We start from the raw sequence: 144,179 nt of genomic DNA on the forward strand, positions 1-144,179 counted from the left end.
CCCTTGATCTTACAATTAGTCATTTTTTTCCCCATAGTGTTTTATTTTTAAATAAAAACATTGCTGTATATGCCAGACATGGTGATCCAGGGCTTGTAATCCTCATACATGGGAGGGCAGGCTGGGGGATCATAAGTTCAAGACCATCTTTTGATACACAGCAAAAGCAAGTTTGAGGCCAGCCTGAGCTTTGTGAGACCCGGTCTCAAAGTGCAAAACAAAACAATCGATGTTTTTCTTCCTTTAGAGAACAAAATGTATGTGTTTGGAGTATCGAGTACTGCTGTCCAGGTCTTAGTCTCTAGGCTTTCTTTTCCTGGGTCGCTCCCTCACATTTTCTTCTTCCTTCCTTTCGGTTTATTTACCTGTGGTGTCTTCATGTGCTTATCCACATAGGTGGGTGTGAAGGTCGGTGGTGCATGCTGGGTATCTTCCTCTACTGTCTCCTACTGTTCTCTGTTTGGGCCTTTTGAGATAGGACCCCTCGAAGAACCTGGAGCAGACTGTGTGAGCTAGCTTAGTTAGCCAGTGAGCTCCCTGGATCTTCCTGTCTCTGCTCTCTGGTGCTGGGGTCACAGACCTGGATGGTTATGCGTTGATTTTACTGTAGGTGCAGGGGATCTGAACTCAGGTCCTCATGATTTTGCAGGGTGTATGCCCACTGAACCTTCTCCCTAGTTCCCTTTTCTTTTTAACCTTTCTTTTGGTATATATCTTGTGCTTGCCTTGCTGGCCTTGAACTCATGCCAATCCTCCTGCATCAGCCTCTTGAGTGCTGGCATTACAATCGTATGCTACCACATCTGGTTTAGGATATAATTTTTTTTAAATAAAAAAAATCATACTATTTAGTGTGCATGTGAGCTCGTGTGTGTCTGTGTGCACCTGTGTGAGCATGTGTATGCATGCACACACCATGGTACATATGTGGAGGTTAGAGGACAACTCTTCTTCCATCATGTGGGTCCCAAGGATTGAACTCAGGTCATCAGTCTTGTTGGCAAGCACCATTATCTGCTGAACCAATTTGCTGGCCTAGAAGATAATTCTTAAGCTGTCTTAAAAATAATGTGTATTTTCATTTATGGGTGTGTCCGTGTGAATGTATGCTACATGTGTACATACATCCCAAGGATGGGATGGCCTTGGAGGCCAGAAGAGTGTCAGGTACCATGCAACTAGAGTTATAGGTGGTGTGAGCCATCTGACCTGGTTTTGCAAGAGCAACAAGTGCTGAGCTGTCTCTGTTTTGACAACAATCCTAACCCAGTGTTTTGAATGTCCTTATGCAGATCGTGTAGGACAAGCGTACACCTTGTCATTGGTGGTAGTGATTTATCTCCATTCAGCAATAGATTTAATAAGGCTGCAATAAACGAAGTTGTTTTGGATCACCTTAGACTGAAGAGAGCGTGGGAACGAACAACTTGGCAAAAGCAAGGAATCCAATTTGGATAGAAGTGTGGTTACAGGGAGGAACACAGTTGGCGCTAAAGTCTAGGGAAAAAAAATGTGTGAAGCCTGTGCGGAAGTGGCCGGTGCTGCCAAGGCGCTGAACACAGAGTGTCTCGTCTTAAATGAAAGAAAGAGTCACAGATCTGTTCATGCGTCACAGTGATGACGGGCAGTGGGCAAGCTGATGTGACAAGGGTAGAGTCGGGCAAGCCTGGGCTCAAATCCCCCGCCATTTATTGGATATCAGCTTAACGTCATGTGGGTTGCAGCACATGCCATCCTTGGTCACCTTCCACCTTTTAATTTTCTTTTCTTTCGAGATCTTAGTAGTAAACCTCATGATTAATACCATATGGACATGAGGTGAACACTGTCACGAGCTGCATCTCCAGCCCCTTCACTGGGATGTGTGTCGTGTGCAAGTGAGGGAGGCTTTGGACTCGCTGTGTAGCCAGTGTAGTGTGTGTGTTCGTGAATGTGTGTGTGTGTGTGTGTGTGTGTGTATGAGAGAGAGAGGGGTGGGAAGAGAGAGGGAAAGAGAGAGAGAGTCTTACATAATTCAACTTTGAACTCACTGTATAACCTCTGTGTGTGTGTGTGTGTGTGTGTGTGTGTGTGTTTGTGAGAGTGTATATGTGTGTGTATTCAGATCTGAAGTATGTAGCTAAATTACCATAGATTTCTTGTTTTCCTGTCTACTCCTCTCAAGTGCTATTATCACACCACCATGTTCAATTTTGGTCCTCTTTTTGCTTAAAATATTTTAATCAATCAATTGTGTATGTAAACTTATAGGCCAAAGGTCAACCTTGGGTCCTGTTCCTCAGAATCTTTATACATTGTTTTTTTGAGACAGGTTCTCCCACTGAGAGTAGGGGCTTGCTAAGTAAGCTAGCTAGCCAACCAGCCCCACGGATCAACCCGTATCTGCCTCTCTATGGAGAATTGCCACCGGGCATGACTTTTTATGTGGGTGCTGGGACCAAAGTCAGGTCCTTATGCTTGTGGACAAGTATGTGCAAGCACTTTAGGACTGAGGGAAGTTTACTTTGGAGCTGCTTTTTTTGTGGGGGAGAAAAGGCTGTATTTCCCTTCCTTTATGTACCTTTCCTGCTCTGTTCTATTTCCATCGCAATAATTGATTTAAAAGCATTTACTTATATTTTAATGTATGTATGTATGTATATATGTATGCAGGGGCACTGGGGTCAAACCCAGGGCCTCACACACACTAGGCAAGGAGTCTACTACTCCATCTTAGATTTGATCTAGACAGAATCCTGGGAAGGGTGGTTACTTCTTTTTTTCTGAGGTAAGATGCCACCATTTCCATGTTCATTAGGTTGGCATTCACTGACAAGGGGACCAGAGAGTCTCCAAATTTCATTTTATTTCTTTTTCCTTTTATTAAAAATAAACTCCCCTCCCCTCACTGTAGCAGAACCTGATTACAGTTTCCTCTCCCTCTACTTTTCTCAGGCCCTCCCCACCCCCTCTCCCTTTCCAACTGCTTTCTATCTCTCATTAGAAAACAAACAAGCTTCTAAGGGATAATAATAAAATAAAATACAGTAACATTAAACAACATAATAAAAAAAACCCCAACACATCGGAATAGGACAGAATAAACAAACAGAAGGGAAAGAGCCCAGGAAAAGGCACAGGAAACAGACATAGACACTGAGACCCACTTGTCTGGGATCCCATAAAAACACTAAACTGAAAGCCATACTATATATACAAAAGATCTGTAGGATAGATATCTATATTTATATATATCTACATCTAATCTATACCTATATCTAATCTATATTTATGTAATCTATGCCTATATCTGATCTATACCCATATCTAATCTGTATCTATACCTAATCAATATCTAATCTATAACTATCCCTTACATGACATTATGAGACAGGGAAACTCCAAAGACACCATGGAGTTCACTTTCTGTTGGGCAGTGTGGTTCCCTTGGAGAAAACGAAATTTTCGTTTGCTAGTGCTTATCAGTTAAAAACAGCTTCTGGATTAGGGGCGGGTGTGTGTGTCCACTTCTTTCAGCTCTAGGACTCCATCTGTGGACCTGTGCAGGTTCTGTGCTTGCTGCCTTAACAAGTTCAGCAGTTATATTGACTTAGAAGGCCTCCTGTCTTTTGGCATCCTCTATCCGCTCTGGCTCTTTACACCTCTTTCTGCCTCCTCTTCCACAGGGTTCCCTGGGCCCTGAGGGGAGAGGCTTGATGGAGACCTCCCATTTAAGGCTGAGCGTGCCAAGTTTCTCACTCTGCATAAATGTCTGGCTGCCGATCTCTGTATTTGTCTGCTGCAGGTGGAAGCGTCTTTGATGATGGCCGAGCAAGGCACTGACCTATGAGCACAGCAGAATGTCGTTAGGAGTCATTTCAGTCTTACTATTTTTTATAGAATAATTGTATGTGATTTTACTATAGGTCCCTGGGCTATGTAGTCTCAGGTTTTTGATCACTCAAGCAATGTGAGGTGTAGGTTCCATCTTGTGAAGTAGACCTGAAGTCAAATTAGATATTGATTTGTTCACTCCCACCAAGCTTTGTGCCACCATTGTCCTAGCATATCTTGCAGGCAGGACACCATTGTAGACACAGGGTTTGTGGCCGGTGTTTACATTTCTCCTTTAGTAGGATTCAGAGAACCTTTATGTACCCAGGACACCAGCCTGTAGCGGTGAAGACTCTATGTAGCCTTCAGACCGACTTCTCCATGTTCAATGAGTCGTTTAGGTGTCGTCTTCAGAAATGGGGTCTTGTAGTCTGTGGAGAGCAACTTATAGTCTTGGCAACAGCCTGGGTTGTTTGGGGGTACCCTTGGGACCCCTCTGGCCAATAATTCAATTATATGTAACCTATTTCCAGTACTGGAAGCTTCATTTGGTGAGAAGAGATGTCCAGTTGGAGCTCTGTCTCACCCATTATTTGGGTATTTCATTTAGGAATGTATTAGGAAGTTTCTACTGTATTAGGTTTCTTACTACCACCCAAATGGTCTTTGGTTTTAGTTGTCTGTTCTTGTGTTTCTTCCCTTACCCCTTTCCCCTTTCCCCCTTTCCCCTCCCCACTTAACCCTTTCATTCCAGCCTGCCCCTTCCAATCCATCCATGACTGTCTACTCCATTTCCTTCTTCTAGGGAGATCTTTATGTTCCTGTCCCCCTCAAAGTCACTTACATCTGTGGTTCTGTGGATTGTAGCTTGTTTATCATTGACCTAACAGCTCATATCCACATATAAGTGAATCCATACCATTTAAGTGAATACATAGCATATTTGCCTTTGTGGGTCTGGTTTACCTCAGTCAGGATGATTTTTTTTTTGTAGTTTCATAAATTGATTTCATTTTTTTTAGCTGATAAGTAATATTCTATTGTGTAAGTGTAGTCCTTTTTCTTCATCCATTCACCTGTTGTTTCTGATTCCAGGTTATCATGAACACAGAAACAATGAACATGGTTGAATTCATGGTAAGAGGAATCATCCTTTAGGTGAATGGCCAAGAGTGAGCCTCCAAATTTCAGAGCGAAAAGAAACCTAGAGTTGGTGCAGTAAGTACACAGTGTTAATCTAGCCACCCGGGAGGCAGAGACAGGTAGGCTTCTGTGAGTTCTAGGCTGGCCTGGTTCCCGTAGTGAGTGTTGGACCATCTAGACCTAGTAAGTGAGACCTGTCTTAAGAAGAAGGAAAAGGAAAAAAAAAATCTGGATTCTTCAGTCTGTCTTCCACTTCACAGCTGTAGCCTCTCATGCCTCCGGCACATTTATTGTCTCAGATCAGAGGCTTAAAGAACTTGAAATAATTAAACAGTGATGCACAAGGGCATGGTATTAGGTATTCTATCTTGTAGAATTCTGTACACTCCAGGAAGCCAGAGGGAGATCTTTTGCAGTAGAAGCAGATAGAGAGAAAGATCCTTGATGTTATGGAAGAGATAGACCGTATGTGAATACGGGTCTAATGGTCTGGGAAACTAAGGAATAGGAGAAAATCACTCCACCAAGTTCAGGAAGGCCAAGACAATCGACACATGGAAACTCATGGCATGCCCAAGAAATGGTAGGCAGGAACATAGGAAAGTACATTTATATAGAAAAGGAAAGCAATGTATGGGGCTGGGAAGTTAAGAGTAAAGATTTAGATCTCCAGGAGATCTTAGCTATGTCTTGGTGGACAACTTCAAAATCATATTTTAGAAGGGACAGCTCTGAAAGGAAGGAGCCATGCTGGAGTGTCGATTAAATAATCAGCCAGGCCCTAGAGAGACTACATTTTAGAGAACACACACACACACACACACACACACACACACACACACACACACACACGCACACACACACAGACCAACTTTACTTGTTAATCTACATGAAAAGGAATTCATAAATGTAAGTTGCATAAAAGGATATTTTTTTTAAATAGAAAACTTCACCAGTTTTATTCTAATTAGTGGGCAGAGATATGGCCATGCAAATTGAAATTTGTGTGTAGGATTCCTGTTCTGTTGGTTCAAAATGCTACTTGCACATGTTCATGTTGTTAGGTGCTTTGTAAAAACAGGTTACAAAGACCGTCCTGAGAATTATGAGAGATCCTATTAGACTGCCAACACCCTCATGCCGAGCATGCTGATTGACTGTGCTATTTGACTCAAAGAGGAAAAAAGGATTAGAAAAAGAACCAACAAAAAATAAAGCAATGTACACATTTTCATTTTATATATAGACGGATCTGTGTCGTCCTGTTATATAAGCTTTCTTTAGCCTCTAAGGGCCACCCTATGCTCTTGGCCAATGTGAGCTAGTTCATATTTTCCTCTGTTTTATGTCTTGGAACCCTGAGTGGCGCAATGCTCTTGGCTTATGAGTTCTTTACGACTTTATACAGGGGATGTGGTTTTGTAGCTAATGCTGTTAAGAGCTATTTGCTACCCAGTGACCTTTCTTTCTGCAATTTATTTTGTGTTCTGGTGAACATTTTTGACCCATAAAGGCTGGCAAAACTGTGTAAATGATAGAAGTAAACTTACCCTAAAGGAACAAAGGATGCTATCATGCAAGTTCGGTAGACTATAATGACCCAATGAAATGAGAGAGTAATGGAGATCCTTACAGAGGTCATAAACATCTCAGCAGCCTAGAGGGGCTGGGCTTCAGTTTGCACAGGCACCTGGAGGGATCTACGGCAAGAGGCATGGCACAATTCTGGTGAGTTTGGTGTGTCTTTGCTAATGGTCACCCCAGAATGCAGTTTTGGAGTATGTATGGCTAGGTTGAAGGCTGAACTTGAAATAAATATTGAAATTGTGAAAGACAAGCCAAAAAGTTTTTAGTGTGTGTGTGTGTAGAGGTCAAAGCACAACTTGGAGTCAGTTTTCCTTCCACTATATGGGTCCCTAGAATTGAACTTAGGTCCCCAGCCTTGGTGGCAAATACCTTTATCTAAGGAGCCACCTCCTGGTGTCCCCTCCCTAATCCATTTTAATCTCTCCTACTCAATCTTATAAAGATGGAAATGTGTCCCTCCAGGAGTCCTATAATGAGTGTGTTTATAGACCATAGTTGAGTGACAACAATCTACCCCCGCCTCCAATAAGGAGAGCCGGGAGAGACGATTTTACAGTGTTTTCTCTCATCAAAGTAACGCAGGCTTGTCTCTCGCTTCCTGACACAGAAAATTGCATTTTGTCACCCATTTGTCAGTTCTTACAGATTTTAAGATAATTAAAGAACATTATAGCAGGTGACAGCTGTTGCCGAATGCCGTGTTCCTGGTTCTTCTGCTTGTTGGACGCCCATGAATCTCGGATGATGATAGCTTACTGTTCCAGGTTTAATTAGCTGCTTGTTTTGAATCTGTCGAGGCTCTCAGGTGTGGGGTTATCACGCTCACAGCCTGTCGAATCTGAGCCATGTTCATCACTGCCTGGCAGACCTGGGTCTGACCAACTCAGAGATGAGGCAGATGGGGGGTCCTTTGACCCTTATCAGACAGGGGCACTGAAGGGATGAGGATGTTGGTTTTGGTGCTAGCTATTAGGAGCATCGGGCGCTGATTGGTTTTCCTGGTACTCTTGAACCAAATTGTGCTTTTGATTTTGAAATGTGTTCTCTGATTAAGTCTCCTTCGAGGCCACCTCTTCCATTACATCTCACCGCAATCCTAATCCACTGAGATTCATTTCCAAGTTAGACTGCGGAAGCTCCTCTGACACGCAGAAGGGAGGTCTGAGCGGCTACAGCACTGACTTTCAGCTCTGTAGAATATTTCCTCTCTTTCCTTAGAGGATTTGAATGCCATGATGCTACTTCAGAGACACTAAAGTCCACTGCAAACTCCCTCCTACTTTTCTCCTTATCCTTCCTAGGTGGGACTGAGTTTTTGTGTGCATGTATATATGTGTTTATATGTATATATTGTATATATTTGTATATATAGTGTATGTTTTAAAAAAAGCACACAGACTTATGGTTTCACCCCCAATTATACATTTTCTTGTATAGCTAATCTTAAAACACCAAAGTGCTTTCAGGAGCAGTTAAGAAACTAATAATTATAGCAATTATTTCTAAAAGTGTGTGTGTGTGTGTGTTTACCCACCAAGGCCAGAAAAGGGCATTGGATCCTCTGAAGTTGGAGTTACATGCAATTGTGAATTGCCTAACATGAATCTGGGAAACAATTTTGAGTTCTCCAGAAGAGCAGGAAGTGCTTTCAACCACCAAGCCTTCTCTCTAGCTCTTTATTTTTGAGACAAGGTTTCATGTAACCTGGGATGGCTTTGGACTTGCTATGTTACTGAGGCTGGCTTTGAATGCCTCCTCCTTTGGCCTCCCAAGATCTAGGATTACAGGTGTATACCACTATGTCTAGAAAATATTATTTTCTAGTTGGTATATGACGATTATACACATTATAGGATTGGTGTGATAGTTCAATACAGATATACACAGTGCTATGACTGAATTAGGGTCATTAGCATTTCTAGCTATTATACACTCACAAGTTCTCTTGTGTTTAGAACCTTCGAGTGTCTCTCGTTTAGTTTTCTGTAAAATATATAGTATGAGTAGATAAGAGTCAGCCTGCTGTGCAGTGGGATACTGAAACTTACTCTTCCTATCAAACTGTATTTTGGTACCCATAATCCAACCTTCCTGTACCTACCTCCTTCTTAACATGAAACCTTAAGTGAAAACTTAGGGTCCAACAATAATGTCCTCTGACTTGCTAAAAGTATTAAAGTAAATGTGTTGATTTTGTTTTAAGTCCTTCCTTCCTTTCTTTCTTCCTTCCTTCCTTCCTTCCTTCCTTCCTTCCTTCTCTTTCTTCTTTTCTTTCCTCTTTCTTTCTTTCTTTCTTTCTTTCTTTCTTTCTTTCTTTCTTTCTTTCTTTCTTTCTTTCTTTCTTTCTTTCTTTCTGACTCCCTGTCTCTCAGAATCTGTCTCTCTCTCTTGTAAACCAGGCAAACTTCTGCTTATTTCAAAGGTCTTTCCAGAAAGGCATCTCTGGTTCTCTGTAGCAGCCTAGGCCCTTTCTTCTTTGGTTTTGCATCTTTCGCTCTTTGCTTGCACATCTCTGTCAACATTAATAAGAGTTTGTTATTTCACCATCCTCAACAGAACTTGAGGGTTCCATGAGATTTATCCCAAGGTAGATATAAGGTCTCACTGACTTTGCTTTATATTTCAAGGACTGACAGAGTGTTAGGAACTTACAAACATCAGTAAGAAGTTTATAGAAGACTCTTTGATTCCTTCACCTCAAAATTTCTTCTTATGGTCTCCATCAATTTTAAACTATTGTGTCATGGTCTCTATTTACTTCTCCCCTTTTCCCAGGCTGGTCTCAAACTTGTGATTTTTCTGCCTTAGCCTCTTGAGTTGCTTGGGATTATAGGCCTGTGGATTTCTTCTCAACTCCAATCAAGTTTATACAATGGGTAACTTGCCTTAAACCTGATTTTAAAATCTCAGTGTATATTAAAACCCTGGCCTTCCCTTGTTGGGCACATCATCTAGACTCTAGTGACCTGGAATTTTCCCATAGAGTGAGAGATAAGCAATGAACTCAACTTTGTTTAATCAGCACATGTTTTGGTGGTATTTTTTGGAGGAACCAACATTTGACACTATCACGTGTTATACCATCTGTTACCTTCTTGTGCTTCTCCCTGGTTTACCATGGAATCTTGAGAATATAATTTTTTTTCCTATTTCTATTTCTTGTGTGTGTGTGTGTGTGTGTGTGTGTGTGTGTTGCATGTATGCATATAGAATCCTGGGATTTGATGTCCAGAATTGTCCTTGATAGATTCTACTTATTGAGGTGAGTCATTTTCCAAACCCAGAGCTTGCCAAAATAGCTAGGCCCACTAGGATACTTTTTACTCATCACAGAAAAAAATCTATCAAGATGAACTCTCAATCCTGAACATTTATGCTCCGAATACAAGGGCACCCATATTCATAAAAGAAACTTTACTAAAGCCCAAATCATATATTATACCACAACAATAACAGTGGGAGACTTCAACACCCCATTCTCATCAATGAACAGATCATGGAAGCAGTAACTGAACAGAGATGCAGTGAAACTAGCAGAGGTTTTGAACCAATTGGACTTAGCAAACATCTATAGAACATTTCATCCTAAAACAAAATATACTTTCTTCTCAGCACCTCATGGTACCTTCTCCAACATTGACCATATAGTCGATCATAAACACGCCTCGACAGATATAAGAAGATAAAAATACTCCCATGCATCCTATCAGAACACCATGGACTAAGGATGGTCTTTAATAACAACCAAAACAACAAAAGCCCACATACACATGGAAGCTGAACAATGCTCTACTCAAGGATAACATGGTCAAGGAAGAAATAAAGAAAGAAATTAAGGATTTTTTAGAATTTAATGAAAATGAAGGCAGAACATATCCAAAACCTATGGGATGCAATGAAAGCAGTACTAAGAAAAACTCATAGCTCTGAGTGCCTCCAAAAAGAAACTGGAGAGAGTATACACTAGCAGTTTGACGACACACCTGAAAGCTCTAGAACAAAAAGAAGCAGATACACCCAAGAGGCTTAGATGTCAGGAAATATCAAACTCAGGGCCAAAATCAACCAATTAGAAACAAAAAGAACTATACAAAGAATCAACAAAACCAGGAGCTGGTTCTTTGAGAAAATCAACAAGATTGATAAACCCTTAGCCAGACTAACTAGATAGCACAGAGAGTATCCAAATTAACAAAATCAAAAATGAAAGGGGAAATCATAACAACAAAAACTACGCTAATTCAACAAAGCATCAGATCCTACTAAAAAAGCCTATAATCAACAAAACTAAAAAATCTAGAGGAAATGGACAATTTTCTAGACAGATACCAGGTACCAAAGTTAAAATAGGATCAGACACATCATCTAAACAGTCCCATAACACCTAAAGAAATAGCAGTCATCAAAAGCTTCCCAAGCAAAAAAAGCCCAGGACCAGATGGGTTCAGTGCAGAATTCTATCAGACTTTCATAGAAGACCTACTACCAATACTCTCCAAACGATTCCACAAAATAGAAACAGAAGGCATGCTACCCAACTCATTCTTTGAAGCCACAATTATGCTTATACCTAAACCACATAAAGACCCTACAAAAAAGAGAACTTCAGACCAATTTCCTTCATGAACACTGATGCAAAAATACTCAATAAAACTCTTACAAACCGAATCAAAAAACACATCAAAATGATCATTCACCATGATGAAGTAAGCTTCATCTCAGGGATGCAGGGATGGTTCAATATATGGAAATTCATCAACATAATCCACTATATAAACAAACTCAAAGAAAAAAAATCCACATGATCCTCTCACTAGATGCTGAGAAAGCATTTGACAAAATTCAACATCCCTTTAAGGTAAAAGCTTTGAAAAGATCAGGAATTCAAGGCCCATACCTAAACATAATAAAGCAATATACAGCAAACCAGTAGCCAAATTAAACTAAATGGTGAGAAACTTGAATCAATCCCACTAAAACCAGGGACTCGACAAGGCTGCCCACTCTCCCCCTATCTATTTAATATAGTACTGGAAGTCCTGGCCAGAGCAATTAGACATTAAAAGGAAGTCAAAGGGATACAAATTGGAAAGGAAGAAGTCAAATATCACTATTTATAGACAATATGATAGTATACTTAAATGAACCCAAAAATTCTACCAGAGAACTCCTACAGCTGATAAACAACTTCATCAAAGTGGCTGGATATAAAATTAACTCAAACAAATCAGTAGCCTTCTTCTATTCACAGGATAAACATGCTGAGAAAGAAATTAGGGAAAAGACACCTTCAAATATGAAGTACCTTGGTGTGACCCTAACTAAGCAAGTGAAAGATCTTTATGACAAGAACTTCAAATCTCTGAAGAAGAAAATTGAAAAAAATCTCAGAAGATGGAAATATCTCTCATGCTCATGGATTGGAAGTATCAACATTGTAAAAATGATCATCTTGCCAAAAGCAGTCTACAGATTCAGTGCAATCCCCATCAAAATTCCAACTCAATTCTTCATAGAGTTGAAAAGAGCAAATTGAAAATTCATTTGTAATAACAAACAATCTAGGATATAGAAAATTATTCTCAACAACAAAAGAACTTCCAGGGGAATCACCATCCCTGACCTCAAGCTATATTACAAAGCAATTGTGATAAAAACCTCATGGTATTGGTACAGAGATAGGCAGGTAGATCAAAGGAACAGAATTGAAGACCCAGAAATGAACCCCCACCCCTATGGTTATTTGATCTTTGACAAAGCAGCTAAAAGCATTCAATGAAAAAAGGACAGCCTCTTCAACAAATGGTGCTGGTTCAACTGGCAGTCAGCATTCAGAAGAATGCATACTGATCCTTTCTTATCTTGTCCAAAGCTCAGTCCAAGTGGATCAAAGACCTCCATATAAAACAAGGTACATTGAAACTATTAGAAAAGAAAGTGGGGAAGAGCTTAGAACACATAGGCACAGGGAAAAATTCCCTGAACAGAACACCAATGGCTTGTGCTCTAAGATCAAGAATTGACAAATATGAACTCATGAAATTGCAATATTGGGGCTGGAGAGATGGCTCAGCAGTTAAGAACACTGACTGTTCTTCCAGAGGTTCTGAGTTCAATTCCCAGCAACCACATGGTGGCTCATAACCATCTGTAATGCCCTCTTCTGGTGTGTCTGAAAACAGCAACAGTGTTTATATATACATAAAGTAAATAAATAAAATCTAAAAATAATTGCAAAGTTTCTGTAAGACTAAGGACACTGTCAAGACGACAAAACAGCAGCCAACAGGGGGCAGCCAACAGGAAGGATCTTTATCAATCCTACATCTGATAGATGGCTAATATCTAATATTAGATTCCAGAGTATCAAACAATCTTATTAAAAAATGGAGTACAGAGCTAAACAAAGAATTCTCAACTGAGGAATACAAAATGGCTGAGGAGCACCTAAAGAAATGCTCAGAATCCCTAGTCATCAGGGAAATGTAAATCAAAACAACCCTGAGATTCCACCTCACGCCAGTCATAATGGCTAAGATCAAAAACTCAGATGACAGCAGATGCTGGTGAGGATGTGGAGAAAGAGGAACACTCCTCCATTGTTGGTGAGATTGCAAGTTGGCACAACCACTCTGGAAATCAGTCTGGCGGTTCCTCAGAAAATTGGACGTAGTACTACCTGAAGACCCAGCTATACCACTCCTGGGCATTTATCCATAAGTTGCTCCAACATCTAACAAAGGACACATTTTCCACTATGTTCATAGCAGCCTTATTTATAATAGCTAGAAGCTGGAAAGAGCCCAGATGTCCTTCAACAGAGGAATAGATACAGAAATTGTGGTACATATACACAGTGGAGTACTGCTCAGCTATTAAAAATAATGACTTTATGAAATTTGTAGTCAAATGGATGGAACTAGAGCCTATCATCCTGAGTGAGGTAACTCAGTCACAAAAGAACACACATGGTATGCACTCACTGATAAGCAGATACTAGACCTAGAAAGCTCTGAATACCCAATAAACAATTCACAGACCTTATGAAGCTCTGAAAGAAGGAAGGCCAAAATATGGATGCCTCAGTTTTTAGAAGGGAGAACAAAACACTCACAGGAGGAAATACAAGGTCAAATAGAGGAGCAAGGATTGAAGAAAAGATCACTCAGAGGTTGCCTTACCTTGGGATCCACCCCATATGCAGCCACTAAACCCAAGCACTATTGCTGATGCCAAGATGGCAAGAACCAGATATGGTTGCCTTCTCTCAGGGGCTCTGCCAGAGTCATATATAATTATATATATATATATATATATATATATATATATATATATATATATATATATATATATATATATATAATTAAGCATGCTTGCAGCTAACTATTCCTGAACATGGGGACCCCAATGAGGGTGCTAGAGAAAGGACTGAAGGAGCTGAAAGGGTTTGCAGCCTCATGGGAAGAACAACATTATTAACCAACCAAACCCTCCACAACTCCTATAGACTAAACACCAGCCATTGAGCAACTGTGGAGAGACCCATGGCTCCAGTTGCATATGTAGCAGAAAGTAGCACTGTCTGGCATCAATGTGAGTAGAGGCCTTTGGTCCAGTGAGGGCATGTTTTCCCAATGTAGGGGAATACCAAGGTATTGAGGTAGAGAGGGTGATTGGGAGAGGGTGCACCTTCTTGAAAACAAATGGAGGGGGATGGGGGGATAGGAGCATAGGGTGGGAAGGGGATAACATTTGAAATGTAAATATAGAGAGTATCTAATAAAAAATAAAATCAACCGTATTTAAAAAAAAAAAAGAGCAATTGGGCTGGCATCGTGGTACCTGGAGAGATTGTGATACTGAAGGATTGTGAGTTTGAGGCCAGCCTGGTCTGAGCTTCAGGAAAAGGGAGAAAAAAAGAGTTCTCAGCCTCTGAGCCAGCTCTCCAGCATCCCCATGAAGACATTTTAAAGGGAGAGATTAGGCGAACAGGAAGGGAATAGTCACCAAACAGATCTAAGACTCTTGGATTGGGGAAGTAAGACCCTTGGCACCATGCAGATGGTGTTATTGAGACATATTTTGTCAGACATGGCAGAGTTGGCTCTGAGCGGGTCAAAGGTCTCTCCCACCGTCAGGAGAGCGGAAGGTAGCATGTGGGGAAGCGGGAAGGTCAGGGTATCATTGCGATTCAGAGCACCAGCCTCATTGTCGGCTTTCCCTTCCACACTGCTAGAATGGCCTCGTTATTTTGTCTTCTTATTTAGAAGGTAGAGAAATTAATTAACTGTGAAATGACTCAAGGCAGAAATAAAGATCAAATATGAAGGAGAAGCAAGCCAATTCCTGAATATTCATAGCAAAAAAAAAAAAAAAAAAAAAATCCTGGGAGCTATTTTTGATGACAGGAGGGCATGCCGACAGAAGACAAGGTAGTTTGATGAGAATTTGGATCCGTCTTCACAGAGTGACCCCCCCCCCCAACCCCACCGATGTACAAAATAGAGCACTTAGGAAAAAGTAACATGTAGTGAAGATCAATATACAATCATTGAAGCAGAAGTTATTAGAGGAAAATAGTACAAATTGGAAAATTCAAACGAAAATCTGTATTACGGTTTCTCTATCATCATGCGCAAACCTATTAGCGCCCCATTTGCAGCTCTCATTTTGGCGGACGTTCCCTCCTCCTGTCACAAGCAGGTAGCCCAGGAACTCGGGCACATTAACTGTGTTCTGAGTAATGTTCATTTAGTCTTTCTCATTTGCCACAGTGAATTCCCTTTGATTTTAAAAAAAGAAAAAAAAACAGAGCTCATCTTAATTTTCACAAATAATTTAATTTAAAGCAGCTGCTTACCGGATGCTGTTATGTTACATGTTTTTACACTCAGAGAAAATGGCCACATAAAGTTAAATTATCAAACCTCGTCTGGCATTTAGCTTCTAGGATTCTTTCTTTCTCTTTCTTTCTTTCTTTCTTTCTTTCTTTCTTTCTTTCTTTCTTTCTTTCTTTCTTCCTTCCTTCCTTCCTTCCCTTCTTTCTTCCTTTCTTTCTTCCTTCCTTCCTTTCTTTCCTTCCTTCCTTCCTTTCCTCCCTCCCCCTCCCTTTCGTTTTCCCTTCCTTCTTTTTTCTTCTTTCTTGTATTGGAAGGAATCAATCTTCATCCCCCTCCCCCCTTCTTCTCTTATTTTAATTTTTTGGGACCAGGTCTCACTATGGTGTCTTCACTGTCCCAGAATTCTCTTTGTAGACCAGGCTGGACTGGAACCCACAGGGATCCACCTGCTTCTTCCTCCCAAGTGCTGGGATCAAAGGTGTGCACCACCACACCCAGCACTTTCTCAGATTTCTTACTGAAGGCATCTTATCTACAGCTGATTAGAATACAGTGGTTCCCCAAAGTAAATTTACTTAAAGGGTAGACTATCACTCAGTTATGGAGACACCAGATAGCTAAGAGTTTTTTCTTAATGCCCATGAGCTGTTTGAACTCGTGTTGGTTATGTCTGACATTTGTTTCTTTTTAGAATATTTTTTCAAGATTTATTTATTTATTTAATATATGAGTGCTCTGTCTGCTTGTACATCTGCAGGCCAGAAGAGGGCATCAGATCATAGATGGTTGTGAACCACCCCATGCTTGCTGGGAATTGAACTCAGGACCTCTGGAAGAGCAGTCAGTGCTTTTAACCACCGAGACATCTCTCTTGCCCTGTTTCTTTCTTTTCTTTTTTATTTAGATTTTATGCGTATGTGTTTGCCTGCATATATGCACGATCATCACATGCAGTGATCCTTGGAGGCTGGACAAGAGCACTGGTTTATGGCCGCAATGTCAGTTTGTGAACCTCCATGTGGATGCTGGGAAGAGAACCCAGGTCCTCTGCAAGTTTATCAAGTGCTGTTTACCATTGAGTCATCTCTCTGATCCTTGTCTGCTAACATGGGTGTATCAAAATTGCAGACAGGCAGAGTCTAGCTCCAAGTACGAGGTGCCTCCTGGCTACCAGAAGACAGTATGGGCTCTCTCATTTATTATTATTTTTTGGCATGTATGTATTTGGTATGAGTGCCCAAGCTCATGTGAGTATGGAAGCTAAATGTTAATGTCAACCATCCTTGATCATTCTCAAACCCTTTACTTATTTTATTTTTGAGACAGTGTCTCTCCCTGAACCTGGAGCTTACCGTCTTAGCAGTGCTGCCTAGCCACCAAGCCCCAGTGATTCTGTATGTTGCTTTCCCAGCACAGGGGTAACAGACACATAGTGATAAACCTAGCTTTCTATGTGGTCTCTGGGCACTGGACTCAGGTCTTCATGCTTCTGCTGCAAGCACCTTTCTGGCCATGCCATGCCTCTAACCCTAGGCTTTCTCTTGAATAGGATAATGCTTTGGTACTCTGGAACACACTCCAGGATTGTGGAGGAGTACCCTGTCAAGTTTAAAATAGATCTCTCTGTTTGACATGGCAATCTAAAAACATATGTCATTTCTATACTGGGAAGATGGCTTAGCACATTAAAGAACTTGCCCCTAAGCCTGACGTCCTGAGTTCTACCTACAAGACCTACGTAGTAGAAAGAACTGACTCCTAGAAGCTGCCCCCCTGATGTTCATAATGATCATTGTTATGTGTGCTTCCCTATTCAAGAAATAAAAATGTGAAAAGCTCCTTCCGGTGTTGGCATTCTATGACTCTGGCCTTTTAGTAGTTATTTGAAGTGGAAGTTTCTAGATATGTCAAGCAACGCAGGCTCACGTGGGCATTTTGCTATGACAGACTCATGTGGTGTCATGCTGAGGCAAGACCCATGGGAGGAGGCATGATGTTTGGAGAGAGTCTAAATAGGACTCAAGGGACAGTGACATGGGCTCGCATGGCAAGCTTTGCAATGCTTCATTGATCCCACATTTCCGTTGCCTGGTGTCCCGGCTGGTTCTGGCTGCTCCTGCTGACTCGTGTTAAGGGGACCTGGCAGCTTCTGCAAGATCATGCCACCATTGCTGATTCATGTTTGGTATCCGGACACTACTGAACTGGACTGCTGGTACCCTGACAAGCAGAAATTGGAATCGCCCTAAGAGACTACTTCTTCTTCTTCTTCTTCTTCTTCTTCTTCTTCTTCTTCTTCTTCTTCTTCTTCTTCTTCTTCTTCTTCTTCTTCTTCTTCTTCTTCTTCTTCTTCTTCTTCTTCTTCTTCTTCTTCTTCTTCTTCTTCTTCTTCTTCTTCTTCTTCTTCTTCTTCTTCTTCTTCTTCTTCTTCTTCTTCTTCTTCTTCTTCTTCTTCTTCTTCTTCTTTTTTGCTGTTTTTAGAATCTATATTTTTTTCTTTTTTTTAAATTGGATATTTTCTTTGCTTACATTTCAAATGTTATCCCCCCTGGAACCCCCCATCCCATCCTCCCTCCTCATGCCTCTGCAAAAGTCCTTCACCCACCCATTCCCTCCCATCTCCCCACCCTAGCATTTCCTGTATTGGGGCATTGAGCCTTCACAGGGCAAAGGACCTCTCCTCTCAGTGATGTCTGAACAGGCCATCCTTTGCTACATATGTTACTGGAGCCATGGGACCCTCCATGTGTACTCTTTGGATGGTAGTTAATTCTCTGGGAGGTCTGGTTGGTTGATATTGTTCTTTCTGCAGGGTTGCAAACCCCTTCAACTCCTTCAGTCCTTTTTCTAACTTCTCCATTGGGATCCCATTCTCAGTCCAATGGTTGGTTGAGAGCATCTGACTCTGTGTTTCTCAGGCTCTGGCAGAGCCTCTCATGTGACAGCTATATCTGTAACTGTCAGCATGCACTTCTTGGTATCCACAATAGTGTCTGTGTTTGGTGACACCATATGGAATGAATCCCTGGGAGGGGCAGTCTCTGAATGGCCTTGCCTTTAGGCTCTACTCCAAACTTTGTCTCTGTATTTCTTCCTGTGAATATTTTATTCCCCTTTAAAGAAGAAGAAATCATCCCCTATTTGGTAGTCCAATTTCTTGAGCTTCATGTCATCTGTGAATTTTATTTTGAGTGATCCAAACTTCCAGGCTATTATTCACTTATAAGTGAGTGCACACCATGTGTGTTCTTTTGTGATTGGGTCATTTCACTCAGGATATTTTCTAGCTCCATTCATTTGCCTCAAAATGTCATGAAGCCATTGTTTTTAATAAGTGAGTAGTACTCCATTGTATAAAAGTGCCACATTTTCTGTATCCATCCTCTCCTGAGGTACATCTTTCCTTCCAGAATCTGGCTATTATAGGGCTGCTATGAACATAGTGGTACATGTATCCTTGTTATATGTTGGAGTATCTTTTGGGTATAGGCCCAAGAGCTGGATCCTCAGGTAGTACTATATCCAATTTTCTGAGGAACTGCCAGACCGATTTCCAGAATGATTGTACCAACTTGCAATCACACCAACAGTGGAGGAGTGTTCCTCTTTCTCCACATCCTTTCCAACATCTGCTGTTATGTGAGTTTTTTATTTTAGTCATTCTGACTGATGTGAGTTGGAATCTAAGGTTTGTTTTAATTTGCATTTCCCTGATGACTAAGAATGTTGAACTTTTCTTTAGGTGATTCTGCTCCATTCAGTATTGCTCCATTGAGAATTCTTGGTTTGGCTTTGTACTCCATTTTTCAAAACAGTATCATTTGTTTTTTTGGAGTCCACCTCCTTTTATATTTTGGATATTAAAGAGACTACTTCTAATCAGGTCCACATCCCTCTGCCCCATCTACTATCTTTTCTCCCCTACCTTTGGACGGTGGGTTAGAAGGGGGTTTGTTGAAGCATTTGAGAACCTTTATTAAAAGTAGGTTTAAAAAAATTTAAGCCGACAGTATCAAAGGGCTTGAAAAGACACAAGACATAAGGCTGTTTATCCAGAGAACATAGCAGAACCTCTACCCATCCCTTGGTGGTTACGCTTTTAGTTACACCACCGAATAAGTGACTCCTGGTCTATCATCACAGCATATGCGTACCGTGGACATGGCCACTCTGGTCACTGAAAGCATACCATGGAGAGGAACATGGAAGCACTGTCTGTCATGTGAGAGGCTGGAAAAAGAAGTAAGGCACAGAGGCATAGCTCAAACCACACAACCCCTACATCACTGTCTCCCACAGCTGATTAAGCCCAACACTTGTGGGCTGGTTGAGGTCCCGCAAAAGTCTTGGGACATCTGCTCCAACCAGCTGTTAGTGGCTCATAGGTTTTACGCAGCGCAGTAAGTAGAGGAGAGAAACTCCACATCTGTGAAGCAAGCACCTTTGTCTCTCAGTTTTGTTTCCCCTCCTCCTACAGGGTCATCAAATGCAGTCTCGGGAAGGGCTTCTATTCCAGTACCAGCTTTATTAGAATGAGATGTGGAGCCATTTTTTACCAGGTCAGGGTCAGAACATTTAAAAACTCTGTTCCTTCTGGCCTTAAGAGGCTGCTGACCTACAGCAATATAGGCAGGCAGGGTAGAAGGAGAGAGGATTTGAAAGGAAAGTAGCTGCTCCAACTCTATGTGTGCCATTACGATCGGAAACCTGGGTGCAGTCAGTTCTGTCTCCTGATATGGTGTGTAGTATTTTCAGAGTAGACATATAGATATAGGAAATAAACAATGTGTCCCAGAGTTGGTTCTAGGGGTATTTTTTAAAATTACTTTAAAACTATTATCAGTGTGTGGGTCTGGGGTCACAGTGTAAAGGAGGAGGTCAGAGGAAAACTTTGTGGCGCCTGTGGTGTCCTTTCACCTAAATGTGGCTTCTGGGGATTGAAGTCAGATTATCGGGCTTCGAGGCAGGTGCGTTCCTCTGCGGAGCCATCTTGTTGGGCTCCCAGTCTATATTTCCAGGTAAGCCCTCACACTGAGGGGAACGCAAAGTTCTCCATTTGACCAGAGTCCCTGGGATATCCCCATGTCTGCCTCCCAAGCCGTGGTTTAAGGTGCTTGTCATTTCCAGGGTTTTATGCTGGAGATTTGAGCTCAGGTCCTTATGCTTGTACGGTGGGCACTCCCCCCACGGAGCCACACCCCTTCTTTCCTTAAAAAATAAATTAGTCCATCAAATTAATTAATAGTTAACTAATTTATGTATATGTGTGTGTGTGTGTGTGGGGGGGGTCAAAGGACAATAAAAATTATTTCTTCCTTCCAAGATGTGGTTTTATTTTGGGGATCGAAGCACACAAATAGCTCTCTTTATCCATCTCTCCCCACGTGTTTTTCTTCTTCCTCCTTCTCTTCTATTGAAGAAGTGTCTCATAGTAAACCTCTGACCAGCAGTACTGGGTGAACTCCCAGCTGTAGGGAATTTTCATCTTTGTGATTGTTTACCTCATTTTCAACCTCTAAGAACATCATCCCTCACCACCCAGCAACACCACCCTAAGGAGATCAAAGACCTGGGGTTTACATTCTCTTCACCTCCTGAGTAGCCACCCACCTACTGCCCTTTCTTTAATTACAGACTCTCTAATTGGACAGCTATGCCAGCTGCTCCCTTCCTCCCCATCTCTAGCAGTCTGCCGGCTCTTAGCAAAATTTCCTTCTTTTTAAACCAGTAAACAACTCATTCCGAGCCAATTTGTGGAGTTTTAAAAAGCAAAATCAATCAACTTTCCAGTCAAATTGATTTTATCTCTTATGTACACTGTCTTCAAGTTCTCTCTGAATCCTCTCTGAAGCCAACATGTCAGTCACTGTCCGTGTTATTGTAGGATGTCCCTGTCAATGTCTTCTGTGACTCCTAGTGCTCTCCGGTGTGTGTGTGTGTGTGTGTGTGTGTGTGTGTGTGTGTGTGTGTGAGAGAGAGAGAGAGAGAGAGGTGGGGGAAGTTGGATCTGTTGTTATTCGCTGTTTCACGTCTTAATTTATTTTAGTTTATGCGCATGTGTTTACATGAGTGTATGCGACATGTGTGCAGGCGCCCACAGAGGCCAGAAGAGGACGTCAGATCTCCTGAAGCTGGAGTCACTGTCGATTGTTAGCTGCACAGCTTGGTTGCTAGGAATTGAACCCAGGTCTTCATTAAAAAACAAACTTCTCTTTGAAATTCTTTCCTTGACACAGCAAAAAGCTATCTTCTCTCGGTTTTCCCACCTACCCCACTTTTCCTCAGTCTCTTGCTGCTCACCCTTCCCTAGAGTTTTAATTATGGAAGTTCCCATTACTTATTTTCTTTTTGAAACAGGGTCTCATGTAGCTCAGGCTAGCCTTGAATCACCATGTAGCCGAGAATGACCCTGAACTTCTGATCCTCCTGCCTCCACTGCTGAGTCCTGAGATTACAGGTGTGTGCCACCACACCTGGCTTATGTGATGTTGGGATCGGACCTAGGGTTTTGTGTGCGCCGGGCAAGCATTTTCTTGACTGAGCTGCATCTCCAGCTCCCCTCTGTTCAGTGTTTAAGCATCTCTTTTCCTTGTCTCTACAGCCTCTTCCTTAATGACAAAAGCATTAGGGCTTTAAAATATTCTGTCAATCACCTCAAATTCATAGCTGCCGAATGAACTAGATGCTAAGCTCTGGATCCCTACATTTAATTACCCTCGAAAAATATTCAGTTTTTTAAAATGGAAGCATCAATATTTTATGCTAAGGGGTTACCCTCACTTTCACCGCATAGATTGCTGGCTTAGCACAAGAACTCCCTGGACCAGCTTACAGTCACGCTCATTTCGTTGCTCCGGTAACCTCCACCCTTTCCTCCACTTCAGCATCTTTTACAACCGGACAAGCTGAGGTTTCTCCAACTCATCCATTCCATGATGATTCTTTATTCCAGGTGTCTCTCCACTATCATTTAAGTGCAAACAACAAGAAAAAAAAAAGCCCCAGGCTGTAGCTTTAACACTTTGCAGTTAAGCATGCCCGTTGCTCTTCCAGAAGACCTGGGTTTAGTTCCTAGTAACCAGGTTGTGCAGCTTACGACTGACCACAAGTGACTCCAGCTTCAGGAGATCTGACGCCCTCTTCTGGCTTCTGTGGGTGCCTGCACACATGTGGTATACACTCATGTAAACACATGCACATAAACTAAAATCAATATTAAAAAACCCCAGAAACTTAAAAGAAAAAACATTTAGCAGGCTGGAGAAATGGTTCAGTGGTTAAGAGGACTGACTGCTCTTCCAGAGGTCCTGAGTTCAATTCCCAGCCACCACATAGTGGCTCACAACCATCTGTAATGAGATCTGATGCTGATGCCTTTTTCAGTGTGTCTGAATATATGTGTGTGTGTGTGTACACACACATACAGATATTATATATATATATGATATTGTATATATATAATTTATATGTACTTATAAATAAAATAAATAAATCTTAAAAATTTATTTAGCTAAATAACCCATACTCACTATTTGCAAGTTCTGCTTTCTACACAGTGGTAGGTCGCAGTTTAGTGAGGTGCCAGTTTCTGCTATCATGTCTGAGCATCGTTCATGCTGTTCCTGCCTCTACAATATTCTGTTTAGAGCAGTGTACACAGTCTCAATGATGTTCTAAGCTTTCTCCATTAGGCGCCTGGTCTGCCCCCTTCTTGAGACAGGGCCTCACGTAGCCTTGAACTTCTGAATCTTGAGTGCTGGGATTATAAATGTGCACCACTATGCCAGGTTATGCATGGGGACCAAACCCAGGTCTTTGTGCATTCTAGGCAAGCACTCTGGAACCTCGCTGCTGGGCTTCTCATTCCTTTCCACCAGCAGGGCCTTTAATGTCAACATTTCTATCAGTCTGTTTGAAGCACTCTGTGTACCTTGTGCCTTAAATTCTTCCAGCCTCTGCCCATCACTAAATTCCAAATTCTTGTGTAAATCCCCATGTCTCCCTTGTTTAGTGAACATGTGGTTGCATTTTGACCTCACCTGGAGAATCTAAGATTATTTATTCCTTAAGTTGATCATATCTGAAAAGACTCCTTCTGTCTTATAAGGTAACATTGACTCTGAATGCCTTTTGAGGGACCAGTGTTCCTTCTGCTATGACTACAAGGCCACCTCATTGACTCATTGGATCTCTCTGTGTTTCAACACATTGTAACACAGACACAGAAAGTACAGGTAAATTTAAAACTGAGAGGCCTCACACAATCTCATTGACTTTTTTCCCCCTCATGTAGCCCAGGCTAGCCTGGAACTTGCTAGCCAGTGTTATTTTCTGGGCTCCCTGGGCACAATGTCTGCCTGCACACTACCTTGCTTCCCACCATGATGATGATGGGCTAATCTTATGTCATTGTAAGGCAGCCCCAATTAAATGTTTGCCTTTATAAGAGTTGCTTTGGTCATGGCATCTCTTCACAGCAATAAACCGTAACTAAGACAACCTCCATTCCTGGTTTTTCTTTTTATTCTTCTTTAAAAATGTTTTTTTGCATTTGTTTATGTGCATGCCTGTCTCTTTCTCTGTGTGTATGTGCACGTGTGTGTGGGTGCTTCTGGAGGCCAGAAGAGGGTGTCAGATTCCTGAAGATGGACTCGAATATGGTAAATCAGTCATGCTCATGCTGGGAACTAAACTCCAGTCCTCTGAAAAAGTAGCAAGCTCTCTTAGCCGCCAAGCCCTTCCCTTAGTCCCTTGGTTTCTGTTTTCTTGAAAGGTGTCACAGCAGCCCCTTACAGCTTGTCTTTCATAGCTTTCTGTTAAACACAAATGCTTTACTTCATAACTAGAGTAGGGTTGGAGGGACCCTAGTGATCTGGTGACCTCCACCCTGCAGAGTTGGGGTGGTGTCAGTAATATATACTTGAAGGATTCTAGGGGCTTTCACCAGACTTACTCTCACCACCTTGGGTCAAGGTTAGGCCAAGTTCCATTCTTTACTCACAGTTCTTGGGAGAAGCAGGAATATTCTTAAAAACAAAACAAAACAAAACAAAACAAAAACTCAGAATGTACTGACTGATAGTCACCTGACCCTCTGGTCCCATATAGAGTTTGAATGCCTGTCATAATTTGTCATGCTTGCTAGCCAATAGATTCAAAGGTCAATATGCTTAGCTAGTAAATTTAAACTGTCACCTTGCTGATGTAACCTGTACCCCTAAAAAGTATAAAAACTGCTTGTTATAGCCTTTTAGGGTCTCTTTCCAGTCACTTGTCATGAGGGGCTGATTGAGGGCCCACCTGACGCTCCAGAAAATAAACCTCTTTTATTTGTATCAAACTCTATTCTCCTGTTTCACTTGAGGGGGGGGGGGAGTGTCTCCAGGTAGTTAAGACTTACTTCAAGTCTTACATACCGATGTTTTAAATGCACCGAACTCAAGGTCTGGAGACAGGGGTGTGTTTCTGGATTGTTGCCTTTGAGAACTTGAGACTGGAGGCCAATGGCCTGAACTTTTGAACTCTTGGTTAAGTCATCTGCAGAATAAATCTTAATGCTTTTGGAGATGCAAAAGGGGAGCTGGGTGAAAATGCTGTCCCTGACTTCAAGTTTCAGAGAAATAGAAATGCAATGATAATACAGATAGTGACCAAGGCGGCCTTAATGGTCCTCACAGCTCCAGAGAGGTTTTGTATGGGTTTCTCCCTAATTCCTGGCCCTTGACCTCCCTTTTCTTAGAGCATTTACACTTGAAAAATTGTAATTGTAAATTCTTACTCTGCCTCTTTGAGATGTAAATAGTCTCTGGCTGCCTCCAGCCAGGACCAAGGACTAAAATTCTCAAGGATCTTTGAAACTTAATAATCAAGGACTCCTCTCAGAGTCTGTGTGATAGGAGCCTAAATTCAGAATTTTACTCCTAGTTGTAAAACTGTTAGAAAGATAAGGCAGTATTTATTTTCCTTTCTGTAAGGTACAGGTATTAAGTACTAAGGTATTCCCCACCCTAGTATGTGTGTGTGTGTGTGCACTCACTGAGGGGTGTACATACATGAGTGTACTTGTATGTGAAGGTCAGAGGCCAACATTAAGTACCTTTCTCTACAATCTCCACCTTAGTATTTTTTATTTTATGTATGTGAGTACACTGTTGCTGTCTTCAGACACACCAGAAGAGGGCATAAGATACCATTACAGATGGTTGTGAGCCACCATGTGGTTGGTGGGATTTGAACTCAGGACCTCTGGAAGAGCAGTCACAGCTCTTAACCACTGAGCCATCTCTCCAGCACCCCTACCTTACTTTTTTAGATGAGGTCTCAAACTGAGCCTGGAGTTCACTGGTTCCACTAGGCTAGCTGGCCACTAAACTTTGGGGTTCCCCCTTCTGTTTCTGGCTCCCCAGTAGTGAGACCACAGGTATGCATGTCTGTGCTCGACTTTTCCTTTAATATGGAATCTGTTTGATTCACCCTGGATCCCCTCATGCTTTGTGTGGCAAGCACTTTGCCAAGTGAGTCATCTCCCCAGCCCCTCCCCCACCTCAAGTTTCTAAAGATTTAGCTTTGTTGTAAAATTATACGCACAGGCTCATGTCTGTGTGTATGTGCACATAAATGAAGGTGGCACTGGATGTCCTGGAGATAGAATTACAGGCGGCTTCGAGCCATCAGACATGGGTGATGTCTAGAAACTGAACTCAGTTCCTCTCAAAGAGCAGAGAATGCTCTTAAAGGCTGAGCCGCCATCTCTCCAGCCCTGGCCACTTAGGTCTTTTTTTTTTTTTTTTTTCTTAAATTCTTCTATTCATTCATTGTTTTTGTTGGACGTAAGATTGGTCTGTCTTCCCTATTGAAACAACAGCCTTGAACTTAATCTTCTTTCCTAGGTCAACTTTGCCCCGATGCTTGGCTTCCACAGTAGTTCCAGATGATTGTCATCAGCCTTTGATCAGTTTATTTGTTTCTGAGGCAGGGTCCCATGAAGCCTGGACTTAAACTCTGAACCCTCTTGCCACAGCTTCTTACTGGGGTTGCGGCCATGTTCACCACACCAGAGTCTCCTTTAATCAGTTCTGTCTGGACTCCAATGTGGAGGAGCCCGTGGCTGGTCTCTTTGTTGACATAGTCCCGATCTCCTCTCAGTTCTGTAGTTTCTTGAGTTAAATCACCCCATTTATTAGCTGCAGGTATATGAGAATTTATAAAAGAAAAAAAAATCCCATAGAAATATAAAATGAGGGCTTTATTTAACTGATTGATCAATAAGGGAATTAGAAGATGTTTAAAAAGCGCAACAGAGGACCCGGAGAGATGGCTCAGTGATTAAGATCACTAGCTGCTTTTGCAGAGGACCCAGGTTCGGTTCCTGGTACCAATACGGTGGCTCACAACCATATGCAATTCCGGATCCAAGGGATCTGATTTTCTTCTGGCCTCTGTGAGTACCAGATATGCATCTGGTACACACATATATATGTAGTCAAACACTCACCTACATAAAATAAGAAATAAATACATCTTAAAAACCACAAAAGAGAATCCTGGCTTCTCCATTCTGGGTGATGGAAGCCAATTTTCTCTTAAGATCTGCATTTCTATAGAGAGGAATTATTTTTCATTGTTATCAACTTCCAACTTACACACACACAAAATAGCTCTCTTAGAGTTTTAATTCTATCCAGGATAGTGGCACATGCCTATAACCTGAGCACCTGTGAGGATGGGCCGGGAGGGTTGTGAGCTGAAGGTCAGCCTGGGCTGCGGAGCAAAATCCTACATCAAAACAAAGCACTGAAGCCAACGGAAGAATGTTAACTCTGTCTATAGACAATGCACATCTTTCCTTTGAGTCCCATTTCTCCTGCTACAGAGGCTGAGTTCGTTTGTTCGTTCCTTCCTTCCTTCCTCCTCTCCTCCTCCCTTCCTTCCTCTTTTCCTTCCTTTTTGTGTTTGACATAGAGTTGAGGGCTGATAGTGTCGGGCACTCTTAAAATTTCTCAGGGTTATAGTTTGAATAACCACTTTATTCATAATTAAGAAGTAGAAGAACTAGAAAGGGAAACAAAGGCACTTGTTAATAGGAACAGCCAACGAGCCAGAGAAAAGATTTGGTGAAAATCCCAGCACAAAGGGTGAGGAAGCACAGAATCCCAAGATGAGGGGGGTTACAACTTTTGTGCTACTGATATACAGGGAGGGAGAAAATGTCAGTTGGCCAGAGTGCACGAGATAGTTTTCCGCTGGAAATGGAGTTGGCCTGATGGATAACCCATGAGCCCCTGGAACCTCTGAAGTATGATTTTGCTAATAGTCTCCCAGGACGGAGATTACCGAGCCAGACAGCTGCGGGTGGAAGCTGCAGGCGCTTAGGCAGGACACAGCCCTACAGAGGGTTGTGGTATGTGTGAGATTTAAGTGTTAAACTGTCTCCTGCTTCATCATGACCCTAAAACGTCTTCTACGCACGCTTTTCATCAGCCTGGAGTGATCTTTGCCACCAGTTTAGCGGTGCAGCACCGAGAGGCATAAAGTATCGACGGTTCAATGTCCCTATCATCGGACAATAGGAACAACATGCAAATTAACCATGCTAATGTTTCTGGCCATATACAACGATGGCTGTTTAAAATGTTTAGATGCTAATCAGACCCAAAGTTCCTTGTGAGTAGTGCCAATTTTGCTTTCAGATAACATGTTACAGAGATGGAATAATTTGCCACAAATGACTGCATCAGCGACAGCGGCTGGCACATGGACAGAGGCGAGGCGATTAAATGTATGTGGGATCCACCAATGGGACAGGCATCTAGGTAGAGTCTCCATTCTTCTCTGACAGAACACACTTGGCGTTCAGTTGCCGGAAACGCAACGGCAGGCTTCAGACAGTGATCGAATGACTCTGTGCTGATGTCATGTGTGAGTGCAAACCCGCATCTTCCTGTGTTCCTGTATGGGGCACAATGTTTAGAGCCTCTCTTCACCAGAGAACCAAATCATAGAATTTTGGGATACATTGGTCAATATGAAAAGGGGTATACATTTCTTTAAAGATTTATTTATTTATTATATATAAGAGCACTGTAGCTGTACCAGAAGAGGGCATCGGATCTCATTACAGATGGTTGTGAGCCACCATGTAGTTGCTGGGATTTGAACTCAGGACCTCTGGAAGAGCAGTCAGTGCTCTTAACCACTGAGCCATCTCTCCAGCCCACATTTCTTGAAAAAACTCTAGCCTAGAGATAGGTGTTGACATGTATAATCATACAATAGGCATATCTACATGTTTGCAATCATAGTCTATAGTGTATCTTGGTTTCTAAGTACATCATAGGCCTGCTGCATTGAGCAACATGGAAATAAAACATACCTACCTCTGGTCACAGAAATTCTATAAATTGTCATCCTTGTAAATCTTGAGGGACTTTCTGTAGTGGTGGTGCTGAGTTGACATTCTGCAGCACCGTGAACAACCACCCCTTCCCACCCCACTGTAGTTCTACTGCTGTAACAAACACCAGGTCTGTTTTAGTTAGGGTTTCATTGTTATGGAGCAATAACAAGAGCAAAAACTAGTTGGGGGAGGGAAGAGTTTATTTCAGCTAACAGTTCCACATCACAGTTAGTCACTGAGGGAAGTCAGGGCAGAAACTCAAACGAAGCAGGAACCTGGAGGTGAGAGCTGATGCAGAGGCCATGGAGGGGTGCTGCTTACTGGCTTGCTCCCCATGGCTTGCTCAGCACGCTTTAGTAGCCCATCCAGGGCTACCTGCTCAGAAGCTGCACTGTTTATAGTGATCTGGGCCAATCCCACATCAATCATTAATCAAGAAAGTGCCCTTACAAACTTGCATATAGGTCAATCTGTTGGAGGCATTTTCTCAATTGTGGTTCCCTCATTTCAGATGACTCTAGCTTGTATCAAGTAGACAAGAAATACTAGCCAACGTAGGTAGTGACCAAATGTAGAACTGTGACAAAAAAAAAAAAATCCAGTTTAGTAGTTACAAGATATGGGCTTATTTATTTATTTATCTCGATAGGGAAATAAAGCAGGGTCTCTTACAGACCCAAGAATTTCCTATGTAGCCAAGGATGGCCTTGAATTTCTGAGCTTCCTGCTTCCTCCCAAGTGCTGGGATCACAGATGTATACCACCCCGCCTACTTTCATGGTGCAGGGAATCAAACCCTGAACTACATGTGCCGGGCAAGCATTCTACCTACTGAACTTCAGCCCTAGTCTCTTACCAGTTCTTCACCAGGAAATCTTTTCTTGCCCTGGAGAAACTCTTAAGCCAGGATTCTTAATTCATATTAATCTTTCCTCAGAAATTAGTTGCTCTTAGCAAGCAGTGATGTTCAGGAGGAAAGGGACCTTTGATTTTAGTGTGGTCTCTGTGGTCTAGCACTCTGCTTTTGTCCCCTCCCAAGCTGGTGCCCCTGTGCAGTGGAGGCCTGAGTGAGTGCCATGTTGCTTAGCAACTCTGAAGGGCACTTGGACAACACAGCCATGTCCTGTGACTAAGGGAAAGGAAAAATGTCGCACACAGCAGCAGGGTACAGTCTGTAGGCCAATCGCAGAAGTTGTCAGGCAGACCGCTTGCACGGGCAAGATTTCTTTAAAGGAGACAGCGACACAAAGGGGGCAAGAATCAAAACTGAACCCCTCAGAAGTGATTTGTCGTACAGACTGGCACAGATAGCACTGTCCCATTAGAACCCACCCCCCAAAAAAACACCACAGGGGGCAGGTGGAGCACAATCTTGCAAGAATTCAGACATCCGGGTTCTTCCCGAAGCCATTTTTAGCAAACACTCTCAGCAGACATGACAAAGTCTCCAGGGCTAAAACCAACAAGTCTGTCCTGTCTCTGAGACTTCCACCAACCCAAAACATCACCTGTGACCAGAACGGAGACTGACAGCTTGCTTTGGCTTCCATGAGGTGATTTGAGAGGCATGTGACATTTTAAAACATGTGCATTTCCTTAGTTGTCTTACAAACTCACTTCATAAATTTTCTCTGTCTCCCAAGAGTAGAAGACTCGCTGCTCTTGGCAGTAAGTTTAACATTTAACGTTCAGATTTCTAAACCAGGGAGTCAACAAGAGAGGCTAGATTCACACTCTTCCGGCTGGTATGAAAGTGAAAATGTGTGTGGTGAGAATACATGTATAGATATATTAATATTCAACATAGTTACAGATATTAGTCATTCATGCAGATTTTGAGCTGCCTGTCTTAAAGAACTCTAGACTAATAATGAACACCCTTTCAAATATTCGGCTTATACCTAACTATACCCACTGTGTGGCAGACTCTTAGTCAAGGATCAATAAATGAGATCGTGAGCCTGACACTTCCATGGTCCATCAGAATTAAGTCAGAAGTGGAAAGGAGACATTGGGAGAGATGCTGAAATCAAGTATCAAGGTGGTCAAGAATTTACATGTTTGTAGAGCAAGGGTCTCTTGGTTGACAGACTCACGTTAGATAGTCACGGACTATTTTATAGACCCCCTGCTATGACATCTTTAGGAAAAGGAATGTCACCATTGTCAGCTCACTTTAGCTCTCATTAATTCACTCTGCCATCGCTAATAATTATTTGTAAATACCCAGGACTCAAAACACTTAATTACCACAGCCTTTTATTGCTGTCTGAATGTTTCCACTCTTCGCTCCTTTGCCTAGTATGGCGGTAATATGTAGACACTTAGGTTTAAATAGCTATTAATTAAAAGTAAAATTCATGGGCTGGCTAAATGGCTCCGTAAGGTAAAAGACACTTGTTATCAAGACTGATGATCTGGGTTTGATCCCCAAGACCCACATGGTGGCAGGAGAGAGATTGGACTTCCAGAAGCTACCTTCTGGACTCCACACAGCATCCCCTTACCTCATAAATGTAATTAAAGTTCTTAAATAAAATAACAATCACTCCCATAGTTTTATCATTCTTACTTCAAGGGCTGAGTAGCCTCTGGGTTAAGATGTTTTCTTACCAAGTTCTACTGGACAGAACTAATTTATTGATTTCTAATATAAAATAACCTTCCATCTCAAATGAAATCACACCACTTAATAAGTCGACCCTTTTCACTTCTCAAGATTCATTTCTTTCAATTTATGTATATGAACAATTTGCCTGAATACATGTCTGTGTATAAGTTGTATGTCCACAGAGTTGTGTGTCCAGAAGAGAGTTTAGATCCCCTAAAACTGGAGTTAAAAGTGGTTGTGAGCTACTCCAGGTGGGTTTGGGAACCAAACTCCCATCCCAAAAGATCAGCAGGTACTCCTAACTGCTAGACCACACCTCCAGCTCCCATAAATGTAATTTTTAAATGTGCGACTAAACGCAAAAGATAGCAGGTAATAATAAATGTCATTGCGTGTTCTAATAAATATCCCACATTGCTAGGTTAGAGGCACACAATTACTAGGTGGTAATATCAGGAGGGGGTATGCTATAGTCTCTAAAACAGCCACTAAATGCACAGGCCTTAAAAGAAAAACTATAGCAAATATATTAGCAGCAGAGATTGAAATAATGAAAGCATGAGTTTTTCATCCTAAACCAAAGATCAAATTATAATTATACATCAGCAATTTAAGGAAATCATTAAAAAAAAAAAAAAACTGGTAGATACAGGGCTAAGAGAACAAAATTGAGATCCTAAAAGTAAAACCAGTGGATCTGGAGTCAACTAAGTGTGTGTGTGTGTCCACACATGCCCATGCCCATATACATAGGAGTATATACATTCCTGTATGTGAGTCTAGGGGATTGAACTCACATTGTTAGGCTTGGTGGAAATCGCCTTGACCTGCTGAGCCATCCATTGGCCCTTATAGCCAGGCAATTTTGTCTTTTTGACAAAGTTACTAAGAAGGAAGTATGTGTGTGTGTGCACGTTTGTCAGTTGTGGTGTGAAGTTGAATGTGTCTACATGCGGAAGAGTGAAACTAAACCTCTATCTCCCACCAGTTTTAAAACAAAACAAAACAAAACCTCAAGACGAACCAACAATTTAAGGTAGCTGTGCAACTAGTAAAAACAACAAACAAACAACAGCAAAAACAAAAGGAAAATAAATGAGGACATCAGGATACCCGCCCCCAAAATAGTCAATCCAAGCAAATGAGATTATTTTCAGCTGAAAGACTCCTATCCAGCAAACGAATGAAAAGAAACAGTGAATGGAGCAGGGAGACAACTTCTGAAATAGAAAAAGGAGTATTGTGAATGATACACCCAACAAGGGTGGTAGGTACCCTGAATACACACCTCCAAAAGCTCTTCTCCCATTTTTTTTTTAAAACTGTAGATGAAGTCTTGATTTTTATTACTTTAAAAAAGTTGCATATTGGGCTGGAGAAAGGGCTCAGTGGTTAAGAGCTCTGACTGCTCTTCCAGAGGCCCCGAGTTCAATTCCCAGCAACCACATGGTGGCTCAACCATCTGTAATGAGATCTGATGACCTGTACGGGTGTGTCTGAAGACAGCTACAGTGTACCTACATATAATAAATAAAAAAATCTTTTAAAAATGTTGCATATTTCTTTTGCTTCCTGACTCTGTGCTTGTGCCTTAGATACTTTCACAACAATTTCCTGCTCCTCAGTAAGGAAAGCCTGCTTGACGCTGTCACGGACACACTTGGCACACAAGACACCACCATAGGCCCTGCTGATTGTCTTTGTCTCAGACAATCTCATAAGGACTTTGGGTTTCACAGCATGAACCCCTCGAAGTGTGAATGGGAACACGCCTCAAGCAGATTTAGTTGTTTTCCCAACTTTCTTGGTGTAAAGGTAAACAGTCCTGGTGCCAGGGGTTCGAGACAGCCTAGTTCTGTTAGAGGCTGTATTGTAGGAAAGCCTATGATGGACCCTCTTGAATGCCTCTGAGCACCGTCCCCAGAAACGCTCTTCCCCAAATTTTAATTATAATTAAATAGATGTTTCTCAGAAGATGTGAGAATGTCCAGGTCTAAAAACGGAAGGAATTACTGTGTCGTTCTAGCACTGATGTTGTCAAGAGACTCGTTAGAGATGGCTGCTGGGATGTGGACACAGAACCGTTAGGGCTGGGGCGAAGCTCAGTTGGCAGAGAGCTGGACCAGCCTGCACATGGCCCTGGGTCAGAACCATAAACTGGAAGTTGTGATGTACATCATTATCTTAGTTGGGGTTTGGGGTGGATAGAGGCAGGAGGATTATGAGTTTAAGGTCATTCTTAGCTACATAGAGAGTTTCAGGTACTTTAAGAAGTAAGTGAAGAATTCCTTGCACCATGGCTGACCTCACATGCCTGAAATCCCAGCACGTGGGAAACAGTGGCAGGAAGATTACTCTAAGCCCAAGGCCGCCTGGTCTGTACAGCCAGGCTGGGCTATGTATTGAGACTATTTTAAATAAATGTTGACTCATTCCTTTAATCCCAGTACTTGGGATGCAGAGACAGAGACAGGTGGATCTGTGAGTTAGAGGTCAGCCTGGTCTACACAGTGAATTCCAAACTAGCCAGGGCTACATAGTGAAAGAGCCTGTCTCAAAAAAAAAAATTATTTGTGGATGGAGGTGGGGCCTGTGAGGTGACTCAGTGGTTAAGGGCAAGTCCTGCTTTTACAGAGACTGAGTTCCCAGCACTCACACTGGGCAGCTACAGGGGATCTAGCACCCTCTTGTGGTCTCATATCATATCTGTACTCATACACACATCATCCCCTACCCCTACCCACCCCACACATGGGCAGAGAGACAGACAGACAGAAAGACAGACACAAACATGGACAGACACACATGCACACAGACAGAGACATGCACACACACACAAAAACATACACACACAAACACAAAAAATACACACATATATAGACACACAAAAAACACATGCAGATGCACACAGATATACAGACACAAAACACACACACACATATACACACACACACACACAAAAGACACAGACATACACACAGATACACAGAGACACAAAACACACACAGACACACACAGACATACACAGACACACATACCAAAACACACACACACACACACACACACACACACACACACACACACACACAGAAAAAAGATCTTATAAAAAATTAGGGGCCTAGAGAAGTGATTCAGTAACTAAGAATATGTACTGCTCTTACTGAAGACTGGAGTTCAGTTCCCAGCACCCACATAGCAGCAAACAATGCCTGTAACTCCAGTTTCATGAGACCCAATGGGCATTCTGGCCCTTGTGGGCACTGCATACATGTGGTGCACAGATATACATTCAGGCAAAACACTCACAGACATAAAATTAAAATAAATAAGTCCTTTAAAAAAAAGAAAACAAGGGATGGGAAGGTGGATTGGTGGCTAAAGCACTTGCTACCCAAGGGTGAGGACCAGAGCTCTGATCCCCAAATCTACAAACGTGTCTGTGGCATGGGGACTGTCTGTAATCCTAGTGCTCAGAAGGAGACAAGGGATCCCAAGAGTAAGTTGGCTAACTCCGCTAACTGTCTGGGAGAGCTCTGTCCTTAACCGGGATTCAGTGAATAAGGTGGAGCGGGACCTAGGAAGACTGCTGATGCCTCAGGCCGCTATCGGCACATGCACACACATACATGAAACGAAATTACGTAAAATTTAAAACAAACAAACAAAAGGAATGCAAGGCCACGTGATCTGACTCATATGGGAGATTATTAGTTAACTTATTAACTAATAGATTATTAGTTAACCATTTACCTAATTCAAGGAAGCTGAGGGTAAAGGGGTGGTTACTCAGAGCCTGGGTAGAGCAGAAGGGGTGGGCGGGGGGATGGGAGAGGATCAGTAGATTCTAAGTTATATTCGGGGAGAAGTGGTAAACTTGGCGAGATTTTTCACAGAGGAGTGACTTCAGATAATGACAATATGTGGCACATTCTAAAAGCTACGAGAAATGACTGAATGTTTTCACTATAAGTAAATGATGAAGAGTTGAGGGTATGCTTAACCTGATTTAAACATGGCATAACATATTCATATACCAAACGTCACAGGGCAGCTCACAAATACTTACACTTAAAAAATTTTTTTTAATGTATTGATTTAAAGAATAAGGCACTTTTTTTCCAAAAGGAAGAAATCTGTGCAATTGAGTTTTACTGTATAGCAGCACTGAACGATTTCAGTCCTGTAAATCATAGTTGTCAACGTTACTTTCTGATCTAAGGATGATCTAAATCTCACAGTTACCAAGAAAACCCACTTAAAAAATATTTCCGTGAGTATTGTAAAACCCAAGTGATCTTCAGTTTCCTTTGAAGCTCTGGGATTAGCCCCATTCAAGCCACATAAGTGTGATCAGAAGCATTAGTATGATGTGTGTATACATGCGTACAGTTCCACCGTAAACACACTCCTAAGATGTTCACTGGTTGATGTCCGTGATGTGCACTGTGGGAAGGGCGACTCGGTTTCCACTCATGGCTGACCTTCCCCTGTGCACATAAATGCCCACATTGTTCCCAAGGCATTCCAAATGAGAGCAATCAGCCACTGTCCATCTTTTTATATGAGGGTAATAAAATTCCTCTCTACAATCCTTAGTGTAATGCATTGTGGTGCTTAAGTTAACTAGCAATTTCAAGGAAAAACTCACCCATAATGGCACATAGAGGGAGGATTTAGGTGTCCGTCCTACACGGCATCCACCTTGGGATATGACATGTCAGATCAAAACCGAATTTAAGAGAGAGTAACTGGAATATATTATGTATGTGTTTAAAACTGTCGGAGAACCAGCTTAATAAAATCAGAACAACAGTGCTGGTAAGATGGCTCGGTGGTTTAGAGCCTGCACCGCTTTGCAAAGGAGACAGGTTTGATTCCCAGAACCCGTGTGGGTAACTCACAACCACCTGCAATTCCAGCCCGAGGGAACCCAATATCCTTCTTCTTCTTCTTCTTCTTCTTCTTCTTCTTCTTCTTCTTCTTCTTCTTCTTCTTCTTCTTCTTCTTCTTCTTCTTCTTCTTCTTCTTTTTGAAAGCTTCAGGCACATATACATATAATATTAAAATAAAATAAATGTTAAAAATAATAAAACATCATTTCAAAACTTAAGTCTAAAAATTTAAAGATGAGATTCATTTATTCTCTATTTTATGTGCATTGATGTTTTGTCTGCATATGTGTCTGTCGGAGGGTCTCTGATCTTCTAGAACTGGAGTTATAGACAGTTGTGAGCTGCTATGTAGGTTTTGGGAATCGAACCTGGGTCCTCTGGGAGAGCAGGGATCACTCTTATCTGCTGAGCCATCTCTCCAGCTAATGCCAGATTTTACATATTGTAGTGTTCCTAACTCTTAAGAAGCTAAAAGCTTCCCTGCTCAGTCTTGGACCGCACGGAGTTAAGTGAGTCTCAGCTGGACACACAGAGATGCTGGGGAGAGTTTCATTTCTTCTGTGGAGGTTTATCTTCTTAATGTAGCTTCTTTATAATTCTCAGTTTAAAAAAAATAGTCTGCTGATAATTGAAGGAGTCCGTCACGATCCAGGGACCTTTGTTCTACTGTGCCTCTTGTAGTATACTTTCTCTTCTTCAGATCCAAGCAGACACACGCAGAGATCAAACAGAAAGTCCCCTGATCAAAATAGCCAGCATTCTGCCATTAGACTGGCTCTCCCCCTCTCTGCCAAAGGCTTGGGATGATCTGCCTGTCAAAGTTGTCAAGCAGCTCTTTGAAGGTGCCCATCAGTTGCCATTTGAGGTCTGCCAGACACGAGTCCTGCCTTCAGGAGGAAGTGGAGACTTGCAGGATTGTACTATAAAGACAGTAAGCATCCTGCCCACATCAGCCTGGATCGCAGGTCTATATTTCCATAAGACATAGAAACATAAGAGGACCATTTCTACAGGTACTTTGAAAGGAGAATGGCCCTTTGTTTCCAAAACACGATCAATGACTCCTTAAACTTAAGATCGGTAGAGAGAAGTCCTGAATGAATTTAAATTCCATTTCCTATAGATTTTCAGAGAACTGGAAAGCTTTCTGGTAGGACTTTTTTTTTTTTTTTTTTTTTTTTTTTTTTTTTTTTTTGAGACCCTGTTTGAGATGAAAGCTAAAAGAATTTCTCTCTGTTGACTCATCTGTATAGAAGGCAAAGGGTTTTGCAGTGTGTGCTGTTAAATATGGGAGTGGAGTTACTCCAAAGGCTTAGCGACTTTGCAGTGTCTGGAGGTCCCCATCTCAGCCCCTTGTCACAACACCTTGTTGTGAACAAATGCAGGTCTCTGAGAGCTGATCTTCACAGGTTTCAGCTCGGCCACCGTTAACCAGAGATTCTTGCTGTGTGCAGGGAGACTGGCAGGAGAAAGGGTGGTCCAGCAACAGTTCAGGCAGCTGTTTCTATCTCTCAGGCCCTATACCTTTAGAGGCCTAGAGAAAACGGACCAATTCCCCTTGCTATGTCCTTTTGTACTTCATAGCAGGAGCTATAGAGACACCATAGCTGGATCTGAATCACCAGCATGAAGGATTGAGAAACAGGCCAGGCTGAGGGTCAGTGAGATGGCTCTCAGGTTAAGAAAGTCCTTGCTGCTCAAGCCTGAGGACCAGAGTTCATCCTTGCAAGCCACATAAGAGAGGAAGGAGAGAACACACTCCTAAAGCCATCCTCTGACCTTCACATGTGTTTGTGGAACGTGTGTATAAATATATTATATCCCCACTCCCCACACGAGTAATACTAACATTTTCTAAAGAATGAGATGGTTCTGGGTGTACAGGAGCACCCCAAGGGGAACGAGCTAATAAGCAGCACTCCTCTGTGGCTTCTACTTCAGTTCTTGCCTCCAGGTTCCTGCCCCATTTGATTTTTGCCTTGATTTGCTTTTGACTGTGTAACCTGTAAGCCAAATAAACCCTTTCCTCCCCAGATTGCTTTTGGTCCTTTTGAATACGACCTGACTTAGTTTCATTTCCTGTTGCTATGATAAAAATATCTGACCAAGAGACTTATGGGAGAAATGCTCACCATCTCAGGTACTAACTAGTTTATCACTTTGGAAAAAACCAAAGCAGGAGGAGCTTGAAACAGCTGCATCCATAATTAAGACCAGGGAACAATGAATGAATGAATTAATATGTGTGCTTGGCTCCCTTCTTCACTCTCAATATACATTCTTAATACAGTAGGGAATGGCACCGCCCACAGTGGTAGACCTTCTTATGCCACTTAACACAATCAAGACAATATCCCAAGAACATGTCTATAGGCATGTCAACCTGATCTATAGAAATAAATCGTTGTGATTCTCTTCCCAGGTCATTACAGATCAAGTCAAGTTGACACTACCTTGCAGTCAACTGAGTGGTGTGGCTGGAGTGATTCAGCCAAGTCTTAGGTATGGCTCTAATTCTGAGGGGTCAGGTTCGATGTGGGCCACGACCAGAAAGTGAGTGGAGAGTGGAAAAGAGGAAGAACGAAGATGATAGCTTCCAGAAAAAGATGATCTAGGATGCCTCTGCTGTAGAGGTACAGGCCAGTGGCACGCTTTCGAGTTCTTTTGACTGCATTAACATGGGGGATGATATCTGTGCTGAGACTTCATTTTTCTGTGATGATGAATCAATCAGGCTACGGCTGCAGCTTTTCTGGTCTCTGGCGTTCTTCCTTTGAGGAGACCTTTTAGAGCGATGGTGTGGAGCTTTCAGACCATCGAGAGATGGCCGTTTCAAGACTTTGCATGATGATTGTGTTCGGTCACTGGTCAACTTTGGAGGCTGGAGAGGAGGCTCAGTAGCTAAGAACACTCGCTCTCCCAGCAGACCCAAGTTCGATTCCCAGCACCCATGTCAGGCAGCTCCTAACCATGTTACGCCAGCTCCAGGGGATATGATGCCCACTTCTGGCTTCCTTAGGCACCCACACCCATGGGCACATATCCACATATAGAAACATACATACATATAATTAAAAATAATAAAATCCTGCCCCCATCCTGCTGGGTATCCTCTTTCTTTTTCAGCAGCGTCTCTCCATGTCCTCTACAGATGTAGAGGGAGGTGACCTTTGGTATCTTTCTGTTCCAGTCCATGGTCAACAAAGTGCTTTATCCAACATTTCTCATTTCTACTCAAGACCTTAAGCAAAATCTAATGACATAGTTTTGGAGAGTATGCGTGTGCGTGTGCGTGTGTGTGTGTGTGTGTGTGTGTGTGTGTGTGTGTTCAGTTTGGTTCTTAAGTGACATTTGCTTTCCCTGTAACCATGAGAACTATCAAGGTGCTGGCCACAGCAGATCTATAATACCATTAGTTAAATAAACTGTGAAAATACAAAGATCTGTTCAAAACAAGTTGTATATTGAAGGAAAAAAAATCTAAAGGACACAGAGAATCTCCCCTTTAACAGACTAATGGGAGACAATAATTAATCCGTTGTTTTCTTCAAAGCGTGTTCTGGAATGTCTTTGTTTTAAAAGTAAAGAATTCAAGATTTATAAAACCCTGAAATAATTACCTAGTTTTTCTGAACTTTGTACTTGGGCACTAATAACAGTAGTCAATATATGAATGCCTGAAATTAACTTGAATTTAAAAACATGTTTTAAAAATGTATTGATTGTGTGTGTGTGTGTGTGTGTGCATATGAGAGAGAGAGAGAGAGAGAGAGAGAGAGAGACAGAGACAGAGACAGAGACAGAGAGACAGAGAGACAGAGAGGAAACCTGTAGAAACTGGTTTTCTCTATTACATTAGTTTCTGGAATGCAAACTCAGGCTGCCCAGCTTGGTGGTAAGGAACTTTACTGTCCACCCATCTTGCTGCCTGTTTTGCTTGTCTTGCGCACGAAGCATGTGCATGCTCCATGCAATTTGTGGTAAGCTAAGGATCCAGGCTTTTGGCTTTGAGATTCTCTTTCTCACCAGCTGTGCTTCCATTAAGAAGCAGTGAGCAGGTTTGCTGAGGGTTCAGACGCGGAACAGTCTCATTGTTTGGCTCCTCTGACTTCTTGCAGTTTTATCAGTGGAAGGGTGCTGCTTTGAACCATTAGTGCGAACAGGTCTACGGGAACAAAATTTATCAGTGGGAAAAGCTTGCTTAGCTTAGCTTTCTTTCTTTCTTTCTTTCTTTCTTTCTTTCTTTCTTTCTTTCTTTCTTTCTTTCTTTCTTTCTTTTTTAATTTAACTTAGGAGTAGAGCAAACAGATTTCTTAAGGACTCACCAGATGGGAGGAATGGCCTCGCTTAGCTTTTATAGAGCTAGGAACCCATCCTTGGGTCAATTATCTGGGATCAGTTGGTTCATTGTTTATGGTTTCTTGTAATATTCATCAGTCATAATGATGTGGCAAAGGTGTCACGGTGTCAAGGATTTAGAGAAGTCAGACCTGTTTCTTCATTTCTCTTTTTGGGTGGTGCTGGCAATGAAACCCGGGACCACACTCACTCTGGGTGACTGCTCTCAAGAGCAATGGCTCAAGGTAAGTTGTTACTTTTTATTCTTTTCTTTGTTTGTCTCACTATACAGTCCTGTGACCAGAAACTCACTTAACTAGATAAAGGCTGGTGTTGTAGTCACATAGGTTAGCCTGCCTCTGCCTCCAGAGTGCTGGACTTAAAGGTGTGCACCACCACACTTGGCTCTATTCATTGTTTTTTAGGAGGTTTACACTGTAGAAACCTTAGATCTACTCAGAAATGAGTTGTTCAGGATGTTTCTCAGTTCATCTTTTATTCCTTTTGTTCTTTATTAGAATATATTGGTTGTACATAGTGTGTCTACTTGCACATGTACATGTGTGTAACTCAGAGATCAACTTGCCCCCATTGGTTCTCTTTTTACACCGTGTGGGGCCCCAGGAATTGAATTCAGGTTGCTGAGCTTGGCAGTAAACACTCTTATGAACGGAGCCATCTCCCTGGCCCATCTAATGAGTTTGATAAGGTTGCTTATAGGACTCTGGATGAGAAGGATTATTGGGAACATGGACATGTAACTGTTGGCTATAACATTGAAGGAAATGTCTCTTTTCCCCATCATCAGCTCTGTTCATCTGTGTCCCTTCATAGAGAAAGGTAGAGGGACTGAGTCACAAGCTGGGGTTACAGCTTAATGGCAGGCCTTAGGCTCAATCCCTAGTTCTGTCAAAATAACTAGCCAACCAACCACAAAAGCCCCACAAGTACTGGGGATCATTTTCTTGGAGTTAGAAAGGTTATCCCTGAAGTATGGGGGGATGCTGTTCTTACTCAGTACAACTGAGAGAGATAACCCCAAACCTGTATTTCTTCTTATCACGTAACCATTAATCAGTTATCATGGTATGACTTGTGGGGTATAGCTGTAGGGCTACATTCCATATTCAATCAAGATGTTACTTGGCAGAGATGTAAGTAGCCATAATGAAAACGTAGTGAATAGAATTCTGTGACATCCACTAATGATATCTTAATGTTCATCATTAGCTAACAGGCTTTCCTCCAGGTTAGACCAGAATAGAAAACAGTTGTCTGGGCTAGAGCAATTATTAGTTCAGCGGTTAAGAAATCGTGTTTCACAATCCTGAGGACCAGAGTGTCGATCGCAGAACCCCTATAGCAAGCCGTATGTCTCCCCAAATGCCTGTTAGCCCCAGCTCCACAAGGAAGACAGAAGAGGATTATTGGTGCTTTCAGCCTAGCTGAGACAAGAACCTTGAGTTCAGGGAGAGACTCTGCTTCAAAGAAATAGGTGCAGAGGCAGAGGCAGACACTTAACACCTTCTTCTGGCTTCTGTGCACACAGGTATGTGTACCCCCCATCATATGAGCAATCACCATCTGTTACTGTAGACTGTACTCCGTTGTTCTTGATCCTCTGTGTACTTTCAGGCTCGTACATTCTTCTCTTTCAACCTTCTGCTGCTGCTTTCAGAAGCTCTCTTTCAGTCATTCTCACAAGTAACATCTTGTGCATAGCATCTTGCCTTTCTTTAAGCGATCCCCACGACACACCCATTTGCTGGGTTTTGACTTGGAGGGGAGTCTGAGTCACACACTCCATAGCTTGCATTCTCAAAGCATCCCAGGCTTCCCCATTATTCGCTCCTCTTGTGTTGTGTTTGTACGGCTTTTTTTTTCTTCCTGAAGGGATTACATCCACATCTGTTTCTATTAAACACCCCTCTGCTTATCTTTCTTTTCCTCCAGCTCGTCAAGGGCACGTCTTTCTTCTTAATTCTGTGGCCCAGTCTCTTCTCCAGGGAGATTTATCTCAGACCTACACTGAGGAAATATCTTATTAAAATGTAAATAGATTCTCAACATTCCAAACACATCCAATTCATCTTAATTTGGCTATTTATTTGTTGAGTTCATGTTTTTTATCTCTCAGAAAAAAAATTAAAAAAAAATCAAAGACAGCAACTTTAAGCAGGGTTATTATGTGGCCGGGGGGGGGGCGGGCACAAGGCATTTGGAAGTTTATGTGTTATTGTTCGTATGGAATAGTTAATCTGTGCAGTAAAATCAACAATTTACTCTATATTCCCTTTTTTACATTTGAAGCAAACAGCCTTCCAGATTTTCTTGAGAATAAAACTGTCTGAAATTTTCTCACCTGGCTGACAGAACACTTTATCTTTTTCTTATTGCTCCAAGACTCTGAATCTTGTTTTGACACATGTAGAAAAGAGGTATGTTTTCCCTCGTGGCTTGACTCTTGTAATGTGCAGTCTTTTATTGACCAGGATAAAATTCTGGAAATGGGAACTCTCAATTTGGCTTCCAGACGGTGGTTGTTGAAATCACAGTGCTTGGCTCATATGACAAATCTCTGGCTGGTCACCACTAGTCTACAGTGGTGACACTGTGACCTTTTGTGAGTACATGTCTCCTAAAAATAATCTGAGCACAGAAAGACTAGTGAGTAACACACATGCAATGAAAGTTTTATGGAAACCTTTCTTCCCTAATACAAGTTCTTTCTGTGTAGCTCAGGCTGGTCTTGAACTCATGATCCACCCTTCCTCAGCCTCTTTAATTCCAGGCTTATAGATGTGTGCCATCATGCTTACCCTATAGAAACTAGTTCCTTTTTTTTTTCTTGAAAAAAGATTATGGTTTTATAACAACAACAGTGACAACCATTTGTGTGTGTGCATGTGTGTGGATGCGTGTGCATGTGTGTGGATGCGTGTGCATGCGGCATGTCTGTGTATGTGAATGCAGGCATCTGAGTGCCATACCGCGTGTGTGGAAGTCAGAGAACAGCTTTTGGGAGTCAAGTCTCTTCTTACACCTTGTTGAGGCAGGGTCTCCCTTCTTGCCCCTCTCCATTACTTCAGGTTAACTGACCCACGATTCTCCAGTCTCTGCTTCTCATCTCTGTAGGAGTGTCAGGATTACAGATGTGAGTGGCAACACTAGGTTTTTGCCATGGGCTGCAGAGTTTGGGCCATTAGGTTTGTGTCGGCAACTGCTCTCACCCGCTGAGCCATTTCATTGGCCCGAATGCTGTTTCCATGGCCAGCTATTCCTCTCTCGGGTGCGTGCTTCCTCCTTATCCACTGTGTTTGTGTGATTTTCTTTTCCTTGAACCTTGAGCTGCTTGGGTTTGTTTGGAGCTTGTTAAGTGGTAATGAAGGCAGTTGGGCAGTTGGGGAAGGGTTGGGGGAACAAACAAAGGCAAGATGGTGGCTGCCTATCAAGATTAAATAGGGGAGTTGTAAGGATTAGAAATGGAATATAGTAAACACTAAAAATAGAATTTACTATTTACATTTTAACTTTAAACTCTGCTATAAAATGTAAATATTAAAAAAATCCCACACCCCCCAAATTAACCAGACCCAACAACTTATAAATCATAAAGATGCAATTTGTGCATATACAAACACATGCACATGTAAATACACATATGACCAGTGAGTAAAGCTGAGCTTCCCTTGAAGAAAAGAAGGAGCAGAAACACCACAGGTACCAATGGAGAGACATCTCCATCCTTTCATGAGCTCATTTCTTCCTTCATTCTGTCCATACTCCACCCCCTTCTCAGTTCTGTGTACTGGAGAATGGTCAAGAAATCCTAGGTCGGGAACTTAGAATCAGTGTGAACCACACTCATATATGTGTAAATGGTATAGGAGTAAGATGCCAGTAGTCTAACATGGCTGCCTTGGCAAGGAGGGGTGTGCTCTTGTGCTGTGGTTGGCCTCTTGCTTTTCGTCCAGTGAACGGGGAGAGCACCTCACTCAGCTCTCGTCTGAAAGTGTGCTGGACTTTCGGCAGGAACTGCCTCATGCAGAATGTGGGTTTCATTCAGTTTTCTTCGCAAGGTCTTCAGAATGTACTCCACGGGACAATCATGTACCAGTGGAGTGAAGATCCGTGTTCAAGCTCAGAGACTACTCAAGGGTTGCCTGACTTTGCACGTGGCTATGCTGCATTGAAGTCACAGACAAGCCCAGTGAAGGACGGTTTCTTTGGGAAATGTCTTCCTTGATAAACAAGCAAAGCCAAGATACAGAAAGGCTGTGGTGTGTGTGTATGTGTGTGTGTGTGTGTTTGTGTGTGTTATGTGTGTGTACCTATAGATGGATGCATGTACACATATGTGCATGTGGGCCCAGGAGACCAAGAAGAAGACATCAGATTCCTTGGAACTAGAGTTATAGGTCCTCCAGATAGACCATCGAGTGCTTTTAAATGCTTTTTTTTTTTTTAGTAAAAAGTCCAAAGCTGCTGCTCCTGCATCAAACGGAGACACAGAGGAAGGTAATGAATGCAGTAGTAACCTGAACCTTAGCTTCCCTCTGTCTGCCAGAGAAACGCGCCAGACTTTGCTTCGGGTCTGATATGCAGAATGGTGGAGGGTGATGAGGAAGCACCGAGAAAGACGTGGCTTTTACTCCCTAACAGTAAATGGATTTTTCTCCCCACTGACCAGCCGGATCGCTAGGTCTCATCTGGTAGCACCTCTACAGAGGCTGCTCAGGAGGTTAGCCGCCATGACCCCATATAAACGGGCACACAAGGAGGCAGATGATGGCAGCGAGGATGAGTGCGCAGGAGAGGGAAACATTTAAGCTTCGAAAGCTAGAAGCACCCAGACAGAGATTTGGAATAAACTGCTTCTAACGGTTTAACCGAACCAGGAGTTTGATGGCTGTTTCTTAAACTAAGGGAAAGGAGGATGTTTTGTGGGCCGGGTGGTTATAAAATGAATATAATTGTTCCCCTAAATGACTGCCATTTTGAACAACATGTACTCAACTCACACCAGGGGTACTGATTTATAAGTACTCTAATTGAGCCCAGAATTGGGATAAATGGGTATACACATGCCACTTTCTTGGTAGGCGCTGAGAATATCGGGCACACAGAACCATAACAGCTACAGGGTGCGAGCAAGAAGGCTTCTTCCAGCCTCCTTGCCATGGAACTGCCTATCTAGGTCACTGATTCCAGCTCTACTGCGTTTGTGAAGAACAGCATATCCAGCCAGTGTTTAGAGGGGCTTCATTTACAGGATGGGAGGTGTCGATGGATGTATTGCTGGAGATCTACTCAGGTGACTAACTGTAAAGGATGCCTGAGGGGTCTCCAGGTAGACAGACTCCTGCCTTGTGAGAAAACACATTTGAGTTTGGATTTGCTGATCCCCAAATGCACCAAACCAAAATGCCTGCTGAGCTGTTTATCCAGAAGAATGTGTTATGAACGACTTTAAAAAAATGTCTTCTTTGGTCCTGGATTCTGTATTCTGTTTTTATCGTAAGGGAATTTATTAGCAAAAATAGGACTTAAGGTGGCTATCTTCCAGGTGATGTTAAGCACCTGTCCATCAGAGCACATCATCTAAGAGATGCTGGGACCTGTTTTCTAAGCTCTGGGAGCCGATACTGGCTTATCTGAGTTGGTTCCATTCAGCCATGATGGTATTTGGGTTGTCGACAGGCATGCTTTGTAAGAGGATTTGGTTTTTGTTAAACTGAAACATGGATTCTGAAATAAAAAAAAAAAAATCTAATCTTAAAACTAGAGCAGGCCAATTTGCAAAAACATCTTAAAAGATGGGTTCAGGGAAATCTTGAGAAGTTTGAAGAATAATTTTCTGGGTGTCAGGAGAGAACAGGACAGGAAGAGAAGGGTCATTAGTAGCTGATCTGCTGAGCCCAAAGCAAGCCTCCTGGCACGTGTGAGCCGGTCTAGAGAGCGGTATTTGCTTAAGGGTGCAAATGTCTATCTCCGTATTGAACTTTGAAGGCATTGCTCGAATATAAAATAGATAATTTATGCTTCTGTCTTGGAAGGGAAATTGGGTATTTTTAGGTATTATTGATTCTAGTCTCTATATTGGGTTTATAAAGAAACCAAACACCTGGGAGAGGTTCCTGTCTAATGTCCTAGGGTCACACAGGGCACATTATTCTTAAGACATTTATACATTAAAATCTTGTATTACATCTATCTATCTAATCTATCTATCTATCTACCTATCTATCTATCATCTGTCTGTCTGCCTGTCTGTCTGTCTGTCTATCCATCCATCTATAATCTATCTATCTATGTGTGTTTGGGTACACGTGTTCCATGGCACTCACATGAAGATCTGAAGACAACTTACAGGATTAGGTTCTTTCTTCCTCCCATGTGATCCTGGAGATAAAACTCAGGTTGTCAGGCTTGGCAGCAGGTGTTTCAGGTGTGCTTACCCACTGAGCCATCTCACTGGCTCTGTAAGACATTTACATATACATATGTGCGTGCATGTGAATATAACTGTGTACATGTGTGAGCCTACACACACATGCATGCATAAGTGCAAAATTCTCTGAACAGAGTGCCGACTTCATGGTCCCAGCTCCAGGACAAATTACCTGCATTGTTTTATCCCACAAACACAGTGTGATCCTGGGATCCCAGCCCCCCAGTGTAATTATTTTACTCAGGCCGTCACTATTAGCTCCAGACAGACCATGTGACCAGTGATGGCACTGTGCCATTAGCCTTGATCTTGAAGCCAGGAACCATAGCTCTTTGCCCGGATTCTGGCGCTGAGGCACCCTCAATGCCGTGACAGCCACTCACCAGCTGCAGGAGCTTCTCCCTGAGCTGTGCACTTGAATGAAGACGCCAGTAAATTTGATGTCTGAGAAGAGGTGCCCTCTGTTCTTTAGATGACATGTTTTTGCTGTATCCTCTGCAGAAACTAAAAGCAGAAATAAGAGTTATTATCTGGTCGTGGGAAAGCCCAAACTCAGGGTCTGTGATACTTGTTTTTTTTTTTTTTTAAACCCATTTATTATTATTTAAAAAAATTATGTGTATGCATTTGTGCTTGTGCGCGGGTATTTGGACATGAACGCAGATACCTGTGGAAGCAAGAAGAGGGAGTCAGATCCTTCGGAGTGAGAGCAACAGGCGGTTATGAGCTGCCTGATGTGGGTGTTGGGAACTGAACTTGGATCCTCTGTGAGAGCAGCAGTTGCTTTAACCCTTGAGCCAGCTCCCGAGCTCTAGTTGAGAGTCTGAGAAAGGGGAATGGGTTAGCCTTGTTTAAAAGCAAACACTGGCTGCCTGTTTCTGAATGGCTTCTAGATGATCAGCTGGGGAGGGCAAAGGGAAAGGAGTTAGGGGTTAGAGATGTAATATTTATACCGGAAAGCGGGTTAGAAGGGCCTGGATTCCCCAGTGGGCTCAGAAAATTGAGTGGAGAGTTTTGCTAGTGGGATGGGTATGAAGAAGACACAATGGGATGCTAAGATCAATACCGTTGGAAGCAGAAAGATGGGATTTCCATTTACTGAAGTCCTCCGGAAGAGCAGCTATGGGAGAGGCAAACACATTCAACTTTCAATTCTGCACAGAGGGCTGAGAGGCCCATTTTTAATCCAAGTAGAAAACGGTAACTTTTTCCTTTCCTCGCGAGATGGGGGTCTCCCTGTGTTGCCCTGGCCGCTTTCTATCTCACAGACTGGAGTGATTGTTTTGTCTCAGACTTTAGTAGCTGGGACTATGACTACTCACCATGCATACATAGCTAGAATTCTGATCAAAGGTTAAAGATTTATCGGCACACATAACATGAAAGACGAGGTCTCCAAGGAACGAGGGTATATATACATTTTGAAGATGTCCTTGAACAAAGCCTGGAGGCCTACAATATTCAGAGGTCTAAGTGGTGATGCCCATGGAAACGAATAAACAGAGGCTGGGATGGTGGGGGGGGATGTGGGTGATCTGGACTCTGGGTGAAGAGTGTGACAAACGTCCCTGTTGGACCAGTGTGAGAGACAACAGATTATGACAGGAATGAAGAGAAGAATGTCTTCTTACTTTAATCTTCCTCTAGCTGGGGATAAAATGCTACTGCCTGTCTGACTTTGCAAATCCTAGAATTTTTAGACTCTCTATTCTCTTGTATTTCTGCCTGCAAATGAAAATTCCTTCCAGAACTGATGTCTCTTGAAGTATCTTGTCAAATCCATCTAATAATCAGCTTCTACGGTTAGCATTTTATTTTCTAATGCGTTCTGATCAAGCTGTAACACAATCAGGCAAAACCTTTCCTTGAAAGATATCAGGTACCAGCTGATTGTGGTAGCTTGGGCCTGTAATCTTAGGCTGAAACAGGAGGGTTACCATGGCTTTGAGTGTAACCCAGTTCCAACCTGGGCTACATAGTGAGTTCCAGGGTTAGCCTGGGCTAGAGTGAGACCTTGCCCACTCCCCTGCTATGAAGCACAGCTGTTTGTGAAATACTTCGCTGTGTGGTATTGTAACTTTGATTTCCCCCTGTAGAGCGACTTTCCCCTCTTCTGACTCCTCAGTCAGACTTAGATTTTTTTTCTTGGGACCTTTTGAAGACCAATCACAGGCTAGACAGTCCCCAAATCCCAGTGGCCTAAGAGAACAAGCATTTATGGCTGGAGAGATGGCTTGAAGGTTGAATGCACATGCTGTGCTTGCAAAAACACCCTGAGTTCTGTTTCCAGCACCCACACCTGGCAGCTCACAACTGCCTGTAACTCCAGCTCCTCAAATCAGACTCGACTGGCCCTTACGGATTCCAGCTCTCAGATGCACCACCCCCATGATTAAAACAAGAAATAAAACAAACCTTAAAAAGGAAACTATCTTTTTCCTCATACACTGTCCACCGTAGATGCATGAGGCTTCAGGTTGAATCCCATTCCTGGAGGAGGAGGAGGAGGAGGAGGGAAGGAGAGATGGGAGGCTATGCTGAAGAGTTGAGCATTAGTGGTTCTGTCCTTCCAGGAAGAAGTTGCAAATGAAGTTACTCATTTCAAATAAAGCCAGATGACTGAGTTCAGTTTCTAAGGATTGGAGGAAAAGGAGTTAAGAGATCTATCAGGGCTTTCTGGAAACATCACTGTTGACACGTCCAGAGCTATGTTTCCTCTGTGATTTCTAATCCAGCCAAGTTGACAAAGGAAGGCACTGGCTAAATTTACTTTTTATCTTCTTAGAAATAATTTTTAGAATTAATCTTTATTTTGTGAGTATAGGTCCTTTGTCTGTACGTGTGCCTGCTATCTGTATAGGCCAGTCAAGTGTGCAGGATCCTCTGGAACTGGGTTTGCAGATGGCTGTGAGCCACCATGTGGGAACATGGGTACTGAACCTGGGTCCCCTGCAAGTTAGAGCAGCAAGTGCTTCTAACTGCTGAGCCCCATTTGTAGCCCCTACCTTTTATCTTATGTAATATCAAAATAATTTTCCCTTCTTTCCCCCCTGTCCTTTCCTTTCATTATGTCTTAGTATTGAGGGTTAAATTGAGGGTCTTGCACATATGTGTAAGTACTGTAACCATTGAACTATACCCTCAGCCCCAAATAATTTTCTTGAATAAAATGTATGCCATATGTCTGCATATGTCTGAGGCTTTAAAGACAGACTGCAGCATACTATACATACTACACACAGGCTAAGTGTTACAAATGTATGTGAGACATCTTCCATGAGCCTGTATTTTGAAGCATATTTTGTGTCTAATAGCACTATTTTGGGAGGCTGTGGAATCTTTAGGAGGTGGGGCCTAGCTATCAGAAGTAGGTCACTAGGTCACTAAGCTGTCAGAAGTAGGTCACTAGGGAATGTGGTTTGGAAGTTTATAACCTGGCCCACGGTTCTGTTCTAGCTTTCTGTTTCCCGTTCTACCAATATAAGAGCATCCCTGCCATATGCTCTAACCACCACAAACTGAGCTGCTGGGCTCTACCTTCCCTTCCATGGAGAACTACAAACTTCTGAAACTATGATTCAAGTCTGATTTTTTTTTTGCCTTAAGCTGTATAAACACTGGGGTTTGTGACACAAACGTAGATAGTCTATAAAGCCTTTAGTAAAGTATCAACAGAGTCTTGTGGATGTTAGAAATCACAAGGTCTAGCCTTGGGTGTTTTGACATTGCCCCTGACAATGATCTGACTTTTCCTTCCCCAATATTCTTAATTTAACAAAAAGATGTACTCATTTATTTATTTTATGTGTAGAGGTATTTGCCTGAATGTATGTCTATGTATCACTTGTGTGCCTGGCTCCCATGGAGGCCAGAAGAAGGTGTCAGATCCCCCGAAACTAGATGGTTATGACCTACCATGTGGGCTCTGGGAGCTGAACCTCAGACCCATAGAAGAGCATTCCATGCTCTGAACCACCAAGCCATCTCTTCAGCCCTTCTCCAACAATTAAAAAAATTATTTTTGTTTCATGTCTAGGAACATTTTATATGCATGTATGTAAGAATACCACTTGCATGCAGTGTCTGGAAGCCAGATGACTTTTTCAGATCCACCAGAACTGGAATTACAGACATTTTTGAGCAGCCCAGTATGGCTGTTGGAAACTAAACTCAGGTCCTCTGCAAGAGTTGCTTTTAACCCACTTGACCACCTCTTCAGCTCTTTCTTCATGGCATTTTAACATGCTTTTGGTTATTTCAACAGACTTATTTCTTAGGAATCTTCCGATATTATAAAGTGGCCAGTTAACCCTTAATAAATACAAACAAATTCACACACAATATTACAATATTCAGTCTGTTGGCGAATTTATCAAAGGCCTGGGATGTAGCTGTTGGCAGAGGGCTTTCCCAGTGTGCTGGAAACCCTAAGTTGGATCCTGTGCTATTCAGGGCTCTCTAGAGTAACTGAGCTTATAGAAGGGCTCATTTTCTCTCTGTATAGAAAGGGGTTTATTAGAATGACTTACAGTTAATCCAAGTCTGTCCATAAATGGAAAGTCCAAGAATGCAGAAGTCCTCAAGGCTGGATGTATCAGCTGGTTTTCAGTAGATGCTGGGAGCCCAAAGAAGTAGGCTGCCGTGTCTACCTGAAGTAGGTTCCGATGGCAGTGAAGAGATGGACTTGTGAATGAGGCAAGAGCCTGCAGGCAAAGCAGGGAAAGCATACCAGCTTCCTTCTTCCGTGTCCTTACATAAGCGTCTAGCAGGAAGCCCGGCCCTTCCCAGCTTAGATGATGTGGATTAAAGCTGTGTCTTTCCACCTCACCATCTGGATAAAAGTGATCTTCCTACTTCAAATTTGGCAAAAATTTCCCACAGGTGTGCTTTTTAATTTTGGGTTTCAGTTAACTCCACATGTAGTCAAGTTTACAATCGAGAAGAGCCATGGCAGATTCCCCAGCAAGGAATGAAAAACCAGGTACAGTAGCATGCACATGTAACCCTCACACCAGGAAGGTGGAGATAGGGGAACCAGCCAGTATGAGGTCATCCTATGCTATATTTGAAGTTCAGTGTCAGACTGGTATATATGAGACCCATGGTTTTGCTCTAAAGCAAAATCAAACAAAACCCAACTAACCCAATTAACCAACCCCCAAAACAACAACAACAAAACTTAAGTAGGACGTTGGACTGGGAACTTGAAAGCAAAAATAATTAATTTCTCATAGTCTGCTTACTTGGAACTTATGTCTGCACTGGTTGTTTCCAGTTTCTTGACGTGATGTTAAAGAGCTGGAAAAGTAGCAGGGCACGCATTGCAAACCTTTTATCCCAGCACTCGGGAGGGAGAGGCGTGCCTGTGTGTTTTCTGTAAGTTCATGGCCACTCTGTCTAAATAGCAAGTTCCAGGTCAGTCCTGGATACACAGTGAGACCTCCATCTCAAAAGCAAAAACACAAAACAAAACTGAAAGACAAAAAAAAAAATGTGAAAAAGTGCACAGAAAAATTAGGTAGCAAAAAACGTTTTATTTAAGGAGACAGAGCTAAGTGCCTGAGGGTATTGCTTATTATTTAGGGCATCCTTTTATGAGACCCAGGAAAAGGATGATTTGGTTACTAAGGGGTACAGTTGCTAAGGAGTGATTGGCAGGCTAGAATTATGTAAGATTTTTGTGTCTTAGCTAGGGTTATCATTGATGTGACGAGACGTCATAACCAAGAAAGACAACTCTTGGAAAATAAAACCTTTAATTGTGGGCTTGCTTACAGTTTCAGAGGGTTAGTCCGTGAGTATCATAGTGGGAAGCAGGCAGACAGGGCACTAGAGTAGTGGCTGAGAGAGCTTTACACCCCGGTCCACAGGCAGCAGGGAGAAAGAGACTGGGCTTGGTGTGGGCTTTGCAAACCTCAAGGTCCACTTCTACTGACACACCTCCTCCAGCAAGGCCACACCTCCTAATCCTTTCCAAACATGCTGGGGTTGGGGCTGGGGTGGGTCTGGGTGTGGGGATGGGTGTGGGGCTAAACATGCAAATATGTGAGCGTGTGAGCCTATGGGTGCCATCCAAACCCACCATACTTTGCTTTCTCATGATGCCCTTCATTTTAATGTACACTTGCCCTGTTGCATAGGCATACTATGGTAAATAGATTTCACTCAGAGCATAGTTTGCCTCACTGAACTGGTTCAGGTTTGATCAACTCTCCCATTCCTGGATTTGATCTAGAGCAGTGATTCTAATGCTGAAACCCTTCAGTACAGTTCCTTATGCTCTGGTGATCTCCCAGCCATAAAATTAGTTTTGTTGCTACCTAATAGCTGTAGTTTTGAATTGTAATGTAAATATTTTTTTGCTATTGTTGTGAATTGTAATGTAAATATTTTTGGAGATAGGGAGTTGCTAAAGGGGTCATGACCCAGCATCACACAGGAAGCCAGGATTCTCACATACAGATTGTTTTGATATCAAGTCCACTGCAATGAGGAGTTGATTGGAGTGACCCACTGAAAATCTAATCTGAGTGATCTCAGTATCCTGTTTGATTCAATTTTCACTTATGTGTTCTTAAGTATTTGTAGTTCTGATTAGGGAAAGAAAAGTCAATGCCAATAAAAACAATAGTCAAAGTTGCCCTGGAGGTCTACATAGTTTTGTGAAAATAACTCTCCTAACAAACTTGGTTTTTATGGGTAGTGAATCAAGGTTATCAAGTTTCACAGATATGTCCCCCTTTGCATCTCTCAAAGTAAGTGGGGAATGTGTGTACAACTCCTATTTGATTAAACAGGAAAACAAAGACTACAAAGAACCCAGACTTACATACCACATGGTTAGCTGCCGGCAAAGCCAGAATGAATTCCCCTGTTATCTGGTCTGCCTGGGTAGAGCCTCCACAATCAATTTCCTATGTAACACAAAGCAAAGAGGATTAGCTTAAGAAAACCATAACCTGAAATTTATCTTATCCCGTTAAACGGATAGTTGAACCAAGGAGAGCTGTTCAAACAAGGCCCTGGGTCACCTGTGTGTTTTCAGGGATTTGAGTTTCCTTCATGGATGTATCAAGCATATCCTATGGATTCGTCTGAAAATTTCTCAGATACATTCACAGCTCTAAAGAGAAGAGATTCTTAGAGCCGGTTTCAGACGGCATTGGTACCCTTGGGCCACTCCGAAGATCTCGAGAGACCCACCGAGTCCTCTAGGGGAAACACGACGGTGGCAGAGAATGAACCCGCAGGGTGTGCAGTATCTCTGAGACAACTGAAAGAAGGCCTGTCTTATGGGAAGATGCTTTTAAAAAGTGGTGTCGTGGAGTTGGAAAACAAGGTGGCACGGAGCGGAGTGGTTTGAACAGCAGAGAAGTGGGAATAAAGACGTAGCCGTGCCCAGGGAGCGGGTAGGGAGGCAGAACGGAGCTGCGGACGCAGTCGAGGGAGATGGAACTAGAGATAATGGTTGTGGTGACACATATCGGAGCCCAGCCACAGCGGATCACGGAGGATGGCATTGCTGAGCAGGGTGGGCAGGGCCTGGAGTTTGCACAGGTTCTGCCTCGAGTGCACTGCCCAACCACATGGCGATGAAGAATTGATGATTTTCTGGATTAAGTCTCCTGGAAAGACTTTCGTGGTGGAGGCCATGTTGAAATCCGTGGTTCATGCTGCCAGAGACTATGTTGATGTCTGTGATCAGGGCTGCTACAGGAGACTGATTCTTGTTACTGCAGGAGGCCACGCTGATGTTTGTGTCTACCAGACACTATGCTGATGTCCATGATCGAGCTGTTGCCAGATGCTCTGGGCAAGGAAGCTTCTTTTGCAGTTGTATCGTTGACTGTAACTCAAAGTTGAGAATGAGAGACTTTTAGGTTTTCATGACAAACTCCCTCCAATAAACAAGGAAGTAAACAAACAAATAAAAATAAAAGGAAAAGTCCAAAATAGGAGAGTATTGAAGGGAACCCTTAAAAGTTTGTTATAAATATGTTCTTCATAGTTGATGGCTTCTGGCAGAGGTGTGGGTGTGGTAGGGACTCAGTTCTCTTTAAGAGGCTGGGCATTGAGAGTTTGACCATGCTCCAGTGAGTATATGGGCAACATACATTGGACTTGGGTTTGTGTGTGTGTGTGTGTGTGTGTGTGTGTGTGTGTGTAGGGTAGATCTGAAAGGAATGAGAATCAAGTGTGATTGGGATACACTTATGAAATTTCCAAATAATTAATAAAAATATTATGGTGGGGGGAGACGATATTCTGTTTAATTGCTCTCAGTCAGTGTGTATTAAATTAGTTTTTTTTTCGTTTCTCTGTGTGAGAGGCTCCTGTGGATAATGGTCAGGCACTCTGCCATGGAACCATACCTTACTCTCTAACTCCCCAGTTTTTCTGTGGCTACGATGCGAGGGCTCTGCCTCCGAGTTACATTCCCAGCCTCAGCGCCAGCTTCATGAATAGTTTTTTTGTTTAGGTTGTTTTTTCAGTACTTTTTTTCTTCTTCTAATATTCAGGTCTTGTACAGGTGAGGCAAATGCCCTACCATTGAACTATATTTCAAGTACTAATTAAAATTAATTTATGATTATTAGTAATATTTGTGTGTGTGTGTGTGTGTGTGTGTGCGTGCGTGCACACACGTGCGAATGAATGATGTACATGTGTGAGTGTGGACTTGTGTGTGCCACAGTGTGCACATGGGATTCATAATACACCTTTTAGAAGAGTTAGTTTTTTATCTGCCCATCTGGTGTTTGAGGCAGGGTCTCTCTCTTGCCTCTGCTGCATTCCATGTTTTAAGCTGCTACACCATTCTCCTATTTCCACCCCCATCATTGAGGGTTGGTATTACAGATTCACACTGATGTGGCCATCTTTTTTGTAGGAATTGACTCTCCAACAGGCTCGCACAGCAAGTGCTTTTTACTGCTGAGCCATCTTTCCAGCTTTGCCAACACTTCTTATGTTTATTCTGAGACAAGGTCTTGCTACGTTGCCCAAGCTGGCCTTGGACTCACTATAGCTCGAGTAGGCTTTGACTGTCAATCCTCAGCCTCAGCATCCTCAGTGGCTGGGATGACAGTCCTGCAGAGCAAACTTGGCTGGACTTGGGGAGGGGAAAAAAGAGGGGCAGGATTTGGTGTGGGAGGAGACAGGGATGATGTACAGATCAGGAGACTGAACAGAGGTGTGTATCAGTGGGGGATGGGCAATGGGGGTAGCCACCAGTAAGTCTCAGATGCCAGGAAAGCTAGAGACTTTCAGGACCCATTGGGATTGAGATTAACTGAAATACCCAACAAAGGGGAGGGAGAACCAATAGAGGCCATATCCAGAGGTTAGGCGTGGCCCCTGGTTGGGGGATGGGACCATCCACTCATCTTCAGATTTTTAACCCGGAACTACTCCTATTTAATGGAAACACTGGGGCAAATTGTGGAGCAGAGACTGAAGGAAAGGGCAGCCAGAGACTGCCCCACCTGGGGTCCATCCCATATACAGACACCAAACTCAGACTCTATTGCAGATGCCAAGAAGTGCTTGCTGATAGGAGCCTGTTATAGCTGTCTCCTGAGAGGCTCTGCCAGAACCTGACAAATACAGAGGAGGATGCTCATGGCTAACCACTGGGCTGAGAACGGGGTTCCCAATGGAGGTACCTCTACCCAATAGCCATTTTGCTGGCCTTATTATTTTTAATGATGCATAAATGATTTGCTTAATTCTGTTTTAATTTTTTATAGAAACAATATCACAATCTTAACGCACTTCTCTGATTAATATCTTGCTTAAGGCAATGTTGGAGAGAAACTTTTAGGTGATCCCATGTGTAGCCTTTCTCTGTTTTATAAGAACAATGCCAACTAATACTGCTATCAATTTTCCTTACTAGGGAACACGCTGAAATAATAATAAAAACCATATAAAAGATTATAAACTAGGATTCAAGGTTAAACATACAATTCATTGTTAAATTGGACTCTAAAGTTTAAGCAAAATCAGGTTTTAATTTAAAAACTGCCTGAAAGGACACACATAAAATAAACTGGACAGAACTAAAAAGAAGTCAATATGACCTTTATTTCCAGGTATGATGTAATGAGCCATAGCAAGTGAGTACATCCCCTGTGAAATAAAGATGCTTAACAATGGCTGGGGACATAGTCCAGTTGGTAGTGTGCTTACCAAGCATGCATGAAGCCCCAGGTTTGATCCCAGCACAGGTCATGCTGTACACACGTGTAATCTAGCAATAGGGAGATAGAGGACGAGATATGAGAAGTTTAATGTCACCTCTGGCTACAGAGTAATGAGGCCAACTTGGGCTCCCTAAGACCTGTGGTGGTGATGGGGGTAGAGGGGAAGTATTGGTTGGGGAATAGTTAGATTATAACATACATGTATCCCACATAATTAAAAATAGTTTATAAACAACAGCTTAGTTTAAAAAGCTGAAAGTGAACCATGGGTATGACATAGATTAGATCAGCCAAAATCCTAGGGAGGAGAGTTGAAGTGTGAGTACACAACTCATTATTTTCACTCGAAGGAGGGCATTTGACAGTGTGGGGTTTGAACTGTCAACCTGTAGACGTAGGACATCTTGCAGACAACAGTGACAAACTTTCTTGGTTATGCAGGGATGGTACAACCACAGAAATAGTGTTACCTCCCTCTGTGGAGTATTGTGTTGGTCTTAATATGGGTTGAAAATTGGAAGTTAAGTCAAGACCTTTTGAGAAGTAGGTGAAATGCTCTACAGCCTAGAGGCTTCTGAGTGTCAAAGACCTACCTGGGAGAAACACCACACTGGTCCTTCCAGCAAGAAAGAGTAGAAAACTATTGTGATGGGGAGACCAGAGACTGGAAACTGATGACAAGGCAGTTTCCTAGAGGCGCTAGCTCTCGCCTAGCAATTCTCAGGACCAAGGACAGAGACACAGTCAGCTGCCAATGCAAAACTTGGAACCCTGCTTTAGAAATCCACACGAGGAGATCCAGGGACACAGGCCGGGTGAGACAGTACTGCTGCTCAGAGAGGTCTGGACCGAGCCGTGGAAAGCGTGCGCCCCCTCCCATTGGTTCAGGGGAGCAGGAACACAGCCATAGGGACTCGGTTTTCACCTGGAGGACCCGTGTGTGCGGATCAAACGCTCAGGCTATTTGCCACTGGGAACGGAGGAGATCCAGAAACATAGGCCAGGTACACAGGAGAGACGGGAACCAATCACTGACAACAAGACCACGTATAATCACAGACAACAAGATGGCAAGAGGAAAGTGAAAGAACTTACCCAATGGAAACCAAGACAACCTGGCAACATCAGAACCCAGCTCTTCCATCACAGCAAACAGCGGAATGCCAAACACTCCAGAAAAAGAAGACTCAGACCTGAAATCATACGTCAAGATGATGATGGAGATCCTTAAACAAGAACGAGAGGAAAAGCATAAAGAAATAGAAACATTTAAAGAGGAAACATGAAAAACACTCAAAGAAATCAAAGAACTAGAGGAAAACTTAACCAAAGAGATGAAGGAATTGAAGAAGGAATTTAAAATGGAAATGGAAACAATAAAGAAAACACTAAAAGAGACAACCCTGGAGGTAGAAAACCTAAAAAAGAAATCAGGAGTCACAGATGCAAGCATCTCCAACAGACTACAAGAGATGGAAGAGAGAATCTCAGGGGCTGAAAACAACATTGAAAACATAGACAAAACAGTCAGAGAAGATGCAAAAACCAAAAAGCTCCTAACCTAAAATGTCCAGGAGATCCAGGACACAATGAGAAGAGCAAACCTAAAAATAATAGGAAGAGAAGAGGGCGAAGAATATCAACTAAGAGGCACAGTAAATATCTTCAACAAAATCGTAGAAGAAAACTTCCCTATCCTTAAGAATGAGATGACCATGAGCATAAAAGAAGCCTACAGAACTCCAAATAGATTGGACCAGAAAATAAATTCCTCCCGACACATAATAGTCAAAACATCAAGTGCCTAAAGCAAAGAAAGAATGCTAAAAGCAGTAAGAGAAAAAGGTTATATAAAATATAAAGGCAGACCAATCATAACTACACCCGACTTTTCAACAGAGACTATGAAAGCTAGAAGATCCTGGACAGACATCATGCAGACCCTAAGAGAACACAAGTGTTAGCCCAAGCTGCTATACCCAGAAAAACTCTCAATCACCATAGATGGTGAGATGAAAATATTTCAGGACAAAACTAAATTTACACAATATCTGACCACAAACCCAGCACTACAATGAATTATAGGTGGAAAACTCAATACAAGGAGGGAAACTACATCCTAGTATAAACAAGAAAATACCTAAGCAAGAAAACCAAAAGAAGAAAGACACACAGGCACAATTCTATCTCTAAAAGCAAAAAGAGCAGGAAACAGCAACCACTATTCCTTAATATCTGTTAACATAAATGGACTTAATTTCCCAATAAAAAGACATAGGCTATCAGACTGGATACATAAACAGAATCCAGCATTTTGCTGTATACAGGAAACTCATCTCAGAGACAAAGACAGACACTATCTCAGAGTAAAAGGTTGGGAAAAAAACCTTCCAAGCAAATGGCCCCAAGAAGCAAGCTGGAGTGGCCTTTCTGATATAGAATAAAGTAGATTTTCAACCAAAAGTTATCAAAAAAGATAAGGAAGGACACTTTTTACTCATTACAGAGAAAATTTGTCAGGAGGAACTCTCAATCCTTAATATATATGCTCCAAACACAAGAGCACCCACATTTATAAAAGAAACCTTACTAAAGCTCAAAAAATACATTGCACCCCACACAATAACAGTGGGAGACCTCAACAGCTCACTCTCATCAATGGAAAGATCATGGAAACAGAAACTTAACAAGGATGTAGTGAAACTAGCAGAGGTTATGAACTAGTTGGAATCAATAGACATCTACAGAACATTTCATCCTAAAACAAAAGAATACACCTTCTTCTCAGCACCTCACAGCACCTTCTCCAAAATTGACCATATAATTGGTCACAAAACAAGCCTTAATAGATATAAGAAGATTGAAATACTCCCATGCATCCTATCAGATCACCATGGTCTAAGGCTGGTCTTTAATAACAACAAAGACAACAAAAAGCCCATATACACATGGAAACTAAACAATTCTCTATTAAACAATAGCATGGTCAAAGAAGAAATAAAGAAAGAAATTAAGGGTTTTCTAGAATTTAATGAAAATGAAAACACAACATACACAAACCTATGGGATGCAATGAAAGCAGCACTGAGAGGAAAACTCATAGCTCTGAGTGCTTCCAAAAAGAAACTGGAGAGAGCACACACTAGGAAGTTGACAGCACAGTTGAAAGCTCTAGAACAAAAGGAAGCAGATACACCCAAGAGGAGTGGATGGTAAGAAATAGTCAAACTCAGAGCAGAAATTGACTAAATAGAAACAAAAAGAAACATTCAAAGAATCAACAAAACCAAGAGCTGCTTCTTTGAGAAAATTACCAAGATTGATAAACCCTTAGCCAGTCTAACTAGAGGGCAAAGAGAGAGTATCCAAATTAACAAAATCAGAAAGGAAAGTAGAGACATAACAATGGAACCTGATGAAATTCAAGAAATCATCAGATCCTACTACAAAAGCCTATACTCAACAAAGCTGGAAAATCTGGAGGAAATAGATGAATTCCTAGACAGATACCAGATTAAAGTTAAACCAGGACCAGGTAAACCATCTAACTAATTTCATAACACCGAAAGAAATAGAAGTAGTCATCAAAAGCCCCCCCAACCAAAAAAAGCCCAGTTCCCGATGGGTTCAGTGCAGAATTCTATCAGACATTTATTGACAACCTAATACCAATATTCTCCAAACTATTCCACAAAATAGAGTCAGATGGAATACTACCTAACTCATTTTTCGAGGTCACAGTAACCCTTGTTCCTAAACCACACAAAGAACCTACAAGGAAAGAGAACTTCAGACCAATCTCACTTATGAACATTGATTCATAAATACTCAACAAAATCCTTGCAAACTGAATCCAGGAACACATCAAAACAATCATTCCCCAGGATCAAGTAGGCTTCATCCCTGGGATGCAGGTATGGTTTAATATACGGAAATCCATCAATATAATCCACCATATAAACAAACTCAAAGAAAAAAAAACACACGATCATCTCACTAAATGGTGAGAAAGCATTTGACAAAATTCAATACCCCTTCATGTTAAAAGTCTTGGAAAGAACAGGAATCCAAGGCCCGTACCTAAACATAATAAAAGCAATATACAGTAAACCAACAGCCAACATGAGACTTAACAGTGAGAAACTTAAAGCAATCCCACTAAAATCAGGGACTAGACAAGGCTGCCCACTCTCCCCCTACCTATTCAACATAGTACTGGAAGTCCTGGCCAGAGCAATTAGACAGCAAAAGGAAATCAAAGGGATACAAATTGGAAAGAAAGAAGTAAAAACATCACTGTTTGCAGATGACATGATAGTGTACTTAAGTGACCCCAAAAGTTCCAGAGAACTTCTACAGCTGATAAACAAGTTCAGCAAAGTGGCTGGATATAAGATTCACTCAAACACATCAGTAGCCTTCCTCTACTTAAAAGACAAAAATGCGGACAAAGAAATTATGGAAAAGATACCCTTCACAATAGTCACAAACAATATGAAATACCTTGGTGTGACTCTAACTAAGCAAGCGAAGGACCTGTATGACAAGAACTTCAAATCTCTAAAGAAGGAAATTGATGAAGATCTCAGAAGATGGAAAGATCTCCCATGCTCATGGATAGGAAGGATCAACATTTTAAAAATGGCCCTCTTACCAAAAGCAATCTACAGATTTAATGCAATCCCCATCAAAACTTCAACTCAATTCTTCATAGAGTTGGAAAGAGTAATGCACAATTTCATCTGGAATAACAAAAGACCTAGAATAATGAAATCCATCCTCAACAACAAGAAAATATCTGCAGGAATCACCATCCCCGACCTCAAGCTATATTACAAGGCAATTGTGTAAAAAACTGCATGGTACTGGTACAGAGATAGGCACGTGGATCAATGGAATAGAATAGAAGATCCAGAAATGAGCCCTCACATATATGGTCACTTGATTTTTGACAAAGGATCTATAAACATTCAATGGAAAAAGGACAGCCTCTTCAACAAATGGTGTTGGTCCAACTGGCACTCAGCATGCAGAAGAATGAAAGTAGACCCTTTCTTATCTCCTTGTACAAAGCTCAAGTGCAAGTGGATCAAAGATCTGCACATTAAACCAGGTACACTGAAACTATTAGAAGAGAAAGTGGGGGAAACCTTAGAACACATAGGCACAGGAGAAAATTTCCTGAAGAGAAAATCGATGGCTCGTGCTCTAAGGTCAAATATCCACAAATTAGACTTAATGAGATTGCAAAATTTCGGTAAGGTTAAATACACTGTCAAGGAAACAAAATGGCAGCCAACAGATTGGGAAAAGGTCTTTACCAACCCCACATCTGATAGAAGCCTAATATCCATAAGAAACAAAGAACTCAAGAAGTTAGACACCAGAGAATCAAACAACCCTATTAAAAAATGAGGTACAGAGCTAAACAAAAAGTTCTCAATTAAGGAATATCGAATGGCCGAGAAACATCTGAGGAAGTGTTCAACATCCTTTGTCATCAGGGAAATGCAAATCAAAACAACCCTGAGATTCCACCTCACACCAGTCAGAATGGCTAAGATCAAAATTCAGATGACAGCAGATGCTGGCAAGGATGTGGAGAAAGAGGAACACTGCTCCACTGTTGGTGGGGTTGTAAACTGGTACAACCACTCTGGAAATCAGTCTGGCGATTCCTCAGAAAATTGGACATAGTACTACCTGAAGATCCAGTTATTCCACTTCTGGGCATATACCCTGAAGAAGCGCCAACAATCAACAAAGACACATGCACCACAATGTTCATTGCAGCCCTATTTATAATAGCCCGAAGCTGGAAAGAACCCAGATGTCCTTCAGTAGATGAATGGATACAAAAATCATGGTATATTTACACAATGGAGTACTACTCAGCTATCAGAACAATGACTTTATGAAATTCTTAAGAAAATGGATGCATCTAGAGAATATCATCCTGAGTGAGGTAACCCAGTCACAAAAGAACAGATGTAATATGCAGTCACTGATAATTGGATACTAACCCCAGAAAGCTCTAAACACCCCAGAAACCACTCACAGACTATATGAAGTTCAAGAAAACAAAGTCCAAAAAAAAAAAAAAAGATGAAAAATCATTATGTTTAATCTTTACACACCATGAAAACGTTGACTATTTCCAGGTTACATCTTGTTTTACATGTACTATATGCTCATTGTAACTAGTAAGATTTTAATGCATACTACCAAACCTTTAAAACAATCAAGTACTGACAAAAATGTATTTATATACTTTTATGCAAAAATGCTTTTATAATCTGTACATTTATCTTTGTTTTTTAAAATAACGTTGTTCAATTAAAAAAAAAAAAGAAATCCACATGAACCAAAGGTTTAGCATTTTAACCAATCACAACCCAGATCAACTGATAATTGGTCTAATCCAAGTACTTATGAAGAAATGGGAATCTGATTCTAGTGAGGATAATATTATACAGATTGCAGATGGACTGTGTATAATACAGAATTAAAAATCTCGCCCAGTGGGGCTGGAGAGATGGCTCAGTGTTTAAGAGCACTGACTGCTCTTCCAGAGGTCCTGAGTTCAAATCTCAGCAACCATATTGTGGCTCATAACCATTTGTAACGAGATCTGATGCCCTCTTCTGGTGTGTCTGAAGACAGCTATAGTGTACTTAAATAATAAATAAATCAATCTTTAAAAAGAAGTCCAGCCCAGACATTGTTGTAGAAGGCAGATAGAAGGAGGGAACTAGGTGGGAGAGGGAATCAGGAGAGGAGTGAGGGGGTTCAGGATTGGATATGGGGAGGGGTAGGGGATATCTGGATGGCCATGAGAATGAATGAAAATTTGAAACTGACTGAGGAGGGGTGAGGGAAGATCTCCAGAAAGAGATGGAGACCAGGGATAAGGGAGGTGCTCAAGAATCAATGGGGCATCCTTAGCTGTGATTCACAGCATTGGGGATATGGAGCCTGTGGGGCCTGTCTCCTGTGGCCAGGCAAGTTCCCTGTTGGAGTGATAGGGACACCAACCCACCCATAAAACTTTCTACTTAAAACAAATCCTGTCTATAAGAAATGCAGGGATTGTGGAGGGAGCAGAGACCGAGGGAACAGCCAGTTAATATCTGACCCAACTTGAGACCCATCCCATAGACAAGCACCAGTCTCTGATACTATGAATGATACTCTGTTATGCTTGTAGACATATACTTGCAGGAGTCTAACATGGCTGTCCTCTGAGAGGTTTCACCCACCAACTGGCTCACATAGATGCAGACACCCACAGCCAAACAGTGGATAGAGCTTGGGGACTCTTATGGAAGAATAGGAGGAAGAAGTGCAGCCCCTTAGGGGATAGGAACTTGATAGAAAAACCAAAAGAATCAACTAACCTGGACCTTTGGGGCTCTCAGAGTCTGAACCACCAAGCAGAGACCGTACATGGGCTGGATCTAGGCCTCCTACATAATGTACAGCTTAGCCTTCATGTCAGTCCTGAAAAACTGGAGTGGGGGCTATTCCAAAAGCTGTTGTCTGTACCTGGGATATGTTCTTCTAGCTGGGCTGCCTTACCTGGCCCCAGTGGGAGAGGAGGAAGTGCCTAGCCTTGCAGAGACTTAATGTGCCAGGGTAGGGAGATACCCAGGGGCTCCCCACTCACTCAGAGGAGAAGAGGAGGGGGTGAAAGAAGGATTGTAGGAGGGGGGCAGCGAGCAGGATGTAAAGTGAATAAGTAAAAAGTAAACACAAAAATAAATGTCTTTGAAAAAAGTTCAGCCAAGAAGTTTAAAGGTGGAGGCAAATAGATCTCTGTGAGTTTGAGGTCAGTTTGGTCTACATGGCAAGTTCCAGGCCAGCCAGGGCTACATAGTGAGACCTTGTCTCAAAAAGAGGAGAAAGAGAAAGAAGAAGAGGAGGATGAGGAAGAGGAGGCGAGGGAAAAGAAGATGGAGAAGAGGGAGAGGAGGGAGGGAGGAAGAAGAGGAAGGAGAGGGAGGAGGAGTTCCACATGTTCTCTGGCTTCCACACGCACCCACGCATATGTTGCCTATACTTACACAGACACACAAATAAAAATCAAAACAAATCCTAAAAAACTTAACTATTTGTTAAAGAAGGAGCATGGGAGATGCGCTGGCAGGTAAAGTATTTGGTGTTCAAGTGTAAGGACTGGAGTTCGGACCCTCAGAATGCATGGAAAAACTGGGTGGTGGGAGTGGTGCTCCCACTGCAGAGTGTGGGGGCTGGAGATAGAGAATTCTTAGAGCAATCTGAAGTGGTGAGTCTGGATTCTGTGAGACATGCTGTTTCAGTAGGTATGGAACTGCAGAAAGAGAATCTTAGTAAAAAGCCAAGAATAAATAGGCAGCTTCAAAGGGCGGTAACACAATCCACAACCAACACACCGACAGGCGTGATGAGCTCCAGAAAAGGAGGGCCAAGCCTAGAATCCATTTATTCCAGAGAACTATTCACTTACAAAAATGAAGGCGTGTGGTTGGAGAGATGACTCAGTGGTTAAGAGCACTGGTTGCTCTTCCAGAGGTCCCGAGTTCAATTCCCAGCAACCACGTGGTGGCTCACAACCATCTGTCATGGAATCCGATGCCCTCTATTGTGTGTCTGAAGACAGCAACGGTGTACTCACATACATAAAATAAATAAAAAGAATTTAATTTGCATTAAAAAACATGAAGGCATGATAAAGACATTTCTAGACACGTGAAGACTGAAGAGTATCTGTTGCCAGAAGCTACAAATAAAATAACCACCAACGCAAATTCCACAAGCAGAACACAGACAAAAAGCAAACACCCTCCCTCACCCAAACCAAGACCAAAACCAAAAGAAAGCCATGTACAGAGATGAACAAAGGCAGGCAGGGAAAATCTGCGGGTGGGCATGGATGCATATCGACAGCACACAGAGAGAAACCCGTAGCCCGTGGATGTATTGATGGCAGGGCGAAAACCACGGAAGCCGACTAAATTATTACTGGGAGCGGTACTGGCTTGTGTTGTGCATTCTAGGGAAAGCATGGGGGCTGGAGTCCAGCAAGAACTGTCAGAAATATCCGCAGAATCTTTTCTGTGAGGCAGATAGATGGGAAAGAATGGAACAGTGTTGGGGAGACGGCTCCGTGGGGTGCAAGTGCTTGTGCAAGCTGAATGACCTGCCCACATGGGAAATCCGGTCTCAGAAGCTGTCCTCTGCTCACTACAGGTGCACCATGGTACAGGGTGCCCCCAACAAATAAACAAGATGATAAAAAGATGGCCGAATTAATTCAAAAGGGTAAAAAAAAAAGAACACAAAAATTGAGACAAACAGGAAAATGATTAAGGCGGTAGTCACAAGCCTTAGCTTGTATATGCTTATACAGTTAAGTGCTGATTGAATTAATCGATACAAGAGCATACCAGCCCCACAGTGTAGTCTAAACATGGCATTATAAGCTGTATTTGAATATAGGACAATATGCTTTTAATTGATTTGCATATGTGAAAATATGTTTCAAAGTGTTTTTTTTGGGGGGGAGGGGACAAAAATTTCTTTGCATGGGGGGATAAGCAAAATATAGAAAACTCCTTTCGGTGGGGTAGATGTGAGATTTACACCATAACAGATGTTGGGTGAGGCAGCATCTTGAGTTTGAACTTAACTCTGTAAACTCTGAGACTTCAGAGGTGGAAGCAAGGGACACGGTGATGTTTAATGTCACGTGCATCTGGAACTAGATCTCCTATATAGAAAGGTGGCAATGAGAGGCTGGAGAGACACTTCAGAGGTTAAGGTAATATACTGCTCTTGCCAAGGGTCCAAGTTCAGTTCCCACATCCTTCTCTGGTAGCTCACGGCTGCCTGTAACTCCAGCTTTCGAGACTCTGTCGCCCTCTTCTGGCCTGTGTGGGTACCTGCACTCATGTGTGCACACCGTACTCAGATGCACACATACTTAAAAAAAAATCTTAAAGAAGAAAAATGTCAGTGAGTATTCATAATTCTCACCTAGCATTCTGGTGCCTTAGGAGGAATAAATTATGCCATTGTATATATAACTCTGCCTGAAAGATATTAGAAACTTTTAATCACACACAATTTACTTTATAGATAACTTCTCTGTTTATTTTCACTTCTTTGTCCTAACCGTGAGTAATATGTTATTCTGGTTTTAGTGCACTAGTTTTGTTTTGTTTTTTCCCATCTCTGTGAAAAAAATGCCCGACAGAATCAACTTAAGGGAGGAATACAGAGTTCATGTTGATTCATAGTTAGAGGAGCCATAGTCCATTAAGGTGGGCAAAACCTTATAGGAGTCTAAGCATCTGGTCATATTATGTTCACAGCCAGGAAACAGAGAGATGGACATTAGGACTCAGCTTACTCTCTCCTCTTTATCCAGTCTGGGACCCCAGCCTAAGGGATGGTGTCACCCACATTCAGAGTGGGGTTTCCCTGTCATACTAAACACTTTGCTGGAAATACCCTCCTAGACCTGCCCAGAGGTGTGTTTCCATGGTAACTGTAAATAAAGTCAAAACTGACAGTTAAGGCTAACCATTCCAGGTAAGTGAGGAAGTTGGGCTTAGATAGTGTAAGGGCTGAAGCCTGTATAGGGTGCGTAAGGCCCTCAGTTTGTCCCCAGCCTGGTAGACAGTCTAACAAGCAAACAAGAAAAACAAAGCAAACCTAAATCCAACCCAGACAGTGTATGAGGAATAGGAGCAGGGGCAGGTAACAGAAGGCAGGGGCCCTACATGCTTACTCTATGCCCATGGGCTGTGCAGACATAGGCAACTGTCTCAACTGTATACTTAGGAAGTCTTCAGGTGGATTTTAAACTTCACTGTATATTTGGATGGGCCATGTTTGAGAAAGAGGAATCTACAAAGGCTGGGCTTTCCTTCCCTGGCAATTACAGCAAAGCCGTCGTTCAGAGCTCCTGGAATCGATACCTCTCTCCTCTGGAGCTTGGATTAAATAAACTCGCAGTGAGGAGGAGAGGTTGCGAGGCATGGGGATGTGGGGTTTGTTTTCAGAATACAAATTAGAGACAGGATGTAGTGAGGAAAAAAAAAAAGCTTGCAGTTTTATGATGTCTCAGCACCTGCTACATGTAGAAGTTTCTTGCTTCTACCAGAGGCAGGGCTTCACTCACCTTAATGGCAATTCCAGCTGTATTTTACTCCGATTGCTTAAGCCAGTGACCCAAGACACAAATTTAAAAGCCTCTCTCCCACTAGCAGCTTAAGCCTGTGGCTTTCATGTAGCCCTGTCTATGAATTTAGTGACCCTACCCCACCCCTATTCCTTTGGATTTACTGCTGTCTCTCATCTCTCCCCTCTTCTTCTTCTTCTTTCTCTCCTCTCTCCCTCTGGTTCTCCATTCTCCCTTCCTTTGACCTAGGGGCAGATGCATTACTTCTGATGTATTGGACTTTCCACACTCAGGATCTGTAAGTAAAAATCACATGGACATACATTCACACTTGAGCCTTCCATTTAATGAACCAGGGGCTGTCCCAGGTGGGTCTTATATGGATGCTGAGGAAGAGCACAAGGTTGGGCACTGCCTCTAGAGGTGGTGAAGTGGCACCAGCTGGGTATAGGTCAGACAATTACCACAAGGGTAGCTACCATAGTGAGCAAGTTTCCCATGTGAGAGGCCCCTGGTAGCAGGTTAGACAATTAGACGTTAGACCATCCACCAGAGAAGAAGTGTGGGAAGGACACACAATAAACTCACACCACACATGGCTCCTCTTCATTTCCCATTAAGGCAGGGTCACTGGCTGGAAATTCAGGTTAGCTGGGGGCACAGAAAGCATACAGCGTCACCATGAATTATTTATATTTCTGTCACCAGAGGACTCCCAGAAAGCAATTGGGTTAATTCACACACCGCCTATCATCAAACAATTCTAAGGTAGAATTTTCTCATAAACTGTGGAGAGTTCTTAATTGGTAATTAGAAAATGATTATACCTTGTTAAAAAAAACCCACATTTTCTTGATTATACTGATGTGACTATGCAATTAGGTTTCAAATTAGTTTGGACAATGTTTAATGCAAGAATTCTCATTCTGGTCTAATCTGCAGGACAATTTGGGCAGGGTCAGGCTGAGGGTCTTGGCAAGGTGTATTGCCGTTCTGGGGTCCTTTGCGATCCATGGGATGCTGATGAGGGCTTAACTTCATTACACATTCAACATTGAGACTGAGAACTGGTAGGTTTCATATAGTTTGTTGTTCTTATTAAAATTATTATATACATGGGTGTCTTGCCTACAGGCATGACTGTGTTACATGTGTCTGTATTTGGAGGTCAGGACAGAGTGTCAGATTCTTTGGGACTGGACTTACAAATGGTTGTGAGCCACCATGTGAGTGCTGGGAACCAAACCCTGGTCCTCTGGAAAGGCAGTCAAATGCTCTTAGCTGTGGAACCATATCTCCAGTTTCAGCTTTTATATCTTAATATTATTTTTATTAAATATAATTTAATATTATTTAATCCTATTATAGTACATCTGTATTTAAGTATTATTATGGGTGTTATTCATTAACAGTGCCTGTGTCAGGTGCCTTACAACTGTGACTCCAGGGGATCCAACACCCTCTTCTGAGTCTCTGTAGGCACCCACACCCACATAAATAAAAATACATCTTTTAAATAAAAGAGCATATTGTAGAATACATTTATGTTGATCAGACTAAGTAGGAAAATTAATAACAAGTGATAATAAAACAAACAGTTCCAAAATATAGCAACTAGAATGAATACAGTTGTGGACAGTTGATAAAGCATTTCCTGTAGTGATACTTTGTGTGTGTGTGTCTGTGTCTGTGTGTAGTTTAGACAGGATCTTACCACATAGCCTTGTTTGGTCTGGAACTCACAATCCTCCTGCCTCAGGAAAAGTGTAGGGATTGTAGGTAGGTGCCACTGTACTCAAATTCCAAACAGTGATGCTTTGGAGAATGAAAAAGAATGCAATCTGGATGGGGGATGCTGGGACAGTGAATTTAAGCAGTATCGTTTAGGACAAAATGGGATAAGTGGTAAACGAAACCACTGATCTTTCTAGGTGTGTTGAAAGGAGATGTATTGGCTCAGCACCCCCAAGACCAAGTTCTCAGCACAGAGGAGATTGATTTTCCCTAGAGGAAGAGAGGAAAAGAGACAAAGACAGGAGATGAGGATGAGGGAGAAGAGGAAGGATACTAGATAGGGGGAGGAGGGGTATTTGTCCCGGGGGGGGGGGGCAAAAGACTGCCTCTGGATAGAGAGGAGACACACATGGTGCATAGGAAGGAAAATGGCAGTTTATCAAGGCACAAGGGGAAACCCCGTGTTAGGATGGGGTGTTTAATTTTAATTGGGCATGTTAATTAGGTGAGCCAAAGGGGCTCTTGATTGCTGGACTTCGCTACTTTGACAGCTGGACTTTGATAATTGGCCTCGGGAGGAGTAAGTGGCCAAATAAGGCAATAGATCTTGGTGACTAGCTTTAGGAATGCAATCTGCTTCTAGCAATGCAGAGGGAACTGGGGAGAAGGGTAAAGCCTGCCAGAGCCTTGCTCAATGTGCTCCAGCTAGCCAGAGTCCCTTCATGTGTGATATGTGATTTGTGCTGCAGACACTCACCTATACTTCTGGGAGCAAGCACTATCTACATCTTGCTGGGACCGTCAGGGGAAAACCCCGAGGCAGAGGGACCAAGGGTCAACAGTGGGGAGCGAATGACCCTCAAAGCTGCATTTCTTCAGGACTAGGCCGTGTACCTGTCTCAGCCTCTTACAAGGATGCATCAGCTGACAACACAATGCCAGAATGGCATTTAGAGTAATTTACATTTTTATTGTGTATGTCTGGCTTATGTAAGGACATTTTCATACGCACCCGTAATTCGTGTTGAGTGTGATTGTCCTCTCATGTCTTGCTCCCCTACCTCCTCATTTATTTACTTACTTTTGACACTGTAAGAAGGTTGTAAAAAAGACCAAAACACGGTTCTCAAGCCAGACCTGTGCTACCTTATTTAAATGAATTGTCCACTATAGTAATCACCACATGCGACTGTTTAAATCCAATAAAATGAAATAAAATGGTAAGGTTTGTTCCTCAAGAGTTGGTGTCTTTACAAATGCCTCAGTGGCTACATGGACCTAATGGATGCCTTACTGAACAACATGATGTATGTAGACGATCTTCCTCATCTCAGACATTCTGCGACATGATGTTAATTTAAACAAATCACACGTCTTTAAGCACACACACAAAAAAAATGAACCACAATTAGTCACTATCTTCTGCAAATATTCCTTCTTTACTACCAGTCCTGTCCAGCCTGTGGCCTAACTTTCCTGGGAGGCTATGACTGTGACCCAGCACACGATCTTAAACTGACTTAAAACATTGAGACCTTTTTTCTTGGTATGTGATTTCTTAAAATAACTCTATTGTGTGCAAACTTTGTAAATGACAAAGTTGTGTCTTTAAGCCAAAAGGTTGGACACACTTAGACCATTACACACTGTGAAAAGTTTGTTAAAAGCTTTCATGCACTTAGTCACTAGGCTTTTGAGAGACAGACAGACAGACACATACACATACACACACACATACACACACACACACACACACACAGAGAGAGAGAGAGAGAGAGAGAGAGAGAGAGAGAGAGAGAGAGAGAGATTCTCCCTTCTACTGTGGAACCCTAGGATCAAACTCAGGTTTTCAGGTCTGTACAGCAAGTGCCTTTACCTGCTGAGCCTCCTCACCAGCCAATCCACTAAGCTTTAATCAGATTTCTACCATGTGCGGGGGACAACAATGAAGAAAATAGAAAAAGGATGTGTTGTGAGGTAACTCCTTCAGAGAACTCATAGACTCTTAAAAGCCAAGTAGAAGAGTCTATACAGTCAGCCAGCGACTGCACGGGGGATCTCACTCAAGCTATGCAGCTCCGAGGCTTGCTGTTCTTGGCTTTTTAAGCACAAAACCCACATCTTGGGTTGACACACTTCAGTTAACAAGAACAGTTAGCAAGAAATGGAACTAGAGAAGCCAAGAAGCAAGGTTAGTACATTTAGGGACTTTCCCAGCTGAGTCCTGGGACTGTGTTGACTCAGCCTTTGTTCCTGTTTTGGCAGGTGGACTAGGTTTTTGTTCTCATTTTGGCAGGCATTGCTGCCTACGTGCTGGGTTCTAAGGCACCAGTTGTGCTAAGGACTCGATCCTGGTACAGATGTGCGCGGTGTTTTTATTTTGATAAAATGAAGTACTGGGGATATCTTCTTTTCACATGATTGAGCCTTTTAATTGGGAGATCGACTAATTTATTGAGTTTCCTTACATAGGGAGATCTGGAAGTAACAACTGCAGCATAAAACATATTCGGGGTAAAGAAAGAGCCGGGCCTCTCTGGTCACTGCTGTGAAGACTTCTGTTCTCATTTGTTATGGGGTTCCTGCTTCTGTATTCTGGAATACTGTCATCTTGGTGACGTCAGAGCCCCGAGGAGATGACCCGAAGTTTGTTTAAGATAGCACACCCCGGAGTGTAACTTTGAGAGGAACAGATACAGAAAAGTTACAAGAAAAATAATATCCAAGATGCAGCAATTAGCAAATGAGAAGGGTTGCCAGGCAACATCGCAGAGGTGTGGTAAATGATGGGTTAGGCGGGCTTTCAAAATTAGCGACGGAGAAATAGAATAGCGTCCCAGCACCCGTTTAGACACTTATTTTGACTTTTCAGCTCAATGGGCCACGAAACTTGACTCTCCTTAGAAGAGATGCTGGTTGCATCTCTTTGGAGAGATCGTTGGAGAGATTATGGCACAAAAATAGCCTGCAGTGTGGGGGATTTACCTGGGATTTAAGGGCATTAATTAGGAAAGCTAGGGTTAAAAAGAAGAATGAGTTACTTAGGGAAGGACAACCTATTCCCCAATTCTCAAGGGCTTTTTGTTCTTTTGTTATTGCTAGACAGAACCCAGTGTAAGGTGACTTCAGAAGGGGATGGGTCTTGCTGCACCAGCTCTTTTCCCCACCTCCGTGGGAGATCAATATACCCATGATTTAAAAACCAGTACCATCTTGTTTCAAAGCTAAGCTATCCACATTATTGATTTCCCATGGGTTCTGAGCTTGGTTTCCTGAGCTCCTGTCTTCTGTGGGTGGTCATAATGCTTCTCTCTGATTGTTGAGGTCAGCTGGGACTTCCATGTCACTAAATGCGACGGTTTTTCTATGGTCTATGCCTCCACCCCCTCGTCAGGCCGCCTTCGGCCCCTAATTTCATCCTTAGAAGAGATGCCTTCAACCCTAAAACATCATCTCGCAATGGTCCCAATGGCATGACATCATTTTGACAATGCCCTTCTTGACTGGCACTTCATGACTATCATTGTTCCTGGAGCCAGGGCATTGCTTCTTCTTTGGTTCCTCCATTCTTTCCCTTTGTTATTAATATACAAGCTAGAATGTGCGTCAGTAAGGGAAAGGCTTTCGGCCAAGCCTGACAACCTTAGTTCAAGCTCCGGGACCCTCATGGTGGAAAAGAGGAAACTAAAGGGTTCTTCACAAAGTCAGTTGTGTTTGATGCTGTTTTGCTGGGGCAAACACGTGCAGGAGTGTTTTCCTGAAGTGGACACAGGTGAAAGGCTAAGGCAGGCCGGGGAAGGAACGTTTTGCTGAAGCAGACACAGGAGAAAAAAATGTTCTTTGCTCACAACACACAGAAACTAGTCCATCTTACATCGTGTAGTTGAGCTGCATTTGTCTCTATAGAGAGAATCAGGCCAAAAAACTTGTGGTGCAGTGCTTCAGTTTCTTGTTTCTGTGGACTTGGGCTGATTGGCAGAGTTATGTCAGCTGAGACAGACGCAACTGCTGAGGCGTGAGGCAAGGCCCACGGAGGACACGCGATGCTTCGAGAGAGTATAAGAGAACCTGACAGACAGTGACGGGGGCTGAGCTTTGCTTGCTTATAGAGCTTGCTGTGCAACACTAGTGGGTCTCGAGTCTTCCCTGAGAGAGGCACAGCTGAGAACTTCTCCTGGTGTTCCTTCTGGTCCCTCCTGCTAACTCAGCTGAGGCTATCTCCGGTAGGTAGTGCCACCATTTCTGGTTTGTGTTTGCTATTCTGACTCTACTGAACTGGATGGCTGGTGTATCTGTGAGGTGTTTGTGAGGATCGAGCTGCCGCTGCTGACCAGTAAACTGAACTGCCGATTTCCAGACAACACAGATGGGCGTTGCTTCAAAGCAAAGAACCTTCCTAAACAGGTCCACTCCCCGACCCTGACCCCCTGCCATCTTTTCTTTTCTATTACCTCTGGTGGGTGGTGGGCTAAAAGTTTCATTAGTGCATATCTGTTGAGCATTATTCTGGGCTATGAGGTTTCAATGGAGACCAACACAGGCTTAAAATAATTGCTTGAGGTCAGGTGTGGTGGTGCACACCTTTAATCCCAGCACTCTGGGAGGCAGAGGCAGGTGGATCTCTGTGAGTTTGAGGCCAGCCTGGTCTACAGAGCAAGTTTCAGGTCAGCCAGGGTATAGAGAGTAAAGAGAAACATTGTCTCAAAAAACCAACCAACCAACCAACCAACCAGCCAAAAAATCCTGTTTGATTTGGTGGTGAGAATCAAGGCAAAAACAGAAACTAAAGAAAATTATAATACATTAACAGTGATTTAAGGGCATGTCTTAATTAAGGTGTGTTCGTTTGTTTGTTTGCCATGAAGAGACACCATGACCATGGCAACTTTTAAAAAGGAAAACATTTAACTGGGACTGGCTTATGATTCAGAGGTTTAATCCATTGTCATACGGTGGGAAGCATGGTGGCATTCAGGCAGACATGGTGCTGGAGAGGTAGCTGAGAGTTCTTCAGCCTGTTCTGCAGGGTGCAGGCAGAAAGGAGAGACTGGATCTAGTTTGAGCTTCGGAAACCTCAAAGCTCCCTGCCTCCACCCAGTGACACACTTCCTTTAACAAGCCACACCCACTCCAACAAGACCACACCTCCTAACAGTAACACATCCTGGTGACCCAGCATTCCAATCTATGCGCTTACAGGGTGGAGGGAGGTCATTCCCGTTCAAACTACTACAGGGCATAAGAGAAAAATAAAGGGAAGGGTGTATGTTTGAGAGCCTGAAAGCAAAGCCAGGGCAGTCAAGGACAGTGTCCTGGTTAGTTGTCATCGTCAATTTCAGAAAACCTAAAGTCACCTGGGAAGAGGAAACCTCCACTGAAGGATTACTGATTGGCCTGTGGGCATGTCAGTGAGAGGCTGAATTGTTGACTGGTGTGAGAGGACCCAGCCCACTGTGGGCAGTGCTATCCCTAGGCAGGCAGGCCTGGGCTATATCAGAAATCTAGCTGAGTTTTCCCATGCAAGTCAGTAAGCAGCTTTCCTCTCTGACTTCGGCTGAGGTTCCTGCCCTGATTTCAGTGATGAATTATGACCTTCGAGTGTAAACAGAAATAAGACTTTGCCCCTTAATGGTGTTTACCACAGAAACAGAAAGCAAACTCAAGATGACATAAAATCTAAGGAAGGAGGCCACATAGTCACTCTACAGTCAACCTGAGAACCAATAGGATAAAAAAGGAAGCAGGTGTATTGGAAAATGAGGAGATGGGCCACGTCACACAGGACCTTACAAGCCATGGTGTGAACTTGGCTTTTATTTGGAATGAGACAAGAAGCCATCTGAGGGTTTGGGGTAAGCAGGGGAATGAGTGGATCTGAGTTTTAGAGGGATCCTTTTGACTTCTGTAAAATTCTGTCAGGAATGGGCAAAGATGGAAGCAAAAACTTTAGGACATTCCTGTAACGACGCAAATGGAGACGATTGGGCCGGTGGAACATTCTTGGGGACAGAGACTGGTGGGTTTTAAAATAGACTCTATTCACTCCTAACAAGTCTGTTCTTTTAGGATAAGGGCTGTCTTAGGGTTTTACTGCTGTGAGCAGACACCGCGACAAAGTAACTCTTATAAGGACAACATTTAATTGGGGCTGGCTCACAGGTTCAGAGGTTCAGTCCATTATCATCAAGGCAGGAGCAAGGCAGGCCTGGTGCAGGAGGAGCTGAGAGTTCTACATCTTCATCCGAAGGCTGCTAGTGGAAGTCTAGCTTCCAGGCAGCTAGAGTGAGGGTCTTAAAGCCCACGCCCACAGTGACACACCTACTCCAGCAGGGCCACACCTTCTAATAGTACCACCCCCTGGGCTGAGCATATACAAAACATCACAGGGGCTTCACTTGGACTCTTCTCAATACTATAATAGTCTTTCACAAATCATTGTATTTTCTATTATTACTGTGTGTGTGAACACAGGCGCATGCATGCCACAGAGTGAACGTGAAGGTCTGAGGACTGATTGGGAGTCAGTTCTCTCCTTCCGCCTAGGCTGTCGGCTCATGTGGCAAGTGGCTTTACCCACTGAGCCATCTCCCCAGCCCCACACTGAGCCATCTCCCCAGCCCCACACTGCTTATCTGTTTTGATTTATATAAGGTGAAGGGCACACAGGTGAAGTGTGAAGTTTGATGAATTGTGGCACATAAATGCACATAAGCGAAACCATTGCTACAATTAAACCAGGGACCATCTCCTCACACCCCGAATTCCAGTGCCCCACTGTGTCTCACAGGCCCCATGGTGACATCCATGTTGAGACGGATCCATTTCTCTCCACTACAGATTTGTTTGGATTTTCTAAGCTGTCATGAAATACAATTACAAAATGCGTACTCTCTGAGAAATGTGCAAAGACACGTATATCAGAACATTTGTCGTTTTAACCGTTTCTAAGTATGTAACTCAGTGCCCCTTAGCTATGTAGGGTCACAGTGTTGCTCAGCCATAGGACTTCCTACTTCTAAAATACTCCCAGCATCCTAAAGAGACTCAGTACCTGTTAGTTAGTCTCTCTCATAGGCTTAAGTCTCCACCCCTTCTTCCAGCCCCTCCCACCACTAATCTTTTAGTTTCTGTGAATTTTTCCATACCTGTTACCACGGCAGTTTCCTGTCACATGCAGCCTTTCATTCCTGCTTTTCCCACTTAGGATAACTATTCTGAGGCCCACACACATGTTGCATGCATGTAAAGCTTTCTCCCCACATTTGGGAAAGAAGTAAAGACCATTGTTTCAGTATGTGTTATCATGGGAGACACAGGTCCACCCCCACCAGTAATTTTAGATTCCCAGGGGTCTCTATGAGGAGATCAATACTTTGTACAGACAGAAAAATAGGACTCCAGAACAAGAAAGTAAGTATCTCAATTGGTATGAGAGACAGTGGACACCTATACAGTGAAGAAAAATGAAGGGCAATTTATTTCCTTTTCTTGGTAAGATGTTTTGTCTTGAGTCTACAAAGCTTGGGGTACCGGTAGGGCTGGGGTGGCTCAGTGGGTAAAGCTGTTGCCAAACCTACAGCCTAAGTCTGATCTTTGAATCCACATGGAAGAAGGAGAGAGCTGAACCTTGCCAGTTGTCCTCTGACCCCGTGTGTGCATCATGGCATTGGCAGACTCACACAGAGAATGAATGAATGGGTGTAATAAAAAGTTTGAAAAAATATGAAGGGGACAGAGGGGTGGCCCAGCAGATAGCAGTGCACACTGCTTTTCCAGAGAACCTGGGTGTGATTCCTAACACGTGCATGGCAGCTCACAGCTCTCTGTAATTCACGTTGCAGGAGATTTGATGCCCTCTTCTGGCTACTCCAAGGCTACTGTACACTCACGATTCACAGATATATGTATAGGCAAAACCAACCAACCAAACAACAAGCCCACCCATACACATGAAGTAAAATAATTAAATATGAAGCTATTAAATGTGGTGGCATGCAGCCTGTGGCTGTTTGAATGAGAAATGACCCTCAGCCTCATATTTGGACATTCGATTCCTCAATGATAGTGCTGTTTGGGAAGGCTTAGGAGGTCTGGCCTTTCTGGAGGAACTAAGACGTATCTGCAGTCCCAGCCTTTTTGGAAGTAGAGGCAGGAAGACTAGAAAGTCATGTCTAGTTGGTCATGTGGCTAGTCTTAGCCCAATCCTGTGATACATGAGAACCTGTCTCAACCCAATCCCTCCAAAACAAGAGCTAATATTTGTGGAAAGTTTGACTTGTCCCTCAACCCTAACAAAAAAGTTTCAGGCTTTGATTTTGACAGAGACTTCTAAGTAAGGCAACACAAATTTCTGAGGAAGCACATATATGCAACTCATTGATACTTACCTCCTTGGAGGATGGGGTTTACTAATGAAATTGTCTAATATGAGCAAGGCCCCCTCTCACACATATACATGTGCATGCACACATGTGTGCAAACACACACACACATACAGTGGAGGGGGGAGGGAGGGAGAAGCAAATTCCTCATGACACATACACTTAAGTACATACATAGAGGCACACACAGACACAGAGAAACACTGACATACAGATAGACAGACAGACAGATAGACAGACAGACAGACAGACAGATAGATAGGTAAAGCAGGCTCAAACCTCTCCAAATTAGTCACAGGGAACATTTGTGGTTGATTTTTCAGTGTCCAAATTGATTGTGGTAAAGAGTCAAGAAGCCCGAGTTTTGGTGACTCTAATACAGACATCTAATAAATGGTGATCAAAGTTTTTACTTAGAGGAAATGGTACAAAACCAGGTGAAGAGCCCCCCTGCTGCCATTACCTTCAAGTCTCATTTTACAGCATACAAAATGGGCTCTTTCAGGAGAACAAGCTTTGCAGTAATTAATGTTGCTCAAAAATCAATTATATCTCCAATTAAACCTCAGTTTACAAGTTGTTTTGTACCTTAAATTACAATGTTGAAGAGAGGCTGGGATATGTAGTTTAGCGGTATACCATTATCCCAGCATATATTAGAGCACAGGTTCCATCCCCATCAACACACACACACACACACACACACACACACACACACACACACACACACACACACACACACTCCATACCATTATCATGTCAGATTCAAGGATAGCTGGGTAGCCCGTGCCCTGGAGGTCACTGGGCATGAGCACAGTAAATCACGGGGTTGGAAATTATGGATCCATGGAAACTGCCGGATCTGTAGTTTCTTAGGTGTTTTTAGAATGTACCAGCTCCATGAGAGAGGCCTTCTGAGGTCCTTTCACAGGAAGGGATAGTAACACCCCCGGAATCAGATTTGTAAGGGGAACCTGGTCCACAGAGTGAGTTTCTGTCCCTATTTCTTCTTTTACGACCTGTGGGTTAGAATTTGGGTCAAGTGAGGCTGTGGAGGAACCAGGGGCACATGAACAGTTCTGGTCTTCTGCTGAGGAGAGTGGTGGGTGATCTGTTTGGGGTAGACTGGGGCTGGCACCAGCTGTTCTTCTTCCTGTGTTTGTCTCTCTACTCTGCCCTTCAGTTTGTGGAGGGTGACTGTCACTCTAAGATGCTTGTTCTCCTCAGTGGCAAGCACCTTGTGAGGGGTCAGCTGGCTCTGCCTGCTATCCAGAAGTTGGGATGCTTTCCTTGGTCTGCTTTGGGATCAGAGAAGTCCTGAGGTCATGGGTAACTTTAACTTTTGCCATAGGACCTGGCTGCTATGTTAGTGCCCAGTGCTGGTCTCTTAGGGCCTGGTGCTGTGAGTAGGACTGAGAAAATATGAGGAGTGTTATATTGGTCTCTCCTTTCATCAGGCACTGCTGGCTGTTTCTGAAGCCATCGGAAGACCAGAATCTGCAAATTGCTCTTTCCAACTCTATGAAGCACTGAGTTGGAATTTTGATGGGGATTGCATTGAACTTGTAGATTGCCTTAGGCAAGAAGGCCATTTTTACAGTGTTGATCCTGCCAATCCATGAGCATGGGAGATCTTTCCATCTTCTGAGATCTTCTTCAGTTTCCATCTTCAGAGATTTGAAGTTCTTGTCATACAGATCTTTCGCTTGCTCTTCGTAAGACTTGGAAAGAGAAATTTTCAAATTCATCTGGAATAACAAATAACCTAGGATATTGAAAACTATTCTCAACACTAAAAGAAGTTCCCGGGGGAATCACCATTCCTCACCTCAAGCTGAATTACAAATCAATTGTGATTTAAAACCTCATGGTATTGGTATAGAGATAGGCAGGTAGATCAGTGGAACAGAATTGAAGATCCAGAAATGAACCCACACACCTATGGTCACTTGATCTATTGGCTCAACTGGCAGTCAGCATGCAGAAGAATGAAAATCGATCCTTTATTATCTCCTTGTACAAAGCTCAAGTCCAAGTAGATCAAAGACTTCCATATAAAACAAGGTACACTGAAACTATTAGAAGAGAAAGTGGAGAAGAGCTTAGAACACAAAGACACAGGGGAAAATTTTCTGAACACAACACCAATGGCTTATGCTCTAAGATCAGGAATTGACAAATGAGACCTTACAAAATTGTAAAGTTTTTGTAAGGCTAAGGACACTGTCAAGAAGACAAAAAGGCAGCCAACAGATTGGGAAAGGATCTTTATCAATCCTACATCTGATAAAGGGCTAATATCCAATATATACAAAGAACTCAAGAAATTAGACTCCAGAGAATCAAACAATCCTATTAAAAATGGGGTACAGAGCTAAAGAATTCTCAACTGAGAAATACTGAATGGCTGAGAAGCACCTAAAGAAATGCTCAACATTTCTAGTCATCAGGAAAATGCAAATCAAAACAATCCCGAGATTCTACCCCACACCAGTCAGAATGGCTAAGATCAAAAACTCAGATGACAGCAGATGCTGGCGAGGATGTAAAAAAAGAACAACACTCCTCCACTGCTGGTGCAGTTGTAAGCTGGTACAGCCACTCTGGAAATCAGTCTGGCAGTTCCTCAGAAGATTGGACATAGTACTACCTGAAGACCCAGCTATACCACTTCTGGGCATATACCCAAAAGATGCTCCAACATATAACAAGGACACATGCTCCACTATGTTCATAGCAGCTTTATTTATAATAGCCCGAAGCTGGAAAGAACCCAGATGCCCTCCAGTAGAGGAATGGATACAGAAACTGTGGTGCATTTACAAAATGGAGTACTACTCAGCTATTAGAAACAATGCCTTCCTGAAATTCCTAGGCAAATGGATGGAACTAGAGACTATCATCCTGAGTGAGGTAACCCAGTCACAAAAGAGCACACATGGTATGCATTCACTCACTGATAAGCAGATACTAGCCCCAGAAAGCTCTGAATATCTAAGAAACAATTAACAGACCTTATGAAGCTCAAAAAGAAGGAAAGCCAAATGTGGATGCCTCAGTTCTTAGAAGGGAGAACAAAACACTCACAGGAGGAAATACAAGGTCAAATAGAGGAGCAGGGATTGAAGAAAAGATCACTCAGAGGCTGCCCCATTTGGGGATCCACCTGCATGTGCAGCCACCAAACCCAAGCACTATTGCTGATGCTAAGAAGTGCTTACTGGCAGGAACCAGATAGAGATGCCTTCTCAGGGGCTCTGCCAGAATCATACAGATACAGCCGAGCATGCTTACAGCTAACAATCGGACTGAACATGGGAACCCCAATAAAGTGCCAAAGAAAGGACTGAAGGAGCTGAAAGGGGTTGTAACCTCATGGGAAGAACAATATTATCAACCAACCAAACCCTCCAGTACTACCATGGACTAAAACACCAACCACTGAGCACAGGTTTTCATGCTTCCAAAGGGAGCACTTTACCAACTGACCTATCTGCCCAGCAGCTGGATGCTTTTTCAATACAGAATTCAGGACAAAGTCCCTGATGTGACTGTGCTGTGATGTTAGAACTCTCTCAATGGACAGATGTTAAATGAGGGATATTGTCCAGCTGCTGTCAATTAGCCAGACTTCTGGGAAAAGTCCACCCAGAGACTTGAATCTTCTGCTGCTGTCCAGCTGCCTGTGGCCCAAACTCAAGCACTAAAGAGGCCCCCAGGGTCCAGTTAATCAGGAAGCCATGGGGCATTTCAGACTCCAGCCATTATTGAGAGCAATGGTAATACTTAATGGTCCTACTACCCACCAGGGAATGCTGGCTTCAGAGATGGTTTATGTAGGGCATGCTACTGATTGGCATTTGGGGATCTGACAAAGTTTCTCTGAACTTCTGTGTGCAAGTTGTGTGTGTGTGTGTGTGTGTGTGTACACCAGTGCACAGGCCAGGGTCATTCAGGAGCCATTCACCTTGCTTGTGAGATAATCTCTTATTGACTTAGAGTTCATCACATAGGCTATGGTTCTAACCAGTGGGTTACTGAGTCCTCCTGTCTCAGCCTCTCTAGTGCTGGGCTAGCAAATGGGTGCCATCATGCCAGGCATTTTTTACTTGTGTACTGAGGGTTAAACTCAGGCCTTCCTGCTTGCTAGGCAAGGTCTCTACTGACTGCTCTGTCCTCCCTGCCTCTAGGGTAAATCCCTAAGAACCAGAAAGCAGAGAATTTCCCCCAGATATTTTTCCATGTGGCCTCACTGCTTACATTCTCACCAGTGGCTCACCAGACTTCAGTCCAGTTGCTTCTCATCCTTGCCAGATCTTGAGAGGATAAGGATTTAAAAGGTTTAGTCACTTCGCTGAGTGTCTCTTAATATCTCGTGTGAATTTGCATCTCCTTAATGGATAGTAAAGACAGTCAGCACATATTTGTGTGAGCTTGTACATTTTCTTTAGTGAGATGTTATGCCCACTAAAAGACACATTGCTTGTCTTCTCATTGTTGAGGCTGGAGAGCTGTTTATATAATCTGGAAGTGGCATCTACAAATACTTTTTAGTTTTCTGTAACTGTCTTTTCCATTCTCTCAGTGGTGTCTTTTCACTGAGAAAACAGTTTTATGTTTTAAAGAAGCTTTAATTGTCCTTGTGTTATTGAGCTGTAATAGTTCTTTGCATGTTCTAGACATAGGCTTTGTAAGTCTGTACTGTGTGTGTGTGTGTGTGTGTGTGTTCGTGTTCATGTACGTCCAGGCCAGAGGTCAATGTCCAGGGTCCTTCTTAATTACTCTCTATTTTTTAAGATACTGTCTCCGCCGTACCTTACTCCCACCAATTTAGCCAGACTGAGTGCCAGGAAGCCTCCAGGATCCATCTGGCTTTGCCTCTCCTGTACTAGGATTTTAGGTGAGAACCACCGTGCCTGGCTTTTGAGTGGGGCTCCGGGGTATTGAACTGAGGTCTGTGTGTCTGCATGGCCAGCACTTTACAATCTGAGACAGCTTTCCAGTGCTCAGTTTTTTTAAATGTTATTTTTATTAAACCTTGGAGAATTTCGTACAACTTATTTTGATCATATTAACCCCTCTTTCAGTTTTTCCCCAATCCACCCTTACCTCACTCCATACACAAGTAACTCCATGTTCTTTCTCTTTAAACACACACACACACACACACACACTCACACACACAAATACCAAACTTAAGGACTACAACTTGTGCTGCCTAAATACTGTTGAGTGTGAGACCAGACCCGTCTGACAATCTTCTTTAAGGTCATTTAGAGAAAACTCTCTTCAAGCAGCTATGAAATGCCAATAGCTACTCAGCTAAGAGTGGGACTTAAGGCTCCCACCCCATCCCCCTCTCCTCCTGAGATCTGGTCTGACTTAGGCTTGCTTAGGTCTTATACAAGCTGTCACAATGACTCTGTGACACTAAGACTTGGTATGTGCTGAGTCTGTGAAGCCATATTTGCCTGTGGCCATCCAGAGCCTCGGGCTCTTGCATTCTCTCTGCCCGGTCTTCCACGATGATCCCTAAACTCTTGGGGGAGGTGTGTCGTCTAGGTGTCCTATTTGGGGCTGAGGACTGAATTTGTTTTTGCAAAGGTTCACTGCAGTGTTGGGAATCTGGTTAATTCTGCACAGTGGCATTACCAAGTAGAGTTCCCTCTTAAGTCTAGTCAGTGAGTTGAAGTCTGGAAGCCGCAATGCTGGTGATGGAACCCAGGGCTTTGAATGCTTGGGACAGGCGCTCTGTCACCTGAGCTGCTGACCCAGCCCCTGTAGCCACATCTTTAGCAGGTCTCCATTTTCTCTCTCTCTCTCTCTCTTGTGTGTAAATTGTTCTTCAGATAGCCAACTTACCTCCAGTACATATTTCATTTCCCTAGACTCCTTGAAGTTACTCAAGTCTACGAGACTTTAACAGCAAAATGATTAAAAAAAAAAGAAACAGGGCTGTCTCCCCCCCCCCCCGTTTTTTAATTTCTTTCTCTAGAACACAGATGTGATGGCTGGAGTGGCAACAGCTGCATTTTTAGCAGGAGTGTGAACACGATGTGTAAAGGATGGTAGGCCTGGGAGGTGGGGAGGAAGGAAAGTGGACTCTTAGTGACATGGCTGAGCGGTGAAGGTATCGGCCTCATCTTCCTTTGCTTAGTCTTCATACTACATACAAAAGAAAAACCTGTGTGGTGCTGTACTGGTTGGTTTTGTGTCAACTCGACACAAGCTGGAGTTAAGGAGCCTCCCTTGAGGAAATGCCTCCATGAGATCCAGCTGTAAGGCATTTTCTCAAATAGAGATCAAGGGGGAGGGTTCAGTCACTTGTGGGTGGTGCCATCCCTGGGCTGGTAGACCTGGGTTCTATAAAAAAGCAAGCTGAGCAAGCCAGGGGAAGCAAGCCAGTAAGTAACATCCCTCCATGGCCTCTGCATGAGTTCCTGCTTCCTGACCTGCTTGAGTTCCAGTCCTGACTTCCTTTGGTGATAAACAGCAATGTGGAAGTGTAAGCTGAATAAACCCTTTCCTCCCCAACTTGCTTCTTGGTCATGATGTTTGAATAGGAATAAAAACCCTGAGTAAGACAGGTGGCATGAACTTTTAATCCTATCACTTGAAGGCAAAACAAGGCCAGCCTCAGCTAAATGAGACCTTCTCTCTCTCTCTCTCTCTCTCTCTCTCTCTTCCCCTCTCCCCCCCCCCCACACACATGTGCTGTGTGTGTGTGTTTGTGTGTAAGTCTTTCAGGAGTCAATTTTCTCCTTTCATGTGGGTCCCAATGAAACTAACTCATAGATAGTATCAGGCTTGGTAGTAGGTGCCTTTACGCACTGAGCCATCTCTCTGGACTTGTTTGTTTTTAACTCTTCTTTCCCCCATTGAATACTAAGCCCTGGGGAAGGAAATTATGTAACAGAAATTTAGACTTAATATTCTTCAGGGCAGAGAACCTAGGAGTTTTTTGAGATTCTGCACAGGAAATAAATGTCTTTATTGTTCTCTGTGTGTTTGTGTATTTAATCATTAGTAGGTATTTTATCATATTTTTTTGCATGGTATTTGAGGTAGAACACAGGGATGTTTAGATACGAGGCAAGTGCTCTACCAACTGAGCTCCATCCTTCGTCCTGGATATGTATTTTGTAGTTTGTGTTGTAATGCAGTCATATTTTACTTACCATAGCTTCTCACTGTTTCCAGTAGTTACAAAGCTGCAGGCAATGCTGAATTCACAAACCCTGAGACGCTGACTCTAGGAAACAAAATCTAAAGTTATAGGATGTAAAGTTAGATCCTAAAAACCATTCATCCCAGTTGCTTCTGTTCCCTTTCCTTCCCTTCCTTTCCTTCTTTCCCTTCTTCCCTTCCCTTCCCCCTTTCCTCCTTCCTTCCTTCTTTCCTTCCTTCCTTCCCATTTTTTTTTAAAAAGACAGGTTTCCCTATCTATTCCCTGGTGTCCTAGAACTCATTCTGTAGACCAGGTTGACCTTGAACTCAGAGATCTGTCTGCCTCTGCTTCCTGAGTCCTGGGATTAAAGGCACAAGCTTCCACTGCCTGGCTGCTCTCTATTTTCAAAGGAGAAAGTAGATTTTTTTAAGTGTTTACTGACTTGTGTGGGGTTGCTCCATTCACAGATGCCAAACCTAGGGCTTAAATTGGGACGGAGAGGCAGAGGTTCTACACCCTGCTGGCTGGGTGATATCTACAGGAGCTCTGGACCAAGGGCACAGGGCATTGCTTTGTTGTACCTCAGCCTGGAACAATGCCTTTCCGAGGACTCCTATAAAACCTTGTGTCTTAGTTTGGCTTTCATTGCTGTGAAGAGACACCATGACCAAGGCAGCTCTTATAAAGGAAAACATTTAATTGAGGCTGGCTTACAGTTTCAGAGGTTCAGCCCATTATCATCATGGTAGGAAGCACGGCAGCATGCAGGCAAACAGGGTGCTGGAGTAGGAACTGAGAGTTCTGCATTTTGATTTGTAGGCAGCAAAAGGCGACTGTGTTTCACTCTGAGCAGAGCTTGAGAATAGGACACCTCAAAGCCTGCCTCAACAGTGATGAATTTCCTCCAACACGCGTGTGTGTGTGTGTGTGTGTGTGTGTGTGTGTGTGTGTGTGTGTGATGTTCATAGATGCCAGAAGAGAGCATTGGGTTCTCTAGAACGGGGGTTACTTGCAGTTGTGAATTGTCCTGTACATGCTGGGATCTGAACTCATGTCCCTTGCAACTTTTAACCGCTGAGCACCTGACTCGTCCCTTTTGCATATTCTTGTTGACTGATGAGGTTCAACATCTATCAGTTGCTCTTTTTTTTTTTTTTTTTTTTTGCCACCCGGATATCTGTTTTAGGTAAAATGCATCTTTATCGTGTTGTCCCCATTTTAGAGGTCATGTGCACATTTATATGGAACTATTATACATGAGAATCATTTGTCACTGCTCCCCTGAAGCCATGAATATTTTCTCCTGAGTTTTTATCATAAAAGTTTTATTATTTTTACCTTTGCTCTTTGGATCTTCAAACTCTCTGAACGTTCTTTGTGTATTGTGGAAGGAAAGGTCACACATAAGATATTTTCCTCCCCCACACTGAAATCCAAGGGACGTGGCTCCTTTTATTGAAATGCCCATTCTTTCTTGCTTATCTCTGAAGCATCACCTTTGTTAAAACCCACATGTGCCTGTCCTTGGTGTCCTGCATCTGGACTCTCTGCTCTTCTGAGTTGGAATCATTTTCTCCATCCTCGAGCGATGCTGCGTTATCTTAATTCCTGTGCTTTTAGGATAAAAGTCTCAGTCTAGTCATGTGAGGTCTTCAGCTCTGTTCATTTGCAAATTGTCTTGGGTGTTTGTGGGCTTTGATGCTCACATAGGTAATTTACTTTGCAGTGACTCAACTCTCACAGTATAAGAATTTAGGTACAGATTTTACTAAATACTTGTATTGGTGTCAAGGGAAATATTATCTTCATAATATTTTGCTTTGAAGTCCGTAAATAAGAATATTGGTTGCTTGCCTTTCTAAAAGTCTTGCTCAATGATGTGTTCAGTGTTTTGTGAAGAATTGAACATACTCAAATTAGCTAATACCTAACAGTACTCAACTCATCCGTGTTCTTCATGTTTTTGTGACCATGCTTACAAAAAAATCCATTTCTAGGGGGCTGGGAGATGGTGTGTGGGTAAAGCACTTGCTGGGTGAGTCAGAACAAGTGTTCATATTTCCACTACTGATGTAAGTGACAACTGGGTGTGGCAGCCCACCTGTAACTGAGAAGTGGGGGCGGGGGATGTCGGAGTGGGCTGGCTGGGCTACAGACCAACACGCTCCATGACTGAGGGAGATTCTGCTTCAGAATCTAAGGTAACAAGTGATGAGGGGAGGCAGTCAACCTCTGGCCCTCACATATGAGCACACTCGGGTGCACATGTACTCACCACGTGTGCGAACACATACATATACCATGGACAAGTATACATGTTATACATGTGAAAATTCCTTTCTACTCCTTTCTGGCAAATAACAATGCTAGCTTTTCAAATCGAGTGAGAAGTCTCACTTGATTCAGTTCATTTTCAAAAGCGTTTCTCTGGGTTATATTTGGAATTGCCACAGAGATGGTTATGGCTGACTAATCAGCAGCTTGTGCTTTTTACTCTTACACGCTGGTAGGGCTGTGACTTATTTAACACTCAGCATGAGACCTAATTTACAGTAAGGAACAGAAGCAGCCAGGGTGGGTCCTTTGGAAGTAAGATTTCAATACTTCACTATTAAGTATTTTTTTATATAGATATTTTGTAGAACCTCGATATCAAATCAAAGTAACACGTTCCTGGTTCCACTGTGTTGCAAGGTTGTTTTTTTTTTTTTTTTTAATGGTAATGTTCCAGTGCTTTTCTGAAATCTATTCAAAGGTTCTATGTTCTCCCTCACCCCCATTTTAAATATTGGTTAGTTCTCCATCCTCCATTATGAAATCAACCTTGGACCCTGAGATAAATTTCATTTGGCTGTGGCCTATTATCTTTTTAAAATAAAAGTTAAAATTACATTGAAATCAGTTTTGTGATTATGTTCATGATGACTATTGGCTCATAATTCACTTTTCTTGCAAGATCCATTTCAAGTTTTAATAAGAAAGTTAGCCTGGCCTCATTAAACAAATTGGCACACGTTTCCCTTTTATTTCAGATATTAAAAATGGAAATCCTCTGGGGCCTGAGGTATAGCTTACTGGAAGATGTGTGTGTAGCATGTGGAGGCCCCGGATCCCCAGCACACACGCCAAACCATCCTTTTATGGGTGTAGCCCATGAATTAGCACATGCGTGACTGGCACACGGTACCTGAAGTTGACCTCACTTCTCCATCACAAGCAGTATGAGATTCCTTGGGCCATAGGCACCTCTTGTAGCCTCCCATACATTCCCTGTACTTCATCTTCCAAAGATTTTCCTCAGTGAGTGGTTCAGTTTGGTCAGAAGGGGAGGCCTTTCTCTCACTTTTAGCCCCCTCTTCTTCAACTTGCACTTCCCACGAAGACCAGGTAGCTCGAGAGTTTTCCAGTCAATGTGTCATGAGTACTTGGTAGAGACTTTCAGTATGAGGTCTGTGTTCATCTTCTCATGCTCCAGTGGCTCAGGGATGAAGAAGAGTATTTACTGAGACAAATGCTCTGTCAGCCTGACAATGCTCTTTTCAAGCTGGTGCCTCTCCAAGCAAGTTGTGCATGGTTCGCTGCCCACCCACTGCCCCAGCCTCATCTTTCAAAATTTGTTCTAGATGATGCTGGCCTGTAGAGATTTCTGCCTCATGCTACACACAGGGCTTAGTTGTTCTAGAGGCTTTAGAGAAGTTAAGTAACATGTTCTTACTGGTTTCCCTAACAATGCATACAGCCAGGAGGGATTTAATTTCAGTAAAAAAAAATCCGGGAAATAGTTAAATCATACAACACAGCATGCGTATGCTCTATGTGTGTGTGTATGTGTGTGTATGAGAAAGAGAGAGAACACATGTCCTGAAAAAGAAGCTTAAAAGCTTAAAAATAATAATTTCATAGGTAAAAATATTTTAGGAACTTTTGGTGATAAGGCTTCTTAGTAAAATAAAATAAATATTTAGTAAATTACTATTGAAATTTTGGGCAATAAAAATGACTTTTTCGAATCTATTGTGGTATTCAGCAGTGAAATTTTAGTCTTTAGAAAATTTTTATTATGTGTGTGTGTTTTTGTGTGTATATCATGATATGTGTGGAGGCCAGAGTTAAGTTTTGCAAATTGGTTCTTGCCTTCAACCTTGATATCTCTCTTGTTTCTGCTGTGCTTACGACTCCTGGCTGCCTGGCTCTCAGTTACTTTTTTGTTGCTGTGGTCAAACACCATGATGACGGCAATTTACAGAAAGGGAGTTTGTTTTGCTTATGGTTCCAGAAGGAGAGAGTCCATAATGCCAGAGAAGGTAAAGTGGCAGGAACTGGAGCAGGAAGCTGAGAGATCACAGCTTCACCTGTAGAAACAGGAAGAAGGACAAAGCTCTAAGCTCTCAAGCCTGCCTCTAGCTTCATATTTCCTTGGGCAAGGCTGTACTACTTCTGCAAACAGCACCACCAACTGGAAACCGCATGTTAAAACCCCGAGCCTCTGGGGGACATTTCTCACCCAAACCTCCACACCTGGAACTGGGAACTTCTGGGTGATTGTTTTGTAGGAGTTCCTGGATTACAGATGTGTACTTCTGCATCAGGCTTGTTATGTAGGTTCTGGGAATCAGGCTTGTTTGGAACATGCTTTTCATTGCTGAGCCATCTCACTAGCCTTTGAAGTTTTAGTCTTTTATAAAATGAATCCCCAAGATTTGGTGGTGATAATAGCAACAATCAAAATTCATTTATCTAGAGAGTCTTTTCTACTTAGCGTCAAGACCAAGTATAGCTATGAATGAGCACATTTACTAGAAACTTTGTTTTCTTTAAAACATTTAAAAACTTAATTGATAAAAATGTCAAGGGCATTTAGTTGACAAAAGTGTCTATACAAAAGTAGAGGCACTAGATTCTGTGTTTCCAAGTTCTATTGCTTAGGTTCAGCTGATACTCAATCCTGCCGCACTGATTTAAAATAAAGTCAGGATCTAGACATATACTTCTGTTGGTGAAGAGGTTGCCATGTAAATGTAGACCTTAGTTCTATGTCCAGAATCCATGTGAAACAGACAGGATGGTAGCACATGCTGATAATCCCAATTGGGGGGAGGTAGAAGTGGGTGGGACTCTGGGGCTCATTGACCAGCCAGGGCCCACTTGGTGAGCTCCAGACCATTGAGAGACCCTATCTCAACAGACAAAGAAACATAGGTACATACATACATACATAATACATACATACAAACAACACACAAGATAGATGATGCCTATGGAAGGTCAATTGAGGTTGACTTCTGACCTACCTACCTACACACACACACACACACACACACACACACACACACACACCCCACACATGCACATGGTACACACCTGCAGACACACAGAAAATGTCAGATGTCATATATTATCCACAAATATTTCAGTTCATGTACTTGGGAAACATAAATAAAGCTCTCGTTTATTTGTTTTGGATTGAGACGTTGGGGCATTGCACTTGTCCAAGGTAAGAGCGAATAGAACATTGGAACAGGCACCCAGGTGGAGTGCAGCCAACAGCAGAGACGTTCTCCTTGTAAAGATCAGACAGCAGAGTGTACAGAAGTTTAGGCTGTGATGTTTGTTGCACATGAGAGGATCAGCATTCCTATTTAGTTCCCATATCAGAAAAAAAATATTTTCTTCTGATTGCATGTGACCCCCAATCTCATTGCTCATGTTCTTGACCCATCTCTCTTCTGCCTTTACCTGTTATCCCTTCTTCAAGGGCCTCCCCTTTGCTCTGAAAGTTAGTCAGCTTTCTGTCATAGTAACAAATACCTGGGATGATCAGCTTATGAAGGAGAAAGGTTTAGCTCGAATTACTGTCTCAGAGGTTCTGGTGCATTGCTTTGGGTCTCTGTGATGGTTAGAATAGGTATGGCCCCCATTGATTCATATGTTTGAATGTTTGTCCCATGGGGGTGGCACTATTGGGAGGTATGGCCTTGTTGAAGGAAGTGTGTCACTGTGGTGATGGACTTTGAGGTCTCATATATCAGCTCAAGTGTTACCCAGGGTGGGATTCCAGCCTCCTCCTGGTTGCCTGTGAAAGAGTTTCCTCTGTCTGCCTTCAGGAAAAAACTCTTGGCTAATCCAGCATTATGTCTGCCTGAGTGCTACCATACTTCTCACCATGATGAGAATAGATTGAACCTCTGAAACTGTAAGCCAGTCCCAATTAAATGTTTGCCTTTATGTCTTAGTCAGAGTTTCTATTCCTGCACATCATGACCAAGAAACAAGTTAGGGAAGAAAGAGTTTATTCAGATTACACTTCCACATTGCTGTTCATCACCAAAGGAAGTCAGGACTGGATCTCAAGCAGGTCAGGAAGCAGGAGCTGATGCAGAGGCCATGGAGGGATGTTACTTACTGGCTTGTTTCCCCTGGCTTGCTCAGCCTGCTTTCTTATAGAATCCAGGTCTACCCGCCCAGGGATGGCACCACCCACAATGGGCTGGGCCAGGGATGGCTCCACCCACAATGGGCTGGGCCATGGATGGCTCCACCCACAATGGGCTGGGCCCTCCCCCTTGATCACTAGTTGAGGCTCCTTTCTCTGTGATAACTCCAGCTTGTGTCAAGTTGACACACAAACCAGCCAGTGCACTTTTATAAGAGTTGTCTTGGTCACGGTGTCTTTTCACAGAAATAGAACCCAAACTAAGACTGTCCTGAATATCTGGTGGCAACACATAACAAAACCCTTTACCTCATGCCTGGGATGTAAACAAGACAGCATCAGAGCCCAAGGTCCTTCAGGGGTCTGTTCCCAGTGAACTAAAACCTCCCGTTAGTCCTTTGAAAAGTTTGAGGGATTGGAAAGTCTTTAGCATGGGTTTGAGGGGGCTCTCCAGACACACACTTTAGTGTTCTGCATATGTGATTCTGTCTCTTTCATAGGCTCCTAGTGGCCAATGTGGTTTTGTCTGTCTGTAGAACCATCTCTCATCTGCCCAAAGCTTCCCCCTCTTTACTTGCCTCTTCCCTTTGAGCATCCCTGGGTAATTGTTTGTTTTGTTCATTTCTGACTGTTATTTTCTTGTCTTAGTCAAAGACAGACACAGCCTGGGGTATTCTCCTGAAACCCAGGCTTCATCATGTCTGCCTCCTCTTTACCACAATCATATAAGACCTACATTTAGTATCTACACTACTTCTAAACACCATTTAATTTGACCTGCAAATCTCTGTATTATTATTCTCAGTTTTGCTCTTGTTGACTTTGATAGTCAACTAACTATATATGTGTATGGTTTGCAGTGTGATCATTTTGTACCTGGGTATAGTACATAATAATTAAAACTGAGCCATGAACATTTTTATCTCCTTAAACACTAAGACTTGTTTTGATTAATGTGATCATTTAACATATGTATTAGCTATAGTATATTTTAATATATGTGCTTTAATACATATATATTAAAATAATGGCATTTTCTTTTTTTAAAAAAAGATTTATTTATTTTATGTGAGTATACTGTAGCTGTTTTCAGACACACCAGCAGAGGGCATCAGATCCAATTACAAATGGTTGTGAGCCACCATGTGGTTGCTTGGAATTGAACTCAGTATCTCTTGAAGAACAGTCAGTGTTCTTAACTGCTGAGCCATCTCTCCAGCCCATGTATTTCAATATATATATTCAATGTGTGTGTGTTTGTTTGTGGGTTTGTTTGTTGTTTTGTTTTCACATTTAGTGTCTGCCCCAGTCAGATTCATCTGTCCTCTTAACACAATCTTAATTACCTGGAGGAAGAGGAAACCCAACTAAAGAAATATCCATTGTCCATTGGCTTGTGACCATGTCTGTGAAACTCTTACTTGCTTACGGAGAGTCAATTTCACTTTGGGAGGGACTATCTCTAGGCCAGTGAGCCTGGGATGTGTAAGAAAGCTAGTTGAGCAAGCCAGATGGAGCAAATCAATGAGCAGTGTTTCAGGATTGTCTCTACTTCTTTTTCTGCTTCAAGATCCTGCCTTGAGTTCCCTCATTGATGTACTATAACTTGTAAGTGAGAACAAACTCTATTCTCCACCAGTTGTTTTTGATCTAGTGTTTATCACAGCAACAGAAAGTAAGCCAGGCAGTGCCTTTATTTCAGTTTGTTTTTCTCACGGCACCATGGTGATAGTGATAAAGGATTTCTGTATACTTTAAAATTTGTATTAGCTTTCAAAAAATTTCAAAGCACATTGATTTGGCATCAAAACATTTTGTGAATCATTCCTGTCACTCCAGCCTGATTTCTTTCCCACAGTTTTTATATTTACCATATATCCAACCTCAGCCACCAGCTGTGGTTATTCAAATGAAGTCTTTGTTCTTAGATACATGACTTTGGCCTCCTAGAATGCTCTTAATTGTAAGCTTTCCCCTAATGCATCAGGTTAGCCCACTCTCCAGGAACCAGCTCAACAGCAACATGAGAAGCAAAACAGGCACTGAAGTTTCAATGTTCTTGAAATTTTTGAAGACACACAACACAAAAGAATGCAATGAAGAATATCATTTAAGAAAAAACCGCCCAGAACTTTGAGGCAGCTCAGTAGATGGGCAACTGACTAGCATGTGCAAGAACCTGGGCTTATCCCCATGTAGTAAAAAAGAAAGAAAAGAAACAAAAATATTTCAGAAAATAAAAGGATGTGAGGTTCTACATATTGAAAGGGCATATAACAGACAGGAGAAAACTAGTCAAAATGGTCAACATGGAGATATATTCTAATAAGACCATTAGATGTTAATGATAAGAAATTCTTTGAGCATTCAGGAACAACGTCTAGTGAGGCATTTACATGTGGAGACACGTGCATTGGATACACATATTCATATGTGTGTATGCCAGGCTGTTGTTTCTCAGGCACCATTCTGACTTTTTTCTTTTAAATAATGTACCATTCTCTTAAAATGTTTATTATATTATTGAATGTGTATATATGCACACATGTGCATGCTATGGCCTATGTATGAAAGTTGGAGGGAAATTTTTAGGAATTGGTTCTCTCCTTCTGCCACACGGATTTTAGTGATTACTCTCACGTCCTCAGGCTTGGCAAATTCCTTTATCTAATGAGTCATCCCACTGGCTCCACCTGGTTTTGTTGGGCCAGAGTTATTAAATAAGCTGGATAGTCTGGCCAGTGAGCCCAGCTTCACTTGTTTCTTTCTCTCCTACCCTGAAACTATAAGCACATACTCCCATGCTAGTTTTTGTGTGTGTGTGTGTGGGGGGGTTCTGGGGGTTGAATTCACATCTTTGTGCTTGCAATTTTACCAACTGAGCTATCTTTCTAGCCTCTAAGTCATTTAAGAAAAAATAAACCCAAGTTTGGCATTAGAGTTGTTGATATTAATAGCAAAATATATTATAAAAGACCCTGAGGTAACAAAATTAAGAAATCCCAGGAAAATCATGGAATATTGTATCCTGTGTAGCTAATTGACATTTAAGTGTTAAGCTTAGCATCAAAATGATGAGCATTTGAAATATCTGGGCTCACTTTTCCCCTCATGAGCTCTCTGTGAAAAAGCTCTTGGAGCATTTGCTGAAGGGCGTGATCTTTGACATGGATAGTGCTAAGAAGAGAATATAGTTGGAGTTAAAATAAGAACAAATATCTGATCCTGTGACATCATGCCTGACCCTTTGATATCATGCATGCCTACAATGTCATGTAGTTCATGAGATCCCCTTGTCATACTTGAACCCAATACCAGTTGTTGTGATTTGAATAGTTTTGGTCTCCATAAGCTCATGTATTTGAATGCTTGGCCCACAGGGAGTGACACTATTAGGAGTTGTGTCCTTGTTAAAATAGGTATGGCCTTGTCAGAAGAAATGTATCACTGTGGTGTGGGCTTTTAGGTCCTATGCTTGAACTCCATCCAGGGCAGAAGAGACAGTCTTTTCCTGACTGCCTTTGGATCAAAGAACTCTTGGCTCCTTCTCCAGCACCATGTCTACCTGGATGTTGCCATACTTCTTGTCATGATAATAATGGATTGAATTTCTGAACTCATAAGCCAGCACCAATTAAATGTTGTCCCTTTTAAGAGTTGCCTTGGTCAAGTTGTCTTTTCTCAACAATGGAAACCCTAAGACACCAATGAAATGGGGCAGATGAGATGGCTTAATGGATATAGGTGCATGTCACCAACCCTGACAACTTGAGTTCGATTCTTGGGAGCCACAAGAATCATATGCACCATGGCACATAACTGTCTCACCTCTCACCTCACTAAATTAAAAAAAAAAAAAAATCTACCATAGAAACGAAGTCATTTATTTTATTGGCATGTATTATACCAAAGACCCTTCTGTTTTCCTTTTAAAAAACTGTGTATCATGTATAGTATATGTGTGTGTTTGTGGTATATGTGTGTCCATGTAGGTGGTAAGGCAGACACATATGCATGGGAACAGGCCAAAGGAAGATGTCAGATATCCTTGTAGAAGAGTTAATTATTTATTTATTTATTCACTTTACATCCTGATTGCTGCCCCTCCCTCCTGGTCCCCCCCCCACCACAGTCCCGTCCCTCCCCTTCGCCTCTGAGAGTCTGGAGGCTCCTATTGGGTAACTCCCAACCCTAGCACATCAAGTCTCCGCAGGATTAGGTGTACCCTTTCCCATTGAGGCCAGACAAGGCAGCCTCAAGAATGGGATTCAAAGGAAGGCAACAGATTTAGGGACAGCCCCCACTCCAGTTGCTGGGGGACCTGCCTGAAGACTGAACTGCACATCTGTTACATATGTGTAGGAGGCCTAAGCCTGGCCCATGGATGCTCTTTGGTTGGTGGTTCAGTCTCTGAGAGTCCCCAAGGGTCCAGGTTAATTGACTGTTGGTCTTCTTGTGGACTTTCTGTACCCTCTGGGTCCCTCAATTCTTCCCCCCAAACTTTTCTATAGGACTCTCCCATCCAGTGTTCGGCATGGGGCTCCGCATTTGTCTCAGTCAGTCTTGCCCGATGGAGTCTTCCAGAGGACGGTTATACAAGCATAAGAGAATATCATTAATGGTGTCAGGGATTAGTGCTTGCCACGCCTGGTGTGAGCCCGGTGTGTGGCCCTGGTGGGGACAGAGTGACATGGTTACTGCCCCAGGACAGGGCCCCAGTGTGAGCTTCCATGAGTGTTGGTGACTGCTGTGGTCTTTAGCCTTGTTTGTATAATAATGAAGTACATTTTTTACATTCTTGAAGGAATGCCCTTTCTGTTAATGGCTCTGTGATAATTAGAAACAGCACAAGTCCAGGAGTAGAGTGAGACCTTAAGGCTGTGGAAAGAACTCTAAAAACACGAGTTGAAAAATATGTAATTTCTCAACCATACAAAAATATAAGGATGCAGTGTGAATTCTGAGGGACTTCATGAATCCAAAGGAACAGAGGTAGCTACACTATGAGCCAGCTTGTCAGAAAGATACAAAGACAGACAGATGTAAATGTAGGCAGATTCCTGAGCCTAGGACAGAGAGAGGTGAGGCCCATGCAAGGTAGAAATGATAATTTCAGAACTGGGTCCTACCAGCTGCCTTATCAGCATCTGTGCTTAACAAAGGCAGACAGATCTCTGAATTTTTTTGCAATGTTAAGAAAAAAATGCATTGTACTGGATGGTTTTGTGTCAACTTGACACAAGATGGGTGGGAACAGAGAAAGGAGACTCAGTTGAGGAAATGTCTCTATGAGATCCAGCTGTAAGGCATTTTCTCAACTAGAGATCAAGTGGGGAGGGCCCAGCCCAGTGGGTGGTGCCATCCCTGGGCTGGTAGTCTTGGGTTCTATAAGAAAGTTGAGCAAGCCAAAGAATCAAGCCAGTAGGTAACATCCATCCACGGCCTTTGCACCAGCACCAGCTCCTGCTTCCTGACCTGCTTGAGTTCTAGTCCTGACTCCCTTTGGTGATGAACAGCAATGTGGAATTGTAAGCTGAGTAAACACTTTCCTCCCCGACTTGCTTCTTGGTCATGATGTTTTGTGTAGGAATAGAAACATGTATGCTTATATAGCTCATAGAGCTTTTATATTCCAGGTGCCATTAAGTAACTAGAATGTAAAAAAACAAAACTCAAACCCGCAGGGACTGAAGATGAGCTTCATGAGAATGTGTCCCTAACACTCACACAGTCCTGGGTTCAGTTCTTAGGGAGGTATGGGGGGAATTCCCAAAGTGGGGGATTGTCTCAACCCTTTGTCATAAATTTAGATTTCAGGAAGTCAATTCAGTATTAAAAACTAAAGCACTCTACAGACATTAGGACACTTCAGAAAACGGGCATTTTGTAAAGTTTCCCCACACATCTGTTATGTAACAACATCCTAAAAGCTGCCTTCAGACCCATGCTCAAACCTTAGCATTGGTCTTTTATCAGGACAACCCACCTGGGCCCCTAAAACATTTCCTTAAGGTTGGTTCTAGGTGTCTTTAGATTGTTTTATGGGATGAAAAGCACCAACCATGAGGATACTTAGAGTAATGGGAGACTGGTTCTGAAGGTCATTTTAAGCATCTTGCACACTACTACAAAAGTGTCTTTTTTTTTGTTTTGTTTTGTTTTGTTTTTTACAAAAGTGTCCTTAACACACTCTCCTGGATACATACATGCTGCCACACAGAAACAGTGGAAGAGCTGGAGAGCTGGGACTGTCCAGCTGACTGCTTTGAAGTAAGACCCCTCACAGGATCCTGATCACTCTCTTGGTGGAGACTGAGCAGTTTTCGAGCAGGTGAAGAATGTAATTGTTCCATACTTTCCTTCTTGAGCTGTCCTGACACCTCCTGGAGGTACTGAGTAGTTTCATCCAGGAAGGCTTGCGGCTGCTTCCCTGATCCTTGTAGCTCACCCATCACTAATTCCATGTAGGAAAAGATGTTGTTCTGACTCTGTAGTATTTTCTGGTAGTCGGGCTTCATGCTAAGAACTTCCTTCTGGGACGACCTGAGGTAGACTGCAGGATCCACCTTGACTTCAGAGGATCCTCTGGGCATCTCTTCAGGTGGAGCCTCGTTCCGGTACTGCTCTAAGAGCCGATCCCAGGCCTGACTCTCTAAAGAAAACCTTTTAATATATTCTTTCACCTCTGCTGCTGTTGCTTCCAGCGAAAAAATCTGGTGCTTTTTCTTTTGAATCCTCAACAAAACATTGTTGTAGTGTTCCATCACTCCCCTGCTTGTCTATAAAGTGTTTCAATTCTTCCGAGAGAGAAGCTTTGGCTCTAAAACATTCAAGGCCTTAGTGCTCTTTAAGAAAGGTTCGAGAGCAGGAGGGTGCCAAGCCTTTGGCTTTGTTCTAACTCCGCATTGATTCCCAAGCTGATCTCCCTGATGCCTGGGTGAAAGGGAGCCAAAGACCTCCGCTGGTTTCTTTCTTTCGTGCTTGCTCATCTCCAGGACTGCCTTCTCTCTTGATGATGGACAGACTGTTCCTGAGGGGACAAATGAGAGGTTCTCATCTGAGGTCCCTCCTGGTGGTCAGCACCACAACCTTCCCCCTCTCCAGGGCTCCAGCCAAGGTGGTTTGTTTCCTTTGAAAATTCTATGTGTCAGCGTCATCGTTTCCTGGTGGGCAGAGTCTCAGACATGGTTGGTTCCTGGTCTTCTGATCTGGTCACTGAAGTCATCCTCTGCAGACTCGGGGTCACTGCAGAGGATCCTTTCCCCCTTAGTCCAGTTCCTCAACATGTATGCTTTTTGTATCCTAAGAATCAAAGGGTTGGGGTCAAGGGATTTGATTCATAAGATAATCAAAAGGAAAAGCTGGAGTAAATGACTGGATTGATATGTAAAAGAAAAGATTGAGATTCGTTATTCAGAGAATTGCTTTTTAGGATAAAAAGAGAGAACTGCTGGGAGAATTCATATGCCCAGCATGCACGAGGGCCTTGGCTTCAATCCCCAGCACACACACACACACACATACAAATGCATGCACACACACACATACACACACATGAATACACTCACATACTATACACACACACACACACACACACGCACATACACATGCATACACATGCACACACACAAACACACACATGCACACACACATATGCATACACACACACATGCAAGCAGGATATGGAAAGAGAGCTCTGTTAGAACAGCAAGCAAGCAGAATATAGACGGAGAACTCTCCAGAGAGAAAGCAGAACATAGACAGAAACAGACTGGAAAAGCTTTATCAAGCAGAACACCCAGATACCCTTTCTCTCAAAACCCCTCTCAAAGCTGAGGCTGGTCCTTGGCAAGTGTGGTTCAGTTTGTGGAAATCAGAGGCACTTTTTTTTTTTTCAAGCAGAGCAACTCAGTGAGAAGCACAGAGAAGCCAGTTTGAATCAGTCAGCATGGAGAAGATTTCTTTTTCTTTTGAGCCAGAACAGCTGAGTTGAACTAGCCAGCCAGAGTTCAGACAGAACTAGAAAGGGTGAACTTATACAGCAGGAAGTCTCCAAGACAACAATTACACTTTGAAAATAAAAGTTACTGTTATATACCCTGCTCTTTTAATCCCCATCTTTGAGATGGTGTGTCTTGCTGAGTTTAAAGCTTGCTACTTCAGCTAGCCTTGCTGGATAGGTAGCTCTCAGGATCTGCTTGTCACTGACTTAAGCTCTAGGATTACACTCACAGGGAACACACTTGGCTTTATGTGGCCACTCAGGGTCTGAACTCAGGTCTTCATGTTATATACTGCATGTGTTTTTACCCACTGAGTTATCTTCCTCGTCCCTTCTTTTTAGACAGGAGGATTTTGCTATGTAGCCCACTCTTCAACTCACAATCTCACTTCCTTCTCCCTAATGCTTGGGTTATAGCCATAGGTCACTGTGTATTACTTCTTATTTATATTCTGTTTTTTTCAAACCCATCGTGGGGTGGAGAAACACCCCTCAGCATAGATTTTCCTCAGGCCTAACAGCCTCCATTGGATTGGGTGTAGGGCTGAAACTTAGGAGAGCTGTCACATATGGGAGCCAATCTGTTATTAGAGACTTCCTTGTCTCTAAGCCTTTGCCAGCTCCTGCATAATGTATGTGGCAGAGTCGGGCCCATTTGAACACTTAACAAATGCACCAGGAAGACACTACCACCAGCTTCTTTATATTCTTTAGGGAAAAATTTAGGCCTCCTTTGAAGGCAGCTGGTCATAAACCATGGAGTAGAAAGAAATTTGGTAAGACTGGATCATGTTTAGTTTTAATTCTTTTGAAAAGTCTATTTATTTGATATAACCGTGGGTGTTCTGTGTGTGTGTGTGCACACCACACATGTGCAGAGGTCCTGAGGAGTCCAGAAGAGGGCATTGAATTTCCTGGGACTGGAGTTACAGATGGGTGTGATTCATCATGTGGGTGCTGGGAACTGAATCAGTGTCCTCTGGAAGTGCAGTGTTCTGAACCGCCCAGCTACATCCTGAGGCTCCACTTTTAGTTTCTATACTGTTACTGAAGATTTAAGACCATCCAGCATAGTTTTGGAAAGAAAATTAGAGTCAGAGTTTGCTTTTATTTTAGGAGTCAAGTTGGATGTGGAAAAAATGATCCCTGCCAGTCAGAACATTCTGTGTCACCTGAAAGCCTGTTGAAAGAGGGAGGACTTTAGGAGGCCGAGACTCCCAGAACTGCCTTGGGCACCAGTCACAATGAACACATGAAGCCAAAATGTCTGGGAACCACCTTTCATAAGGGGAGTAGATATCAGAAAATTGTGTAATGAAAAGATTGACTTTTTTAGTACAGTTTTAATAACAAAAATGGGAAATACTGTTTTCATCTTAGGGAATGGTTAATGGGATTGATTATGAGAAAAAAAGGTTAGAAAGCAATTGATGGGAAACATCAAAAACCTTCATCTCTTAGGGACTGGAGAGACAGTTCCACAAGCCACTTGTTGAAGGACCTACGTTGGTTCAGTATCCAACATTCATGTAAGTAGCTCACCCTGGCCTATTGCTGCAGTTCTTGGGATCTACTGCTCTCTTTGGGTACTGCACACACATGACACACATGTATATAAGCAGGCATACACATAAAAGAAGATGAATCTTAAAACATTTTAAGTGGAAAATTATGATCAATTTAGATTTTATTTTTGGTTGTACACATTAGGAACTATGTTGCCAATAGGGAAAAGAATCACTAAGGATTATAAAAAAATATATATACTGACATGTCTTTGTTTTTGGGGGGAGGGGGCCTGAGAACTAAAAGCAGGCCTTGTGCTTGCTAGGCAAGCGCTCTACCACTGAGCTAAATCCCCAACCCCTTATCCACACGTCTCTATTTGGAGTGTATTTTGAGGACCTGTGAGTAAAGCTATAATTATTCTGATATTCAATTAAGTGGGCAATGAATTTTGAAGTTTTCTAGGGATGGTGGGTTGTTATTTCTACTTGCTCTCAGACTTGGTGCCTCTCAGCTAGTTCTTGCTAAGCAGAGAACCCAGAAATTAATGTCGTTTCTATTGCTATTATGCTGGGTTTAGTTTGGAATATTTTTTCATTTGACACTTTGCATCGTGTGAGTTGGAAAAAAAATATTGTTTTTGATGCTGTTGAAATCCTCTTTTCCCTTCATGACTGTTCCAAGTGCCTTAGGCAGAGAATCCTCAGATTTTTTAAGTCATTCATGTACCAAAAGGAAATAGGGTTGTTGTGAATGGGAACTTGGCTTCGGAACACCAGTGCAGTTAGAATAGGATGTGTGTGTGTGTGTGTGTGTGTGTGTGTGTGTGTGTGTGTGTGTGTGTGAGAGAGAGAGAGAGAGAGAGAGAGAGAGAGAGAGAGAGAGAGAGAGAGAGAGTTTGCATGAATGGCCAGACACACCACTAGGGACCACAAAGTGTCCCTCAAGTGCACATGAGTTCTCATCTCAGCACCCTAGAATATGACTCTGCGTGAAGACAACATATCTATTTATTTTGTGTGCAGTGTGTGCTTACATTTGTGTGTGTGCAGGTGTATGTGTGTCTGGTTGACACCGGGTTGTCTTTCTCTTCCACTTTCTACCTTTGAGCTCGGGTCTCTTACTGAACCTGGAGATTGTTGACTCTCGAGACTGGTTGGCAACTGTGCTCCGTGGATTGGCTGTGTCTAGCTTTTACATGGGTTCTGACTATCTGAACTGACAAGGTCCCTGCAAGGACTTTACCCACTGATCCATCTCCCCGGTCATGACAGTATTCTTAAAGACCCCTTAAAGAAGTAATACAGTTAAAGATGGCAAGATGGCCTTGTGGGTAAAAGCAGCTGCTGGCAAGTCTGATGACCTGAGATTGATCCCTGGGAGCCACACACTGGAAGGAGAGAACTGACTCCTCAAACTGCCCTCTGACCTCCACATGTGTTCTGTGGCCCAAACCCCTTCCCTTACATACATATACAATAAACAAATAAATGTAACGTTTTTTAAACGTAACTATGTTAATGTGGAAACATTAGAAGTCCCTAATCCTCCAATGAATGCAGACACTCAAAGGAAGGACCAAGAGAAGGAGATGATGAGAGCCATCTGGAGGCTTTTAGGAAAACCAGCTGTCTGACATCTGGACTTGAGACTTCTAACATCTAAGACTGTGAGGACATACCTTTCTGTGATTCAGCCGTGATTACAGTCTGGCAGCATTAACCAACTAAAACATACAGCCTCCCCCTCAAAACCAGAGTCCCCGTATGTTCAGACACAGGTCAGAAATTGCCTTGTCTGTATAGCACTTTTGCCCAGGGAAGGGTCAAACGGCTTCTCAACTCTCACGTCGATGAGATAATGTTGATCACGTCTTCAACGTGACTTTTAGAAAGAGCGTGTCAGCGATAAGCCTTTTGATAAATCATGGCTGGGCACGGAGGCAGAACCATGCAGATCTCTGTGAAGGCAGCCTCATTTCTGTAGAGAGTTTCTAGACAGCTAGGGCTTTGTAGCAAAAACCTCATCTCAGTAAATAAGAAAAGAATGAAAGGAAGAAACAGTATCCAACTGCAGTGGGGTTTATTTTTAACAGAGACCATCCATCACCGGTGGAGACAGATCTAGTCCCTTCCTGACGCAGGCATGCGATAGAGTCAAAGTTGAGAAACATTTCGTGTCATGAAGGAGCTTTGGTTTGGTTGTCAACCTGAACTCTCACCTCAGTAGTAAATTGGAATTGGCTGTGAATGATTACAAATAAAAGTTTGTCACTGCTTGAAGCATCATGCCCCGAAACAAAGACAGGGAAGGGCTGGCATTGCCTAGTGTTAGCATGTTCTAGCAAGTGGGTTTTGTGGTCGCGCTCCCAAATGCTTCTGTGCGCCTTGTTAAGTTTATTGCTTTTCTGGCCTCTGTAGGAGAAAAACCACTTTATAAAGAGAAGCTCTGGGCAGCACAATGGCAAACCCATGGACATACATTCTTTTATTTCCTTTCCTCTGCTCTGAACCCACCAAGTTTGTTCGTCAGATCAAGTAAAATATTATTTTCATTCTTCCTATCCAAACAGTCTCTTGTTTTAAATAAATTCCACTCATATCTTTGTTTCAAAATTTTGATATATTTTTTGAACGTCTATCAAATTTTTAATGAAACAGAGTTTTTTTTTTTTTTTTGCTTCTGAGTTTTGTGTTATAAAGAATGTGGGAATCGCACGCATATTGGTAATTTTAACCAGATCTCAAACTTGGGTTGGAGCCTTCTTTTATTTTTCGTTGATGTCTATCTATTTTGGAACAGAAAAAGACATTTCAAAATGAAGTGCAGAATCAGAGCTACAGAAAAAGCAGCGTGCGTATTTACAGGTGAGGGCATCCTGCAGAGCTGTTAGGATGAGGAAGAATTCTGCCTGTGAACCACCTGGCAGGCACGGTGAGAAAAATAAAACACATGTGTCTGCAGAGAGAATATTGGAAAGCAAAGGGGGGGGGCAAACCCTGTATGACCTTGGGCAAATTAGGTTAATTATCCAACCTCAGAGCAATAGAAGTAAACTCTTCAAAGCTGCCTTATGAAGATTAAATGCTACACACTGTCATTGACATTGGAATGAGGGAAATGTGGCTGAAACGTTACAAAGTAACAAAGCATGTGCTAAGGAAACTTCTTAAGGAATATAATTTTAGCCCGAACCTAATTTTAAAAAGAGAGCCAACCCTTATCAGTGATTAGCTTCTTCAGTGATTAGCACTGAGCCTCACAACCACTTCAAGTACGAAGAATGAGCCTGACTGTAGAGTTCTCAGCCTTAAATGAGACATCTGTAGCGTACTCTTCTTCCCGTGGCTCAGGGAGCATTGTGCAAGAGCGGGTGGAAAGACTTTTAGACCTAGAGGCAGCAGGTGAGTAAGGGAACTGTTTTTCTGGACACAGCAGGGCAGTTTACACATACGAATTCACAGCAGTTGTGACAGCATGCATAAGGTCTGTGAGCTCTAGCCAGACAAAAACCATCGGACAGTGACGAGAGGTAGGCATGAAGTCCCCCACCCCCATACCTGGTGGAGGAGGTTTTGTCAGTAGATAGCTGCTGGGAGAGGGAGAGCCTGCTTTCTCTAAAGGTGACATCAAATTCCAGCAGAAGACCACACACCCAAGAATATAAGAGCAGCATAAATTTTTTTTTTGATGGGTTGAAGTACTAGTTCCCAATCTGTGGGTTGTGACCCCTTAGGGGATAGACCGACCCTTTCACAAGGGTCACCTAAGACTGTTGGAAAGTAGTACGCAAATTGGTGTGGGCAGGTAGGGGACATGGATCTAGAAGGAGTGGGTATGATCAAAATGCATTATACGGAATTCTCAAAGAACTGATGAAAATGAGAGAACAAAACAATAATCATAATAATAAAGCCCTAGTTCTTACTGGAGCATCGACTTACCAATAGGATAGTCAGAGGCGAAATAAAAATGTTCTCTGGGGACTTCTCGGTTGTAAACACATTTGTGGGATTCATGCAATGTCTTCTTGACTTATCCCCCAATAAGCACAGAGAATAGAACTCCAGGCTCAGGGAAAGCAATTTTGCAGGAGGCCAAGATAATATGTTCCGATCTCGCAATGTTCTGATGATCTGGGCTTTAGCTCTAGATTACAAAGAAATAGATGGGCTCATTCCCTTCGAATAACCCTTCATAAATATCAGTTCTCTTATCTGGGCATTTTATAAGTTGTACAGTGGGAGCATGAAGTTAGAGTCTCTGCAAGGGCTTTGTATGAAGAGACGGTATCCCACTGACGAAGCTGGGGATGGCACACCGGTTGGACAGCAGTGCACACACACCTGCTTTCATGTCCCAGTCACACCAATGACGGCGCTGTGTTGCTAACTGGGAGAACTGTTCCATGGCTTTACTTACTTGTTGCTCTGCCTGGACATCTTCAGGATAGAAAAGGTGCCTTGAGATGGAGCAGAACTTGCTTACTGGCATGAACAGGAATGATGGTGTAACCAGAGGAGCAATGGAGTGGGACTTTGGCTGGCCTGGTGACGATATAGAGCCTTAATCTTCTCATCTGCAAATGGGTATGGTCACAGTGCCTTTCTTTTTCTCTGTAAGTATAATATTTTGAGTTTATTCTTTGGGGACTTCATTCAGTTTATTGTAGCACCTTTCTTATAAAATGGTTTCAAGGACTAACTAAGTACAATGAGCAATATTTAGTAAGAGTTTATTTTTACTTTCTAAATTCGCATTTATTCTTTGTGTGTGTGTGTGTGTGTATGTGTGTGTGTGTGTGTGTGTGTGTGTGTGTGTGTGTCTTTCCATGAGCCCTGGATGTGAAACTCAGACTGTCAGTCTTGCATGTCTAGCACCTTTACCTGCTGAGCCAGCTCACTGGTCTTACTAAAGAATTACTACAGATTGCCCTAGAGTGCTATTAAATGCTGTGCTCAATACATTTAGATTCAGTACCAACATGGAAAAGAATGAAGTATTTGTGGGAAGAGGTGCTGCAGTTTGACTGTGAAATCCAACCCCTTCCCCCGTGGGTTCAGGTGTCTGAACACTTAGGGCTCAGTTAATGTTGTTGTTCTGGAAGTTGTGGAGATTTTAGGAGGCAGAGTTGCTGGAGGGGGTGGGTCTTGGGAGCTTCCACTTCCTGTTCTCTCTGGTCTTGAGCATGAATGCCATGTGACCAGCCACCCCATTCTCTGGCTACCACACCTTTGTTGTCATAATAGACTTTTTTTTTTTTTTTTTTGAGCTGTAGACCAAAGTAAATCCTTCCTCCCTGAAGTTGCTTCTTGATAAGTATTTGGTTATAGAAATGAGAAAAGTAACTGAAATAAATTCTAGAAAAAAAATATTTTCCTAAACAATATTCAAGTTGTTCACATAAACTTATTAATAAGGAATGGTTCTTGTGCATGGTGTGAGGTCAGAAAATAAATACAAGCAAAAATATAAAATCAAAACATGATATTCTCATGTATGAAGAATACCACAGTTATACCAGAATATACTCACTTACACATTTTCTACAAGTGTTTGTGATATTTCCAATGATACAAGATCACACTCTGCATATTACTTCATGTGATGCATATTTTCTACTTGGCTCTCTGTGGGATTTACAGATCAATATGTTTTTATCTCCTACCTGAACACAATGGAGATTTCCCAAATGTCCTAATTATATTTTTCATAGCTGGCTTGTAGGAATCAATGTCAGGACTGCACCATGAATGGGCCTGCACTTGGGTAGCTTTGTCGGTATTTTGATTGACTCTATTGGCTTAATTCACGTGCAGAAAATTCAAGGATCATAAGTGTATGGTTGAATGAGTTTGGACATGTGCACAAACCTAGAAAGGCAACATGCAAATGAAGAGAAAGAAAAATCTCAGTTTCCATAGTTCCTGTGAGCCCCATTTCAACCTGCAACACCCCAGAGGCAGCTACTCTCTTGCTGTAAATTAGTTCTGACTGATCTTGAACTGCATGTAAATGGGCGGATTCAATATTTACTCCACGTAGCCTGACTTCTTGTTCTCAACACAGTGCTTAAAAAATGCATCATATGTGTAGATGGGGAGTCCGTTTTTAAAGATCAACACGTTGAGATATGTTGTGTTAATATGGCAAGGTTTGTTCATCCATTTTTACTTAAAAATATTAACACTTATTTATTTTTAGGTGTGCACGTGTGCTCATATGTTTGAATGAGGTGTGGTCTTGCTGGAGTAGGTGTAGCCTTGTTGGAGGAAGTATGTCCACTAGAGATGAGTTTTGAGGTTTCCAAAGCCCATGCCAGTCCCAGTGGCTTGCTTTCCGCCAATCAGGTTGTAGTGAGGGATCCAACACTATGTGTGCTGCCTGCTTCCCATTATATTCATAATGGACTAAACCTCTAGAGCTGTAAGCAAGCTCCCAGTTAAATGCTTTCTTGCATAAGAGTTGCCTTGGTCACGGTGCCTCTTCACATCAACAGAACAGTGACTAAGACAGCATGTGTATGCTCATGCGTAGCGGTTGGAAGACAGCTCTCAGGAGTCAGCCTCTCTTTCCTCCATGTGTGTTCTGGAGATGGAACTGGGGTAGTCAGGCATGCATGGCAAACACCCACTGAGTCATTTTGGTGACCTTGGTGGTTCATTAATTCTCCGGTTGGGGTGGAGGGTCAACAATGGTCTCGAAGTGCTTTTACCTTCCTCTCACTGGTAAATGATATCTATGTCTCCATTTTCCAGTTCAAGTTTAGATACTTCCTAACAATAGAAGATGGAAGCTTCTACTTTCTGTCCCATGGAACACTTGTTTTAGAACATAGCCACTATATTGTTATTGCTATACAATGGGGAGGCCCAAATGGTGAAAAGTCCTGCAATACTCGGTTAATATGTAAGCAAGTTATTTAAATAAATAAAAAATATTACTTTATTTATATATTTATGTGTGTGTGTGTGTGTGTGTGTGTGTGTGTGTGTGTGTGTGTGTGTATGTGTGTGTGTGTAGGTGTATACATGTCTTGGTGCCTATGTGGAGGTTGGAGGTCAATGAAAGAGTCAGTTCTCTCTTTCCACTGATTGGGTCCTGGGAATTGAACTCAGGTCATCAGGCTTAACAGCAAGTACCTTTACCTGCTGAGCCCTTTTGGTAACCCCTAATCTTCTCATGAAACATACCATTTCCTACCCACTCAACCCGTATTTTTCCTTAAAAATGTTGATGAGTTTATAGGAGCTATTTCAAAGATTTTGTCAACAAATCCCAACGCACATATCAATAAGAATGCCTTTGGGTCATAGATCAATATACTTACTTCTTTCTATGTCTTACATATTTTTGCTCTATGTCACTCATGAGGTTTCAAAGAGCAAGGAGAGTAAAATGTGATATTTTTCTTTCTTCTTACCATTTTCTTTTCCCTCAGGGACTGAGAGAACGTTCTTCAGTCAGAAGGCTAGTGGGGTTGGGATGGCATGTGATACATTCATTTCTTTACCGGGCTGGACCACAGCTCTGCTTCCTTGGCTGTTATGTGTGATTTGATTTAGGAACTCTCAGTTTGTCCTGCAGCCTAACTCTCAGCTTTCCTTGCCGCCGCTGCTGTGACCGAAGGACAAATCAACCTCCTCTCAGGATTTGTACTCAGAGGGATTTGATTTGTAGCGGAGTTGTTATGACTCACAAATTCAACTCTAGCAGAACCCGGAGAACTGATCCCGGGAAAAGGCTAAAACCGCCTCTGCCTTCCAGCCCCGTGTTTGTTGGTCTTTCAGAAGAAACATCCAGAAGTGGCAATATGTTGGCTGAGATAAATGTCATTTTCTTGTCATTTTATAACATTTTATTCATTTAGTATGTATATGTATGTGCTCATGCATGCGTGTGTACATGTGTGTGCTTGTGCATGCATGTGTGTTTATATATATGGGGCCATAGTGTACTTGTGGAGGTCACAGGGCAACTTACAGGAGTTGGTTCCCTCTTGGGGTTTAAACTTAGGTTATTAGGCTTGGAGGCAGCTGCCTTTACCTCATGAACTACCTTACAGGCCCAGATTCTTTGTTTGCTATGTTGTCAAGGCCTGACTGGTCTTTCCTCATGCTGCCTTCTTTCACAGATGGCAAGTATCCTCTTTTACCCAAGTGTAGTCAGCCTTGGCATCTGGTCTAAGGTATGGACGTAGGTGGCTGCGGCTCCTTGCTCACCTCTGTCTGGAGCCGAGCTCATCTTTCGCATCTGCTGCTGGGATACAGCTTTGTTCTTACCACTTCCGTGAGAGACGATGGCCCTTGGTATCACTCTCCATCCTCACCAGAGACAGAACTCCCTTAGTCATTTGAAAGCATTTATTATTTTCCAATTAGGAACTTTGGCAGGGACTGGTTGGGTGATTTATAAGGGTAGGATTATAAAATTCCTTTAAATATTAAGCAGAGAGCAGAAGGATATTGCACATGCAGCTGGCATTTCTGAATCACCAAAGCTCCCCTCATGAGTTTTATGACTTTCTGCATTTTATTTATTTTTTATTTATAAGAGCAATGGACAGCAAGCTCTCAGCACAGGCACACAAAGGACACAGCTCCCGCTAAGTCAGTGGGTAAAGGATTTAAGTACGTGGGGGTGACTAAACCCAGCTGCAGACTGCTGCATCACTCTTTTTGGAGGGGACGTGGCCATGTCCTTTAATGCCTGGGATGGCACTTACCCACCAATCGCAACTGGCGCCCATGAAGCCGGTGACAGTGAGGACACTTTTAGGCACCTTCTTTGTGAAGCTCCACCTGATCTTTTCATGCTCCTATGACTGCAGAGAGGTGTCTCTCATTCTTTCTGAGCTGTGTGCGCTGCAGCAGACAGCTCGAAACTTGGTTGAGCCTCGCCAGTTGTCCTGGGGATAGCGTCTTTTACTGTTTTCGGTGCACTTTGATTCTAGCACCTTTCCAGGGACATAGGACTAAGACACCAGTGCTGGGATTTGATTATTCCACAAACAAAGGGGTGGGAGGCTTCTGAAGGTCTATCTTAATAGGCATGTAAGATGTTTAAACTCAGTCTGTAATTATAAATATTAAGTTTCTCATATTATATTCGTTATACCACAAATAAACTATAAAAACAAATTCAATGTCAAGTTTCTCACTAATAAGCCAAAGCTAATAATAGTAATAATAATAATTAATTTGGAGATATAAAGAGACTTTATAGGACTTTTGGATTCAGGCTAGGTGCAGAGATTATGTTAACCATCTGTAAACATTTTATAACAAAGATTTTAGGTAGTTATATTAATAGATACACCTATTCCAGTTTCTTGGGCATTATTTATTTCTTAGGTTAAAGTTACTTGTTAATTGACTTATAAAAACACAAAATGTATATATTTATAAAGACAAAAATTGTATGGGAGAGTTATGATTAAGATTTTTTTTAATTTAAATTTTATCTTAAATATATTTGTGCTTTGCCTGTACATATGCCTGTGTACCACATGTATGTAGTACCTGTGGAAGCCAGAAGAAGGTGTTTGTGGAACTACAGTTACAAATGGTTGTGGGTGCTGAACTTGGATCCTCTGAAAGGGTGGCCAGTGCTCTTAACTGCTGAGACATTGCTCCAGGACCATATTACTTTTTGATGCCCCACCTTCTGTCTTAGTCACTGTTCAATTGTGATGAAGAGACAGCATGACCAAGGGAATTACTACCAAAGAAAACATTCAACTTGGGGATTGCTTACTGTTCATTGTTTACAGATTGAGTTCATTGTCATCAGTACACAGGTAGACATGGTTCTGGAACTGTATCCACAAGCAGGGGAGAGAAAGAGAGAGAGAGAGAAAGAGAGAGAGAGAGAGAGAGAGAGAGAGAGAGAGAGAGAGAGAGAGAGATTAAAACTTCAAAGTCCCTCCCTCCCCCATAACACATTCCTGCAACAAGGCCACACCTCCTAATCCTTATAATCCTTTCAAACAGTTCCACTTCCTGATGACTAAGCATTCAAATACATGAGCCTATGGGGACTATTCCTAATCAAACCACCACATTCTACTCACTGGCCCCAATAGGCTTATAGCCAAATTATAATGCAAAATGCATTTAGTCTAACTTCAAAATCTTCATAGTCTTTCAGTCTCAAGACTGCTTAAAAGTCCAAAGTCCAAAGGCTTTTTTGAGACTCAGTACAATGTCTCAACTGTAACCTCTGTAAAATCAAAATCCAAAGTAGATACTTCCAACATACAATGACACAGAATATACTTTGCCATTACAAAGGGGAGAAAAGGCTGCATTTCCATGTCTAATGCCAAAGGGCTACTCATATCTCCAGCTCCTTTCAGTTTTGTTGACTGTAACACACTTATCTTTCTCTTGGGCTGTTGCAACACACTGTAAGCATCAATATTTGGCAGGTATCCCTTGGGGTTTTCAACACAATCTAGGCTTCACCTTCACAGCTTCACTAAATAACTTCTCTGGGCCTCCATGCAAGAGCACCCCTGACACATGCTGTGTGCCTCAGCTTTCTCTACCTTCCTTACTCATATAGAGAGATTCCACAACCCTGTTCTTGTTTCCCTGACTCTAAAACCAAACCATGTAGCTAAAGCTACTAATTTCTGCTGTTTGTTGGGGCTGTAACTTGGCTCCCTCCTTCAGTTACATTTATTTACATTTGCTTTCTGATGTTGATGGTTTCCTTCACACTTTGAGCTTTTCATTAATTCATTTCCAGGAGTTAGAAGCTTAGCTGGGTGGGGTTTTGCCCTAGGTCGCCACTCCCTTCATTCCATTTAGCATCAGGCTTTAAACCTTTTATCTCCTCAAGCACAAGACTTAGCTCCATCACACTCCTGGAGCTTCTCTTCTCAAATTGTACATTTTGTGTTTCTCTTTGTCCAGCTTGCTTTTTTCATTATATATCTGCATAAAACTGATTACTAATGACTCCATAACAGAGTCATTCTAGGCTGTCTTGAAATCTACTTTTGTCAACACACAATTTAGCTACAGGCAGATTTTTTTTTTTAACAAGGAAAGAAAGCAGCCATATTCTTTGCCAAAACATCATAAGAATGGTCTCTAGGAGATCAGACACACCCAGGAGCACTGTAGCTCGGACACACTCAAGGACATCAGGAGCTTGGTCACACTGGGACTTCAGTATCTCAGAGACAGCTTGATTCCCAGGAGTTCTGACATTGTCAGGATCCTCGGATCCCAGAATCACAGGATCACAGAGACACCTGGATTCTGAGGAGTTCTAACATAATCAGGATCTCAAGAAGATTAGGCTCCAGTCAGAAACAGCTAGGGCAGGTAGCACTAGAGACAACCAAATGGTGAGAGGCAAGCACAAGAATATAAGCAACAGAAACCAAGGCTACGTGGCATCATCAAGTGAAGGACCCTAGGGGCTTTCGCCAGCCACCTCCTCAGGTCAAGGCTAGGCCAAGTTCAACTATCTACCCACAGTTCTTAAGAGGAGCAGGAACATTCTTGAAAAACCGAGGAATGTACTGACTGATAGTCACCTGACCCTCTGATCCCATGGTCTGTCACATGTTTGCTAGCCAATAGATTCAAAGGCTAATACGCTTAGCCAATGAATTTAAATTATAACCTTGCTGATGTAATCTGTACCCCTAAAGAGTATAAAAACTTCTTGTAGCAGCCTTTTGGGGTTGCCTTTCCTTTGGATGTGGCCACCCCAGTGTGCTGGATGAACCAACCTCTTGCTTTTGCATTGATCCCTAATCTTTCATCTCATTCATGGGAGCCTCAAATAGATAAGACTCAATTTGGGTTTTACACAAGAATCCAGTTTTCCAACTACAAGTAGCTCTGGATATCCCATCACACCTGAAAAGCAAGATTTGGATTTAAAATCATACCTCATGATGATGATAGAGGACTTGAGGAAGGACATGAATAACTCCTTTAAAGAAATACAGGAGAACACTACCAAGTGGAAGAAGGAGTTGGACGAAACCATCCAGGAGCTAAAAATTAAAATAAAAACAATGAAGAAATCTCAAAGGGAGAAAACCCTAGAGATAGAAAACCTAGGAAAGAGACCAGGAACTATAGATGTGAGCATCACCAACAGAATACAAGAGATAGAAGAGAGAATCTCAGAAGATAGCATAGAAAACATTGGTACAACAGTCAAAGAAAACGCAAAATGCAAAAAGCTCCTAACTCAAAACATCCAGGAAATCCAGGACACAATTAGAAGACAAAACCTAAGAAAAATAGGCATAGAATAGAGCAACGATTCCCAACTTAAAGAACCAGTAAATATCTTCAATAAAATTATAGAAGAAAACTTTCCTAACCTAAAGGAAGAGATGAAAATGAACATATAAGAAGCCTACAGTACTCCAAATAGGCTGGACTAGAAAAGAAATTCTTCCTGTCACATTATAGTCAAAATACCAAGTGCACAAAACAATAAATATTAAAAGCAGTAAGGAAAAAAGGTCAAATAACACATAAAGGCAGACCAATCAGAATTACACCAGACTTTTCAACAGAGACCATGAAAGCTAGACTATCCTGGACAGATGTCATTCAGACCCTAAGAGAACACAAATGCCAGCCCAGGCTACTATACCCAGCAAAACTCTCAATTACCATAGATGGAGAAACCAAGATATTCCATGACAAAAATAAATTTACATAATATCTTTCCACAAATCCAGTCCTACAGAGGATAATAGATGGAAAACTTCAACACAAGGAGGAAAACTACACCCTAGAAAAAGCAAGAGAGTAATTTTCTTTCAACAAACCCAAAAGAAGATACCCACACAAACATAATTCCACCTCTAACAACAAAAATAACAGAAAGCAACAATCACTTTTCCTTAATATCTCTTAACATCAATGGACTCAGTTGCCCAATAAAAAGACAAATTGACAGACTGGATTCATAAACAGGACCCAGCATTTCGATGCTTACGGGAAAAGCATCTCAGTGACCAAGACAGACTCTACCTCAGAGTAAAGGCTGGAAAACAATTTTCCAAGCAAATGGTCCCAAGAAACAAGCTTGAGTAGCCATTCTAATATCAAAGTTGACATTCAACCAAAAGTTATCAAAAAAGATAGGAAAGGACACTTTATACTCATCAAAGGAAAATCTATCAAGATGAACTCTCAGTTCTGAACATCTATGCTCCAAATGCAAGGGCACCCACATTCATAAAAAACTTTACTAAAGCTCAAAAGAGAACATTTAATTAAGGGCTTGTTTACAGTTTCAAAAGTTTAGTTCATATTATCATGATGGGGACATGGAGGCATAGAGGTAAGTACAGGAGCTACATCATGATCTTTAGGCAGAGAGAGAGAGAGAGAGAGAGAGAGAGAGAGAGAGAGAGAGAGAGAGAGAGAAACTTGGCCTGTCATGGGTTTTAAAACAAGTGAAAACTGCACTTTTTTTGTATCAATTCTCTTTCCAGAAGCATTCTCTGTTAGGAAGGAAGTTCCTTGTCCTACATTTAGTAAACACTCAGGCTCAGCACCAAGATCTCCTGGGGAAACAACAAGAAATACAAAATGATAAAGAGCACTTCTGCTCTTATCTTGCTGGTTTGATCATGCCAGGCTGTGTGGGCACCATCATAGGGTGTGTGGGGGTGGGGGGCCTCACCATTGGAAGACTGGACATCATGGGCATGTGGTCTTTCATGGGTGGTCTCATCCCAGGAGCTGGTCCCACAGGCATCATCCCAGGAGGAGGAGGGTGCGTTATTGGCATCATGGGAGGGCCTCCCATGTGGGGTACTGGCCAGCAAGATGATGGACTCCAGGGATCTGGTGAGCTTGTCTTCCCCTCTCAGAGCTAGGTTATAGATGTGTATTGCCTAACAGGCTTTTACACAGGTGCTGGGGATCCAAACTAATATCCACATGTTTATGCAGCAAGCACCTTATTGATGGAGCTATCTCCTCAGTCCCCCAAGTCTTCCTGCTCTTTCCCCCAAATCTTCCCGTTCTTAATTTTTTTTTTATTTTTGAAATTAAAATAGAATTATATAATTTCTCTTCCCTTTCCTCCCACCAATCTCTCCCATGTTCCCCTTCCTAGTACTCTCTCAAATTCACTCTCTTTTAAAAATAATTATTATTGTTACACATACATATATATGTATGTGTATGTCTACATATATATATATATATATATATATATATATATATATATATATATATATATATATATAAATACAATGTGTTCAGCCTATGATTTCAGGTCTGATCAATTGAAATTTGATAACAACTAGGCACTCTTCCCTGGGGAGTACTATTTCTTCCATTCCCCACTTAGTTGCCTGCAGTTCTTTAAGAATGAAGCCTGTGAGATTTCCCTGTTTCATGTTACTATGGTCTATTGGTGTTGTCTTTGTTCAGGCAATCACCTTGCTGAGCCATCATGGGTCATTAAAAAATATGAATATCTGAATAGTTCTTGGATTTAAGGCTAAATTCTCCCTTCATAAGGTAATACTGAGAAAATATAATGAGTTGAGGGAATAAAATTTGACTTGGTTCATATATGGTCAGTATCTTAGTTAGGGTTTTGATTACCACAATGAAACACCATGACCAAAAGCAAATTAAGAGAAAAGGGTTTATTTGGCTTACACTTCCACTCTATAGTTCATCACTGAAAGAAGTCAATACAGGAAATAGTCAGAAAATTGAAGGTAGGAACTCATGCGGAGGCCATACGGGAGTGCTGCTTACTGGCTTGCTCTTCATGGCTTGTTTGTCCTGCTTTTTTTAAAATAAAACCCAGTACTACCAGCCTAGGGATGGTACCACTCACAATGGTACCATCAACCACTAATTAAGAAAATACCCACAACCCAATCTTATGGAAATGTTTTCTTAGTTGAGGTTCCTTCCTCTCAGATAATCCCAGTGGTGTCAAGCTGCCATAAAACTATACAACAAGTCCATTTTTGGAGCTTACTCGATAATTTAACTTACCAGAAACTAGTAAATGTTTTTTTATGAGAAGAGATTCATATTCTCTAGCTTTTCCCTCCAAGATATAAATATTCCTCTTATTTGTTTTGCTTCTGTGCCACGTGTATTCTTTCTGTGCCTTCCAGTAAAAATCCCACTTCTGGTACCAAATTATATCTTAGGTTTACTTCTGTGATAAAATACTATGACCAAGAGCAACTTGGAGAGGGAAGGATTTATTTGGCTTATACTCCTACATCCTAGTCCACCACTGAAGGAAGTCAGGGAAGGAACTTGAGCAGGGCAGAAACCTAGGGTACAGGAGCTGAAGCAGAGGCCATGGAGGGAGGGGTGCTGTTTACTGGTTTTGTACCCTATGTGTTTATCTGGCTTTATTACAGAACCCAGTACCACCAGTCCATGGTTTGTATCATCCACAATGTGTTGGATTCTCCTACATCAATCATTAATTAAGAAAATGTGTGACAGGCTTGGCTATATAGGCAAGTCACCTGCCAACCTTTCCTCAGTTGAGAATCATTTCATCGGAAATAACTCTCTTATGTCAGGTTGACAAGAATATAGCTAGTACAGAGCTAAATCAAATATGTTCAATCTATACTTAATTCGATACTCAGCGTTGATAAAAGATTACAAGAGTGTACCAATGAGCCTGGCCTTTTATGTGGGTGCTGGGGATTGAACTCAGGCCCCCACACTTGCAGTTTACTAACTGAACTCTCTTTCCCCATCCTCACAATTATTTCTTCTTATGATCACTGGAAGACATCTCTTGAAGTTTATGAAATGTCTTGCTTAAAAACTCCCTTTTTTTTGAAGCCTGATGTGATGGTGTGTATCTAAAATCCTGGCTGGCACTTTGAAGGGGAAAGAACAGAAGTTCAGGATCATGATCGACTTCAGAGTGAATTTGATGCCAGCGAGGGTCATTTAAGGCTGTCTGAACTCCTCTGTCCAAAATCTCCTGTGGAATATACCCTAGATTAAAAAATATTTACATTATAGTTTCTGAGAATCAAACCCAGGTCCTCTGGAAGAACAGCCAGGGTTGTTAACTGCCAAGTCATGCTTCTAGGTTCACTTTAATTTTTTAATTATGTATTTTTGTTCCAGCTGAGTGTGCGTGCATACATGTGAGTATAGGTCCCTGTGAAGGACAGAGGCAGTTGTGACCCACCCAGTGGACATGAGTGCTGGGAATTAAACTCATGTCTTCTGCAAGAGTAGTACTCACTCCTAACTGCCGAGCTATCCCCAGAAGTCCCCATACACTGGAATTTTAATACAAATAAAAAGAATATGAGGACTTTTAGTTCAGGTGTGAATTTTAATTTCATGAGCTATTTATCAGATTCTAAATAGAATTTCTCTGTTACCAGAATTAAGGATTTGTTTACAAAAGATTTGTTGTTGTTGTTTCTGCTGTTGTGGTTTCAACTTAACACAGAAACTGTCTTGATGAGGACAGAAGGCTCTAAACACCTGGAGCCTCTTGAGGTGTTTTCATCAGTTTCAAACTGTTCTGTCAGGCCAAGGTCACCTCTCTGCAGCTGTCGAGGTTCACACGCTCCGTCCCTCTCTCTGCACCCGGTCTGTTCTTGACGGAGGCTTTCCATCACCTTATGCCTCATCCTCCTCATTCTTCTCTTTTGAAATTTATTGCAGTTTTGATTTCCCGCCACAGTAAGAGGTTATCTTTTATAACCACTGATGAGTGCTTTCATGTGGGAAGACTCTGAACCATTCCTGTCAACCCCTGGGTAACAGCAGAGAAGCCAGACTCATCGGGTGTCTTACCGGTGTCATAGTTCAGGATACCTCGTCATCTGTTTTACGGCGTTTGATGGTGTTTTGAGATAGGTTTGGAATGCTATTGAGGTGAACAGCTGGGCAAGTTTCACAACTGGGCACAGAGAAGAAAAGTGACACCTGCAGTTACAAAGGCTGAGTGTGAAGGGAGGCTGAAGGAAGCGTCTCTTGCACTCTTGGTACCCTGACAGGAACTTGGAGCTGGAAGCTGTCATCTGTGAGCAGAGTGGTTCTCAATCAAGGGTCACTCTTTGAAATGATAAATGTCTCCAGGGACACTTGGCGATGTTTGGAGATATTGTTGGTTGTCACAGTTGGAAGGTACATACGACTGTGTATCTATTTTGGACAATGTGGCAAAGCATTATGCAGTCTAAAGATTCAGGTGTCATCCAGCAAGATGGCTTGGTGAGTAAGGGCACTTTGTGGCTGAACCTGATGACCTATGGTCAAACTCTGGAACAGACAGACAGACAGACAGAGATCATGTTAAGATAAGATTAAGAACTTCCCCAATCAGCTCAGCTCGCTCCCTCCCTCCCTCCCTCCCCCTCTCTCTCTTTTGTTCCCCAGGGTGTACCTGTGTGGGCATGTATTCATGGAAATATGTGTAGGTGTGAGTGCACATGTGTGCTTGCTTGTGTGTGTAAGAGACTAGAGGACAACCTCAGGTGTCATTCTTTAAGTAGTTTCCACATTGGTTTTGTTGATGTCCTTTTTTTTTTTTTTTGAAACGGCATGTTTGTATTGTTTCAAACCAGATGGTTTTCGAATTGCTCTAAAAAGAACAAAACTTGGCACTGTTTATTTTTTTGTTGTTGTTTTTACATATCCAAATGAACTAAGTGTTTTATTGTTGGTGTTTCTCAGGTCTCATGTTTCTTAGCCATATCTTTGTGGCAGCACTTGATCCAGTGCCTGGTACAAACACAAGTTCACTTGGTTCTTCAGGTTATTACTTTGGAAGATAGCGTGTCCCTTGATGGTAGAGAAGAGGAACCAGAAAAACCGAGAGTATGTAAATATGTATTCTCATAGAATTTAAAAGTTTTCTAAGAAACCCTTTTTAAAGGAAATTTCCTTCTTTTAATTTTTTTTAAAAAAGAATTATTTATTTTATGTATGTGAGTACACTGTAGCTGTCTTCAGACACAAGAGGGCATCAGATCTCATTACAGATGGTTGTGAGCCACCATGTGGTTGCTGGAAATTGAACTCAGGGCTTCTGGAAGAGCAGTCAGTGCTCTTAACCACTGAGTCATCTCTCTAGCCCTCTAAGAAACTTTTAAGATGGTTTGTAAATCTCTTCATTTTTCTCCCCTTCCTTTTCCCCTCCTCCATGTTTCCTTCTCTTCTTCCCTCCCCACATCTTCCTTTCTTTCTTACCTTATATTTCAAGCAGGGTTTTGCTCTGTAGCCCAGATTGGCCTGGAACTGACTAGGTAGCCCAGGCTACCTCAAACACACTATCCTGCCTCAGTCTCTCAAAGTTGTGAGATTATTTAAATGCAAGACACCAAACCCAGCTTGGTCTTTGTGTTTTAATTATGTATCATCTATGAAGATTGACCCCAGTTTGATACTAAGTTTTGGTGACACATACTTCATGGTGAATCCTTTCTAATTCTCACTAATATCTACTTGATATCTCTGTGATGTACAAACTTACAGAAAAGATTGGTAGCTAGAGAAAAGACCTTTTCTTTTTGTTTAGCCTATAAGGTACAGCTTAACACCTTCATGGTGAAAGCCACTCACTAAGATACAAGATGGGACTTTCTACAAATTATACAGGAGCAATATGGAACTTATTAACCACCATTTAAAAAAAACTTGAACTTTGCATTATGCATATATATATGTGTGTATATACATGTATATATATATGTGTGTTTCTGTGTGTATATATATGTGCCTGTGTGTGCACACATGTGCAGGCATGTGAGTGAGTGAGTGTGTGTGTGTGTGTGTGTGTGTGTGTGTGTGTGTGCCTGCAATTGTAGTACCTTCAGAGGCCAGGAGAGGGCGTTGGATGTCCCAGAACTAGAGTTACAGGAAGTTGTGAGTTGTCCCATCTGAGTGCTGAAAACCAAATTCAAGTTCTGTGCAAAAGCAATATGTTCTCTTAACCTCTGAGCCGTGTCTCTAGCTCCTAGCCACTATTTAGGATGAAAGCATTCTGTTTTTAATTTATACACTATCCATTTATATTAAATTTGCTCAGTGTTTTGTAACTTAGAAAGCATTTCGCTCTTCATCTCTCTAAAACCACCCTTTCAGGTGGATCAGGAAATTCATTTCTACCATTGTGTTGCTTTTACACATGCAAATTTCTCTCTGCACAGCTCGGTCCAGACTGTCGGCCTTTCCAAGGCTGGAAGCACAGTTTGTACTTTTTTGTATCACATCAGTGCCCCTAGCTTGAAAAAAAAAAGTCAACGTGTTTTTGTTGACTTATTCATTGTAGAAACTTAATACAGGGAATTCAGAATTACCCAGACAGCACGCCAGATTTGGTAGACTCTTTTAGGATTAAGCAAATTCTCAATTTTGAGAACCCAAATCAATCAGTTGCCAAATGCGTGTGTTTTAAGATGTGAAATTCAGAGAGCGGTTCTGAAATATCTCTTTCCACACTCGGTTAACATTCCCCTTTATTTCTGTTTCTGAAACCTTGCCTATTTCTTGCAATATTGAAGGGGAAAATGACAGGAAAATCAGATTCGGAGTTACACGTATAAAGGAAAACAAGAATTGGTTGTCACATGTCCTCTCTACCCATTGCTTCATTGTGTTTTTAAAAAATGCACAAGACCATACAAATGTATGAGGAGACGGCCAACCTGGAGATAAAAAGGATGGAGGCTGTAGCTCTCTTATTACACTCTAGTGCTTTTGATCGGATAAAAATTTTAGCCACTTAAAACATTTGGCCACATTTTGAGAGGCGGCTGAGTCAACATCTATTGTGTTGTAAGGGAACAACAGTCTGAGTTCTGTTTGAGATGATAAACATTTGACTCCATCTCAGGGAGTTTTTTGGTTAATTATACCTCTTCACATGATACCTGTAGAAAAGAAAATGAGAACATTTATATTCTTGTACCTTGGAAATTATAAGTTATAAAGCGAAAGGTGTTGGCATTTATGATTTGGGAGTTTGGGGGAAATGATCAAAGTTGCTTTCCATAGATTGTTCCAGAGTCTTTTGCTGCAAACTAAGTCACCCCAACAGTCAGTAATGTAAAGCAAGCACTGTTTGACTTGCCTGTGCCTTTCCATGTCAGGAATTTGAAAAGGGCCCAGCTGGGCAGGTTTCATTTGAAATCTCTTCTGTGGCAACAGTCATCTCAAACCCATGGGGAGAGTGTCCAAGACAGCTTACAAACATGACGGAGAATTGCAGGTGGTGGCCAGCAAGGCTGTAGGGTAAAGCATCTTGACCTTCTTGGGAGGATGGTTTCAGGTTAGTGATTACGATATGAAGGCCGAATCCCATAGAATTCTCAGTCACTCTCCATTATTTTCTTTTCTTACAAATTAAATACACCAGAGGATGGGGAGTACTGGGGAGAGGACTGCCCCTCTCAGAGACAAGTAGAGGGGGAATGGGGGAGGACCTCTTCGAGGGAAGACTGGGTTGGGGCAGCATTTGGGATGTAGATAAATAAATACAGGGAAAATATTTGTTTATTTACTTGTATGTATATGAGTGTTTTACCTTTATGTATGTTTATCACAAATGTTTCTTGTGCCTAAGTAGCTCAGAAGAGGGCGTCAGATCCCTTGGAACTGGAGTTACAGCAAATGTCTAGTATCTAAGAGGCGGTCACATACTCCACTCCCTGTTAACAGGTAGACATGTTTAAAGGCTGACACTTCATTAGGAAAATTTATGATAGTTAAAGAGGAGGGGTGTGCTTGAAAAATGGGTTGGATCATAGAATAATAAACTCTTGGAGGAATATTTTCCTGGCTCAAGTCAGATTCTATAGCAGCAGCATCATTTTGGTGGCTCTGTGATGGAGAAATGTCTCTTCATCTTTACCTAGACATTTCTGGCTCTTCATAAAAAGTCGGCATGTTCTGTTATTTGAAGAGATAACCTTACTGTAAAGATTTTCTAAAAGTACTTAAAAGGATACACGGTCTGCTTGTAGACTTACATCTCATTAATTTATTTGAGCTTCAATGGCTTTCCTCCTTGAGGAATACTTGAATCAATAGGCAAATATTCCTAACCTTTCAACAGGTTGATAACCTTCTGACTCGATCTTATTAATAGCCCGGGTCCATTTCCGGAGTCTAATTATCTCAGACGATGATGCGACTAAATGTTATCTCAGGCATCCTGGGTGGGGATTTTCTGAGCCTGCTTTGTGGCAGCCTCCCAGGTACCTAGTGTCACCTCTCTCTGTCTGGCACTCCTGTAAACTGACTTCCAGGTGCGGTTTACTCTGCCAGAGAAGGATTAGCTTATTTGAATGCATGTGTGCTTGGTCATTCGGAAGAACTGGCAGGGAAGGTCGCTAGTGGTGCGATCTTCCACCTCTCTCGCCAAATCTTTCACTGTGAGGTCCAATGAGCATATTTTGAGTAGGCTGCCTGCCAAAGAGAGACTGTGCAGTTGCATTGTTCCCACAGGAAAAAAGGACTCGAGTTCTCTGTAAAAAGCCTCAGAATTTCTAGACGGGGGGTGAAGGAAGTCGTGGTCCTTGGAAGAAGGAGGTCGATACTTGGGCATCCTTAGAAGATCTAGGCGAATCTGAGGCTCACACGAGTCTCTTGGTGACTTGCTATCTGGGAAATAATGTCACTGAGGTATTTGCTGTAAATCCACTCCCTTCAATCAGCACCTTTGTTGTTGTGACTCTTAAGAGCCTCTTCCTTTGAGATGGTGCTGAATGGTTTTTCTGCATCTCGTATCCACAGCGTGCTTACCATGGACTGGCTGGGAGGGTGCCATCTTGGAGAACAGAGAGGTTTGAGGATGCTGCTGTGGCCACAGAACAATGCACAGTGTTGATTACCTTAGACTGATTACCAAAAGCCATCATGGCTTAGTTCAACAGGGCAGTAGAAAAATACTCGGCTGAAATGTAAAGGTACAAGTCAGTACACATGTATTTTCAGTTACATGAATTCAAATTACTGTTTTGCCACTTATGGTAAATTTCCCCCCAACATTCTTTCTGAGTAGGGTGCCATGGAAGCCCAGTGTACACCTGAGGCCAAGCTGCTGACCTTTATGAAGGACACATACTTTGGACCTATACAGCTGGTCCTTCCTTTGACTGAAACATTGTCAGATGATCATTTCATAATCCGAAACCCTAATCTATCAGACCTGTGACACTTCATGTAACCTACGCCAGTGAATTATTTCATTTTCTGACAATAGGGTGTCACTTGATTTCTAAGACTGTAAGAACTATTCATACAAGGCTTCTGCCATCTTAGGATGCTTTTCACATAGGACTTGTTCTCTGTGTGTGAGGAACCAGGTAGGCAATTATTGCATTAATAGACTTCCCATTTTGCTAAATAGGGTTTTTCACCTAGAACTTATCACTTTAAGTCTTGGCGATTAGAAAGATGAATGCTCCGGGTAGAGTCCCCTATGGAGAGCTTTGCACTCTGGTTAAGGAAGCCTTTCCTATGGAAGTAACCCTGGGTGTTTGCCAAGGCATCCTCCTGTCGTTCTCTTGCTATCTGCTCCCTCACACATAATGCTTACTCCAAGTGCTTGACCCGATCCCTCAAGAAGATTGTCTCTTTCCTTATTTCCTTATTTCCCCCTGCAACTACACATTTCTACTAAGTTGACTAGGTCTTTGGATTGTCCTTCAAGTGCCCAAAGGGCTCCAACCAAATAGCCAATGGAGCCCAAGATAACAAAAGACCCCATACACCCAAAGAAAACTGACCTTTGCCATTGGGAAGCAGCAGGGCTGTATCATTTGATGAGGAGTACTGATTGGAAGTAAAGCTTTGAAGATATGGAACCATTTTAGAGATTCATCTCTCTTTTAAGACATCTGAAACCAAACCAGTACTCTACTTTTGATCGATTGATTAATTGATTGAAGTGTTTTACCTGCATGTATGCATGTGTGCTTGGTTCAGAAGAGGGCACTGGATACCCTGGAAATGGAATTACAGATGAGCATGAGCCAACTCGAAGGTTCTGGGACATGAACCTGGGTCCTCTGCAAGAGTGACAAGTGCTCTTAACTGCCTAGCTGTCTCTCCATCCCCTGAGCCAGTCTTTAAAGTGCTATTAATCAGCTCTTCTTTCCATCCTCGCCCTGACTGCTGACCCTCAGCTGGCAGCAGAAGTTAAGCCTTCACGTGAAAGTGATTTAATGTTATTTCTGCCCGGGGAAAAGACAAAGACTCATGGAGAGAGACAAAGAAATGGAGATGTGAAGGCTCCCATTAAAATGTGAAGGCTGAAGTAAAATCCCGAGAATTGTTTGTGGTAGATTATATCCAGTCTTATAGACAACAAAGGCAATCAAAGATCTGTAACAGATACATGTTATAAATGGTATAAAATAACTCGTACCTGTGTATGATACCTTATATATGTATGTGTTCTCTCTCTCTCTCTCTCTCTCTCTCTCTCTCTCTCTCTCTCTCTCTCTGTCACACACACACACACACACACACACACACACACACACACACACACACACATTCTCTCTCTTTCTCTCTGTTGTTACTTCTGGGAATCAAGTGCAGGTCTTCATTCATGTTAGGAAGGCACTGTACTATTGAGCTACTTCTCAGCTCCCCTTTTGGTTTGTTGAGTGTCTTGCTATGTATCCCAGGCTGGTCTTGAACTTGTGAACCCACCCCTGCTACGGCTTCCTGAATGCTGGGATTATAGTGGTAACATCACAGCACCCAACCAGTGCAATACCCTTTACAGGTAATTACCTATAGACTCACATTATCAAGTAAAATGAACTTCATTTTTTTTTTTTTTTTGGAGGGGATCACTTTTGCTTTTATAAAAATTTAGTGAGACAAAAAATGGGGACAGTACTGTAATTAAAGCAAAGCCCCCAAGAAATACACACTCATAACATGAGGCTGTGAGTAGCGAGAGTTTCCCTTCAAACCTCAGTGGCTTTAATCTGTAGGTCTGTTTTACTTCTGCTTTTTTTTTTTAAACTTTATTTTAAAAAACAAAGATAAAAGAAAAAAATTTTTAAACATTTTGCATAAATGTATACAAATACAATTGTGTCAGTGCTTGGCTTCTTCTTTCTTTTTTTTTAAGGTTTGATACTCTGCATTAAGGTCTTACTAGTTACAATGAGCAAAAAGTACATGTAAAACAGGATGTAACCCAGAATTAGTCAAGGTTTTCTTGGTGTGTAAGGATTGAGCATGACCTTTTTTTTTTTTTTTTTTTCTTGAACTTCACACAGTCTGTGAGTTGTTTCTAGAGCAGTGCGAGCCTCTGGGGTTAGCATCCCACTATCAGTGACTGCATATTATGTCTGTTTTTTTGTGACTGGGTTATCTCACTCAGCATGATATTCTCTAGATGCAGCCATTTTCTTAAGAATTTGGTTAAGTCATTGTTTATGGTGGCTGAGTAGTACTCCATTGTGTAAATGTACCACAATTTTTGTATCCATTCATCTACTGAAGGACATCTGGGTTCTTTCCAGCTTCTGGCTATTATAAATAGAGCTGCTATGAACATTGTGGTGCATGTATCTTTGTTGTATATTGGAGTGTCTCTGGGGTATATGCCCAGAAGTGGAATAGCTGGATCTTCAGGTAGTACTATGTCCAATTTTCTGAGGAATCGCCAGACTGATTTCCAGAGTGGTTGTATCAGTGTACAACCCCACCAACAGTGTAGAAGTGTTCCTCTTTCTCCACAACCTCGCCAGCATCTGCTGTCATCTGAGTTTTAGATAAAATGAACTTCATATAACACCATCAAACCCATACCTTTTCATTTCTTCTGAGAATCATTTTAGTATTTACCAAATATTTTATGCAACCTATACTTTTCATCTGACAGGTTCTGAATTGGGTCTCCAGTAAGGCCGAAGCAAAGGGTGCTGAGTTCTCTTTAGTGTTCACGAAAGAGATGAATCCAAGCATGAGCTAATTGGTTAGTTGTATATATCATACGTTTGAATGCAGGATAATAAGGGTCTGGGAGTGTCCCGCGCAACCGTCTCGCCTGCAAGAACGACGCGGCACACGAAATAGAATCCTTCTGCGGTAAACTTTAATATCCTCGAGAACCAGCACTTGTTACACGTGACGAAGAAGACGAAGAAGACCAAGAAGACGAACAGGACGAACAAGACGAACGAGATCCACGAGACGAACGAGACCAACGAGAGAGAGAAACTATCTAGCCTGTCCCCTTATAAAGGGATCAGTCCTTGCCTTGGACGCAGAGCCCCCTGATTGGTTGAAACTCATCAGGCCCTATGACGCCACAGAAGAGGCAGAGCTCAAGGAGTGGAAAGTTACCCAGCACGTGCGCACATGGCTTGCTAACTCCAGCCGGATATCAGCGCCATCTTGTAATGGAGAATGTGCAGGCGGCGCCCCACATGGGAGGAAGAAACAGAGGGGAAGGAACAAATGGTCTTTATCTCTGTTCTTACCAGCAAAACACTGCTCTTGTTGCCAGCCAGCTCTCCTATTCTGTGCACATGTTGACTTTTCTATTGTGTTAAATATCTTAGCGGGCAGACTTAGTTCACCTTTTCCTCCAAAACACTTACCTGTCCTCTTGCTACACACTTCAGGCAATAAAGCAGGAACAGCAGGTGACTTTATAGTTTGTTATTCTTCAGCTCGACGATGATCCTGCCTTGTAACCACCCTTTTAGTGAAAAAGTTCAGGAAATTATGATATCATGATTTTGAGTGTTTGAACTGCAGGGACATTGGAGAATAAACTCCTTTTAAGTTAGGTTTGGAGGTGATTCATCGTAGCATTTATGGGAAGTGAATAAATACATCTTAGCTCTAGGAAAAGCCTTTGCCTAGCAGGTTGAGTCACAGTGTCCTAAAAAAAGGTCCAGATCTTAATTATGGACTCTTGTGAGTGTGACTTTATTGGAAAAGGGCTCTTTGCAGATGTGACTAAGTCAAGGACCGTTAGATAGAGATCAGCCTGGACTGTGTGGCTGGGCTTTAAGCCCAGTGACAAGCTTCCTTACAAAAGATACCTGAGGGAGATTTGACAGAGAAAGGAGGAGCAGGCAGGTTACCATGGAGACAAGAGATTAGAGTAATGCCGCCATAAACTAAGTCTACATCAGCCATCAGAAGCTAGGAGAAGATAAGGAACGGACCTTTCTGTGGACCGGATGCAGTGTAGCTTTATGGTACCTTGACTTTGGGTCTTTGAATAGTGAGATTGTTGGAGAATGAACTGCTATTAAGTTGCCTAGTTTGGAGGTGATTTGTTGCAGCTTTTATGGGAAAGCGAATAACATCTTAGAAAAGGCTTCCTAGAGACTGCCAAGCAGCTTGTAGGAAATCTGAGAGGTGCATTTCAGCCATATGCTTCCTGACGCTCCCCTTTCAGGAGCACCACCACCTTAGAGGGCTGCCTTTCAGCGCAGATTCCTGAGACTAGACTGAAATGAATGGAGAAAGGTATTATCATCAAAGCTGGGCGTTTAGCTGCAGGGCCGGCCAGAGACCAGCTCATCCCAAGAGTCTGGGGGCAGGGATTCACTGGCTCCGGCAACCGTCTGCTGTTTGAACTCTGGGTTAGCATCCTGCATTTAGTCCATTCTGAGTTTGTTTCTTTATCCCAGTAGGAAGACAAGGCTCTCTTTGACAGCACAGGCCATTTTGAAATACTAGCTAAACAAATGTGTGGTGGTGCAGAAGGAGAAGGAATTATAGAAAAGGAAATATTTGTGACATAGACAGTCTCTTCCTGGATGAAGTAAGGCTTCAGTTGGACCACAGGAAAAGCACTGAATATGGGGTACATGGAAAAGGGGCACATTTAATGTGGAAGCAGGAGAAATGCAGTCCAGTGTTGTTTGAAGAGACGCTCAAGAGGACCGTGTTGAATTCTACTTAGGGTGCTCAGTTGTCACCAGGGAGATTTGAATTCAGTAATCGGGTATCTACTGTATTTGACAAGGAAGATAGCAAGGCTCCAAGGTCAAGAGCATTTTGGATGGGACAGATGTCATTGTAGCTCCCTCACCAGATCTAAGACACCTCTCTAAGTAAATCTTTCTTGTCCCTCCTCTTGGCAATGGTGAACACTCCTCATTGCCTGCTTCCTAAACATAACTCCGTCCTCCCAGATCAAGTGTCTCTCTTGGAGCTTGGATTCCTCCTAAGTCTGAAAGGCTGTGAAGAGAAAGGTATCGAAAATGTTTAGCCCCAATCCTGTCTAGATACTCCAGTGCCTCCTCTACTGAACTCAAGTGAATTTCAGGAATGGCTGTTCCAGAAGATTAAAGGCCTGCCCCGTGGCCCTAACAGCACTTGTTTCTCTGTAGCTAGGAGAGATACAGAGGATGTTTTAAAAATCATTTTCTATATTGAGGCAAACCACACCCTTAGGGAATACCTCAGGAAAGCACTCCAATTTTCAGTGTCCCTGGGTAGCTCTCCTAAGTGAAAAGGATAACCCGAGTCAGCATAAGGTTTAGAGAAAAAGTAGACAGGAGGACAGAATCCACCATGTTTTGCCATAGCTTGATAGTGATGCTTGATACTCAGTATGGTATTTAAGACAATAGGCTAGGGAAGATTTTTTTTTTTTCTGGCTTAGAAATGTCTTAGCCCAGGTTTTTTTTTATTCCTTTTCTTCTTTCTGTGTATTGAAGGAAGGAAATTTCCTTGGACTGAAGATGTTCAGAGCAGATCAGTCTAAAAAGCTTGTTCAGTTCTGGACAGGTGGCTCGGCGTTTAAAAGCACACACTGCTCCTGTAGCCGACCTAAGTTTTGTTTCCAGTACCCTTGTCAGAGAGCTCACAGCTCCAAGGGATCTGATGCCTCTAGTTACTGCATTTGCAAGCAACTGTGCTCATGTGTACTTACCCACATGTAGATATATACACTCAGATGTACATACGCTCATGTGCAAACCTCCACATGTAGATAAATATACACACACTTCTGCATAATAATACACATGCATTTGTAATGATGCATGCAGATTGCCTGGTATTTGAGAAACACGCATGGGAGGCTCGTTTTGCATGTGCATATGTAGCAGAGGAGATGAGGAAGGAGCAAAATGAAGAGGCATCCTTCATTCTGTTCTCCGTCTTTGCCTGTGCACCACTAGGACTAAGATGAATGGAGTTATCGTTTGTTATGTAAAACATGATTCCTGCCTTGAAGGTAGTGGATAGGGGACAAGAGCCCCACATTTAGTTCTGTTCAAGTTCTGCTTCTTGGCTTTTATAGAGTTTAGTAGGTTGCGAGCACCTTCCCCACAGCCAAGAATACGCTGGCTTCTCTCTTTCTTCCCATGGCTTTCTCTTTGTGAGTATTAATAATTCAGTTGTATTGCCTAACAACAGGTGCCCAGATATCTGGGACATATTTAGTTCTTTAGAAAAATAGAGAGGAGTTGAAAGCCGGGGAAATTTGAGTCCGGCAGTTCTGCATTCACCCACATTGCTGCTCATGCTGCGTGTTGATATCTGAACTTCTTTGCCTTCCTAGTTGGAAACTTTAGGACATATAAATATTTATTTTACATCAGGATTAACCCATTCCTGTACAGTGTGATTTGGGGAACAATCTGAGTATTGGAAAGAGGTGCCATATCAAAGAACCATATCCTTTTAAAAAATATTTACTATTACTTTTAAAAACGGAAAATAGACTTTTCTCTTAAGCAACAACATTTCCACCACAGTTTCCCCTCCCTTCACCCCTCCCAGCTTTTATCTACCTTCCCTCTCCCTGGGATCCACCCCTCTTTCCATCTTCCATCAGAAAAGAGCAGGCCTCCATCAGAGACAACAAACCAATCAGGACGAAACAGATAACAATGAGACAAAACAGAAGCTCTCATTTCAAGGCTGGGTGAGGCAGCCCAAAAGGAGGAAAAGAGTCCCATGAGCAGGCAAAAGAGTCAGAGACACCCTACCCCCACAAAACATCAAGTTAGCAGACACAACATATATACAGAGCACCTGGCATAGATTCATGCATGCCCTATGCTTGCTGTTTCATTCTCTGTGAGCCCATATGTGCCCTACTTAGTTGATTTAGTGAGTCACGTTCTCCTGGTGTTTTCCATTCTCTATGAATCCTATAATCTTTCTACTCCATCCTCCCCGGGATACTTCCTCTGAGAGAAGGGATCCAGTAGAGACTTCCGATTTAGAACCTTTCTTCTTATAATGCCTGGTTGTGGGTCTCTGTACCCACTCCTATTGGCTGCCAGAGGAAGCCTCTCTGATAGCATCTGGACAAGGCACTGATCTATGATCATAACAGAATATCATAAGGAAGTTAATCATTGATTTGTTTTTTTTTTTTTTAATCCAGCCATGTTTGGTTCTACCCTAGATCTCTGGGCTATTCAGCCTCTGGTTCCTGGCTATCAAAGCAGTGTCAGGCATGGGCTCCCTCTTGTGGAGTGGATCTCAAGTTAAATCAGAAAGTGGTTGTTCCCTCCCACATTTTGTACCATTATTGCTCCAGCACATCTTTCAGGCAGGTCAAATTGTTGGTTAAAGGTTTTATGGTTGGATTTGTGTCCATGTTTCTCTTTTGGTTGATTACAGCATACCTTCCCATACCAAAGACACTAGACCACGGAGGTGAAGGCTTCATGCGGGCAGTTCAGCCTCTCCATGTTCAGTGAGCTAGGCAGGTGCTGTCCTCGGCAAGAGGGTCATATTGTCAGTTTGCAGTGAACAATCCTCTGTCCTAGCATCAGCAGGGATTGTTTCGGCTCTCCATGGGACCCCCTTGGCCAGCAACTCAATCAAATGCAACCCAGTTCCTCCACAGGAAGACTTGTTTGGTTACAAAAAATGGCCAGTTGAGGCTCCATATCCACCCAGTCCTCACTAGGGTCATACTCATAAATGTTAGGAAGTTTCTACTGTACTAGGTTTTTATATTACTCTTCAAATGCCCACCAGTCCTAGCCATCTCTCTGTGCACTCTCTCCTTCCATCCCACCCCGTATACTGAATTCCTCCCATTTCTGTCCTCATCCAACCCCAGTCTACCCACAAAACCTATGAACTTTCCTCTTAACACTGCTTTCATTCTGTACCATAAGTTTGGGTATGCTGTGAATTCATTTTTATCGAATTCTAGAAAGTCTTAAAGTTCTTTCTTTTTCTGTTGACTCATTTTCCCCTGCCAATTCGGAAGGGAGTTGTTCAGTTTCCATGAGTTTGTAAGCTTTCTGGTGTTTCTGTTGTCGATATTCATGGTGGTCTGATACAGTGGTTCTCAACTTTTCTGATGCTGTGACCCTTTAAAACAGTTCCTCATGTTGTGGTGACCCCCAACCATAAAATTATCTTGTTGCTACTTCATAACTGCAATCTTGCTACTATTATGAATTATAATGTAAATATTTGATGTGCAGGATATCTGATATGTGCCGCTGGTGAAAGGGTCATTTGACAAACCGCCCCAAAGGGGTTGAGATCCATAGATTGAGAGACACTGCATCTGATAGGATGCAGGGAGTTAATTCTATTTCCATGTATCTGTTGAGACTTGCTTTCTGTTCAAGTATTTGGTCAATTTTGAAGAAAGTTTCATGAGGAGGTACTGAGAAGGTATATTCTTCTGTGTTTAGATGAAAAGTTCTGTAAATATCTGTTAGGTCCATTTGGCTCTGTTTAATTTTTGCCTGGATGGCCTGTTCATTGGAGAGAGTGGTGTATTGATGTCTCCTACTATCGGTGTGTGAGGGATGTTCAGTTTGTGGTTTAATCTGTAGTGGTGTTCCTTTTTCAAACTTGGGTGCTCTTGTGTTTGGGGCATAGATATTAAGAATTAAAATGTCATCTTGATGATTTTTTTATGAGTATGTACTATCCTTACTCATCTCTTTGATTAGTTTTGGTTTGAAGTCTATTTCATTAGGTACTAAAATGGTTACACCAGCTTTCTTCTTAGGTCCATTTGCTTTTTCCAACCCTTCACCCTGAGGTAATGTCTATCCTTGATGTTGAAGTATGTTCCTTAGATGTAGCAGAAAGATGGATTCTGTTTTCACATCTATTCTGTTAGTCTGTGTTTTTTTAATTGGGGAGTTGAAACCATTGATATTGAGAGGTATCAATGACCAATGATTGTTGATTTCTGTTTTGTTATTGTTTTGTGTGTGTGTATCTTTTCTTTTCTCTCTGGGATTATTATTTCTTGTATTTTCGTAGGTATAGTTAACCTCCTTGGTTGGAGTTTTCTTTCTAGTACCTTCTGTAGGGCTGCATTTGTAGACAAATATTGTTTAAATTTGACTTTATCATGAATTATCTTATTTTCTCCATATATGGTGATTGAATGTTTTGCTGGATATAGTAACAGGGATGACACCTGTGGTCTCTTAGAGCCTGTAGCAATCTGTCCAGGCCTTTATGGCTTTTAGAATCTCTGTTGAAAAGTTGGGTGTAATTCTGATAGGTCTGCTTTTATGTGTTACTTGGCCCTTTCCTCTTGCAGTTTCAATATTTTTTTTTTTTTTGTTATGTATGCTTAGTATTTTGATTATCTTGTGGAGAGGGGTTTTCTTTTCTGGTTCAATCTATTTTGTGTTCTGTATGTGTCTTATACCTTTATAGGCCTCTCCCTTTTTAGGTTAGTAAGTTTTTTTTTCCTATAGTTTTCTTGGAAATATTTTTTGGGCTTTGAGCTGGGAGAAAACGCCTATTCTTACCATGGTCCTGTTCTCCTCTCTGACTACACTCAGGACTGACTCTAAGTGTAACAGAAATGGCTGTATTTGTTCTTGTCAATCACCTTCCTCATTCTTGATTTCCAATTAAAAAGTCATTTGTTTATATTGTTCATTTGCTTTTTAAAGAATAAAGTTTTTTTAAAATATACTTTGGTGTGCTGGTCAGTTTTATGTCAACTTGACACAAGGGATTATCAACTGAGAACATGCCTTCAGCAGGTTGGCCTGTGGACAAGTCTCTGGGGGCATATTCATGGCTAATGAATGATTTGGGAGGTCCCAGTTCACTGTGGGTGGTACCATCATCTCTAGACAGGTGGTCCTGGGTTGTATAAAAAAAGCAAGCTTAGTGAGCTATGGAGGGAAAGTCAGTAAGCAGCATTCCATCCTGGTCTCTTCTCCAGTTTCTTCGTTGAGCTCCTGACGTGGCTTCCTTTGATAATAGATTGTAAAGTGTAAGCTGAAACAAACACTTCCCAAGTTGCTTTTTGTCATGAGTTTTATCACAGCAATTAAAAGCAAAGTAGGATGCTTGGGCTTAGTGGACCAGAGTTTGGTTACTAATATCCATGTCAGGCAGTTCACAACTGCATACCTTGAACTCACCAATACCAGGGGAGTCAGTGCCCTCTTCTGGACTCTGCAGAACACCTCATTCACGTTCTCTCTCTCTCTCTCTCTCTCTCTCTCTCTCTCTCTCTCTCTCACACACACACACACACACACACTGATGAGGAGGCTGAGTTGTGCCATGATTTGCCATCTGCAAGCTGATACCCAGGGGAGCAGTAATAAAGCTCCAGTGCGAATCTGTAGGTATGAGAAGCAATGATGCTGATGCTGGGCAGCAGAAGATGATGACTTGACTTCAGAGGACAGCACACACGGGATGATTGATGCCTACCCACGGTGCTGAGATCAGAGAACAGCACACACACAGGAGGGTGCCTACCCACAGTGGTAAGAGCACTCTTCTCACCTTAATGTATGGATTTGCATGTGAATTTTGTTTCAGAAACACTCTTATATAGTATTTCCAGAAATAATATTAAACCAGCATTCTGGTTAATACTTAGCTCACATCTCTCATTCCAAGTTAACACATAAAACTAACCATCTCATCCCAAATACTTTTACTCTTAAATGCTTTATTCAACATGAAGGCCAATTAATAAAGTATACATGTAGGGGGTTCGGTGACAGTGACACAGGATGCATTTTTAAAAAAAATTCAGTGTCTCTCATGAAGCCTAGGCTGGTCTCTAACTTTGTTAGGATGACCTTAAATTTAGGATGTTTTCTTCTCCATCTCCCAAGTGCTGGGTTTATAGGCACGCACTGCCCTGCTTTGTAGGATGTCCTAGAGCAGTCACAGATATTTCAACATTCAAACCTCTCTTTGCTATTTGCTAAAACGTATTGCACTTTGTGTTATCATAGCAAACATTTTGTTTCTTAGCAACACCAGCTGAGCTTTCTTGTAAAAGTTTTAAGGAAAGTAAAAGAACCAAATATTGAGATATCTCTCCCCTCTCTCTCTCTCTCTCTCTCTCTCTCTCTCTCTCTCTCTCTATATATATATATATATATATATATATATATATATATATATATATATATACACACACACATACATACATACATACATACATACATATACATATATATATATATATATATATATATATATATATATATATATGCTAGAAGATCTAAGATGTAAAACACCAACCATTTAAACTGTGGCCAGGGCATTTAGTTACTGTGGCATGATGGTTTGAACAAGATGTCCCCGACAGTCTTGGGTATTTGAAAGCCTCAGTTAGGGGCACCCTTTGTGGCAGTTTAGGGGGCATGGCCTTCCTGGGGGAAGCCTGTCACCAGGAGTTAACTTTAAGATGTAGAAGAACCCCACCCTTCACAGCTCACTCTCTCAGCTTTGGGCTTGCCCTTAGTTTTTGCTGCTTTTGCTGCTATGTGTTTGATTTCCCATCATGGGCTTTGACACTCTACAACCATAAGCCCCAAGAAACTTTTCTATGTTGCCTTGGTCATGGTGTTTCATCACAGCAACTGAGGTGACTAACACATGTGGGTGGGAGCATAAATGGGCATAGTCATTTTGGAGACTATTGGGTGGCTTTGTGCCCACTCATTAGTCTAACAGTTTTACTGTTAGGTATATATGCAACCGAATGCTCATAACAGTGGAAAGTTTAATATTTTACAAAAGAAATCACCCAGTGCCTCTCAGTAAGGACTGATAGCTGGTAAAGGTTCTTGCCACCAAGCTTGATGACCTGACTTTGATCCCTGCGACTTACTGTGGAAGTAGAGAACTGACTCCTGTAACTTAGATTTTGACTTTCATGTGTGTGCTGTGGCACATACACCTTCACACATATGCACATGTCACACACACACATACACAAGGAAGTGTTAAAATATATATATATATATATATATAGTCATGAGATGGGATATCCTGAAATAAGGACAAATTATTATTGTCAACAACAGGAACTGATGTATCAAAAATAATACTGAGCAAAAGCAGCCAGGTAAAGGGTCTGAGGATACAGTCTAGTGGTAGGTTGTTTACCTAGCACCTAGCATGCTCAAGCATGCTCCAGGCACTGGATTTGATCTCAAGATGAAGCAAAACAAAACACCAAGAACAAATGCAAGGTGCTTTAGCTACTGTTTGATTGCCATGGCCAACATTGCTGATGGAAACAGGAGGGAAGGGCTCCAAGGGTTCTGCCCACGGCTGCTTGTCCCTGTGCACTTGGTCAGCAGGCTACAGTTGTGTGAGTGTAGGGTGGACAAAAGGTGTTCCAATTTTTTTCTACAGGCAGGAAGCTGAGAAAAACCCAGCAACACTGGTGCTCAGCTAGCTTTCTTTTTCCCTCCCTCTTATTTTGTGTGAGTACTGCCTGTGTTGAGAGTATGCCTTTCTCTGTCAATTAGTTCTCCCTGGAACAATCCTTATAGACACAGCCCGAGGTGTGTCTGTCTCACCGATATCCTAAGTGATTCTAAATCCAGTCAAGTTGACTGAAGATGAATCACCTCACCAGGTAAAATCATACATTAAGCAGAATCAGCGGCAGGTGAGCCAGTATGTAATGTTAGGAGTCAAGAAAATGCTTATTGGAGACAGGGTAGATAGGAATGGGTGGAACCTGACAGGGAGTGGAGGGTTGCCACTGCTCTGGCCCTACACATGTATGTTTACATGGGCATGCTCATTAGTAGAAACTCATGGAATTACACCCTTATTCTTTTGCTTTTATTTTTCAGTTTTTTTCTTGTTTTTCCTATTTTTGTCAAGTTTTCAATACATATTTCATTGGTTGACTTTTGTATGTTATCATTCAATAGATCATTTCTCTTATTAATGTGAGCAACTCTGATGCTATGTCTGTCTACACTGCTGGAGCTATTGATCACCAAATAATTGGGTAAAAATAGCTTACATTTCCTTGCCCTTGCTTTAAATTACTTTTAAATAACAGATGAAAAAAATGAAATAAATTAGAGGGTACAAAGCTAAGCAGTTTGGCTAAATGACCTTTTAATTGGAGGAATTGATTAGGATTATTTCTAGATTGGGAGTAAGATATTTTCATGCTAAAATGAAAACTAGTAATGTGTACAAAAAATTCAGTATATTTAAGAATGCGTTAAAACCCGCATGTTGATGAGTTTGAGAGAGATGAATAACACCCTTTCACAAAAGACAGAAGAACAAATAATCCCAAGCGATCTTGTTAAGACAGTAGACGGGTGCCTTCTCCCAGTTTGTAATGACCATTTGATTTATATTGCATGGAATTCTTACTAAAGGAATAAATATTTGCTATGCAAAATAAAGTGCACCAAGTCAAAGCGAATGAGATAACAACTTTGTTTTAAATTAATCCTAAGAAGTTTGAGGGAAGGATAATCAGCAATTAGACTTGATGATGTGGGAGAGAGATGACAGAGTCCAAATAAGCCATGGATGCAGTAAATGACAGAAGGGTCTTGAGAAATGAGCACAACGCAAACCCATTCTCATTTGGGTTGGGGTGATGTTGCCTCAGGGAAAGAGATCTAGAATCATCAGATAAGGTAAAACAAAACTGTCATCTGGTATGTCTGCTGGGGCTCAGTTCCACGTGCTCCAGTGTCAAACTGCGCAGTATCTGTGTACAGCAATTGTGCAGCCTCCTTTATCCATTAAGTCACCTCGAGACTATGCGTAGCACCGAAATCAGTGTCCAGGCATAGCTGTTGTAGTGAGTTGTTCAGTGAGTAATAGCAGTAAGAGTCTGCACATGCTCATTATAGACGTGGTCACTGCGGATTTTCAAGGTATTTTTGCCATCCATGGTTGGCTGAATCCACCACACAGGGACCCTAGGCCCAGAAAGCCTATTTTACTTTCAGTAAATTTCCTACCATTGACCCTGGGTGGGTAGCAAGCAATGACCAATAACCTCAAATTCAGGAGAAGTTCAAACACATTTTCAGTATGATCAAATGGGAGCTTCCCCCAGGTCAGACACATGACTTTAAACAAAGCCCCTTTCTGCTTTTCTGACTTTAATTAAAATAGAATAAATCTGAGAGAAGGTTCTTATAAAACAATCACAAAGCAAATATCACAAGGAAGGGTGCTAAGTTTGAGATGCTTTTTATTTGCTTGCTCAAAGAAGAATTACATTTTATAGTGAATATTTACCTGGACTTCCAACAGTTCAAGTGTCTTAATGTGTCTCAATCAAATGATTCTTCAGTTTTTGAAACTGGGTCTTTCAAAAAGTTAATTAATTATTTTTTTATGTGTCTGGTTGTTTTGCCGGCATGTATGTATGTATGTGTACCATGTGTGTACCTGGTGCACATAAGAATGTGTCAGAAATTGGAGTTACAGATGGTTGTGAAATGCCATGTGGATGCTGGGAATTGAACCTGGGTCCTCTGGAAGAGCATCCAGTGTTCTTAACCACTGAGCCATCTCTCCAGATAGATGTGTGGCCCAAGCTGGCAGTGAACTCAGGATCCTCCTGCTTCTGAGTTCTGAGATTACAGGTATGTTCCACCATACTAGTTAGGTGAAAAAAAAATTCTTAATGTTGTGACTAGGTTTTTATTTTGTAATTTTTGTATTTTAAATAAATACTCTATAATATAAACAGATAGTGATTTTAATTGAGGATTCTTAGTTTCCACGCCAATTTTATGCTAATTTGACACAAACTTGAGTCATCTGAGAAGAGGAAACCTCAGTTGGGAAAAATGCCTCCCTAGGGTTGAGTTGTAGGGAGGCTTGTTAGGCATTGTCTTAATTAGTTATTGATGGGGGAGAGTCGACCCCTGGATTGGTGATTGTGGGTTCTATAAGAAATCATCCACGAGGAGCAAGCCAGTAAGCAGCACTTGTCTACAGTCTCTGCATCAGCTCTTTCTCCAAGATTGCTGCCCAGTTTGAGTTTCTGCCTTGGTGAGTTCTACTGAGTTTACTCAGTGAGCTGTGACTTGGGATATGTCAGCCAAACAAACCCTCTGCTCCCCAAGTTGCTCTTGATTGGGGTATTTCTTAACAGCAATGATAATCCTACCCAAGACATAGATGAAGCCAAATGCATTTATATAAAAAGTTTGCATCTAACTGCAATAATTTTAGAGCCTCATACCCATGTGCAAAATTAGATTGATATTGATTAACCGTGTACTTGCAGCAGAGGCTGAGACAAGTGATTTTCAGTGGGAGGACATCACGCTTCTAGATGAGGTAGCCAACTGTATAAACACATTGTTTCTGTGGATTTCATACTGTCCTGTTATTTTGATACCTGCTGTTTAGGGAACAAACAACAACAACAACAACAACAACAACACACACACACACATGAAGTAAAAGACAGCACAACACTGGCTGTATCTGAAGTGGGGGACTGTTGGGAGGGGTACAAAGAGGATTTGGTTCCCAAAAGGAATGACAGGGTGATTTAATGGTTTCTTAAGTGCAGAGGGAAGGTCGTTTAAATAGAATATCGAGATCTCTAACTGAGGGGAAATGACGAAGGTGAAGTGATTTCTGAGAGATAAAAAAGGTTTTGACTGAGTTTGACCAGAGTGGGATGTGACTATGTAGAGACCCTGACCTGTCACAGCCAGACCAAGCAAAGCAAAAGCTTGGAGAGATACTAGCCCGTGGTGGGTGCAAGTCACAGTTCTGGGTACCATTCTCTCCCCAGCCATCTGCGCTTTTATTAGTGAAGTCCTCACTTTGTGAGTAAAACACCCACTTCATTGACTTATTTTTGTGATTTTCACCGTGTCTTCCGATGGTTTCAGAAACGTAAAAGGCTGGAGGTTGCAATGCTCCTCTGAGCCATAGGACTTCTCCAGTCAGCATGGAGACTCCAAGTCTCATTCCTGGGGGACCTAAGCATCTGTGCTGGTTGATACTTGGCAAGTGGAGCTGCTTTGTGCCCAGCAATTGCAGCATCTTTAATGGTAAAGCTGGAAGGTAATCTAAGAACATCACCCTGGGAGCTGGGGATTCTTCCAGTATGGACTGGCAGTTGAACCCTTGACAAAGTGTCCCAGACAGCCAGGAATTGTGAATTGTATGGCACACATGTCTGGACTCCACTTGTTACTGTGTTGAATTCTTTGTGTCTTTGTAGGGATGCTGTAGGTTGGAAGCCAGATGATCTTGGGTTTGATTTTTTTTTTTTTTTTTTTTTTTTTTTTTTTTTGCTTCTGCAAAGGCCTAGTATGATCATCATCAGATGCTGAGATTTCAGAAACTCTTATCTACAAGGGGATGAAAAAAACCACACAGGCCATATATAATAACCATCAGTTCTTCCCAGACAAACACGGAAGAGTCTACTACAGATCTATAAATCTGCATTAATTTTTCTAAATTTATTGAGAGACTTCTTTGACACAGTGCACAATCTGACAGCAATAATTATTTTCCTTGGTTCCCCTAATTTGAAATCTGGGACTGAAGAACAACCCTAATTTGAAATCCGGGACTAAAGAACATTCAAGAAGCTTCTGGACCACGCTTATGAAACAAGTGGCAAACAGTTTCTTTGAGAGCAACACTATCAGTCACTACATAGACTGATTTTATTTATTTTTTTTGTCTTCACTGATTTCCCCCATCCCTCTATGTGAATATTAGCCCTGGCTTCAAACCTTTCCTCGCTTACAAGGGGCTGCAGTTCCTATAGGATACATCCCTGTCCAGACCAAGGGTGGGATCAATGTTGCACCTGAGTAGATCTGTAGCACAGTTAAGCCTGGAGACTGAGGTCCTGTGGAATTGAGAAGCCTATAAGCTATTTTTTTTTTTTTTTTTGGCAAGGGTTAATGAGTGCAGTTGTGTGCTAGGTTAACCTAAGTACAATGTCCTAGGAGGCAATGAGCATTCTGGATTATTGTCTCAAGTGAAATAAAAATCCCAACCAGAAAAGATTAGAGAGAGCCTTAGAACAAACAGATAAAAAAAAAAAAAAACCACAAAAAACCACCAAAACAGAAAACAAACATGAAACCGGTGTTGCATACATTACAGCTAGTCACTAGCTAATTGTCTCGTTTATGTCACCGGTATCTGAAAGTGACTCTGCTGTTTCTTATGATTTCTGTGATGCTTTTCTACCAGAGGATTAAAAAATAATAAAAAAGAGAACCGTCGTCAGGTCTTTCTTAGGGCCTTTTTCTTTTGGCATCTGTATGCGGCCTGATTCTGCGAGCTAAAAAAATAACACTAGAACTGAAGAACCAGGAGAGTTGGTGAACGCCTGCAATTCCAGAACTTGGAGGTGGAGGGTGAAGGTTCAGGAGTTCAAGGACTTCCCTCTGATATATAGCAAGCTCAAGGTCAACCTCTGGGTACATGAGACCCCAGCTCAAAACAATCCAAACCAGAAAAGCTAGCTCTAATCTCCCCAGCTGGTGTGTGTGTGTGTGTGTGTGTGTGTGTGTGTGTGTGTGTGATAGAGACAGTGAGGGTGAGGGAGAGAATGTGTGCACAGAGTTCACAAAGAATACTGTCTTTGCATGAAACATATGAGGGGAATCAGAGAGAAAAATGGAGTGACATGAGATGCTGATACATTTGGGATAAGCTGATAAAGCAAGTCTTCTCTGAGCAGAGGGCATTGGTACCAAGATCTAAATAAAACAAAGGCAGCCATGTGGAGATGTGGCACCTTTTCAGGTACAAGAAAAACAAAGTCTTGTTTCTGGTGCCAGATGTCTGCAGGCTTTCCAGAGAACAGAGGAAGGCAGAGCAGATAAGAGAGGAGCCCACTGGCCACAGACTTTGTTTCCATGGGACGCCTTGAGGGTTAATTATGCATCAGTTTGGGCTAGTGTCTGATGCTGAATGTTGGGTCCGATGCAGTCTAGATGCTGTGAATGAGTTTTCAGATGTGACTTACAAAGTCAGCGGGTTGGAGGGAAGCAGATTATCTTTTCCGATGCAAGTGTGCCTCATCCACTCAGTCGAAAGCCTTTAGAGAACCGAGTGGTGTTCCTGAAACAGGAAGGCATTCGGCTTTAAGACCTTAGTTCAGAAATCTTGTATTTATTTGTATCTTTGGAATCAAGACTACAGTAACAGATGCCAGAGTCTCCAGCCTTTGGTCTGTCTTACAGATTTTGAATGTTCCTGCCTTCATAACAACATGAACCAGCTTATTAAAGCAAACCTTTCTTTCTATAACCTACTGGTTCTGTCTGTCTGAAGACCCTTGACTAAAACCAAAGCGATTTGATTGGTTTGGTTCCAGCATCAGATGGTTGGTTTCACATTTTTAAAAAGATAAGTTTGGTACAAAGAACTCAAGAAACTAGACATCAACAAACTAAATAATCCAATTAACAGTGGGGTACAAATCTAGCCAGGGAATTCTCAACAGAGGAATCTCAAATGGCCAAGACACACTTAAAAAAATGTTACTTCCTTAGCCATCAGGGAAATGCAAATCAAAACAACTCTGAGAGTCTACCTTACAGCTGTCAGAATATTGAAGATCAAAATCACAAGTGTCAGCTTATGCTGCTGAGGATGTGGAGCAAGGGGAATACTCCTTCATTGCTGGTGGGAGTTCAAACTTGTATAGTCAATTTGGAACTCAATATGGTGGATTCTCAGAAAATTGGAAATGGCTCTACCTCAAGACCCAGCTATACTATTCCTGGGTATATACCCAAAAGATGCTCTACCATACTTGCTTGCTGCTTGTGCATAAGATGTAGAACTCTCTGCTCCTCCCCCACCAGCACTACATCTGCCTTCAGGCTGCCATGCTTCCACCATGATGCCAATGGACTAAACCTCTAAAACTGTATGCCAGCCCCAACAAAATGTTCTCCTTTATAGGAGTTGCCATGGTCATAGTGTCTCTTCACAGCAACAAAACACTAAGACAACTGGAAGAGGTAGATCAGCCAGTCTGACTGGCTACAGGGAGAATTGATGGAAAGAGAAAGCAAAGGAGATGTGCTAGGACTTTAGAGGTCTTGACATGGACCCAGAAGTTACCTGGATCTGAATAATATGGACAGGGCTGGATTTGGGCAACACTGCGGAGGATTGGCAAATAGATCTGATGAAGGATGTTGTGATGGTTGGTATCAGCTTGGTCATCCCCGTGAGGGGTTAGCTCCATTAGGTTATTTGAGGAGAGGAGACTCCCACTGTGGGTGGGACCATTTCCTGGGCACCAAATGGAGGAAGTGAGCCGAGTCTGGCATTTGTCATTTTCTTTCTTGACTGAGGAGTGCACTGTGACCAGCTGCCTTCAGCTTCTGCTGCTGTGACTTTCCTGGTGTGGTAGACTATAAACTTGAGCCACAAGTCAGAATAAGAGCAGGTTTGTAGGCAGCATAGTAGAGATCAGGCTCCTACTACAGCATAATCCTGTCTATTATGTCCTATAATGAAGGGGTTGTCATGGCCATGAAGGGAAACTGCATGGCCATCACTACAGACAGGCGTTTAGAGATCCAGGCCCAGATGCTGACCACAGACTTCCAGAAGATCTTCCCCAGGGGTGACAGGTTCTACATAGGCCTGGCCGGCCTGGCCACTGATGTCCAGACAGTTGCCCAGTGTCTCAAGTTCCTTCAGACCCTGTATGAGCTGCAGGAAGGTCGGCAGATCAAGCCTTACACCCTCATGAGCGTGGTGGCCAACCTCTTGTATGAGAAACAGTTTGGTCTCTACTTCACAGAGCCTGTCATTGCTGGCTTAGACCCAAAGACCTTTAAGCTCTTTATTTGCTCTCTGGACCCCATTGGCTGTCTCGTGGTGACTGATGACTTTGTAGTCAGTGGCACCTACTCCGAATACATGTATGGGATGTTTGAGTCTCTCTGGGATCCAGAACACTCGTTTGAAACCATTTCTCAGGCTGTGCTGAATGCTGTGGACTGAGACGCAGTATTGGGCACGGGTGTCTGTCCTCATCATTAAAAAAGACAAGATCACCACCAGGATGCTGAAGGCCTGGGTGGACTAACCTGTGCTCTGGATGGACTAACTTGTGCTCTGGTCCCGTTTCCCTTTTGTTGTTTTTCTTTTTAAATAAAATCACCTTTCTTTCAAAAAAAAAAAAAAAAAAAAAAAAAACCCCAAAAACCTTGAGTTGATTTTGTCAGGTTATTTTATCCCAGCAACAGGAAAAGGGATGAACACAGTTATGAAACAGACAGAGAAATCAAGGCTCCAGTTTGGGGCTCGAGAAGGTTTGGGAGGGGT

The 144,179-nt window shown here is 42.3% G+C and overlaps 1 protein-coding gene and 1 pseudogene across 2 annotated transcripts; one reads left to right on the forward strand and one right to left on the reverse strand.

Moving 5' to 3' along the window:
* Positions 1-3,589: 3,589 nt before the first annotated feature.
* On the reverse strand, positions 3,590-99,381 carry LOC308436279 (kinetochore-associated protein DSN1 homolog; annotated as a pseudogene). Its single transcript has 2 exons — positions 98,363-99,381; positions 3,590-3,823 (listed from the first exon to the last, which is right to left on the reverse strand). The product of its transcript is annotated as a kinetochore-associated protein DSN1 homolog (transcript).
* Positions 99,382-143,348: 43,967 nt separating this feature from the next.
* LOC308436550 (proteasome subunit beta type-3-like) lies at positions 143,349-143,855 on the forward strand (the record flags this gene model as incomplete). Its single annotated transcript, XM_080937497.1, has 1 exon — positions 143,349-143,855. The coding sequence occupies one exon, from the start codon at positions 143,349-143,351 to the stop codon at positions 143,853-143,855; it is 507 nt and encodes a 168-aa protein (XP_080793623.1).
* Positions 143,856-144,179: the final 324 nt, after the last annotated feature.

The sequence above is a fragment of the Micromys minutus genome (assembly GCF_963924665.1).
Source record: "Micromys minutus genome assembly, chromosome: 24".
NCBI lineage: Eukaryota > Metazoa > Chordata > Mammalia > Rodentia > Muridae > Micromys > Micromys minutus.